Here is a 144,179-nt window from a genome sequence, read left to right on the forward strand (position 1 = left end):
ATACATTCTCCTTTTGAACAAAAAATGGAGGAAACATGAGATAAGTTCCTGCATCCACAGTGTCACCACAGCTGTGGGCTTGGTGTGTGCGCCCAGGACTTGTTCTGTGTTTACATACACACAGTGGGTCCAGGCTGCCTGTCGATACTTGAGCCAATTCAGCAGAGACAGGGTTGAATCATATCTGAGCATTTATTCCAATAACGCCAGCAGCATGGGAAAGCAGCAGGTCATCCACAGAAATCTGTCCTGCAGTCCCCTGTAAGCCAGCTGCATGTATAGGATAGGACAAAGATTGTTATAGAAGACCGGAGAAAAACCAAGCAATGCTTAGAGAAATGGAGTTACATAGATTTATTACACCGGCAGACTCAGAGGAGGTTGCCTCTCAAATTCTGAGCCAACCAATATGGTGGAAACCCCACTTTTATCCCCTTTTGGTGTCTTTGACCCCCAAATATGGAATGGGACTTCCGGACCTTTCACGGGCTTTGCAAAAAGCCCCAGGTGTTGGGGGTCTTGAGACCATTCCTAAGGGCCTGGCCTGGTGCCAGGCCCTGATAACCCCCCTCTGGGGCTGTGTCATGGTTTATGGTCTCTGTGAAAGGTGAGCATTTAGGTAATAGGTCTTGCAAGACCAGTTTGTGGAGAAAGGGGCAATGACTTAATTATAGGTTATCAAGAATGTACACAGGGCTTGCTGGCACGGATTCAGATTGCTAGCTCCCCGCCCCCCCCCCCCCCCCCCCCAAATATCAGGGTTACATTGGAACCAGCCTTTTAGCCTTCTCAAGATTACATGGGGGAGTAGGGATTACAGGCATGGAGAGGTAGGCAATGCGGGCTGGGGTGGGACTCCGCTGTTTGGGCAACAGTTTGTTCACCTTCCCATGATAATAGGCGGTTCTTGAATGAGAATGGACCACATTCCAAGGTTGACTCCCAGGTACAAGGGTGACTCCTAGGTTCAAGGGGACTCCCTGGTCCCAGGAGCGTACAACCCCCAGCCAGGTTAGAATGCCCTTTCTTTAACCAGCACAAGGCAATCATGGCAACAGAGCATGATTAATATTTCCCGTAACCACAGCTAGTCCTCCATATTCTATTTTTTTGTTCCTGACACTCAGGACAATAAACAACACCATTTGTTTATTTCCAGTTGTACTTCACGTGATCTTGACTTCGCCACCTGCTTTCCGTGCTTTACGAAGTGTCGTAAACGCCGTGGCTGCAGCGTCTTTCCCATGGCAACCAGGAAGGCCACGTAGGCCCTGGGGTCCCTAGATGCGGGGGGCGGGGCGGGGGGCGGGGAGGGGACGGGTTGCTGGACGCAGAGGGCGCGCGGCGATGACGTCAGCAGCGCGCGCCAAGCCCCGGCGGCCACGGCGCAGGGGCGGGGCGAGAGCTGCGGCTGCGTCAGGCGTGCGGCGCATACCTTGCGGCTTCTCCCTTTCGGCGCGTCCGTCCCGGGTGGACTCGGCAGCCAGGCCGGCGCAGGAACAGGTGCACCCGCAGACCCACGGCGATGGCGACGCTGTGTCTGACCGTGAATTCGGGGGACCCTCCTCTGGGTAAGGCCCGCGGCCCGGGCCGGGGCAGGTTGCATCAGCCGGAGAGGGTGCGGGGCGGGAAGGTCGCCGCGCCTGGCTGCGCCGTGGGGACCCGGTCCCGGAGGCCAGGCCTCCCCCCAACCCCCCAACAAACACCCCTGAACTCGGAGTCGGCTCCGCGCCCCTCCTCTGTCCCCCGGCGGGTGCATCTGCTCCTGACGCCAGTTTTCTGGGGCGCGGAGGGCGGCGCGGGGCGAGCCGGGACGGCGGGGCGACGCGGGGCTCAGCCCGGGACCTGCCCTCGGTCGGAGGGACCGCTTCCGGCCGCCTCCCCTCCCCTCCCTCTTGGAAGTGGTTTCCCTGGAGAACCGAGAGCTGCTCGTAGGGGTAACATTTCAGAACTTCAGACCCCACTATCCTCCCCCCCTTTTCTTAGACTTTCCCCCCGTGAGTCTCTGTCGTCTCTCCTTTCCTCGCTTCCTCCAGAACAGCTCCTCAGCCCACCGGCTTTGGCTTTTCTCGCCTCTGCGTTGGGTTCAGAGGGGCCGAGGCAGACGGTCACAGCGGCATTTACAGTTTCCACGGAGGCTGCCTGTATTTCTCATTGGAGGCGCCGGGGTCATGGCCGCAGCACCCCAGCGCACGGCGTGGGCTGGCGGGCTGCTTGGCTGGGCGCCCTGCGGACGGAGGGAATGCCAGGAGCTGTCATCTTCCCCATGCGCCTTAGGCTCAGGGTGGAACTGCAATTGTCAGCGTGGCCGAGGTTATTGTGGCGAGAGAGCTTAGAATTTCTGCTTTTTTTTTTATCATCACTTTGGGAAAGTTGCACGAAATAATTTAGCTTATTGACCTCGTATTTGTGTGTGTGTGTGTGTGTGTGTGTGTGTGTGTGTATATATATATATATATATATATATATATATATATATATATGTAAGTATATATAAGTATATATAAATATATATATAAAACTTGACTTCAGAGAGGAAGGGAGAGGGAGGGAGAGATGGAAGCATCAGTGATCAGCTGCCTCCTGCACACCCCCTATTGGGGATCGAGCCCGAAACCCGGGCATATGCCCTTGACCAGAATCGAACCCGGGACCCTGAAGTCCGCAGGCCGACGTCCTGTCCACTGAGCCAAACCAGCTAGGGCTGACCTCGTATTTGTTAATGCCTATAGATAGTATAGACCCGTGGTCGGCAAACTGCGGCTCCCAAGCCACATGTGGCTCTTTGGCCCCTTGAGTGTGGCTCTTCCTAAGCCTTAGGAGGACCCTAATTAAGTTAGTAACAATGTACCTACCTATATAGTTTAAGTTTAAAAAATTTGGCTCTCAGAAGAAATTTCAATCGTTGTACTGTTGATATTTGGCTCTGTTGACTAAGGAGTTTGCCAAACACTGGTATAGACACATGGGCGCTTTGCTAATGTTTGAGAAGCCCAGATCTTTTTAAAAACCTTATAATAATAAAAGGGTAATATGCTAATTAGACCGGACGTCCTTCTGGACAACCTTCCGGATGCAGCCTGGGTCCCAGGTGCCGGTAAGAGGGAAGCCCGGGTCCTGGGTGCTGTGGGAAGGCAGGCCTACTCTTGCACGAATTTTGTGCATCAGGCTCTAGTATATACATATATTTTTATTGATTTCAGAGAGGAAGGGAGAGGGAGAGAGGGGGATAGAAACATCAACGATGAGAGAGAATCATTGATCAGCTGCCTCCTGCATATCTCCCACTGGGGATCGAGCCCCAAACCCTGGCATATGCCCTGACCCCGAATCTAACCGGGACCTCCTGGTTCCTCCACCATTGAGTCACGCCGGCCGGGCCAGATCTTTGGCTGCAGTTGGCCACAAAGGGCTAACGAAGGATGCCTTACATTTCCTCCTTTGGTGGTGGTCTGAGTATAACTGTAACAAAAACCACAATTGAAAAGCTATTTTAAACATTCCTTTTAAAGATGCTATTGTTTTAGCCTATTGGTTCCAGTAATGATGGGCTAACCTCACACAAATCAGTGCGCTCTGAAAGAAGTGGGTTTGATTCCCGAGCTGAAAAGCACTGGGCCGTGTGGTCTCACGGGTGAGAACAAAGACCTTGGTTCCTGGGGACCCCAGTCCAATCCTGGCCGCCACTCACTAGTGGTGGGAGCGTGGCAAGTCCCTTGTTTGGCTTCCCCCACAGTTTCCGTGAGGAAGGAGGAATGCTATCTTCCACATGGGGTTGGTTGCCAGAACGAAGGGACAAAGGATTAATGAACCAATTTAGTAAACTTCCATATGTGTGGAGAGGCAGAGGACACCGTGTTTTAGATTTTGGATTCTGGACTGCCTTAGACCTGCATTCAAATACCAACAGCCCACCATTTAGTCAAGGACTTTGGGCTAGAACTCCTGCAAGCCTCAGTTTGCTCTCCTGTAAAATGGAGATAAAGGTGTCTATCTCTTAAGGTTGCTGCAAAGATTAAACATTTTAAAGTCTATGAAACATTTAGCACAGTGCCTACCGCATAGTAATCACTCAAATACTGTTAACAATAGCTTATCTATAAAGCTCTATTCTAATTTTTTTCTTGCCTCCTGAAGGAGGGAAAGATTAATTGCAGGGTCCCTAACTGGAAGCTGAGCATCTTCGAAGGCAGTTGGACTGTGTCAGGGAATGGTTTCTGATTTTTTCCCCCTCCAAAACCAGAAGACTAGTACTTTCTGTTTATAGACTCCTGGGAAAAAAGCTTACCCTTTGCGAGACTTAATATTGGTGTGTTAAGTCATCCTTAATTGCTTTATGATTCAGGTTTTAAACACTACAGTATTTATGAGGAGAAACCTTTTCATCTTGTTCTTTTTAGGTGCTTTGCTGGCGGTAGAACATGTGAAAGACAACGTCAGCATTTTTGTGGAAGAAGGGAAAGAGAATGTTCTTCGTGTGTCTGAGTAAGTGCCTTATAGCTTTGTTTTCAGTACTCAGCAGCATTTAAAAAACGTTCAGGATTAAATGTTGCAGGCTTGTTTTACTTGCTAATGGGTAGATAGTCCCTAGAAAGAAGAATGCTTTTCTTCATTCTAAAAGAACTCTGTTTAGAGACTTATATTTGTAATCTGTTTGAAAGAAAGTAAAAATATACAGAAAGATGTATATATATATATGTATATATATATACACACACACACACACATATATATATATAGATTTTATTTTTAAAAAAAATCATTGTTGAAAGTATATATAAGGATTTTAAATTCAATTATAATTTACTCTGGTGGAAGATTGTAAGAATTTAAAGTCAGTGGTAATAAATAAATTTAGTAAGAATTATTTTATTGCCTCTTCTCTTATTTTCTTTATGATTTTGGGTCTTTTAAAATACTTCTTCAAAAACAATTTTGATGGGGTTTGATCTTCTATCTTTACCTGGAAGTTGATAAAACTAGCTTCTCTCTGAGAATATATCCTTGGCTTTGGTGCTTTGATTTATTTTAAACCAGTTATTCTCAATATTCCAATTATATTTTCATATTTGCACCACTGAATAGACATATAGAAACTACTAGGAGGAGGATGCATTGCATCATATAGATAGTCTACTCTGGAGTCAGTTGTTGGATTTAGCTGAACTTTGCAGAACAAATTGGAATTTGATAGAAACAGTAAAGGACAAATCACATTTTTTTTTGGCTGTAGTAGAAAACACATGGTAAATAGGAGATTTCTATCTTTATATTTCTTCTTAAGTCTCACTAATTTGCTAGAGCCAGTAATATTTTGCCTCATGCTTCTGTTCTAGAAATGTGGTCTTCACGGACGTAAACTCCATCCTTCGCTACTTGGCTAGAGTGGCCATGACAGCCAGGCTGTACGGCTCTAACCTGATGGAACACACCGAGGTACGGAATGAGCATCTGGGTGTGATGAGTTTTGATTTATGCTTCTGCTCTTTTGAGAACTTCATTTTCTTGTTGGCTTATGTACTGTTATTCTGTTTAAGGATATTGACAGTGTGAGTCATAGGCCAAGTTAAGGAATTCTGAGCCCATTTTTATTTTCAGAAGAAAAAAAAAACTCTTAGCTCCTAACTTGGAACTTTTAATCCCAAAGTTGGGTCATTGAGTGCTTTCTTCCTCTTCCTAGATTCCTAGAATTCTGTATCTGGAAGTGACCATATTGATCATATTATGCAATCCCCTTACTTTACAGATGAGGAACAGGCCTAGAAAAGTTAAAGTTAAGTTTCCCCAGGGTCACACACGTAGGTTGGACCCCATTCTCCTTTCTAAGTATATACCTCATTAATTACAGTAATGCCTTTTTTTTCTGTTTGTATTCAGCTCTAACTTTTCTAATGCTTATAAAATCCAGAATACAAAGAGTAGTTTCCAAGTGTTTACTTTTAACCCTGCAAGTGGATGAGTCTGTTTCATCTGGCTACCACCTATTGGGTTCAGTCAGTTGGTTATTCTTTCCTGCTGCCAGTTCTCCTATCTTTTTCTTTTTCTTCCCTGAAAGTGCCCCTTAATGTCCTGCAGGAAAAATAGCACAGAAAAATAACCACAAAATGTGTTTGTAAACGCCAGTTTAGATCCCAGGCAATTAGAATTAAATCCACATAATAGTAAATTCTATCACTTAAAAGAAAGGCATGGTTCTGACTGAGGTTGTTTGTTTGCTTGTTTTTATTAAAATCTAAATTCGGGGACTGTCTAGGGCGGGGGGATAAAATGGACACATATGTAATACCCTTTGTAATACTTTAAGCAATAAATTAAAAAAAAAAAAATCTAAATTCCAGGATGCATTTCTTTTATGTTCACAGATTGATCACTGGTTGGAGTTTAGTGCCACAAAATTGTCTTCATGTAATCTGTGCCCTTCTGCCATCAATGAGCTCAACCATTGCCTGTCTCTGAGGACATACTTGGTTGGAAACTCATTGAGCTTAGCTGACTTGTGTGTTTGGGCCACCCTGAAAGGTATCAATAACTCGCCTTGAAGAATGTTGTGTTTTAATTATTTAACGTTTTGCTGGATAAGAAGTACACTTGCTTCCCTGTATTTGAATAAACATCCATTTATCTATCGGCAGATACTTAGGACTTACAAAGAAATGACCAGCCCAGCTGTTTTATCCCTGTCCATATCTGTGCCCTGGGGGTCATCGCTCTCACTGCCTCAGATCCCCTCTTGCCTTTGGAGTTGGCCTTGTTCCTGCTAAGGATGCCCTCATCCCATTGATGCTAGACCTCTCCTGTCTCAGCCATTACTTTACTCCGGGCACTGCTGTCTAATCGCTCAGTAGGCGTGTGAGTGAGGGGGTGAGCTGGAGCTGTCCCTCTCCGAGGTCACGGCTTCGGTCTTTTGTGACTAGTTGCAACGGATAAGGATGTAGGATTGAGGAGCGGTAAAAAGGGGACCTGAATTTTGTTAATTTACTTTCTGTAAAAACATGCCTGAAGGAAATATGCCATAGTATTTTATTATTCTTTAAATTTGGTTTATGTGGGGTTTTAAAAATATTTTCTATACATTTTTGTGGCTTAAACTCTTCAAATTAAATTGTTGTTTAACAATTTAACTGAAGGCCTTTTCTAGTTAGACCTTTTCATCTGTAGGTTTGTCATGACATTTTTGTCTATATTGATTTTTTACTTAATGTTTATGAAAGAAATATACCTTAAGGATATAACTTTGTGATGTTAAAGTTAAACAAATTTCCTTCAATACCTGTTTTTAATATATCTGAAGGAATGAGCTGCTTCTTGATCTTAATTTTTTTTTTTTATTTTGATCTCTAGTTGACTTCCTTAAAGCTTTTCCTTAAATATGAAATGTAGCAGTGGCCTTTCAGTGGGCGTGAGGCAGTGGTGACGGCACGGTTTACTATTTATGTCAGTGAATTGAATTGAAAACATTTTTCTGTTAGGAAAGGTGGGAGGGGAAGGGCGAGAGAGACAGGCGGACCGATTGCCTCCTGCATGCGCAAGGACAGTACATGACCTTGACCGGAATCGAACCCCTGACCCTGCATTCCATGGGCTGATGCGCTAACCACCAAACAAACTGCTCAGGGCCTGAAAAAGTATTTTTAATTAACTTCTGTGAATTCTGTAAAGTATATTTAAGTTTGGAAAACATTTCAGTGTATACCCTGATTTCATTCATTATAGAAGCACAGCTCTGAGCCATTTTCTTTCCTTAAATTAACCCCAACTAGAGCTTTGCTTTTGAAGTTGCAGACTTACTGAGTGATGTTAAAATTATGTTTGCTTACAGGAAATGTGGCCTGGCAGGAGCAGCTGCAGCAGAACAGAGCTCCGGTTCATGTAAAGCGCTGGTTTGGCTTTCTTGAAGCCCAGCAGGCCTTCCAGTCAGTGGGTACCAAGTGGAATGTTTCAGCCACCAAAGCTAAAGGGGTAAGCCTGTTTAAACTGTATAATGCTGACGTCTTTGTCTGTCAGAGACCCCAGATCTGAAAAGAAAGTTCTCGCTAGTCATAGTTCATTTTCTTTTCCTGAATAAAAAAGGTCTTGGACGAACCTGCCATTGTAAGTCTTGGCTGGCCTCTGCAGCCGGTTAACTACATACAGCCATCATCTACATAATTCTAGGCCGAAACAATGATGATCATCTAGTGCAGGGGTCCTCAAACTTTTTAAACAGGGGGCCAGTTCACTGTCCCTCAGACCGTTGGAGGGCCGGACTATAGTTTAAAAAAAAACTATGAACAAATTCCTATGCACACTGCACATATCTTATTTTGAAGTAAAAAAACAAAACAGGAACAAATACAATATTTGTATTTGCATGTTGCCCGCGGGCCGCAGTTTGAAGACCCCTGATCTAGTGTGTGTCCCTCAGAAATTTCAAACTCCAAGTTACTTTTAGGTGTACCATCTTTTCTTCCTCCCAGATCTCGATCTCTTTGGTTTTTGAACCACTGACCATCGAGTGCTGGGCTTCTGCAGAGCCTTCATGTCATTTCTGGGGGGTATTTGTTGAATTAATATATTCCTAAACATTTAACCATGGAACTATTTTGTTGTTGTTTGTTTTCAGGCACCTCAGAAAAAGCCAGATGTTGGGAAGTTTGTTGAGCTCCCAGGTGCTGAGATGGGAAAGGTTACTGTCAGATTTCCTCCAGAGGCTAGTGGGTAAGAAAATAAAACTTAAAATTATAATAGTGGAAAATCTTTAGCTAGTTCTAAAATATTTTTAATATTAATAGGTTAATATAGAAGAAAATAAGATTTTAATTGTGGGAGTTAAAATTTTAATCCTTTTTGAATTATTGACAGTTAATGTATTAAATTTATAGTTTTAGTTTATTAATTCCAGGAGAGAAACAGTGTTTGTGCTTTACCCCAGACAGAATTATAATTATGATAGAAAAATCTCCATTAAGTAGAAAGGCTTCAGTTTTACTTACATTTTGAGATTTTTAGGTTTTCATTTAATAAGGACTTAAATTTTGTCATTAGTAGTAGAAGTGATGGTAGAATTATTTTCAGTTACTTTTTCCTCAAATAAAGGAGGGGGGGGGTCCTAAAAATTATTAACGGGTTTCCCCACCCTTTTCACTCTTGGAGCCCTCAGACAATAATACGAGGTTGCTAGCTCATTAGGAAAAAGACTTGTGGCTGCAGGTAGTAGCCTGGGGCTGCTTCGGGCCGTGCCCAGCATCCCCAAGACGGGAGTCTCGGCTTTCGAACACCTGTCAGCCTCCTGGAGCACAGGAGACAGGCTTTAAAACAGAGCCCTTCACGGATGCGAATATGATTCAGTGCCTCTTGTTAAAGCAGTAGCATGGAGCTTAGCCGTTGGGAAGGTATTATACACATTTTATAAATGAGATGGTTATTTTCCTCCAAAGAATTTTATTTAATTTCAGGTTTTGTATTGTGTAGCCAAATTCTTCCCCATCTGTGACGAATGGAATGTGTAGACAATAGAAAGTGGCAGATACACAGCTTTTTAGCCATCCATTCTTTTTTTTTTTTTTAATTTATTGATTTTTACAGAGAGGAAGGGAGAGGGATAGAGAGTTAGAAACATCGATGGGAGAGAAACATCGGCCCTAGCTGGCTTGGCTCAGTGGATAGAGCGTCAGCCTGCGGACTGAAGGGTCCCAGGTTCGATTCCGGCCGAGGGCACATGCCTGGGTTGCGGGCTCGTTCCCCAGAAGGGGGTGTGCAGGAGGCAGCCAATCAATGATTCTCTCTCACCATTGATGTTTCTATCTCTCTCTCCTTCTCCCTTCCTCTCTGAAATCAATAAAGAAATATATTTTTAAAAAAAAGAGAGAGCAACATCGATCAGCTGCCTCCTGCACATCTCCACTGGGGATGTGCCCGCAACCAAGGTACATGCCTCTGACCAGAATCGAACCTGGGACCCTTCAGTCCGCAGGCCGACGCTCTATCCACTGAGCCAAACCGGTTAGGGCTAGCCATCCATTCTAGTTCTTCACAAACTATTTCATAAGCGCCATTAACGGCAAAGCCAGTTTTAGCATTCCCCGTTTTGTGTCTGCTTTTCTAAGTTTACTGATTTAGGTGGTGAAATAATGAATGGGTAGAAGAGATGAAAGAGAAATAATGATTCTGGAAAATTCACAGACTAAATCATTAAGTGATTGATTGGTCGACTGGGTGGAATCGGTCACCAATAATACCTGTCTTGCATGGTTTAATTCCCATGGAGTCTGCCCCGTTTTCTGCTCCTGTGTCCCTGGGGTGAGAGGTCATGGCTGCCCTGTTGGGTAGTGACTTCGGTGATTTGATAAAACCCACTTTCTTAGGAGTAGTTGTTTATAGCGATGCCATTTGAACAGTTGTCCTTTTTGAATCTTTATATTTTCTATCACTTGGAGTAACGAATTCCTCATTTGTTCTAAAGTATGTCAATGTCATACAGACCATGTCAAAGAACATGGTCTTACCTGAATACAGTTTTGGGATTTGGGAATATAAATCAATGTTTAGGTTTTCCATATTTTTTATCATATTTTCTTATATTGCTGAAGAATAATAATTATTATTTTTAAAAAAATATATTTTATTGTTTTTTTACAGAGAGGAAGGGAGAGGGATAGAGAGTTAGAAACATCGATGAGAGGGAAACGTCGATCAGCTGCCTCAGGCACGCCCCCTACTGGGGATGTGCCCGCAACCAAGGTACATGCCCTTGACTAGATCGAACCCGGGACTTTTGAGTCCGCAGGCTGACGCTCTATCCACTGAGCCAAACCGGTGAGGGCAGGGCTAATTATTTTTTAATCACTTTTGGTCTTGCATGAAAGGCCAGAAGGCTTGACTCACCCTTTATTCTTACTCTTAGCTAACATGATATATAACTATTTTGTGCAAATGCTACCGAGCACCTTACATACAGTAACTTACTTAATCCTGATAAGCCTGTGAAAAAGGCACTGCTAGTATCTCCATTTTACAAATGCTTTCCGAAGCTGATTCATACGACGGTTAGTAACTTGCCAGCTCAAACCTACACTGTCTGGCTCTAGAGTCCGTGTGACTTAAACTTATATGCCTGTGCCTGTCACGTGCAGCAGGAGCCCAGTCCAGCATCGGTGCTAACACAGCACGAGTCGCATTTTCTTTAGCTGAGCTAATACAGGTTGTCTCTTGGGAATGAATGTTTTACAGTCCTGTTAGCTTTCCTGAGGTTTGAATTATTAGAACTGCACACATTATTTCAGAGTCAGAAATACCTTCAAGTTTAAGATAATGGTTTGATTTTATCACTTCTCCTAAATTAATCCCTGTGTGTAATGCCTAACATATTAACTGCCAGATAGCAGGCAGTCAGTGATTATTAATCTTTTTTTCCTTAACAACAGGGGGTAACACGTTATGGGTTTAATGCTTTCAGTATTTCTGTTTGTTTCTTGAAATGCAGTTCTCTTATTTTATTTTTAATGAACTTTTTATTTTAGAATAGTTCTAAATTTATAGGAATGTTGCTCAAAAAGTAAAAAGTTCCCATACACCCTGCACCTAGTTTTCGCCTAATGTTAATGTCTTACATCACTATGGTACCTTTGCCACAACTAATGAGCCAGTATTGATATATTATTATCATCTAAACTCCATATCTTTTTTTAATTTTATCAGTTTTTTCCTAATGTTCTTTTTCTGTTCTAGAATATCATCTGGGCCCGCTTACAGCCCTTTATTTTATGCAGAAAGTTTTGAATAACCCTAAATGCATTGCATTGTACTTGTCTACCATTAACCTGTGCATATAAACTCTTAAAATGGAATCATTGATCTAGAACGTTATATGAATTTCTAAAAAGGGTTGATTTTAAAAATGATATAGTGACATACAGGGTGCTGTATTTTTTTCTTCCTTGTTGGTATTAACTAAGATCAGACGTGTGTGTGACATGAGGTGACCGTAGAACAGTGTGACTGCAGCTATCTTTATCAATTGAAACTAGTAAAAAGTAGTGAGAGCCGATTAAACTTCATGCTTCATGCCCTGTTTGCTGGCAGATAAATTACGTTTTTAACAGCAACAGTGTAGGCATTGCTTTTCACCCACTTCATTGATAGAAGAGGGTGTTGAGGTGTGTACCATTATCAACATTGCCTCTGATTCATTTTATATCTTATAATTGTCAGCTGCCCTTCGGAGCAGTAGTGTTTGCATAGACTGGTGTACAGAGTGAGACCTTAGTCCTGGATGAGACCCTTAGGGAAAGTCCTTCTGTAAATAACTTGGTGAGATTTTGCATATGAGATTATTTCTTAAGATAAGTGTGGTAGTCTGTCTTCCTTCCTGCCAGGGTCAGATTTTCTATCTCAGTACTTTCCAACTAGAAGCAGTTTTGTTAGTTCTCATCTCCTCAGAAAGGTTAAGTGTAACTCTTCAGTCACGACGTGTTAATGAGTGTCTCTGTGAAATGTTTTTGTTTTAGTTACTTACACATTGGGCATGCCAAAGCTGCTCTTCTCAACCAGCACTACCAGGTTAACTTTAAAGGGAAACTGATCATGAGATTCGATGACACAAATCCTGAAAAAGAAAAGGAAGATTTTGAGAAGGTAATTAAAGGTGTAGTGATAACCCTTTGTCAGAAAAGTTATTTCAAATTAGACGGTGACCTGATACCTTCATGGTATGTGAGTTAAATAGAAACAATTCATGACACTAAATTAAGTTTGTTCTCATAGACGCTTTTTTCCTTCATCTGTGTATTCTGTGTCTCAGACCTAAGCCAGTAAGTACTGAGCTCCCATACCAAAACCTTCAGTTTATTTGTTCTTCCTCGATTGTTGTAGAATTTCCCTAAATACCTAGAATTTACCTAAATACCTAGAATTTACCTAAATACATTTTCCCTAAATACCTAGAATTTACCTAAATACATTTTCTCATAAATACGTTTCTTAAATGAATGGGTAACTAGAGGCAGGTTTCCTTTCTGTCATATAATTTTAAGTTTATGGCTGAAACACACACCGACCACGTATTGGGGAATGGGAAGGTCTCCTCGCCTCTCATATCATCTTTACCCAGAAGCACTGCAAGGTGTGCAGAGAGGGCAAGTCATTGTCAGAACGGCCAATAGTAACCAGCTTTTCCAGAGTAAATGGAAAGCTCTCTCAGGAGGCCACTTTCTCAGCTGACCATTCAGAAGCTAGTAGAGCGAGTCTCTTTTTCTTTTCTGATCTAATACAACTTGCACAACCATTTCCAGGCTAAATAAGACTGACGGTGTGTTATTACATTTTGCCCAAATACAGTGTCAAGGAATGAAAGTGCACAAGGAAATGTGCAAGATCAACTGATGGTGACTTGGGGTTCCTGTTGCAGGTTATCCTAGAAGATGTTGCCATGTTGCATATCGAACCAGACCAGTTTACTTACACCTCGGACCATTTTGAAACTATAATGAAATACGCCGAGAAGCTAATTCAGGAAGGGAAGGCGTATGTGGATGATACTCCTGCCGAGCGGATGAAAGCCGAACGAGAGCAGAGGACAGAATCCAAACACAGAAACAACTGTAAGGCACAGTCAGCGTTTGATGTTTTATTGCTGTTCTTGTGCTTTGCCTGGAGTAGAACGTGGTTTCTTTTCTGTGAAAGACGCTGGTTTAACACATTTGGGAACATGATTCATATATTAGTCCATCTCTCACCAGTCTTTTTTCTTTCTCTGTCATCTTTCTCTTGTTATTTTGGGAGCCTCACAACTGCGCGTTAGGTACGTGTGCCCTTTGCCTCTCACGTACTACGTGCAGCCTTGTGCACTTCATTCTATTGGAGTGATTCCTTCTGTGGCATTTCTATATTTTTCTCAGTTGAAATGCTTAGCCTTTGTAGTGTTTGGTGATAATATTATTCATGCTTTAAACCTTCCTTTCAGCATGTGGGTAAATGTGAACATATTCTATAATCTTGGTGTTGCCCTAAATCTTTGAAATAGCACTTGACAAAAACGCACATCTTTCTTATTACTTGTCCTTGGGCTTCGGAATTGGCCTATATTCATTCTATAATTATGTTGCCGGAACTTCCACACTATTATAGTTAAATCTTGAATGTCACATTTGGGAAGTAAAGTCAAATAGTTATAGAGGTCTTTTGTCAAATAGTTACAGAAGTCTTTTTTCTTTTCAAGTTACCAACTGGACTTTTAGACCTAACTTGATCCTTTGGGAGCAGGTCATGTGTCCACCATATTTCAGTAGTTTTCACAGAGCATCATTGTTTAACGGGTCTTTTTATCCAAAAGGTTTCGATATTCTGACATAGGTAAGACCATAGTCACTTGGGATGTAGCATTCCTTTTCTAGGATTAAACTTGTATCGCTGTTTTCTATCCTCTCATTTTCTCGGATCCAAGGGTGTCCTTCTTCCCACTGGAGTGATGGGGGCTTTCAGGGAGTCCTCAGGCTCAGACTCTCAGGCCGCATGGACCGGGCCAGACCGGGCTGTCCCTGGGCAATAGGTGGCAAAGGAACAGGGTGCTTCCACTTCAAAGGCACGGGGTTAATTTGAGGGGGGCCGGCCCGTTGGGTCATGATGGAAAATGGGAAATGCGGAGGAGAGAAACCTCCAGGCCTCATGCTTCTTGTCTTAGCCTTCATCAGTGCTACACGTAGAATGTATTGACTTCTTCTAAAAGATGTTTATAGAGGGCATTTTCTAAGTGTCTTTTGAAACTTCTGCATTAAAAAAAAACAGTGCATTTACTCTTGGCACCAGATATTGGAACTATTATCGTACTTTTAAACTGCTGATAATATAAAACCAGAGCATGAACACTTACATAAAATTACAGGACTCTTAAATTTGAATTCAACTCAATTAGTAATATGCTAGATCAACTAATATAACTCTCACTTTATAGCTGTTGAGAAGAATCTGCAAATGTGGGAAGAAATGAAAAAAGGGAGCCCGTTTGGTCAGTCCTGTTGTTTGAGAGCAAAAATTGACATGAACAGTAACAATGGGTGCATGAGGGACCCGACACTGTACCGCTGCAAAATTCAGCCTCACCCGAGGACTGGAAATCGATACAAGTAAGGTGACCGCCTGCCAGGCTCTGCTCCGATGCTCCCTGTAAACTCGGAGTCGGTACAGGATGGAATAGTGATGACTCCTGATCTTTGTTCATCGTGGATGAACTGGGCCTGTGTAAAGCAGGCAGCCTGCCGGGCGAACACTTATCAGTTAAGGCTCCACATCATTTCTGAGATGCCTTGTATCTGGAGAAGTCCTCCAGGCTGCCTGCAGTTGCTTTATAATGTGTTGATTAGGTACACTGTGGTATCTATTTTTTATTTATCTTTTGATGAAGATACTTGTCTTAGTTTAAACTTTGATTCTGCTAGGCAAAAATTCATTCATGAATGTGACAGAATTGAAAATTTATAGAAATAGGAACAGTAAAAGAAAGTATGTGTTTTTAGTTTCTATTAGTTTCTTGTCTGGGTTTTCAGGTTAATAGAATTTTTTCTTTAAAAGGTTCCTCCTTCATTAGATCACTTCATAAAGTAATCATAGAATATGCTTTCTTATACTTTGAAGAAGCCTATTGCGTACTCATACTGACTTATAACTTGAAGAGATTGGTAAATATAATGATTACCTGGTTGGTTAGTGTGCCTTTAAGTAAACTTGGGTGGTGTTGATGTGTGCCTCCTTGTTTTACTAAGCACATGCTTTGGATACATTTGGAAAAGTGAATTTGCATCCACATTTTCAGTATCAAATAATTGCGAAGCCTAATGCAGGAGCAGTAATACGTTTTTTAAAATTAAAATTAAAATTGCTTATGTGCTATGTACATTTTTTTAGGCAGAAATTTATTTTAGGTGTATTCAATCTTAAATGGAATTTTAATTTTCCTAATTTTTCCCCCCTCTTATCTCTTCTTGAATGCAGTTATTACAAAAGCAATTTCGTTTACTTGAGTGTGAGATTAATAAGATATTGAAAAGCTAAATTCCCTCCAAATGATTGTATTTTGCTTCCTACCATGATGTACATTGGTCATTACAGAAATATGGTTGTACAGTTGGCTGTGCCAATACCCGATTATCTATTAAATTGCAAATTTGCTTTTTTTGTTTGAATATTGAGTGGGTAACCAATTCATTATTCTCAAAACCTGATAATGTTTTGATATATTTTGATTATTAAAGGTCATAAAACATGTTGGGTTTTAAGAATTTCCTAACTTGTAAAGACTATGTTTTAAATTAGTATTGCTGCTTATAATGCCTAATCTAAGATAGAAAGGCTAAAATGCTTCTTGTTGATGGTGTTAAATATTCCCTTTTCCCCTAGTGTTTACCCAACATACGATTTTGCCTGCCCGATAGTGGACAGCATTGAAGGGGTTACACATGCCCTGAGAACAACAGAATACCATGACCGAGATGAGCAGTTTTATTGGATTATTGAAGCCTTAGGCATCAGAAAACCGTACATTTGGGAATATAGTCGGCTAAACCTCAACAACACAGTGCTGTCCAAGAGAAAACTCACGTGGTTTGTAGACGAAGGACTGGTGGACGGATGGTATGTTTAGTGTTGAATGGAGGGGAGCAAGGGCATGGGAGCTCAGCGGCTTTTTTACTGCTGTGAGGCTGGGAGGGATGGGAGGAGGTGGAATGCTAGGCCTGGGGGGTTTCTGTCCTTGTCTTTATTTGCTCCGGCGCATCAGGTCCGCCTTCCCCTTTGTTTCAATGCTGCAAACATAGAGCACATTGTGGGCCATGGTGCGTGGGAATGAAAAGCACATGGGGGTACATCCCCTGCACATGGCGTACATCCCCTGCACGTGGGGGGTACATCCCCTGCACATGGCGTACATCCCCTGCACGTGGGGGGTACATCCCCTGCACATGGCGTACATCCCCTGCACATGGCGTACATCCCCTGCACATGGGGTACATCCCCTGCACATGGCGTACATCCCCTGCACATAGCGTACATCCCCTGCACATGGGAGTACATCCCCTGCACATGGGGGTACATCCCCTGCACATGGCGTACATCCCCTGCACATGGCGTACATCCCCTGCACATGGGGGTACATCCCCTGCACATGGCGTACATCCCCTGCACATGGCGTACATCCCCTGCACATGGGGGTACATCCCCTGCACATGGGGGTACATCCCCTGCACATGGGAGTACATCCCCTGCACATGGCGTACATCCCCTGCACATGGCGTACATCCCCTGCACATGGCGGTACATCCCCTGCACATGGCGTACATCCCCTGCACATGGCGTACATCCCCTGCACATGGGGGTACATCTCCTGCACATGGGGGTACATCCCCTGCACATGGGGGTACATCCCCTGCACGTGGGGGTACATCCCCTGCACATGGGGGTACATCCCCTGCACATGGCGTACATCCCCTGCACATGGGGGTACATCCCCTGCACATGGGGGTACATCCCCTGCACATGGCGTACATCCCCTGCACATGGGGGTACATCCCCTGCACGTGGCGTACATCCCCTGCACATGGGGGTACATCCCCTGCACATGGGGGTACATCCCCTGCACATGGCGTACATCCCTGCACATGGCGTACATCCCCTGCACATGGGGGTACATCCCCTGCACATGGCGTACATCCCCTGCACATGGCGTACATCCCCTGCACATGGCGTACATCCCCTGCACATGGGGGTACATCCCCTGCACATGGGGGTACATCCCCTGCACATGGGGGTACATCCATTGCAGATCTCAGCATTTCATAGCAAAGTACTTGTGAGTCTGGTCCTTCAGAGACCTGGTCGCCTGGTCATATGTACAGCAGGGACCTTGAATGTTTGTGAAGTAAAAAGCACCTACTGTTTAATGCCTGGGTTTTCCGTATCTGAAGGTGTCACCCTGTGTCTTTCTTCAGATATACTTGTACTGTTTCCAGTAGCTGACTGGTGAGCAGCTTTCCTCTTCCAAGCACTCGGGCTCTGGGTTGTGATCTACCCAGTTATTATAACCACCTCTCAGTCCAAATATTTAACAAGCTGAATATAATATTACTCGTTAAGGTATTTTGTACTCTCTGCATCTACACATTAAAAAATCTCATTAATACTGAAAAATGTCCGTTTCCCAGGGATGACCCCAGATTTCCCACGGTTCGTGGTGTGCTGAGAAGAGGGATGACGGTTGAAGGCCTGAAGCAGTTTATTGCTGCTCAGGTGAGTGATGGTGTCTTTCCCAGATTCTCCGCTGGAATTTTCAAGTGTCTCTTAATACCTCCTTGGTCTTTCTTATTTCTGTTCTTTCTATTCCTTGTTTGTGCCTTCTAATGCAAGGGCAGAATGTTTTCTTAAAAAGAGTATGTTTAGTACTGTTTATACTCTGAGAACGGGAAACTGAGAATGCCCTTCCTCCAAGCTGGGGTGGACAAAAGCAGCTGGGGTATTTTTACCCAGTGCAGTATGTGACTGTTGACTCTACCTGCTGAAGGTACCAAATTAGCTTGTACATCATTAAGTTTGTATTCCAACGGAAATAAACTTGCAAGCAATTACTGGGCTTACTTTTTCTAACATGCACAGCTACAGTTAAAGGAAATGTTTTCATTACTTCTTGTCCTTTAAGTCATTTTATTACTGTTTTTCCAGGGTTCCTCGCGTTCAGTTGTGAACATGGAATGGGACAAAATTTGGGCATTTAACAAAAAGGTAAATGTTCTGACTCTTACGCCTCTTTTCTCATGTCTAACTCCTACCTGTAGACTTCATTAGTGTGCTCATGGGAGAGGCACTTTTGTGAAGAATATTACCATTGTTGCAGACTTACAGGAAAATGGAATATTTTCCTTTTTTAAACATATAAAGAGCGTTAAGCCTATTAACTGTACCAAACGAGTAACAGTGATTCAAGCAAGCAAACTTGGAGTGATGGGGAACAGTAACGGCTTTTCCTTAAATCGTTTATGAACACTCTGCATTCATTTTTCTGCTTTCAAGCTGCGAGCTCTCTGTAAGAAGGTATTAATGCTTTTATTCGCCTTACTTAGCACAAAGCTTCTAGCATATCTTATACCCTGAGCTGTTGTACAGCTTTGAAGCACAATCACATTTATGTAAGACTTGTTTATACAAACCCATTGAAAATGCACTATTCCTAGTTTTTAAGAACGTGGCAAAGGGAAGATTTGACCATTCCACCGTTCCCTTGTGAACTGAGAGAACACAGTTTTAAAGTTACAGATTCCATTGAGTTGTATTAACTATGATTCCTGTGTCTTACTGAATCTAGCTTTTTAAAAAGCGTTTCTTAAATGAACTCAAATGAGGAATACTGCATATTGACACTGTTAATAATACTAATTGGAAGCAGATGCTTGGACACTATAATAAGGCAAATCATTGAAGTGCTGTGTTTCAGACTGTGGTTTCTGTGATTGTGTTCTGTAAACTCTTTCGTGTTGCTGCTTGATTTGCTGATGCCTGGCCTCAAGAAGTAGCTGCTTGTCTCGCATGTGTCTTGAATTTATTTTATTTAGTCTTTTGTGTTTGGTCAGTTTTTTGATCCATAAAGGAGTGATTAATTGGTTCTTTCTGTTGCTGCAGTTACTAATAATAAAGTAGAATTTATAGGCAAAGTTAACATTGATGTACTTTTTATTAATAGTCCAAATTTTAAAGGTTTTCAGTTTTAATAAAGTTACAGATGTATACTTTGTTCGAATATAAGAAATGCATTTCACTATAGTCATATAGTTCTGTATATTCCTCTGTCTTCCTTCCATTTTCTTCCCTGGACAAATCACTTTCAGCTCCTTCAATAACTCTTTTGGTGTTTATTGCCCGTTTCTCTAAATGATGTGTGTTGCTACTTCTTGACTTTGTAGTTCTGGGCCTCCTCAGTTGACTTCCCACCATGGAAGATGAGGTCTCTTTCTTTTTCTCATAACTTGTTGGTTTTCTTGTAGCTGATTGTTGTGGTCGTTGTGTGTCCCCGGCCCCTTAATTTGTTGAGTGTTCTAATTGTGTCTCAGACTCCGCATACATTGTCTAGCTTCCCTACCAGAGTGTTTGCATGCCCAGGTATCCCTTCAGCTGCAAGTGCCACCCGGAGACATCTCTGCCACAGCCTCGGTGCTGCTGGGCCTGATCTCTACCCCATCAGGCTTCCTCCTCCCCCTGCAGGTCCCTTTGCTTTCTTTCGCTGGTGGATCGTCTGCTTCGCGGATCTTCCTTCTCTTTTTATTACCTCTTGCTTGCCTCAGGAGCTCTCTGATAAGGGGGCCTGGGATGAAGGTGTTTGAGACCTTCTCTGTGGCCTATGCGTTCACTTTGAAATGTCATGATGATGTGCCATGGTTTGGGTCTTTTTTCATCCATAGCCATGGGAAGAACATAGGGCTTCCAGTCTGTAAACTCATTCCTTCAGTTTTGGGAAATATTCTCGAATTCGTTCTTTCCTTCCTTCCTTCTTCTTCTTCTTCTTTTTTTTTTCCCTCTAGAAAGTTTTCTTCTCTCTGGGACTCTTCTTGAGCAAATGCTGGGCCTCCTGGACCGGTCCTCTGATTCTATTTTCTATCTTTCCATTTGGCTCTACTTTCTGGTAGATCTATTCAACCACCCTTCCGCTGAGTTGTTCATTTACGTTCTCATAGTTCCAAGATTTCTCTTCTCTGAATTTTCAAAATAACGTCCCCTTCCTACTTCATGGTTATAATATTTTTTAAATACATTTTTATTGATTTCAGAGAGGAAGGGAGAGGGAGAGACAGAGAGAAATATCAGTGATGAGAGAGAATCATTGTCTCATGCACGCCCCCTATTGGGGATTGAGCCCGCAACATGGGCTGGTGCCCTTGACCAGAATCGAACCTACGACCCTTTAGTCTGCAGGCTGACGCTCTATCCACTGAGCCATACCAGCTAGGGCTAATAGTATTTTTTTATTTAGAGCATTTGTTTCCTCCAGGTGGTTCATTTTGTTTTTTTGTTGATATTAAAGGCAGTTTTTCAGATTTCTGTTTAGCACTGGTTATCTGCTCACGTTTAACATGGGAAGAGACTAAAAGAATGATTGGAGGCCTTAAGAGGAAGAGTTGGGCTTGCCCAGCCCTTGTGCTCAGTGGGTGAACATCATCAGTACATGCACTAAGAGGTCGCTAGTTCGATTCCCAGTCAGGGCTCATGCCTGAATTGTTGGCTCAATCCCCAGTAGGAGGTGTGCAGGAGGCAGCCAATCGAGATATTTCTCTCTCATCCATGTTTCTATTGATCCCTTTCCCTTCCTCTCTCTCTAAAAAATCAATAAAAACATTTAAAAAAATAGATTTCCTCACTTCAGATCATTAGAATCATAGTCCTTTACACTGAAGTGGCCTGAAAATCTGTGCTAGCCAAGGCCTAAGGGGTCATTCTAGCTGGTTAGTGTGAGAAACGGCCTGCTGCTCTCGTCAGTCGAGGAAACAGCTGCAGGAGACGGAAGTACGTTTCTCAGGTTGGTTTTAGCTTCTTAGTTGTCTTAAAGAAGTTGTCTTAAAGAAGTTGTCTCACCGTCTTAAACACTGAACCAAGTGGTCACAAGTTAAATCTTTGATCATAGAAGAACCCTTAACTAGTAAAAGTGACCTGTAAGTCTCAAGGAAGGCAAGGCTGAAGCTGTCCACCTAGAGGGGCTGGTGCTGAGTTGGTATGGGGGGAGGAGAAGCAGGCAAGGGAAAATTAACTAGCTTTTCATACTTTTGTGAGTGATCCTCTGAGAATGGTTTCTTCTCTGAGTTTATTCAGAGTTTCCACAATGTCATGTTTCCAGAATACTTTTAAAGCAAACAAAAAGCGAGTAAAAAATAAAGCAGTCATAGCCACTATTTCCTGCATCCTTCAAATGGGAAAAGATAATTTCCATTCCTTTTAGATACATTTCCTCCTACCTACATTTTTCTTCCACGAGCTTCATTTAGTGTTTTAAACATTGATTTTGTGATTGGTCATCATGGAAAATTTTAACTTGAGCAGTGAAGTGAGAAAAGCACATTGGACCCGAAGGCCAAGCTCCTGCTGTGTTGGAGGTAGAGTAGGTTAGAACACAGTGACGAGGACAAGTCATTCAGTTAATCTGCAAATATTTATTGATTCCCTGTATGTGCCAGGCCCTTGCTAGGACTGGGAATACAGTGGTCCCTGTAGAGAGAGCATGCAAACACGTAGAAATATTTTGTTTACATTTTTTTAACCTACAGAATTGCCTTATTATAGTGATCTAATGCTATTCTGCTTTTGATGGTGATGCATTACCTAAACCTGATTATAGAAAATTATACTAAAGCACACATTTATATTCCTTCAAAATGGACTTTTCCAATAATACAGGATTGAAGATCATATCTACCTGTAGGATTAATATGTAATCCCACAGGATAATCTTTCCTTACCTTCTGATCGCAGAGTTAAAAATTACTTTTCTCTCTGCCCGGTGTGATTCAGTTGGTTGGGCTTTCTCTTGTGCACAGAAAGGTTTCGGGTATGATTCCAAGTCAGGGCACATGTCTGCTGGCTCGATCCCCAGTAGGGGGCGTGCAGGAGGCAATGATGAATGGATGTTTCTCTCCCTCTAAAAATCATTTAAAAATAATAAAACTAAAAAATTACTTTCAAAATACTATTATGCTTTAAGCAGTTGGTTTCTTTCCACCTGTCAGTCCTCATTCTTGGAAAGGCGGTCTCGGTCCTTCCTGTAGCCTTCATTTACGATTGTTCCTCTATTTTCTACTTGACAGTCAAAATGCTAGAGGAGAGTTAGCTGATGAATAAAAAAAATTAGTAAATGCAGTAACAAAGGAAGCCAGTTAGTATTCCTGTGCTGTTTATGGAATGTGGAGGAATATCTGAATGTTCTCACACGAGGGCACATTTGTTGCAGGTGATTGACCCGGTGGCGCCACGATACGTCGCGTTACTGAAGAAGGAGGTGATCCCAGTGCACGTCCCTGGAGCTCAGGAGGAGATGAAAGAAGTGGCCAAACACCCCAAGGTCACCCTGCACACTCAGTGCCGCTCGGTCTAATAGAAGGGACAGGATAGTGAATAAAAGGGAGAGTGTGCTTTGGTGGCCAGAGCGTGGTTTGGGGATCGTTTCTCTCCAACATTATTTATCAGGTTGCGATACTAATTGGAGAAAAGACTTTGGGGATTTCTTGCTGAAGACATTTATCCTAGTGAAATCCACAGCACAGCACACAGACTTCCCCTCAGTTGGTGCCTGATTTTTATTCTGTGGAGATAGCATCTCCGTGTATAATAGGAACGCGTCTCCTCTCCGAGGCCTTTTGAAAGATGAGGCATCAGTTCACGTCCCTTTCTTGGTGTGGAAGCTGAGGGGCGTTCTCGCTTAGCTAGGTTATTCCCTAGCGCTTACCTTTGTCTGTAAGCCACAACATCGGACCGAGTAATATTAAGTCACAGCATGTACCCAGAGTTTATCACGCTGCTCTTTGCTCTGTTTTAGAAAATACCAGTAAAGTGAAAGTGTTATCTGTCTAAATTAGAATTTAAGTCTTAAATACGGGTAGCAGGGAGCTCCCTGCAGTCAAGCCATGCTTGTCATCTTGGGTGGTCATGACTTCCTGGGTTGTCTTGAAGGAAAAGTAGGTTCTTTTAGTCCAGCTTTGTGAGTGGTCTGTAAATATCCTCATTATACAGCGAAGGCTATGTTCAGAGACCCGCCATACATCAGCAGACTGATGGACTCATGACCTTACTCATCACCGTGTTACGCTCCTAGACTCACACATATGGTGATATGCATCATGAAAAGCTATACATATTCTAGGCCGTTGCCTTATGTGATGCCTTTCTATGCATGACATTAGCTGTTTTCTTTATTTTAAATATTTGAGTTATTTTAAGGGGAGCCCTAATAAGATTTGGGGGAAAGAGGGAGAGAGAGCTTGATTGATTTGGCTTTGCCTTTATCTTGCATCTGATTATTCAGTTCAACTAGGTGAACAGTGGCATACGATATATATCACACACTACAGTTAGCTTAAACGTGAAGTTGACTGAATGTTTTAAAATCTAAATGGTGAGGATAAAACTTCTTAAGGGTGCTTATTTGTTAAAGTGACTGTTGTAGACAGATAGCATGAGTGACGTTAGTGCTTATTATTAAACAAGAATTAATTGATAGGGAAACGTACTTAAATGATGAGTGGATTTCTCGGTTTGATTTGTGAAATTTTCATTGTCATTATTTCCCTCACAAAGTGTTCTATATTTAGCCTGCCAGTATTCTAGTCTGACCCCACCATAATATAAGTTGTTACAACATACTGGTTTTTCTCAAATGCATTGGTCCAATTTTGAACCATTCTTAAACACATGCTATCTAACATTTATTTCAAAAGATCTTCATATATTTTTTCTTTTGAATTCTCTCAAAACCTGAAATTTAACAAGTATACTATTCTTTTTATTCCCCAAATTCCTTTACCTTCTTCATGTAAAATATACTGAAAAGGCAGAAAATTTATCTATACATATACAGTTCTGTCTTTAAAATTTGTCTCCTAAAACATGAAGGTTCCTAATTTCCTGCTAAGATGTGATATCTGTCCTATAATCTGTAGCAGAGGTCAGGAATGACTTTATTTTCTCCTTTCCTGCAAAAGCAGTGAGATTCTGAGACTAGCAAAGCAGATTCTGGTCGAGGACTCTTAGCGACAACTACTGCTGTTCCAGCTCTGAAAACGGTGCTTTAGGTTGGATGTACTCTCGGGCAGGCCACCTCATCTAACTCCATTGGCATCAGTGGTCAGTTGACTGACCCAGGTCACGGGGCTGGGATTCCAGCTAGCACAGATAACTTTTTGGTGAAAGAATAAAATGGAAGAATAGGTGAATTTCCACACTGGGTTCAACAAGTTGTCTTTTTAACCAACACTTTCCTTTATTCATCAGAATCCTGACGTGGGCTTGAAGCCCGTGTGGTACAGCCCCAGAGTTTTCATCGAAGGTGCCGATGCGGAGACGTTGTCAGAGGGGGAGATGGTGACATTCATAAACTGGGGCAACATCAACATTACCAAAATACACAAGTAAGAACTTTCATTTGTTTTCAAGTAAATTTGGGATAAAAGTGTGCTATGTTTATTCACGTATTAAAAATTACTTGGTTCATGCCCTAGCTGGTTTGGCTCAGTGGATAGAGCGTCAGCCTGTGGACTGAGGGGTCCCAGGTTCGATTCCAGCCAAAGGCACATGCCTGGGTTGCAGGTTCGATCCCCAGTAGTGGGCATACAGCAGGCAGACGATCAATGATTCTCTCTCATCATTGATGTTTCTCTCTCTCCCTCTCCCTTCCTCTCTGAAGTCAATAAATATATTTTTTTAAAATAAATAAAATTAAAATTAAAAAAATTACTTGGTTCAGATACATTCATGTGGCTGAGTGGTAAATTTACCCAGGCATAAGTACTGCAAGTTCTGGATAATTTTTTTCCCATAAATGTTCCAGTTTACTAAAAGGGTATCAGGATAGCTTTTAATTGTGATGCTGAAATTTATTTCATCTAGATATAAAAATAGTTTTAATGTTTTAGGGTCCCTGTTGATCATCTGATTCTCATTTTATAGTTACCTGGTAGAGGGATTCTTTGGACAGAATTTAACATGTTCTCTATACAGAAATCAGCTTTAAAATTAATTGTTTAATGATGAATCTGAACTTTCCAGTGGTTATATTGTGCTGTACTTATAATTTTAAGATTACATAAATGGAACAAAATATGTGAAGATTGATTTATATAGACTCTGACATCTTAATTGTCCAGTCATTGCATATGATTTTAAGTAATTGCTACATGTTTTAAAATACATTATTTTAGATTTTTTTTTTTTTAATACTTAGTATGGCTCACTTTAAAGTTTGTAAATATGTTCATGGTCTTCACCAGATGTATGTGGGTCTGTTGTCCAGTGGATTCTTAGTATCTTGACAGCAGGGATTATATTTTATTTATAACCAGTATATGCCTGGCACATACGAAAAACTCAAATAAGTGTTTGGTTTGAAATTTTTACAAAGAAAATTCCCGATCTGTTTGTTACAGATACTGTTAGGGCAGTTAGGGTTTATGTTTTAAAAACACTTTTCAATCTTATACCTAGAAATGCAAATGGAAAAATTGTATCTCTTGATGCCAAATTGAATTTGGAGAACAAAGACTACAAGAAAACCACTAAGATCACGTGGCTTGCAGAGACGGCCCATGCTCTTCCCATCCCAGTGATCTGTGTCACGTATGAGCACTTGATCACGAAGCCAGTGCTGGGAAAAGACGAGGACTTCAAGCAGTATGTCAACAAGAACAGTAAGGTAACTAAAAGAAACCGTACTTCGTCTTTCCCTGCTATGTAAACTTCTCTTTAGGATTTTTAAAATTAGTTTTAAGTATTTGTTTCCTCAAATACAGTGGAAGAGATTTGTAGAATTTGATTAAAATAAGAAGATGTGAAAGAGTAATGTTTTCATTTTACAGATGATAGTAAGGTACAGTGGGGATAAGTGACTTACCTGAGGCAGACACTAAATGGCTGAGCTGGGATTTAAACCTAGGCATCCTGGCTCTAGAGCCCTTATCCGTAAGTGCTTTTCAGTCTGGTGTGAATGGTTTATATTTATGGTGGGAAACTTTTTTATACCTGCAGGGACTCCAAGCAAGTTAGTTTAAAGGTTTTCTGAAGCCAGTCAGTTTATAAATGTTAACTTCAAAAATTACAATAAATATAATTATTTGTTTTTATACTTCTCTGTTCTGTTGTGTATGCTTACATAGTAAAGTTTTTAACATATCTGTGTAAAATAGGAATATTGCAGCTACTGGAAAACCATTTGCATTTAGTGCTCTGATTTTTTGAGAAAGTGTCTTTTCATCTTTTCACCTTTGCAGCATGAAGAACTGATGCTTGGGGACCCCTGCCTTAAGGATTTGAAAAAAGGGGACATTATACAGCTCCAAAGAAGAGGGTTCTTTATATGTGATCAACCTTATGAACCTGTCAGGTAAATAAGTGTAGCTGAACAACTAAATGAAAATGCTTAACGTTCTTAGAGTGAATCATACTTTAAAAATTGAACTTCATGAAAATGTTGTACCTGGTAATTCTCTATTCAGTTTGATTTGTTCTTCTGTATTTAATATTTGAGACTTTAATTAGTGATATCTTTGAAACAGTATAATATTCACAAATTCGTTTCTGAAACTAAACCATCTTATAATTCATCTTCATGTAGTCCAAGTATAAAGAAAAAATTTCTCCAGAGCAGATATACAAATGGCCCGTATGCACACAAAAGCTGCTGAGCATCATTAGCTATTAGGGAGGTGCAGATCAAGGTCACCGTGAGATGTGCTCCAGACCCACGAGGATGGCTATAACCACAAAGACAGGCAATAGCAAGTGTTGAGGATGTGGAGAAATTGGAACCTTCATACGTTACTGGTGGAAATGTGAAATAATGCAGTCACTTCCGAAAACTTAGTGTGGCAGTTCTTCCAAAAGTTTAAAACATATACTTACTATTTTACCCAGCAATTCTCCTCCCAAGTATATACTTAAGAAAAATAATGTGTTCACACAGAAACTTGTACCCAAAGGCTCAGAGCAGCATTATTCATAACAGCCATGAATGGATAAACAAAAGGTGGTTTGTTTATACAAGAGAATATTATGTAGCCATAAAAAAGAATGAAATTCGTACTGATTTGTGCTAAAACGTTCATGACCCTTGTAAGAATATGCTAAGTAAAATAATCTAGTCAAAACAGACCACGTATTTATGTGAAGTGTCCAGAATAGACAAGTCCTTAGAAACTACACAGATTAGTGGTTGTCAGGGTCTAGAACAGTGATGGCGAACCTTTTGAGCTCGGTGTGTCAGCATTTTGAAAAACCCTAACTTAACTCTGGTACCGTGTCACATATAGAAATTTTTTGATATTTGCAACCATAGTAAAACAAAGACTTATATTTTTGATATTTATTTTATATATTTAAATGCCATTTAACAAAGAAAAACCAACCAAAAAAATGAGTTCGCGTATCACCTCTGACGCGCATGTCATAGGTTCGCCATCACTGGTCTAGAAGAATGGGGGACTGGGAGTGATGGACAAAGGGTTCAGTTTCTCTTTGGGGTGATAGACATGTTCTAAAATTAGATAGTGGTGATGGTTGCACACTTCATATCATCCTTGAGTTGTGGATTTTCAAAGGGTGAATTTTTATTTTGTTTTACTGATTTTAGACAGAGGAAGGGAGAGAGAAACATAGATGTGAAGAGAAACGTACTTATTTTTTCGGTTGCCTCCAGCACGTGCCCCCACTGGGGATCGAACTCACAACCTGGGTATGTGCCCTGGCCAGGAATTGAACCCACCACCTTTGGTATATGGGATGATGTCCCAACCAACTGAGCTACCCTCCCAGGGCAAAGGATGACTTTTTTGTTATGTAGATTATATCTCAGTAAAGCTATCCTATCTAATAAAAGAGAAACATGGTAATTAGCATATGAACGCTACCCTTCCCATTGGCTAATCAGGGCAATATGCAAATTAACTGCCAGCCAAGATGGCAGCCAGGCAGCTTGAAACTAACATGAGGCTGGCTTGCTTCAGTGACAGAGGAAACCAACGTTCCCCCCCTGCCTCCCCCCCTGCCTTGCCGGCCTCTGAGCCTGCAGTTTGAAACATTGTAACAAATATAGAAGCTAAACAAAACCCCAGAAACCTGCTTTCAGTGAGCCGGGATCTCAGAGCTGGAGTTATACATTGTTTCGATTATAGAACCGAAACAAACCAGATACCTGCTTTCAGCAGCAGAGGCCTCAGAGCTGGAGCCAGAGCTAAAGCTGGCCCAGAATAAAAAAAAAAAAGAAAAAAAGGAGCAGTTGGGAGCTGCTGTCACCCGCCAGCCTGAAAACAGCCCTCAGCCCCTCACCCAGACTGGCCAGGCACCCCAGTGGGGAGCCCCACCCTGATCCAGGACACCCATCAGGACAAACCAGCCAGCCCCACTCATGCACCAGGCCTCTATCCTATATAGTAAAAGGGTAATGTGCCTCCCAGCACCGGGATCAGCGGAGCTGAGAGGCCTCGCGGCACTGGGATCAGCGTGACGGGGCAGCGCCCAAACCCCCTGATCGCCCGGCGGCTCTGTGTGTGACAGGGGGCGGGACCACAACTTCCCTATCTGCCCTGCTCTGTTCGTGACAGGGGAAGGCGCCCCAACCTCCTGATCAGCCCTGCTCTATGCCTGATACGGGGGAGCTCCCCAACCCCCTGATTGCCCTGCGGCTCTGTGTGTGACAGGGTGTGGCGCCCCAACCCTCTCCCCCCCAACGGGCCCTGCTCTGTGTGTGATGGGGTAGAGCCATAACCTCCCCATCGGCCCTGCCCTGAGTGTGACAGTGGCGGCACCCCAACCCCCTGATTGGCCCTGCTCTGTGCGTGACGGGGTGGCGCCGCAACCTCCCCATCGACCCTGCCTTGAGTGTGACGGGGTGGTGCCCCAACCCCCCAATCGGCCCTACCCTGAGTGTGACTGAGGGTGGCATCGCAACCTCCCAATCCGCCCTGCTCTGTGCATGACAGGGCGGCGGCCCAACTCCCCAATCGGCCCTGCTCTGAGCCCGACCAGGGGCTGCACCTAGGGATTGGGCCTGCCCTCTGCCACCCAGGAGCAGGCCTAAGCCAGCAGGGCGTTACCTCCCGAGGGGTCCCAGACTGCGAAAGGGCACAGGCCGGGCTGAGGGACCCCCCCTTCCCCCCCGAGTGCACAAATTTTTGTGCACCGGGCCTCTAGTTACTAATAAATATTGAAGAGATGCATTGATCCTATTGTTACTACATTCTTTCTCTTCATTTGGCATTTACTACAAAATTTGAAGAAATTCTTTGCTTGCATATAGTCTCAGGGCAGTGGAGTTTGCTAATTACCCTTTAGAATTGAGAAATTCTCAAATATTTTGCAGGAATGGTTCTGCTTCTAAGCAGATAGGTAGATGAATTGCCTTTTATGTCAAGAGTGACACCGTTAGCATCCTCTGATGCCTTTCTGGTGCCACGTGGAGCGGATGTACTGTTATCCTGGGCTTAGCATGCTCGCATTTATGGAAGTTTATAAATTGGAAGTTTATAATTAGCATGGTTGATTTTTATTAACGTAGTTATTTTTAAACTACATGGAAGAACCTCTGATTTAACTAAGAGAATGGACTATTTATATTGAAGAGCATTAACACAGTGCCATCGACTCAATCTAGGAATTCAGTTTTAATTGCTGTTCAGATAATTCGGTTCAAATTTACTTTTCCGGCCCTTCCTGTTCTCTTCAGCCCACATAGCTGCAGAGAAGCACCCTGTGTCTTAATATTCATTCCTGATGGGCACACCAAGGAAATGCCGACTTCTGGGTCCAAGGAAAAGACCAAAGTAGAAACACTGAAAAATGAGGTAAATACTGTCTCTATTAAGTACAAAAGTGCAAACAACTACATACATATTATATCCCAATAACTTGGTAGCTATTTGAAAAAATAATACATGTAAGTTGAAAGAAAAGAAAAACATTTTATTTTAAAAATACTTTGTTCTTAAATGTTTAATATTTTTATTCTTATTTTTATTTCACCTTTTGTTTATTTTATTTTTTTAGATATGTTTTTATTGATTTTAGAGAGAGAGGAAGGTAAGAGGATGGAGAGATAGAAACATTGATGGGCTGCCTCATGCCAACCCCCTACTGGGGATCGAGCCTGCAACCCAGGCATGTGCCCTGACTGGGAATCGAACCAGTGACCTTATGGGTCGACACTCAACCACTGAGCCACACCGGCAGGGCTTTATTTCACTTTTGCCAAGATCTGATGTCCTTGAAAGAAGGCAGCACGCTCTAATGTTACAGCTGAAACACCTTGAGCTTGTGGCACACACAGATGTGGGCATCTTGCTCTGTTTGCCTCAGACACTTACAGTATCAGTGGCATCTGGTGAATTTTCTGTGGCACCTGGAGCACCCGATGCATAGTTTGGATGTGCCAGTTGGGTAGTCATTGAAGATTTAGCATCAGTGAGGAAGACAGTTTGGAGGGTGGGTGGGATGTCGGATTAGATGGTGTTGTAAGTGGTTAGAGGATGAGAGTATGGAGGACAGTGTAGGACATGGATCCAGGGAGTAGAATTGTTAAGACAGTAACCTCTAGTTTCGTTTTGGTGACTAGGAAGTGGTAAGATATCTGAGCTAGGGACGGCAGGAGCGTGCAAGGTTATTAGGAGATACGAGTTCGAAACTATTTACAATGGGAATGTGACTTGAGCCTTTCATTTACACAATAAAAACTGGTCTCTGATTTTAAAATTTTAACTTGAAACAAAACAGTTTGATTTAATTTGGGGGAGAGACATTGAACATGAATTAATTATCGTGCTTTTGGTTTTCTGCCTCCGTAGACGACGACTCCTGTTAAGGATAGACCAGCGCCCCCTTTGACTAATACTAGTGCTGTCTCTGAGGACCCCGTGGTCCTTTACAATAAGGTGGCTGCCCAGGGGGATGCGGTTCGGGAATTGAAAGCCAAGAAAGCAGCAAAGGAAGATGTCGATGCAGCTGTAAAACAGCTTCTGGCTTTGAAGGCCGTATATAAGGAGAAGACGGGCCAGGAATACAAGCCTGGAAGTCCTCCGGCGGCGGCGGCACAGGCTGTGTCCTCTCCGTCCTCAGCAAGCCCCCCGGGAGGCAGATCTCTGTACGATGAGGTGGCTGCACAGGGGGAGGTGGTGCGAAAGCTGAAAGCGGAAAAAGCCCCTAAGGTGAGTGTGCTGGGGGAGCCAGGCAGCCTTGTGAGGAGGCCCGTGACCTCCAGCTGCTAGTGCGGACTCGGCTTCCTGGGGGACGTGATGTTTGTAGACTGTCTGCTTGAACATTTCGACATAACGGTCAACATTTACTGACACCTGCCGTGTGCCAAGCCTGGAAACATTAACAAGCAGCAGCTCGCCATCACCTGCTGGCCGGGGGAGGGCTGGGGGAGGCCGGGGGAGGGCTGGGGGAGGGCTGAGGAGACGCACGCTGGCACAGTCCTGGGCCGTGTGACCGTGGTGTCTAAATTGCTGAGAAATGCTGTGGTGCAAAGTGGCAGGGAAGGAGGACACGGTTCATGACGTGGAGCCCAGCGAACAGACATAATCTAGTTTTAGAATTTCCTTCTGCTTTTACTCTTACTGGAATGTCTTAGTCGTAATGAAGTCGTTTGGCCATCTTAATTTTCTCCTTTATAATATTTCAAGTTGTAGTCTTGCCAAACAAAGGTGTGGTTTTTTGCTGTTGTTTCCCTGTGTGAAACGTGCGCCATCTGACTTTAAACTCGAGTGAACACTTCCAGTGGCAAAGTGGAGCTTCTTTCAAATAGGCCTCTTTCTGTGGAAATGGTTGCAGGACAGCCCCTTCACTTTCCCCCATTTCCTTTCTTTTAACTGGTGGAAGTTTCTGTTTTTCTTGATTCTTGTGTGTCTGATGAACTACCTCCTTTTTCTTAGGATCAGGTAGGTTTTGCTGTGAAAATATCCTGAATTCTAAAGTACTGTAAGTGAGAGACAGGTCGGGAGTATCGGTCAGCCAGCCTCCCCCTTATCGGTGTGCGATTGCCTTTCCCTGTGCTCGCTCCATTGGTGCTGCTGTGACGGGCTCCAGGTCTGTAGGCGGCAGAACACTGTCTCATAAAGTAGCTGCCCAAGGAAATGATTGCTGTCGGATGCCCGTTCTCGGAAGGCATACCCATGCTTCCTGCCTCCTTGGCCCCCACGTGGGTTTCCGGCTTCCGGTGGGTGGCTCTCAGCTCTGGTAGAATTGGCCGTGAGACTTGGGTAGGGTGAGTTGCAGGTGCTTTTTCTCTACCGTGGCTTCCCGGTGGCATGTTGGTTTGTGGTTAGTGCTGCCACCAGGTAAGGCTTCTGGCTTGAGGCCTTTGCCTGCCTGGCTGGCCTTCCCTGCTGGAGTCACAAGGGTCTCATTTGGGCTGTTTCGTTCTTTTTCATGATGATTATGTTGAAGTATCAGAGGGAGTGATGTAACTGTTCTTTAGTTGGGCCCAGATTGTGTGTTTTTCCCAGTGTTGTATTTACCTTCTGTTCAGAAATGAAGAAAATAAGGTTTATATTGGCCAAGCCATTGGGGTGGTCTGTGCTCCGATTTTATAAATTCTGACTCCTCTCCTTACCCAGGGCGTGGTCGCTGGCAGTTTGCTTGGCTGTTTTGTCGTTTGTCTGTTTACATAAGGAAGAAGAAAAGTTACAGCACTAAATATTTATCTCTTTCTCCTTGACCACAGGCTAAAGTCAACGAAGCTGTCGAGTGCTTGCTTTCTCTGAAAGCTCAGTATAAAGAAAAGACCGGGCAGGAATACGTGCCTGGCCAGCCCCCGTTACCTCACGGCTCAGGTTCAAGTCCAGCCAGGAGTTCTGAGCCTTGTGGTCCAGAAACAGCGGAAGCCAAAGTGCTTTTCGATCAAGTAGCTTCTCAAGGGGAGGTCGTTCGGAAGCTTAAAGCTGAGAAAGCCTCTAAGGTTGGTGTGCTGTTCTGTGTGTATTTTTGTTTTTCACGTTACCTGCTATTTTCCTGCCCCATGGAATCTGGCAGACTTCTCATGTTTCAGTTTCCAGCTCTTTTGTCTTGTCTGCTAGGGAAGCCTTCCGTGGTCCTTTCTCCCCCAACTAGATCTGACTGCACACTCTCCTAGGACACAGCCTTTCTCTGACATAATACGTAACTGCCCTTTATTTCAGCTGTGAAATTATCTGTTTCTCTCTGGTCTGTAAGAGCTGGAGAATAGGGGCCTAGACCCCAGCAGTGCCTGGCTCACGGAGGCCCTGAGCAGTCCGTGCTCTCTGTTGGACTCATTCTCCTAAAGCTCTTCAGTCTAGAACAAGTATGTCAAACTCGTGGCCCACGGGCCGCATGCCTCGTTTATTTGGCCCATGTTAGCCTTTGAGTTTGACATGCTTGGTCTTGAACGACAAGTTTTATTTTGAACCATGGTGTGGTTTATGCTCATAGTATTACCTTTATACAAATAGGACTTTTTGGTACAGATTCATTTGAGTGGAAGGCAGAAACGTTACAGGTTTTGAAATTTGACCAGGAATGTAGACTGGACTGCTGTCATCTTGGCAGTGGTCACTGTTCCACCTGTGTGATTGAGTGGCTCCTAAACTGTGGTGGGATATGTGCTCTGCACCAGTGCCTTCTCAGAGGCGTGCTCCGTGATAGCTCTGTCCCACACAGCCAGTGTGGCCATTGTGACTGAGGAGCCGGGTTGCTGATTGATTTACTTCAGTTCAATTTAGAGGTCAATAGCCACATGGGGCTAATGACTACTCTTTGGGCAGTGCAGTTACAGCACGATTTCTAAGTCACTCTCTTGCACAGTCCTATCCCTGTTCCTCATATTCACTTATTTATTTCAGAAGTTAGTACATACAGCGTTCTCCCCCTACCACATACCCCTCTGCCTGCAGTGGTGTTCTCAGATCTGCTTCTAAAGCTTCGGGCAGGGCTTTGAATTAAACACTCTCCTGTTCTCTTGCTGAACCGAAGGACCAGGTGGACGCGGCTGTGCAGGAGCTCCTGCAGCGGAAGGCGCAGTACAAGTCTCTGACCGGCGTCGAGTACAAGCCCGTCTCTGCCACTGGGGCCGAGGACAAAGACAAGAAAAAGAAAGAAAAGGAAAATAAATCCGAAAAGCAGAATAAACCTCAAAAGCAAAATGATGGCTCAAAGAAAGAGCCCTCTAGGGGCCAGGGCGGTGGTGGGCTGCCGCCCAGCGGAGCCGGCGAAGGGCAGGGCCCCCGGAAGCAGACCAGGTAACCACCTCGGGAACTCCCTTTGCTGGCAAGCAGTGTTTGGAATGCATTCGACTCTTACATTAAAAGGAGTTTTTTGTGGTTAGTTTGACTGTCACACTAAGTTAGAGAATGCTAAAGGTATAGTGTCAGGTAGCTTTTGTTAATTTTCTGTTTATTTACTTAAATGGGCAACACATTCGCTTGCTGGTTCAGGAGTCTCAGAATAGAATCAGTGAAGTCTCCATCCTATGCTTGTTTTCCACCTTCCCAGTCCCTCCGACCACCATAATGAGTTGGTAACCACTGTTAGTAGTTTTTTCTGTGCCCACTGAGTAGGTAACTAAAAGCAAACATATACATCTTCCGTCCTCTCCCTTTTAACACATGTGGTACTTAACTAGACATGTCGGTTTGCACTCTAGACAGATTTTTTGAATGAAATTCTTTTGTGGGGACTCACGAGGATTTCAAGTGGGTTTAGTTGTATATAAAACTAAGCTTGTTCAAAAACAAAATAGTGGTGGGATAGGTGGTGGTCCAGTACTTTCCAATCTGTGCACATAATGTGATTCTCGTCTCCAAGCCCCATCCAGAACTTTGAACCTTGTGCTTGGTTCCGTGAGTGGCTTAGTAGGAGGAAGCACTGTTACTAACAGCTTCTGTCCTGAGAGACTGTGTTTTAGATTTGTTTAGCTGAAGTTCAAGTTCTGTCTCATGCTCACATCAGTCTCTTAGACAAGAGGATACTGCAGTTGCTTTTCTTGCCTATTGACGGTGTGATCAGATGCACAGAATAGTGGAAGAAAGACTAGAATTTCCATCTTTTACCTTCTGACTACTTGTGAAGGGGCAGGTTTAAGATGGGCATTTTTTGAAATGTTACAAATGGAGAATTCAAGTATAAATGCACTAAGATTTTAAACCAAGAAAGCCTTGTTTATAAACTCTAAAACAATGTACTTTTTATAAAACAACTCATGGGTAGATTTTTCTGTGTGCATCATAAGACGGCTCTTGAGTAATTATTCGTGTTTCAAGAAAAGGATTATTATCTAGAATAGAATGAATATAGAAGAGATATCAATACAGAAATAACTTATACTAAAGAAAAATGAATATTTTGACCTTTAGAGGTTTCTTTCTGTTCAACCTAGAAGCAATTGCTGAATGAAGAAATTTATATTTTACTGTTCACATCTGCAGGTTGGGTCTTGAGGCAAAAAAAGAAGAAAATCTTGCAGATTGGTATTCTCAGGTGAGTATGCATTCATTTGATTTTTATGTATTAAATTTCTCAAAGGCAATTTTATATTTCGGTTCTGAAATCCAGACACAAAATAATAAAGTATAATGCCTTTAATAATACATAATATAGAAATCTAGCATGTCACGGTCTTCAAAGCATCTTCACATAAGTGTGGAATCACGAAGTAAGTAGCCCTATGAGATAGTCATTATTGTTATTTTTATTTTTGTATGGTGAGGTGACGGTATAGTCCAAAGCCACAAAGCTAGGAGCAGCAGGAGCAAGATTAGAATTCAAGTCTTCGGACAGGTGTAGGGCTCCCTGTTTCTGAGGGGGAAAGGGCTGTTCACATGCACTTGAAGAGGGTGTACCAGCGCTGGCCGCCTCCAGGTGGAGGCGTGGTTACCCTGCTCCCAGCACCGGTACTGTAATTTTGGTTCTGTTTCGGCCTTAAAACCTGCATTTTTCTTTTACAAAGGTCATCACCAAGTCAGAAATGATTGAATACTACGATGTGAGTGGCTGCTACATCCTCCGTCCCTGGGCCTTTTCCATCTGGGAGTCCATCAAGGACTTCTTCGACGCCGAGATCAAGAAGCTGGGAGTGGAGAACTGCTATTTCCCCATGTTCGTGTCCCAGAGCGCCTTGGAGACGGAGAAGACGCACGTGGCCGACTTTGCCCCGGAGGTGGGTGGGCTGGATTGATTTTTGCCGTTTTTTTCACGTAAACTCAAAAGTGTATTTCAGTTCACACTTGAATAGTAATTTAAAAGGCATGTTATAATAGCCGATTTAGAGAAGTTTTTGTAAATTAAAAGCCATTTTTTAAGACATGTTTCTGCCTTTAGGGCAAGTTGTGTCTGATTGTGTTTGTTACATTAAGTAATTAACTGGCTTCTGCTTTTCTCTCAATGTTTGTAAGGACAGTATCTACCTTTTCCCATAGTGAATAGCAGCATTCACCTTACCGTAACAGAGCAAAAGCTGAATTGCTGAAATGCCAGCATTTGTGCTACTTCTCTAAGTGCTGTTGTACAATGTATGAACAGTAATTTCTCTTACCAGGTTGCTTGGGTTACAAGATCTGGCAAAACAGAGTTGGCAGAACCCATTGCCGTTCGTCCTACCAGTGAAACAGGTGAGGAGCGGCCTGGTGCAGGAGGAAGCGCACTGAAGTGTTAGAGGCAGTGTGTAGAGTGGGTCTCCGCTTCATTCTGTGATGTTTATAATCCTTTTGACAATACGTAAAGCTTAATGTATATGCCAAGATGAATGAATGCAAACTGACTAGAATACCAGAATACTGTATAGAATTTTATTCTGTACAGTATTCATTACAGAGCTCTTTAGCAATAGGATAAAGGTTTGTTGTTGTTTTTTAAATACACCACAGGCCCTAGCTGGTTTGGCTCAGTGGATAGAGCGTTGGCCTGCGGACTGAAGGGTACCAGGTTTGATTCCGGTCAAGGGCGCATGCCTGGGTTACGGGCTCGATTCCCCAGTAAGGGGCATGCAGAAGGCAGCCAATCAATGATTCTCTCTCATCATGTTTCTCTCTCCCTCTCCCTTTCTCTCTGAAATCAATAAAAATATACTTTAAAACAAAAAACACACCACCGTTTTATTATTTTGTTTTTATGCTATAATTTTTCAAAACTTTCCAAGGAATTGTATTCTTGGGATAATTTTTATTCTTGAAATTAGCTATAAAATTGCCAACACGAATGTTTTATGTCGTATTTATAAATTTTGTTTCTTAATACTACATTTACACTCATGTAGGCTTCCTATAGGTTGCTAATGGTTGTATTTGTATCTTGTATTACTCTTACAACATGTAGTGAGGAAGGATGAGGCAGCTACTGTTACCTCCATTGCAGGTAAACAGGCTGAAAGGTTCAGTGACTTTCCTAGATGTACATTTAGTAGTGGAGTTTGAGGCTTTGGGCTTGTTGGTGGCTTCCAACGTGAGCATCCATCTGTAGTTCAGGATTATTTGCTCTTTGATACTTTGGTGAAGCTCTTGTGTGATATTGTAATGATGCATTATTGAAATTATGACACCAGCTGGTTTTCACATACTAGATTGGCAAGGGGTTTTTTGTGTGTGTGTGTGTTACTAGCTATAGATAGTCCTGACTAGGCCATGATAAGAGGAGCAGCAGGAGCAAGATTAGGCGCCTCACTCAAATTAGTAGTTAAGGCAAGAACTTTCCATACTCCAGGTAGATGCATCAAACATACAGATTTACCCTAAATTCTGGTTCTCCCTGTAACTGCTGATTTAGCAAGCACTTTACCGTGTTTAACCTCAGTTTCCACGTCTTTAGTATTGAGGTTGTGATAGCAACTTTCTGGGTTGAATGTGAAAATTGAACAGGATAATGAATGCAAAGACCTTAACATAGAACGTGGTATATACTATAAGTCTTCACTTAGTGTTTTTTAAAAACAAAACAGCAGAAAAGCAAATTAAATGTTAAATAAATGTAAATCTCATTGCTAAGAACACAAAATATGATCAGGTTTAGGTAACTTTCTTGATTAACCTGCTTTAGGAAATACATAATACCATTCACTGACCATTACAGACATTGGAAACACATTTACACAAACACGACCTTCTCCTTCCTGTTAGTTACGTTGCAGTTTACCTCTTAGCAGCCCTCGGGGAGAAAGAAAACCTCCAGTGACTAAGCCTGCCTGTTTCCCTGTGTCTTTCAGTCATGTATCCTGCGTATGCGAAGTGGGTGCAGTCGCACCGAGACCTGCCCATCAGGCTCAACCAGTGGTGCAACGTGGTGGTAGGTGCTTACGTGTCTATTCAAAGCATTGGGAGCATGGAAGCTTTTTTGCAGTCCTTTGGATCACATTATGACTTCTGATTGCTCACACATGAAATTGCTAATGAAAACGGCAAAGCTCTAACGACCACATTGTCGTCCTGCCTCTTCCAGCGCTGGGAGTTCAAGCATCCGCAGCCGTTCCTGCGGACTCGCGAGTTCCTTTGGCAGGAAGGGCACAGCGCCTTTGCCACATTTGAGGAAGCAGCAACAGAGGTATGAAGAGTGGCCGTCCTTGCTCAGTTCTGTGCGTGTCCTTTGCTTTGTGCACCCTGTGCTGCTTTTTCCAGCTGTGAGGAATGCAGTACGTCTATTATAGGTGACCATTCAATATATCACTCTAAGCTGAAATTGATCTGATCAAAATAGCATTAAAATAATTTCTTGGTATAAATTATTTTGTTGTAATTTAACATTGCAATGTTAAAAGAAAAAAACTAGTGAATGCAAGTATGCATGGACTTTAAGAAACTGCTTGTTGAATTTTTTTTAGAAAATGCTATTATAGCTTTTCAGATGGTTGGACTTCAGGATGTAGCAGAAATAAACCTGTGGGTGAAATTAATTATTCTTCAGGAGGCTTTTACCCTGGCTGCTGTGTATCTTTCAAAAGCATTAATCTTCTCTTGCACTCTCAATTTATGTAGGTTTTTAAAAGCTCTTAACTTGTTTTCACACTGCTTTGTTGGAATGTCTTCCTGAATAACTTCACACTGGCTGCTTTAACCTTCCCACAAAAAAAGGTTTTTATTGTTTGAGGTGCTTTTCCCACCACAGTTAGTTTTAGATAGTACAGGGTTATAGGTCTGTAATAAATAAGTATACCAGAGATTTGAACACTTCTGCATTTAAAATGTTGCAGGTCTTGCAGATACTTGACTTATATGCTCAGGTATATGAAGAACTCCTGGCAATCCCTGTTGTAAAAGGAAGAAAAACTGAAAAGGAGAAGTTTGCAGGAGGAGACTATACCACCACCGTAGAGGCGTTTATATCTGCCAGTGGGAGAGCCATCCAGGTACCGGCTGCTGCCCTGGGTCCGCGGGGGACTTGAGTCGGCATGGCCTGTGGGCAGAGCCAGCGCATTTCCCTGTCCTCGGGGCAGTGGCTCTTTTAGAAAACCAGTGCGTCATGTGCTCCTAGCCCACATGCCAATTCCAGGCATGTCTGCCCCGCTTTCCTAAGTCTCCCAGGTCAGTCCTTAAGTCAAGGCCTGTGTTCTGAATTGCCAAGGCGTGGAGTCCCATTTAACCTTCATAACTAACGTTCTTCCCCCGAAAGGGGCTGCCCACAGCAGCGCACTTCTGCAGCACTTTTTAATTAAACCTACTCTCTTTGGTGTATCAGCTACACTTTTAAAATGTGTTATATATAAATAAATCAAGGAAGACAAAACAGGTCATATTAAGGCATGTGATTTTGTAGTCATTTTCGCAGGCATAATAGGTTATTACAATTAAAGCTCCTATTTCTCTTTATTTCAGGGAGCAACATCACATCATCTAGGGCAGAATTTTTCCAAAATGTTTGAAATCGTTTTTGAAGACCCAAAGACGCCAGGAGAGAAGCAGTTTGCCTATCAGAACTCCTGGGGCCTGACCACGCGGACCATTGGTGTCATGACCATGGTTCACGGGGACAACATGGGCTTAGTGTTACCTCCCCGTGTAGCCTGCGTTCAGGTAAGAAGGTATTTCTGTTAGCACTTAAAATACAGGTCATATTTACTAACAGAAACTTGAAAGGGCAATTTTCTGAATATCATCTGGGTAGATTTTGCCAACAGAGAAACAACATAGAATTCAGTCTAGACTTCAGTTGTATAACTATGTATATCGTTTGTGTTCTTGTTTTTTACTGTTAATTTTTAGCTTCTTTATATAAAACTTCTTTTAGAAATCATTTTTTTGAAATGATTTATTTAGCATGGACAAGCCATGTGCAGCTAATTGGTAGACATTATATATAGATTAGAAATCGCTCCAGCAATTTATTGTTTGTGTATGCCTTTTTTTTTTTTTTTTTTTTTTAAATATATTTTATTGATTTTTTACAGAGAGGAAGGGAGAGAGATAGAGAGTTAGAAACATCGATGAGAGAGAAACATCGATCAGCTGCCTCCTGCACGCCCCCCACTGGGGATGTGCCCGCAACCCAGGTACATGCCCTTGACCGGAATTGAACCCGGGACCCTTGAGTCCGCAGGCCGACGCTCTATCCACTGAGCCAAACCGGTTTCGGCTTGTGTATGCCTTTGTTTTGTTTTTTTTATTACTCAATAGAGCAGTGGTTCTCAACCTTCCTAATGCCACAACCCTTTAATACAGTTCTTCATGTTGTGGTGACCCCCAACCATAAAATTATTTTCGTTGCTACTTTATAACTGTAATTTTGCTACTGTTATTAATCGTAATGTAAATATCTGATATGCAGGATGTATTTTCATTGTTACAAATTGAACATAATGAAAGCATAGTGATTAATGACGAAAACAATATGTAATTATATATGTTTTTTTTTTGATGGTCTTAGGCGACTCCTGTGAAAGGGTCATTTGACCCCCAAAGGGGTTGCAACCCACAGGTTGAGAACCACTGCACTAGAGACCTTGTGCACGAAATTCGTGCACTTGGGTGGGGCGGGCTCCCTCAGCCTGGCTTGCGCTCTCTCGCAGTCCAGGAACCCTTGGGGGATGTCCAACTGCCGCCGAGGCAGGAGAGGCTCCCCCCACTGCCACTGTGCTCACTAGCTGTGAGCCTGGCTTCTGGTTAAGTGACATTCCCCCATGAGAGCACACTGACCAGCAGGGGGCAGCTCCTGCATTGAGCGTCTGCCCCCTGCTGGTCAGTGTGTGTCATAGCGCCTGTTATTCTGTTGTCAGGCTGAAACTGGCTCTCCAACATCTCCTGAGGGGTTCTGGATTGCGAGAGGGCACAGGCTAGGCCAAGGGACCCCACCGGTGCACGATTAGGGCTGGGGAAGAATGCAGGAAGTTGGCCAGCCAGGGAGTCACTGCAGGAGGGTTCCAGGGTGTGTCGGCCCACCTTGCTCAGTTCCGATTGGCTGGACCCCCAACAGCAAGTTAATCTACCAGTCGAGTGTCTACCCCCTGGTGGTCAGTGCACATCATAGCAAGGAGTTGAGTGGCCTTAGCATACCATTAGCATATTACGCTTTGATTGGTTGAATGGACGACCGGATACTTAGCATATTAGGCTTTTATTATATAGGATTGTCAATAAAGCCATGAAATTAGTCTACATAGGGTGGGCAAAAGTAGGTTTACATTGTAATACAGATAATGCTATAATTAATAAATGATAATTAAGAATAAACTGTTTCATGAACTCACAACTGTAAGCCAACCCCTCCCACCCCCCGTGTTGATTTGTGTTGAGATTTAGAGTCACGTCTGTATGCTGTTTCTTTGTGTGAACATATGCTGTTGTGCTGGGTTCCAGGTGGTGGTCATTCCTTGTGGCATCACAAACGCACTTTCTGAGGAAGACAGAGATGCTCTGATTGCAAAATGCAATGATTATCGAAGGCGGCTGCTCAGTGTGAATATTCGAGCTCGAGCTGATTTGCGAGATAACTATTCGCCTGGCTGGAAATTCAACCACTGGGAGCTCAAGGTAAACTCTCCCGTTGGATTTAAGTCTTCTTTACATGTATTTTTATAAAATGTAAGTCTTTCTCATGACTTTTCTCTGTTTCATCGTTATGAGTTCTTCACTGAAACTATGTGTTCAGCTCAGTTGCTAAATTTGAACTCGTTTTTGAGGAAGTTTATTTTTATTTTGTTTTAATAAACCTCAGGCAGTACAGTTTTTTCTTAGGTTTATGCCTCGTTGGAATGGGTTTGTGTAATGGCTCAGGAATGTTGCCTGCTTTTTCTTACTGTTTGTGCATGCCTTTGTTTTGTTTCTTTATTATTTATGTCAAAGCCATGAAATTAGTCTATATAGGGTGAGCAAAAGTAGCTTTACAGTTATAATACAAATAAACAATGCTATAATTAGTTAACTGCCACGCATCCAAAATGGGAAGATACTGGAATTTCTTCCATATATGCTGGAATATTGACGAATTTAAGTTACCATAGTTTTCCTTACAAACCCAGAGATGTCACTAACAAGTCTGATTTTAAATTGGGCGACCAGAGTTGATATGCGAGGTTTGTGGCTGGCGTGTGGGGACGGTCTACTGCTTGTGCCTATGGACACTTATGCGTACAAAGGGTTAATAAATATTAATAATACAAGAATAAACTGTTTTGTGAACTCACAACTGTAAGCCTACCCGTGGGCCCCCCCGCCCCCCCCTATGTCAGTTGGAGATGTGCCTGTGTCACCTTAGCCGCCTCTTTTGTTTCCTAGGGAGTTCCCATTAGACTGGAAGTCGGGCCACGTGATATGAAGAGCTGTCAGTTTGTGGCCGTCCGACGCGATACTGGAGAGAAGCTCACGGTGGCTGAAAATGAGGCCGAGACTAAACTTCAAGCTCTTCTGGAGGACATCCACGCCAATCTCTTCAGAAAGTCAGTTCCTCAGAATGAGCGGCTCACGCCTCTCATCTCCCAACCCCACTCTACCTTTGAGATCTGTCCTGGGAATTCTCTGTCCCAACGGGAAGTCCTCTTTCCCGTGGTTCTTAATGCGCCTTTCTCTCTGTGTTTTGACTTGTATTATGAATGTTTTTCTAGGTGCTTCCTGCTCCCTGCTGGGTTTGCAGCAGTGACTGACTGGCCCATGGGCTAATTTGGGTTCGTTTTAGATCTAGGCTTTTATGACATAAATTTGAGGAAATAAGGCATTGATTCTCACCTGCTGGGTACATATGAGCAGCCCCTGGGAGGCTTTAGAAACCAGCGGTGCCTGGGCCCCTACCATGCGATGTCAATGTAATTGGTCTAGAGCTGGTCTGGCACCTACAGTAGTGAAAGCTCCTGAGTGATTGATGTGTGGCCAAGGCTCAGAACCGCCTATGGGGTTAGGGGGTGGGGGATGCTCGGAGCTGCCCTGACCTTAGAATCGCAGGTCTCAAGGCAGAGGCACTAGAAGGTTGGTCCATGTGTGGCACCTTATTTCCTTTCCTCATGTCATGCCTGCCTTCAAATGCAGAAGAGAATAACATTTATTTCCATTTCTAAAAGAATTACCTAGTGGGTGAAAATAGCTTGAATAATGGATATTTATGAGCTTTTCCTTTTCAAAAATTTTCATGCCTTCGTGTTTGATTCTTAGAATCCTGTATGGGTAATTAGATTTACCTGAGTACTTTTCCAGGATTGTAAAAACTTCGAAAAGTAAGACCAGAGAGGTTTCAAAAATGCCCCCCCACCCCAAAAAAAAATTTTTTAAAAAGACAACCCAGACTCTCAGGTAGCCAGTGGTATAGCAGGAATAGAATGTTGGTCAACAGAGATTTAACAACCATAACAAAAGTAAAAATTACCTGTTGTGTGCTTGGCAAATTCCGCATCCATTTCGTGTTCACAGTTACACAATGATGAGTTCACTGAGATTACTGAATGTCATTGCTAGTGACAAAGTCGAGGTTCTCATTGAATTTTCACTTCCAGGTTGTTGTTATTTCATTAAACTATGCTTGTTTAAAAATAACATCATATTATTAGGAGAAATTATGTGTTCTTTTCTCACTATTTCTTGGTAGGGCTTCTGAAGACCTTAAGACTCATATGGTGGTGGCAAATTCAATGGAGGACTTCCAGAAGCTGCTGGATTCTGGAAAGGTAAGAGACTTCTGAAAACAATTGAATATAAAACTATTTCAGTAAATGGTGTTTTAAGACTCACTGAAGCATGATATTAATCCCCTTTTCAAGGCCAGTCACACAGAAGGATTACATAGTATTCAGCATTCTTTTTTAATACATTTTTATTGATTTCAGAGAGGAAGGGAGAGGAAGAGAGAGAGAGAAACATCAGCGATGAGAGAGAATCATTGATCAGCTGCCTCCTGCACGCCCCCCACTGGGGATCGAGTCCACAACCCGGGCATGTGCCCTGACCGGGAATTGAACCTGGGATCCTTTCGTCCGCAGGCCCAACAACGCTCTACCTACTGAGCCAAACGAGCCGGGGCCATTATATTCTCTTTCAACTGGTTTTCCTAAAACTTGACAGTATATCATTTTTGGATAACACTGTGAGCTGATTATGTAAAAGCTTTTTCTCATGCTTGATAGGCAAAGTTTTAATTGGTTATGATTAAAACCTCTTACTAGGTCTCAGTGCGTGGTCTGGGAGCATGTTAATCTCGCTGGCTCAGTTTACTAACTTATAAAATGAGTGCAAAATAGTTCATCTCAAAATGCCCTTCAGATCCTTTATTCTTCCGTGTCCACCGTTCTCTTATGCTTGGAATATTGCCTTTCATCCTCCCCGTTCTGGGTTCTGTAATTTGTCACGTGACTCAAGCTCCGTCCTTCTGAGAGAAGGCTAGAGAATGGGTAGCCACTGGTGCCGTGTACGTTTCGTTTCTCCTTTCACTGCAATTTTTGATTATTTTATTTTTTCTCCATTATTTACTGAACTTTAGAATTTCCTGTAGTATAGAAATATGGAGTCACTGTAGCAATACAGTCTGTGAAGACATTACATAAGAGTTAATAAATCGATAGAGTCAACACTAGTTAGTTCATTGCTCTCAAAGAAATGAGTCTCAGCAGACATTAGTGGAATCATAGATTCCACATCTGTTCTAAAGCAGAATACATATTTTAGTTGTATGTCCAAAGAGCACAGAGGCCAAAGCACATTTCGTTTCTTGAATTCAGTAGCCAATTCCGTCCGCATCTCATCTTATATTGCTCAGCTGAAATATGTTTACTGGCTTGCCAGCAACCTTTGAAGTTACTGTAAATAAAATTGTATTTACTAAGAAGGGAGAAGGTGGAAGGGATCTTTGGAATGTGAATGTAGGTGAAAGTTTGATTTTCTACTTTCCCTGTTGGTATAAATGAAAAAAAAAAAAATGTGTAGGACTTGATTTCAGTAACTTTTCCAAGGGGATGGTCTTAGTTAAATGAAAAATAAATGTTATTTATATTTGTAATATATATTTACTGTTGACATACATTACTAATCTGTTGATCATCATAATTTTAGAGTCTTGTTATTTTTTGTCACTAACATTTTCTGCTACAAAATGAAAGATATTGTGTGTTGCAAAAGATTGTATCTTTTAAAAAACATAGATATAGAAATTATAAAAAATAAAAATTAAGAACCTTTCCATGACTGAATAAATAGCATAAAAATGAATACTGTACTTCATATTAATGACTTATATGAATAAATAGAAATTTTAGGTCTTATTATCTATACTTTACTTTGAAGCTAGAAAGAATTAAAACATGGTGTTTTACAAAATTATCATTTATGAGTCCAAAACATTTAATAACTTAAGTTGAGTTTTTTACATGCTACATCGTTTTAAATTTTAAAAATTATTTTAGAAATACCTTCTCGAGGCTTAATAATGTTTTCTCATGAGAAAAAGAAAATAAGACTATTTGCTGTAAAATTTATTAGTTATTTAAAAATATAGCTATGTTGTGAGTTAAAGTAAAAATTTCTAAGAAACCAAATTTAGTATCCAAAGGCATTTTTTTGTAATTGTCTTAATATTCTTATCATTGCGTAAATAGTGACAGTAAAGATTTCCCCCATTTTGTTTTCTGTAATGAATTTTAAACAATACTTTGTTTAAAACAAACACATTTTTTTCATGCTCTGATTGCACAACTGCTAATGATTTCCAAGTTTCAGGGCTGCCGTTGGTGTGATTTCAGCTCTTAGACCCAGGTTGGTCTTTGCTTCAGTTTGCGTTGCACAATTTCTCTATTCAGTTTTTTCAGAATATTTATTACTACCAGCCCTTCCATCTTCCCTTTACCCACTCATTCCTTCCCTCCAAGATTTGCCTTGAAATTATCACCTCTTTATTATCTCAAGGCCGATGATCAAAATGACATTTTACCAAGTTGGGGGCTCAGGCTAATACATTTTGCTGAATGAACATGAGAGAAGTAGGTAACTTCCTTACTCTGCAGGAACGTTCATCTGATGAATTGCTCAGGTTTTATCATTTCTTCGTCTATTTCACTTTGTTCTTAGAAAAGCCTCTGGGAACATGTTTTAACCAAGTCCCACGTGCAAGGAAGAGTTTGCAGGAGGGACTCCATTTGAGCAAGGGCTGGGTGGCTGCAAATAACTGGTGCTCTATTTACAGCCTGGAAGGAGGGATACACACTGTATATTGTTCCTTTCCTATTAGATTGTTCAGATCCCATTCTGTGGGGAAATTGACTGTGAAGACTGGATCAAGAAGACCACGGCCAGGTAAATGCAATGAGCAGATAAGACGTGGGAGGTGAGGCTGTGAGAAAGAAGAGACATGCACAACTTCAATGAATGGAATTCTTGTATGTTTTAATTTCAGGGATCAGGATCTGGAACCTGGTGCTCCATCCATGGGAGCCAAAAGCCTTTGCATCCCCTTCAAACCGCTCTGTGAGCTGCAGCCTGGAGCCAGATGCGTCTGCGGCAAGAACCCTGCCAAGTACTACACCTTGTTTGGGCGTAGTTACTGAGGACAAAGCCACGGCCCTCTCTCCAACCCTCTGCACTTTTTAAAAAATTGATACTAATATCTTCCCAGATACAGAGTTTTATGATTTTTTAAAATAAAACTTCAAAAAGGAGGTCACATGAGATAAACACCTGTTCTTATGTCTCAAATACCAGTGGCAAAAGACTTTTCTGTAAACCACCCCAGTAATAAATACCATGAATTCATTTGTTTTATGTATTAGTTCGTTTCTGAAGTATTGGAGTTACGTACTACAAGGAAGTTCCTACGAAGAGGTGAAAATATCCTCCATTCGTAGGAATTTCCTGAAGCTTCTGGTGAGAACTAGATGCAGAAAAGCTTGAAGTTGGCTGCTTCAAAGGAATTCATTTTTTAAAGGAACTCCACAGTAAGTCAGTATGTGAAGGGCAGGAATCTTTTACCCTAAATCTACATTGATAAGAGGTAGACTTTTTTCTTTAAATTGGGATTCAGCTAAAATATCAAAACTTTCCAAACATCTGAGAAGAGGTGGTGCTTTTCCAGAGGATGCAGAAGCCTGCGGCCAAACAACGTCCTTTAGGAAAGGGCACTGTTTTGCTTGCAGATGACAGCCGTTAATGAAGATACATGGCTGGCACTCACAGTCATGAGTGTGTGCTAGTGTTCATTGCAGTAAAAAGAAAACCATGCCGAGACCGGTTTGGCTCAGTGGATAGAGCGTCGGCCTGCGGACTGAGGGGGTCCCAGGTTCGATTCCGGTCAAGGGCATGTACCTGGGTTGCGGGCATTTCCCCAGTGGGGGATGTGCAGGAGGCAGCTGATCGATGTTTCTCTCTCATTGATGTTTCTGGCTCTCTATCTCTCTCCCTTCCTCTCTGTAAAAAATCAATAAAATATATAAAAAAAAAGAAAAAGAAAAAAAGAAAACCAGTAGGCCAGGTGCATTTGCTAGAATTGGGTAGTAACAGCATGTTGTAGGGGGAGACAGATCATTAACAAAGACCTGCTGATGAACTGGTAGAGGAGTGAAGCAGGTAGGCTTCCGTAGTATGGGTGGGCCTCGTTCAATCAGTTGAAGGGCTGAGCAGACCCTCCAGATTCTTCCTCCTGCATTGGGTCTTGGCATCAGCAGCAGAAAACACTCCATAAAACAGTGAAGAGAAGGCATTTGACTGGAGAGTCTGGCATAGCAACCTACGTGTATCTCTCCCTCCCCCTTCCTCTCTGAAATCCATAAAAATGTATATAAAAAAGAAAAGAAACGCCTGCTGAATGAGTGAGTTTCTTACCTCCTTCAGGTGTTCACTCAAGCATCTCAGTAAATTCTTCCCTGATCACTTCATTTAAAGTTAGAACTCCACCCCTACGCCAACACTCTGTCCTTCTCTGCTTCGTTTGTCTCCATCTTATTACCACCTGACATTCAATACATTTTATGACTTATTTTGTTAATTATCTGTCTCCCCCCACTAGACTGTAAGCTTCATAAAGGCACGGATTTTTGTCTTACTCATTGCTCCCTTCCCCAGAGCCTACAACTGTGTGTGACATGTAGGTACTCAGTATTTGTTGCATGAATGGATGAGATCTGGGTGCGATTTGATACACAACCTGGTTGTATTAGAAGTCTGGAGATGAATTGGAGGTGATGTATGAGATGCTAAGGAAACCATTAGGGCTACATCTAAGTTGTGAGGATTTAGGCCTAATTGAATGTATTAGAGTTTTCCAGATAAACAGAACCAAGAGGATGGGTGAATAAATAGAGATTATACAGAATTTCGGTTATGGAGGCTGAAGAGTCCTGAGATCTGCAGGGTGAGTCAGCAAACAGGAAATTCAGGAGAGTCTAGGGCAGTGGTTCTCAACCTTCTGGCCCTTTAAATACAGTTCCTCATGTTGTGACCCAACCATACAATTATTTTCGTTGCTACTTCATCACTGTAATGCTGCTATTGTTATGAATCGTAATGTAAATATCTGATATGCAGGATGGTCTTAGGCGACCCCTGTGAAAGGGTCGTTTGACCGCCAAAGGGACCGTGACCCACAGGTTGAGAACTGCTGGTCTAGGGGATGGTTTCAGTCTGAGGGCCACTGGCTTGAGACCTAGGAAGGGCTAATGTTTTCAATTCAAGCCCTGCATCTCAGCTTGAAGGCACTCAGCTGGAGGAATCTGGACTGTCTGTGTCTCTTCCCGCCTTCAACGGATTAGATGAGGCCCACCCACACAGGAGGGCAATCTGCTTTATTCAGTCTTCAGACTCAAATGCTAATCTTATCCAAACACCTTCACAGAAAACAACAATGATCAAATGTCTGGGCACCTGGTGGCCCAGTCAGATTGACACATAAAATTAACCATCACAGAATTTAAATTCAGGAAACACTGGGAGTAGTCATTTCAGTCTCTTATTTCTTTAAAGGATTGACTGTAGGCAGGCTACTCAAAACAATAGAGGCCGCTATTGTTTTATGGATTCAGGACCCAGCAAACCTTTGAGTGTGACAGGTGATAGATTAAAAACAAAAAAATTTCCTTGTCTCAGTGAAGTCATTATAATTTGGCTTTCTTCCTGAAATGACTGGGGTCATGTCTGTAGCTCCTCCAGTTTAAAGGTGTTTTATCTTCCCTGACCATGAGGAATTTTTTATTTTGGGGGGGTCTTATTTGGGAGAATGTGTGGAAGTAGGTGCTTGTGTATTCTCGATCAGCACCCAGGCAGTGGAAAACTCCCCCTCGCGTCATGTTTGGGTTTCACTTACGGTAGCTGTGATCCAGAGTGTCCCCTGACCCAGGCGGTGGAGAGCACTCAAAACTTTGCACACCAGGGTGGACAGGATCTGATGATGGCCTTTGTCAACCGACTTGTCTCCCCGGTGACTGTGAGTGGCAGCTGCGAGGGCTGAAGCCAGCGGTGAGCCACTGTGTGATTCGAAGGCACAGAGACTCCTGACTTCTGGGATGAAACACACAACAAACAAATTCCTCCAGTCCAAGTCCGTATCTGAGGCCGAGCCTTCCCCTTCCACAGTCCCAGCTCACATGACATCTCCCGTTTAATTGCCCTTTAAACTGCTTTATGGCTTTATGGCAGCCTATAAAGGGTGATTTCCAAATCTGACAAGCGCTGAATGGCTGAAGGGGGAGAGTTTTCCAGGAGTTGTAATCTCAAGATCTGTAGCTGCTCCCTTCGGAGCGCAGCCTTCCAGGGAGAGGAAGGAGAGGGAGAGGAACGGCCCGCCAGCCGGAGCCATGGGCCGATACTCCGGGAGGAGCTTCCGCCTCGTCTTCATGTGCGTGGTGAGCATCCTCCTGTTCGTCATGGAGCTGGCGGTCGCCCACATCGGCAACTCCCTGTCCTTGGCCTCCGACGCCTTCGCCGTCCTCTCCCACCTCCTGTCCATGGTCATCGGCCTGTTCAGCCTGCGGGCCAGCACCATCTCCCACCATAGGAAGAGCACCTTCGGCTTCCTGCGGGCCGACGTGGTGGGAGCCTTTGGCAACTCCATCTTCGCCGTGGCGCTCATGTTTAGCATCCTGGTGGAGGCCATCAAGAGATACATCAACCCCCAGAAGACGGAAGAAGCGCTGCTGGTCCTGTTGGCTGGGATTGTCGGGCTGTTCTTCAACGTGCTCAACTATGTCATCCTGGACTGTTGCTACTGCTCAGCAGGCCGGCCCCTGGAGGACCCGGGCACAGGTAAACCCTGCAGGTGGGCAGGCAGTGTCCTGGGGCTCTCGGTGGGTCCGGTCCTGGAGGGGGGGCCTCCTCCGATGGGGCCATGGAGGGGCCTCTTGTTCCCCTGACTTTGCCAAAGAGTCGCCTCCAGGCCGAAGTTCCCTGTGAGCAGGGTGGCAGCAGGACACCTCCATCGTGAGGGTCCGCTTTCTCGTTTGGTGACGGAAGGAAAGAGTCCAGGCAGGTGGAGAAAGGGAGGGGAATTGCTGACCGCAGCCACGGAAGGAGCGATGAGAAGGAAGGTGGACGTGGCGTTGAGAACAGTCTCCTTTAATGACTTCCTTCTGTTTACCCAGATATGGCCTGGCTCTGTTTGACTTTAAAAATAATGTTTTAGTGTCCCCATAAAGTATGTTTAGAAAGCACTGGACTCTATAGCCAGCTCAGGTAGAGAAAGTGTGGAACAATTGGCTAGGATGGTGGACTCGGGAGGATGTTCAAGGAACGTTCAGTAACATGGAGAGGGAAAAGAAGGAGCTGGCCTAGTAAACTTAGCTCTTTTTTGGATGGAATGATCTGTATGCATTTCTAAATCTGTCCTCTTTGAGAAGGAGGAGAATTGTGTACGTGGATCTCTGGGGGGCTTCAGAGCGGGTAGCAAACTTATTGGATCATTGGTCAAAAGGTGAGATTTTAAATCCGGCAATAAACCTAAAACAATCCACAAGATAAATTACCAGCTAGAACCATGTGTTTACTGCCATGAGAGGAATTCTTTTAGAAAAAATATGAAAGCCCTAGCAGAAGAGAAAATTCCCAGTGCTTTTAAAAGGAGGCCTATGGCGTGAACAGAACCAGGTTCAAGTCACGGCTCTACCGCAGGGCAGTGGTCCAGTGTCATTGCCAGCCTGGGTGCCCACCTGTCGTGTGGGGGTTACAGGAGTAATGAGATTCCGAGGCTTTAGCAGTTAATAGGCACTTGGTGAAGAATAATGATGGTTTTTCAAAAAATGAAACAATGCAAGCCTTTGAATTAGGTGAAAATCCAGTACTGTTGGGTTATAATGGCTCATCTGGATTTTAAGAAATTTTTGGATTTTCCTTATTGGATGCTAGTCAGTTTTCTCTCATGAGCTGGGGCATTAACTCGCCTGGGGAACCTGAGTCTACGTTTGCATTTTTTACTGTATTCCTCCTGTCTTTGCCGCTACTGTAGGTTATGTCGGCTGGGCCCAGTCCTTTTCCTATTTTTGTCTAAAATTTCCCACTGGTGGAATGCATGTTTTGAGAGCACCTATAGTAGGTGTTAAGTATAAAAGGGAACAAGCAAAAAACTAGAGTCTGTATCTTTATTCAGACTAAGGAATCAATCAGGGCCCGTCTTTTTAAAAAGACAATAATTAGTTAATGTGAGACCTTGTGCCTTGTTTATATCAGTCATAGAAAGAATTACTGCTGGAGTGTCCACATCATAAAATTCACTATATATATATATATATATATATATATATATATATATATATATATATATATATAAAATATAAATATAAAATATATATTTGTTGCTAACTATAAATAAAGGTAAGAAAGCTCACATCAAACAAGTGCTCCTACAGACAACAGAAGTGTCACCATTAGTAAACATTATGTTTTTAGTTCCAATTTGTCTTTACTCTCAACATATTTTTCTGCACATTACAAAAACAATTTAGGCAAAGGGTTTGACTCTGGCCAACAGGAGAACTGGTAGACAACCGTAGGTTTTTTGTTTTTTTTATAAATCAGATTATTATTGGATAGGTCTTAGTTTGGCTCTTGTCTGTGTCCATGCTAACATAATAACAAGAGACTGAAGACAGATATTCCACCCTGACCGTATGGGTTTCTCTTGTGTTCTAAAGCGTCTGTCTTCTTTTGAAGTGTTTGCTGCTATACAGTATTCTACTTTAAATAACAGTGCACCCTGCCTGGTTTGGCTCAGTGGGTAGAGCATTGGCCGATGGACTGAAGGGTCCCAGGTTCGATTCCGGTCAAGGGCACGTGCCTGGGTTGCGGGCTTGATCCCAGTGTGGGGTGTGCAGACCTTGATTCTGTCTCATCATTGATGTTTCTATCTGTCTCTTCTTCCTTCTTCTCTGAAATCAATAAAAACATATTTAACAAATAAAATACCTAAGTGCAATAAGAACTACACACATATAGCTAGTGCTTTAAGGTTCATGTTCATTTTGGTAGCCTTAGGTGTTGCTGAATTTTTCTATTAGGAATCTTAGAGTATTTAAACCCTCTGAGTAATTTTAGGATAGCTAGTTAGCTTCTTAGCATTTGTGTCTCAAGGTATTCATCACTTTTACCAAAACATACATTTTAAAAAATATTCCTTTAACCACCTAAAGAAGCTTACAGTAAAGAGTAAACATTTGGGTTGGATGGATATCAAAAACTGCCATTAACCCAATTTCAATTGGCTTCTATTCCAAGAAGAAATCTAATCAATCCATACATACTGATTTCTACTAGGAGGTTTCAAATAGGAGGGAAAAATGATTGTTGGCTTCAAAAGACTTGATGTAAACGTAGGATAAAGAACTTCGGTGTGTCTGGAATCCTGGCTCGAAGCGTCGTGTGAAGTGCCTCTCAGCTAGAGAACTGTGGTACCTCCTGGTTTAGTGATCGGAGTCAGGGAATCATCATTTCTGTGAAACCTGTGGCCGGAGAGAGTTTGTGACTTTGCAAGCCTTCCGCCTCCCCTGCTTCTGTGGACCGTGTACTTGTCCTGCTTTGTCTATCTGGTGCAGGAGTTGATGACACCGGTTATCTTTCATGTTTGAGGTCCTAGAAAAGTAAAAAATAGGACCACCAACTTTAAGTTAAAATTAACATCACAGGCTGTATATATAGTTGAGACTTTAAACATCCCTGGGACTCATGGAGTAAATTCATTGGAAAATCTGACAGACCAGCCAGACATTTTTATTTTTTTTTAAAATATATTTTATTGATTTTTTACAGAGAGGAAGGGAGAGGGATAGAGAGTTAGAAACATTGATGAGAGAGAAGCATCAATCAGCTGCCTCCTGTACACCCCCTACTGGGGATGTGCCCGCAACCAAGGTACATGCCCTTGACCGGAATCGAACCTGGGACCCTTCAGTCCCCAGGCTGACGCTCTATCCAGTGAGCCAAGCCAGCTAGGGCCAGCCAGACATTTTTAAAAACACCTGGGAGAACCCAGCTGGTGGGGTTCAATGGTTGACGGTTCGATTCCTGGTCAGCGTGCATGCCTGGGTTTTGGGCTTGATCCCCAGTAGGGGGCGTGCAGGAGGCAACCGAACAATGATTCTCTCTCATCATTGATGTTTCTATCTCTCTTTCCCACTCCCTTTCTCTCTGAAACTAATAAAAATATATTTTAAAAAAATAAGAACACCTGGGAGAAAAGAATATCTGGAAGATTTCCCTGAGACGAGAGAGCCTAGACCAGTGATGGAGAACCTTTTGAGCTCAGCGTGTCAGCATTTTGAAAAAACCCTAACTTAACTCTGGTGCCGTGTCACACATAGAAATTTTTTGATCTTTGCAACCATAGTAAAACAAAGACTTATATTTTTGATATTTATTTTATATATTTAAATGCCATTTAACAAAGAAAAATCAACCCAAAAAATGAGTTCGCGTGTCACCTCTGACACGCGTGTCACCTCTGACACGCGTGTCATAGGTTCGCCATCACTGGCCTAGACCAATTCCCACCAGTGTGAGTTCCCCCTTGACACACAAAATTGATGGCGAAGCAGGAGTTTGGGGCTAAAGTGAAGGCAACAGGAAAAAAGCAAAAACTGCAAGCAAGAAAGAAAAAACAAACAAAATAGATTTGAAGTCCAACATGTGGGTGGCTCGTGTGCTATGTTTGGGGAAGGGAGTGGGGGACCAGCATTCCTAGGGTTCAGACCCTGGAGAGGAGGGGGCCCTGCTAGTTCCTTTCCCTGGGACGAGGGACTAAAGGTGCTTCGTGTCTGTGCTTTCCTCCTTGTTTACTTAGATTTCCTCTCTTTTGATGTTGGTATTTTATTTTGGATAATTTTCCAGGCTTGGGTTTTATTTGAAATGTCACGAGTAGATCTCTCCATGCCCTTGACTTGTACCGGAACAGACACCTCGCTGTGCCCTGGCCTTTATCTTAAAACAAAAGTATGTGTGCAGCTCCGTCGGGGGTAGCACAGGCTTCCCATTGGTCGAATTTATAAATGACAGATTGACATCGGAAATATCTGCTTCTTTTATTATTTATGTATGTATGTATGTATTTATTTTTACAAAATGCCTTTCCTCCAGTTTCATTTGTTACTTTTGTTTTGACTCCAAATCTTTTTTTTCTTTATTGATTAAGGTTTTACTTATGTGTCCTTATTTCACCATTGTTCTCCCCACCCCACCCCACCCCCTGTGTCTGTGTCCATTGGTTAGGCTTATATGCATGCATACAAGTCCTTTGGTTGATCTCTCCCTCTTACCCCCACCCTCCCCTGCCTTCCCTCTGAGGTTTGACGGTCTGATGGATGCTTCTCTGTCTCTGGATCTGTTTTTGTTCATCAGTTTATGTTGATCATTATATCCCACAAATGAATGAGATCATGTGATATATATCTTTCTCCGACTGGCTTATTTTGCTTAGCACAATGCTCTCCAGGCCCGTCCATGCTGTTGCTTTCTCTCTCTCCGTGTTTGGTAAACACAGCACATCCTTTACCAGGGAGTGACATTTACCAGACTCCTGCCTACTCCAGAGTTTATAAATTTCCATGATATTCTAGGCTCGAAATTTTAAAAAATTATATATGATTTGATTGATATTGGAGGGAGAGAAACATCGATGTGAGAGAGAAACATTGACAGGGGCAGCCTCCTGCATGCCCCTTACTGGGAAACGAGCCAGCAACCAGGCCACGTGCCCTGACCGGGAATCAAGCCCGTGATCCTTCAGTGTATGTGACGGTGCTCAATCCACTGAGCCATACCGGCCAGGGCCAGGCTCCAGATCTCTTGGTGGCACTTTCCCTGAGCTGCTTAGGCCTGTGAGTCCTGCTCCCTAAGGAGGTTCCTGCTCACTCTACTCTTTGTCATGGCCTGAGGGGCAGCCTCTGCAGGTTTCCCAGCTGAAGCTGTTGGGAATGTGGGACGCTTGCAGGGGTGGTGGTGGTGGGGGGTGCGCCTCTAGATGCTGTCTTTCCACAGCTGCGCATTGTGGGCCTTGAGCAGCGCATCGTCCTGCATCAACCTTCTGTTTGGAAGCTGGGGAGATGCGTCCCGTGTTTGGCCCCTGGGGTCCCTCTCTCAGGAAGGCTTGGTGGCCTTGTTGACGTTGAATGGGTTAACCCAGTTCCTAACGTCCTTTCCTTCCTTTTCCATCGCCCGGAAAGGCTGTCGTTTCTGGTGGACTTTTCCCCCTTTGACTTTGCCACTGTTTTCTGGGTCAGACATTTGTTTGCCAGCGTGGATGCTGCTGTTGTGATGGCAGTGAGAGGAATGAAGTCCGTGTGTCGTGGGTCTGCCAGCAGCAGCTGTTGTCCAAACACATCTTGTCGATGTCACCTCTCCGAGCTGGACCATGTCACTCGAAAGGCATCTCCAGCTAAAGCAAAGGTCGGACCATCGGATGCTCTCCTCGACCACCCTCAGTGTGTCTCCCTCTTCCTGCTCCTTCCTGGAGCCCTAACTCTGCTTCTTGCCCTGTTCCTGTTCCTGTCATAGGCAGTCCCGCCACCCACAATGGTTGTTTTTTAATATTTTTATTCATTTCAGAGAGGAAGGGGAGATAGAAACATCAGTGATGAGAGAGAATCACTGATTGGCTGCCTCCTACAGCCCCCCCTACTGGGGATCGAGCCTGCAACCCGAAATCGAACCTGGGACCCTTCAGTCTGCAGGCTGCTGCTCTATCCACTGAGCCAAACCAGCCAGGGCCTGGCTCTCATCTTTGAAAGGTCTGCACAGTCTGCCCTCCAGCTGCAGGTCAGGTCACTTCCCATATGGATACACTCACTGCTCCTCAAGGCCCCTAACATCTTGCTGCCTGGGCATCAGCCTCACACCCAGGATCACGTCATCTTACTCGGGGCCTGGGCCAAGGTGGCTCCGCAGGTGCAGTCCCCAGGTCCGGCTCCTTGAGTCTCCCCTCCACCCGCAGTTCTGGGAGCTGAAGGAACAGAGGACCCGCTGTCCACACACCCAGCACACAGTGGCTGGACAGACACGGGAGCTGCCCTAGTCCCCAGTGGCTTGTATTTTGGAGTATTCACAGCTTTAAGGGGGTGATTTTCATACTCCCTGGATCTGGCTTCCAGTGCTGGTGGTGGTTGGTGGTGGTGGGGGAGGAGGAGGCTCTATTCCAGATCTTAGGCAGCTGTTTGGCAACTTGCCTTCCTGTCTTGGGTAATGTGTCTGTATCCCAGCCCCTGATCTGATCCAATCTCCTCTTTAAGAATATTTCCTGCCTGACCGGTTTGGCTCAGTGGATGGAGTGTCGGCCTGCGGACTGAAGGGTCCCGGGTTCGATTCCGGTCAAGGGCATGTACCTGGGTTGCAGGCACATTCCCAGGGGGGAGTGTGCAGGAGGCAGCTGATCGATGTTTCTTTCTCATCGATGTTTCTAACTCTCTATTCCTCTCCCTTCCTCTCTGTAAAAAATCAATAAAATATATTTAAAAAAAAAAAAAAAAAAAAGAAAAGAATATTTCCTAGGTTTCAGGTTTGATCCCCAGCCCCAGTTGTGGGGAGTGTGGGAGTGTGGTTGGCAACCAATTGATGTATCTCTCTACATTGATGTTTCTCTCTCCCTCTCCCTCCCTCCCACTGTCTCTAAAAACACAATGGAAAAAAAATCCATAGGTGAGGATTAACAACAAAATAATATTTAGGTTTGTGAACGTTTCCTTACCTTTCCCTTTCTTCCTCCCTCCCTCCCTTTCTCCTCCCTTTGTCTCTTCCTTTTTTCCTTCCTCCTTTTCTCCCTAGCTCCCTTCCTTCATTCCTTTCTGTCTTGCATCCCCCTAGCCTCAGGAAAGCTAACTCTTCCTCCAGCTCAATCTGTTGCTTCTGACTGCGAACTACTCTCCCTCTCCTCGTTTTCTTGGCACAGTTAAGACTGAAGCATATAGTAAAACCCAGTCTTGAAAGCTCGCACTCACGGAGGCCTGTTGAAACAGCCCTCTATAACAACCTCCACTCTTCTGAAGGGAGTACAGAGGAATTGCTTGCTATGACCTGCCAAGGTCAAAATACTGCCTGGCTCACACTTAGATAGATATATGGCATAGGTGTTTGCCGAGGTAGAGATCAGACCCATGTAGCAGAATAGGTATTCAAAGATATAATAGAAGAACTTATTCTGAACTAAAGGGAGGTAAAAAAATCTGCCAGTGGAGAGGGGAAACGGATGTGGAGCTGTCCGTGCACATTCTGGAAAGGTTTCCGGGCCCTTAAAACCCACAGCTCGTGTCCCAAGCCTCAATCTCCATGTGTAACTTTGGCCTCTAGCTTCTCACCTTTATCTTCTCAAGGTTCCTGCCAACTCACCAGTGTGTTAGGGCTTTGGGGACTCAAGGACACAGGGTGGGGCAGCAGTAGGTCGACAGTAGTTTGTATGGAAAAGAATGCAAAAATCAATCAATAATAATAATAATACAAGAATAAGCTCCAGGTTTCGCATGCTCACAACTGTAAACCTCCTTTGCACTACCCTGTACTCTTTTCTTATTCTCTGGCATTGGGAAGCCCTGGGTAGGTAAGATCCAGATGCCAGTTGAACATAAAATGTCAGCTTTATGACAGAGACTGAAGGCTGTGGCTTAGAGCTTTTTTTTAATGCTCTTTAAAAATATATATATCTAGCCGAAACCGGTTTGGCTCAGTGGATAGAGCATCGGCCTGCGGACTGAAGGGTCCCGGGTTCGGTTCCGGTCAAGGGCATGTACCTGGGTTGCGGGCATATCCCCAGTAGGAGAGGTGCAGGAGGCAGCTGATCGATGTTTCTCTCTCATCGATGTTTCTGACTCTCTATCTCTCTCCCTTCCTCTCTGTAAAAAATCAATAAAATATATTTTAAAAAATTATAAAAAATATATACATATATATATATATATCTATATATATCTATATCTATATATATATATCTATATATATATATATATATATCTATTTTAATCTGTTTCAGAGAGGAAGGGAGACGGAGAGAGAGATAGAAACATCAATGATGAGAGAGAGTCATGGATCGGCTGCCTCCTGCACGCCCCCTACTGGGGATCAAGCCCACAACCCAGGCATGTGCCCTGACCAGGAATTGAACCATGACCTCTTGGTTCACAGGTTGATGCTCAACCACTGAGCCACGCCGGCCGGGAAGCAAAGAGCTTTTCAATAGTCCATCCCAGAGTTAAACTCACCCAGTCCCAGGCCCCCCTGCACAGGGCCCAGCTGCCCCATCTGGTTGTCCTCACGTACACACAGACCAGGAGTTCAGGTCCGTGGGAAGCACATCTGGAAAAAAAGAAAGCCTAGAAGAATTGCGCTCTACTCTCTCTCCCCCAGGCTCACTAACCTGAGCAGTTACCCTGCCTCTCAGTTGTCGGGGAAGTGACAGCAAGAGGCCAGGCAGGTTGCTCCTGTAGAGGTGCCCGAGGAATAAATGGGAGCTTGCAGAGCGGAGTGGAGGGTCTCCCTCACATACACACAAAACTGACCTGGGTCCCAGCCTGTATGGCTCAGTGGATGGAGCGTTGGCCTGCGGACTGAAGGGTCCCAGGTTCGATTCTGGTCAAGGGCATGTACCTTGGTTGCAGGCACATCCCAAGTAGGGGGTGTGCAGGAGGCAGCTGATCGATGTTTCTCTCTCGTCATTGATGTTTCTCCCTCCCTCTCCATTTCTCTCTGAAATCAGTAATAATATATTTTAAAAAAACAAACTTATGTGATACTGATGTCAGAAGCCTAGTGGAAATAGAGCTTGCATACATTTCTTTACATAAAAGGAAAAAATAAAATTGTCTTTTATTTGCAGATGATATGATTATTTACCTTAAAAATACCAGGAAATCTATGAAACAACTATAAAAAGTGAATTTAGCGCCCTAACCGGTTTGGCTCAGTGGATGGAGCGTAGGCCTGTGGACTGAAGGGTCACGTGTTGGATTGCAGTCAAGGGCACATGCCGGGGTTGTGGGCTTGATCCCCAGTAGGGGGCGTGCAGGAGGCAGCCGATCCATGATTCTCTCTCATCATTAATGCTTCTGTCTCTCTCCCTCTCCCTTCCTCTCTGAAATCAATAAAAATATATTAAAAACAAAAGAAGTCAGCAGTGAGGCCCTGGGTAGGGCATGGAAGACACAGCTCCCTCCTGTGGTCCCTCAGCCAATGGCTTTCTAGTTCCCTCAAGGCCCTCCGGGGCCATGACATCATTCCTGTTATCTGCCTGGATACCTTTCTGCTGACCTCAGCTTTTCTTTCTGCTGTGAATGCTGCCTGCCATGGGCAGGGGATACTTGAGCCTGGCAGTCAGGCCATGCCCCTAAGGCTTCCTCTCTCCTCTGATTGTTCTGCTAGCCGTCCTGGTGCATGTGTGGGAGGTTTCTTAGTCTGAGGACAGTGAGAGGCAGAAAGGGGGAAGTGGGCGGTGCCTGGCTCACCTTTTCCTGTATGAGATTAGTGTGCCACCTGGGACTCTCTGACACACGTGCTGTCATAACACTAACACGCGAATGATAGTGCGGGGACCTCTGACCTCTACCCTTCCCTTCTCCCGCCCAGTCTCTTTCTCCTCAGCCTGCACCTGTTGGCTTTTTTATTCCTGTTGGCTTTTTTTTTTTTTAAATAAGCAGCTAGCATGTATTGAGTGCCTCCTATGTGCCAGTTGCTGTTATAATCACTTTACGACTATTAACCATGTAATCCTATTACTTATTCTCTCTCTCTCTGCAATTTTTTTTTTTTTTTTTTTTTTTGCAGTGAAGACTAAAACTTTATAGCTCAATTGTATACAGCACAGCTGTGAGGTGGCCCTGGGGCCAGGCCCCTCTGGGGCTCTGGTCCTGGCCAGCCTGCTTTGCGTTGTATGGTAGGCTCTGTGTCATGCCAGGCTGCTCCGGTCTGCTCCAAGGACACATCTCCAGCCGGTGTTTCAGCTCAGCCAGGGAGAGACAGTCTTCAATCCTTGGTGGAAAGAGAAAGTGTACTCCCAGAGCCACAGCTGGGAGCTGGCTTTTATGGACAAAAGTCCATGCTCCTGGTCCCTGATTGGTCAGTCCTCATGCAAATGAGGACTCCAAATTCTTGCAGTTTGATTGGTCCAAAAGGCAGTGCCCTGATTGGTCAGATTAGAGCTGCTCTGATGAGCTGAAGCTGTGGAAATCAGATTGGATGGGGAGAGCCTCAGTCCTATTGGTTGAAGTAGGATTTCCAGAACTTTTTCATAAGGGCTGGCTCAGATCCAGAAACAGTGCAGGCCTCTCCTTGAAGTGCAGTTTGCCTAGAATGGCTGGTTGGCTCTGTTATTGGGGTGTTTGTTTGTTTTTGACTTTGAGCCCCGTTAGCCAGCAGGAGCCCTTCTTGGTAGGTGTCTTCTTTGTCAGGGTTCACACTTCCTTATTTTGTTCACTGTCTGTCTCACCCTCTTTAGAGTGTAAGATCCATGAGGGCAGGGTTTTTGTCTGTTTGGTTCATTACAATACCCTCTGCACCCAGATATTTACTCCCTTTTAATAGCAGTGAAAACTGGCTCAGACACTTCAGGGTCTTGTACCAGGCTACACAGCTCCAAAATGTTCATCTCCTTTTTTTAAATTGTTGATCATTTTAATACTGATTTTTAGAGAATGCTCGAAATAGCCAATGTCCTCAAGTTCTCCTGCAGGGGTATTTTCTTGGAGGTGGAGTGGGGAGATGCTTAGCAGGCACCTTGAGTGTGGAGGCTTACCTGGTAAAAGTTGGGGCCCTCAGATCAAGGCTGGTTTAGCACAGAGGGCATTAAAAAACAAGACTGTGCTGCCCTAACTGGTTTGGCTCAGTGAGTAGAGCGTTGGCCTGCGGACTGAAGGGTCCCAGGTTCGATTCTGGTCAAGAGCATGTACCTTGGTTGTGGGTACATCCCCAGTAGGGGTTGTGCAGGAGGCAGCTGATTGATGTTTCTCTCTCCTGGACGTTTCTAACTCTCTATCCCTCTCCTTATCTGTAAAAAATCAAAAAAATATATTTAAAAAACAAAAACAAGGGGGTGCTTTCCAAGGCTGAGTCAGTGAGGGGCTAGAATTAGAAGGTTCTGCTAATGCATTCTGTGCCGTCGTCATTTCCAAGTTCAAGCTCAGGGGCTGGGGATCGGGAAGAGAACAGAAATCGCCGGACTTCACCTTCAGATCCTTTTTGGAACAAGACAAGTAGATACAAACCAATAAAGAAAACCACAAGGGCTCCCCCCACCCACTCCCTAAACCGCTAGAGCAAGCACCCTTTTGTCTGCTTCGTTCATTTCCCCGGCCTTTCCCTGGCCTCCCGCAGTCCTGGGGCAGGACGGTCCTCTTTAGGACCATTCAATAACTCGTTCAATAACTTTTACTTGGAACAGATCCTTTCGTCAACACGAGAAAGACTCTGTTTGGAATAAACCTTCATGGAGGTCAGTCGATTGACCTGTGAGTGTCAGGTCGGGACACGTGGGGTGCGCGGAACATTCTCTCCAGCGGAGAACGGTACAAGCACACAGCGCAGCCCTGCCCTGGCTTCTCTGGTGGCCAAGAACCCCGTGCCTCCCACGGAGAACTTGGGTTCGGGATGCTGGGTGGCAAGGCCACACTTACAAAAGTGACCGGTGTGTCCCCCAGGGCTGTCTGTAATTTACCTGGGAGAGGCGGCCTCGTGAATGAAGACCCTAAAGAGGGGTGAGGGGGTGGGGGAGTGACTGTGCCAAGAGGGGGTGACGGCAACGGTAATGCGCCCTCTATGAGGGCTGCGAGCAAGCAGAGGGGATAAGATAGTTAGACCACGGGTGGGCGTGGGGTGGGAGCGATGAGTGAGGGATCAGATCAAACCTCACAAAACAGGAAGCGCCCTGCAGGACAGGGTTGGCCCGATGGGTGCCCCCGGCCTTCCCGGGTTAATGAGGAATCTAATGCCAGCGGCTGGTGTCTGTGCACGTAGGCCCCGGCGGCCACGTCCAGGACAGCGATCACACCCAGGAGCCGGGCCCTTATCGCTGAGGGTCAACAGTCAGGCTTTGCAGCTGGAAGGGCTTGGAGAAGCCAGTGGCTGGTGGGGTGGATCCTACCGGCTTGGGGCCAGGACTGGGGGTCTGGGGAGGGGAGTGACCTCCAGACACGCCCCCTCTTCTCTGTAGCTCCCCGCTGTGCCCCAGAGGGACAGCCATCGGCGGTGGCCGCCCGCCAGGGGCCGCGAGGGAGGGGGAAAGGCCACCGCCGAGGCGGCGTGCGCTCTCTGTAGATACGGCCGCCGCCCGGCCCCCTCCTGTAGACTCTGGCCGCAGGGACCGGCGAGCCGCTCCATAAAGAGCCGGGCGCAGGCAGGGCGGCGGGACCCGAGGCGGTGCGGGCTCCGCGGGGTCGGGGTCGGGGCGCAGGGCCGTGCGCGCTGCGCTGCGGGGACCATGGGCCGCTACTCGGGCAAGACGTGCCGCCTGCTGTGCATGCTGGTGCTCACCGTGATCTTCTTCGTGGCCGAGCTGGTGTCGGGCTACCTGGGCAACTCGATCGCGCTCATCTCCGACTCGTTCAACATGCTGTCGGACCTGATCTCGCTGTGCGTGGGGCTGGGCACGGGCTCCCTGGCGCGCCGCGCGCGGCGGGGCCCCCGCGCCACCTACGGCTACGCGCGCGCCGAGGCGGTGGGCGCGCTCAGCAACGCCGTGTTCCTCACCGCGCTCTGCTTCACCATCTTCGTGGAGGCGGTGCTGCGCCTGGGGCGGCCCGAGCGCATCGACGACCCGGCGCTGGTTCTCATCGTGGGCGCCCTGGGGCTGGCGGTCAACGTGGTGGGGCTGCTGGTCTTCCAGGACTGCGGCGCCTGGTCCTCCTGCTGCCGCCGCCGCCGCCGTCCCCCGCCGCCCCCCGGGGCCCCGGGAGCCTTGGGGGGCCCGCAGGGAGCCGCCCGCGCAGCCCCCAGCCCGGACTCGGCCGTGACCCTGCGCGTGGGAAAGACCGCGGAGAAGGGGGCCACTGTGTTCGCCAACGTAGCAGGTGCCTTTCGGGTGCAGCCTCCACCGCCGTGCCCTCCCCATCGCCCCCAGCGCGCCCTCTTTCGCTTCCCCCCTCTCCCCATTTCCCTCTGCAGTCCCGCTCCAGACCTCTCATGCTAAGCCAACATTTCCCCCACGGTTTCTTTCCATGCCCACGACTTCTGTTTTCCTCCTGGACCCGTGGGCCCGCTTTGCGTGTATTCCCTCCCCCCTGTTCTTTCTGTACAGTATCGATTGTCTTGGAAATTAGTTATTATTGGGCAACAGATATCACGCCCCTCCCCTCCCCCTTCTTCAGATGCGAGCTGCACTTCTCTCTCTCCTCTTTTACTCCCACCCCCCATCCTTTCGTTCCCCTGGAGTTATGGGTTTTGGGGTGGAGATGGGCTTCCCCACTTGCCTCCTGGTGTTACAATTGTTTGGAAGTGTGAATGAGTCCAAAGGTGGATCCCAAGGCTCATGTCAAGGCCAGCAGGGCCTGTTCCTGGCTCTGAGCCGTGTGTGTGTGTGTGTGTGTGTGTGTGTGTGTGTGTGTGTGTGTGTGTACAGGGGTGGGGGGTCAGATAAGCTGGGAGGAATTTGAAAATAACAAGCCTTTTTTTGAGACCATTGGTTCTTTTTGTTTGTAGAACTTATACACAACACAAGGTTTCTTCTTTGAATGCAGGTGACTCCCTGAACATCCAGCACGAGCCGGAGGAGACGATGAGGAAGGAGAAGAAGTCGGAAGCCCTGAATATCAGAGGTGGGGTTGCCCTTGGGCCGACTGGAAAGCCTTTCAGGGCTACACCTGGTCTGCGCTGGTCCCTTCCCTTTCTGTTCGCCTTTGAGCCGGTTAGAAAGTGGGCAGGCTGCGACCTGTAGACTCTGACCCGGCTCTTGCCTCATCCCCGCATCGATTGCGAGGGAGACACTCATTGCTCACCATTGACCCTTGCTCACTGAGACCTGCCCCAGCGCTGCCTGCTCAAGAACTTCACAGATCGGTGACACGCTCCCATTTCTCTTGGTTTTGCCCACCCGTGGGCGTTGCTAACCTACAATGCAGCCCATTTTCACTGAATGTCATTTTGATAAGGTGGGAAGTGAGTAGGCGGGCAGCTATCCCAGGTGGCATTGCTGAACTGACCCTCATGGCCCTTCTGTGATGGGTCTTGTTGACTCACTTGAATCGCCACCTCCAGGTCCAAAGTGGGGGTTCTGGGGAGACACGTGGAAGGCACATCCCTAGCATTCCTCCTACCAAGAGCTCAAGGTCACAGTGTTGGGCCAAGGTCAGCCCTGGGGGTTCAGAGGTGCCTTTCTCATCAGGCACCAACATCTCTCCTTTCCAACTTTTCAGACAATGACTTTGCTTTGGGTCAATGCCCAACCTTGATTTGGAGAATTTCAACAAAGACCATGCTACTACCTTTTACTTTCAGGTGGTTTGGGGAAGCCTAGGGCTTAGATGGAAATAATATGAAGAAAAATTAATAATCCAGGAAACGTCTTTGTTTTTGAGAGTCTCACATCTGTTTTACAAAATGATACCCGGGGTGGATCTATAGGGAGATCAGAAAATAACAACACGTGAGCTCCTAAAAACTCTAAATGAATTAATTTTAGAAATGTAACTACAACAGAGGGATTTTTAAAAATATTTAATTATTTAGGTTTTATTTTGTCATGAAATTAACTAAGGGGAAGCTCTTAGAATAGAACAGGATATGTAGACATTTCTAAATAATGAATTAACATTTTTAAGCTCTGTAGTCTTACACCCATAGAGTCAACCAATGATGATGAAGGCTTTAAGCTTATTCAATAGTTTTGGGGTTTGAAATGAGATATGACTTAGTGACATGATTTTTGTTCTGTACAATAGATAATCTGCTCTTCTCAGGAGTTGGGAAAGTTTCTTTTTCAAGATCTTTAGTCCCTCACCCACTATTTTTATTATTTTTTTTTAATTTTTAAAAATGTTATTTTTAAACTACAGTTTACATTCAATATTATTTCGTATTAGTTTCAGGTGGACAGCAGTGTGGTTAGGCACTTGTATACTTTATAACAATAGGAGACTTTCTAAAGAGCTTGGTGGTGAGTCTTTTTGGAAAGAGAATCTGTAATAAAAAAAAAAAATCATTCTCCTGCCCTAACCGGTTTTGCTCAGTGGATAGAGCGTCGGCCTGCGGACTCAAGGGTCCCAGGTTCGATTCCAGTCAAGGGCATGTACCTTGGTTGTGGGCACATCCCCAGTAGGGAGTGTGCAGGAGGCAGCTGATCGATGTTTCTCTCTCATCGATGTTTCTAACTCTCTATCCCTCTCCCTTCCGCTCTGTCAAAAATCAATAAAATATATTTTTAAAGAATCACTATCCTTTTACTTATCTTGCTTTTAGGTTCAGTTTAAAAAAACAGATATGTTAGGTTTTTAAGATCAAGTTCGCCATCTCCTCGCTTTAACTCTCTGAAATCAATAAAAATCTATTTAAAAAAAATTGAATCTATCCTGCCGTTCTTACCCAAAAGAAAACAATCTTCACAGACGTGGGACCCCAGCCCGGAGCGTCACGTGGCCCCTGAACTTGGACGTGTGCATTAGGGATCTTGCTTTCTTCCGGCAGGTGTGCTTTTGCACGTGATGGGCGACGCCCTGGGCTCGGTGGTGGTGGTGATCACGGCCACCATCTTCTATGTGCTACCCCTGGGCCAGGATGACGACTGCAACTGGCAATGCTACATTGACCCCAGCCTGACCATCGTCATGGTGATCATCATTTTGTCGTCTGCCTTCCCGCTCATCAAGGAGACCGCCATCATTCTGTTGCAGATGGTCCCCAAAGGGGTCAACGTGGAGGAGCTGAGTAAGTCAGGCGGGTCTGACCTAGAACCACTGTCCACTTCCTGTTCTCCAGGCCAAAGGGCCCGAGTTATTTCAGAGCCTCAATTATCCCTATCAGCGGTAGAGACATCCCTTATCCCTTGGAGCTTCGTGAGATGAGTCACAGCTCCCAGAACCAAAGGTCCTTTGCAGCCTATCATTCTGTGACTCACCTGCACATTTTTTTTAAAATATATTTGTTTATTGATTTTAGAGAGAAAGGGAGAGGGAGAGGTTGCTAAAACATCAATGATGAGAAAGAATCATTGATCCGCTGCCTCCTGCAGGATCGGGGATCGAGCCCACACCCCGGGCCTGTGCCCTGACCAGGGAATCGAACCGTGACCTCCTGGTTCATAGGTTGATGCTCAACCACTGAGCCACATCAGCTGGGCTGACCTGCACATTTTTTGAGAATGTAGTGCTCAGGCAATTCCTGTTCCTGGGCTACTTACCTGGGCTACTTACCTTCATGTCAAGGATTTATTTTCATCCAAATAAGGTGAACTCCATTTTTATTCTCCCCATTCTGAAACCATGAATCTCTTGTGTTCTAGATCCTGCTTTCAGGTTAATTGATTAAAAAAAAAATTTTTTTTTTTTAAATTGACTTTTAGAGAGAGAGGAGGGGTGAAGGAGAGAGAGAGAAACATTGATGTGAAAAAGAAACATCGCTCAGCTGCCTCCTGCACGCCCCCTACTGGGGATGGATGCCTGCAAGCCAGGCACGTGCCCTGACCTGGAATCAAACTGGCAACCTTTTGGTACATGAGACAACACCATCACCTGAGCCACACTGGGCATTTTTTCTTGTTCTTAAGCTTATTTTCTTGAATTGCCTTTTATGGCCTAAAAATATTTGGTAGAGGAATTCCAAGAGGAGAAAGAGGATGATGGGGCCATGTCCTTGTATAGCTGAGTAGTCGGTGAGGCTATTTTTCTTCCTGTTATTCTTCGTAAATACATCATTTTGGTGAGAACGCTTCAAGGGACCACACCCCCCGCCCCTGAAGCAGTTCCATGTCTCCGTTCCAGCTCTCACCCGGGCTGTCGCTTGCTCTTCCCTGTCTGTCCTAGTGAGTAAGCTCGCGGCCGTGCCGGACATCAGCAGCGTTCATGAACTGCATATCTGGGAACTTATAAGTGGGAAGATCATTGCCACCCTGCACATCAAGTACCAGAAGGACAGGGGGTATCAGGACGCCAGTCTGAAAATTCGAGAAATTTTCCACAGGGCGGGAATCCACAGCGTGACCATCCAGTTTGAGGCCGTGGACTCGCCGGAGTCCCTGGAGCAGAAGGACACGCTGTCCCTCTGCAGCTCCCCCTGCATCTCTAAGAGCTGTGCCAAGCACCTGTGCTGTCCCCCCCGGGCACTGCCCGTGGCCCACGTCAATGGCTGTGCCGAGCACAACGGCTCTCCCCGCCTAGACATGTACCAAAGCCAAGGCCGCGGTAGACCAGAACTCTCGGACGTGGCGATTGAAGTATCTCTGGATGGCCGTGGGAGTGACCATGGACAAACTTTCACCAAAACTCAGGGGGACCAGTGTTATGTCAACAGCACACATTTTTAACCCTGTCCCCGCATAAGCAGACTGTATAGACGGAGGCACTTTGGACCTACAGCTTGGCTTGTGGGAGTCCGTGTAGGCACTGACCAAACCCACGGTGTACACTCTGTGGTCAGGGAGGGGTTGGCAGTGTGGGGTGTTCGTTGACCGTGCCTGTGAATTTTTACGGGACTGACAAGGTAACCCATTGCGTGGTCCTGGAGGCCTCATGCTGCTCTCCAAGAGTTTTCGTTTGCTCATTGATTTTTCTGAAGCAAACTGCCCTGGTGTGTGAACGTCAGGGGCACTGAAGGCGGGGACTCAGCGACTGTGGACACGGGACTCAAAGTAGCTTTTGTTTGACACCCATTAGAGCTTCCAGCTGACCCTCAGGGGAGCTCATGGCCAAGTATATCGCACAGACTTAGGAGCCATGATGGCTGTTTCTTTGTTTGTTTGTTTGTTTTTTCCATTCCACTGGAAGATTATAAAAGAAGAAGAATAGTCTTGCCACTGCAGCAATTTTTTTCTTTGGCTTATTTTTGAATGAATGTAAAATGGAGACCAATTAAGGAAGAGACCACTTTCAGAACAGGAGAAAAAGTGGAGTTTATGGGGGGGGAGCGGGGAGAGAGCAGGAGGAAAATGCTATTGGGCCATTTCATTGTGTGAGGTGGAAAGAAAATGAATGTTTACTTTCTGCTGTGAACTGGGCGTTTCAAATGTTTAAATATATATACTATTTTCCTTTTTTTCACTTGGAAATATAGGAATATTTCTACTTAAGTATGACACAAGTACTTTCATACTGTCTTTGAGATTCAGTCCATGGGGACTGTTTTCATTTATTTGCTTAATAATGACTTACTTATTTGTCCAAATTTCCTTTGAGTCTTTTTTTTTTTTAATATATGATCACATTAATCTATGAGGCATTTACCAGGAGAAAAATGAGCATTTCTGGGTAGAAGAATATGTAATATTCTGTACTCATTCCTGCACCCGAATTAAGCTAGGTTGATTTTTCTTGAATGAGACATATTTAAAAATATTTATTACAATTGGCAACTAATAACTTGATGGAAAAATATATGGAAATGAGAAGGAATTTTATTGCTGACTTTACCAAATGTGTTTGGAGGAGCTTAAACTTTCATGTGTCTGACCCGTGTTACCAAGTTCAGATACATTTTTTAGACTCTGATTCGGATCCATAACCATAACGGGCCTGTCTTAGTATTGGAGAAGCATCTGCCGTGCATTTAACACACAGTCCAGGCAGAATACTTTCATCAGAACTGTCTCAAAATAGGTTTGAGAAAGTGGGCGGTACCTCACCAGAGAACTAGAATCTTCTTTGATGGGTTGCAAAGTTGACCGAAAATGATCCCCTCTTAGGCCCTTAGCATTGAGTCCTGCACAGAATTTAACAGAAAAAGCACTCACATCTCCCAGCACAAACATCACTAAAAAAATAAATAAATAAATAAAATTCTAAGACTAAAATAAGTAAGCCATCTATCCTTAGTAGGATAAGAATAGTTTTATTCCTTGAAAGTCTATTATCTGAGTTTAAATCGGCCATGAGTTAGGTAAATTAGAAAAATACCTAAATATGTTTTATCTCTAGGAGTTTATTGGACTAGGCTATATATATGCTTATTGCTAAAATATATGACATCATTTTATTTTTAATATTAAAAGTGTGGCAGGTACTCACACAAAACAGGGGCTTTGGAAACTCACCATGGTGATGCGTGGACCCAATTCTCCTGGATAGATGTTATTTGAAAGGCCCTTCCGGAGCCAGAGAAGAAATTTGTCTCTTCCTCCCCAATGTGAAGGTCTAATTTGATTTCAGGTTACTCTGCTTTTATTAAAAGGGAACAATGATAATTTTCTAACTTTTGTGCTACTGGCTACAGGAATGCATATCTATTTTCTGGAATTATTGCACTTAATTCCAATATCATGAAGTCTGACCTCAGAAAAGTATCTAATGAACATAGCAAATGATGCAGTAGGGCCGATGTGACATAATCCCATGGTAAGACATTTTGACTGAGTGCATTTAATAATGTCCAAGCGAGCGAAGCAAGTGCAATGTTTTCTTCTTTTTTTAAAAATATATTTTATTGATTTTTTACAGAGAGGAAGGGAGAGGGATAAAGAAATAGAAACACTGATGAGAGAGAAACATCAATCAGCTGCCTCCTGCACACCCCCTACTGGGGATGTGCCTGCAACCAAGGTACATGCCCTTGGCTGGAATCGAACCTGGGACCCTTCAGTCCGCAGGCCGATGCTCTATCCACTGAGCCAAACCGGTTAAGGCAAGTGCAATGTTTTTGTGACGAGTTCGGTGCTTTCTTACCATCTGAGGCCCTGTGGTGCCTGCTGTGGGTGTTTCTACTTGGGGTTCCCGAGGCCTTTAGTTGTCCTGCATTTTAATCCTCCCCAGGAAGTGCCAAGGGCTTCTTTCTCCCTTTGAAATGGCCCTGCTTGGTGGCAGTAGCAGCTGATAAACAGTGGATTTAAACAACTCTGTTTTCATCTCTGAGATAAAAAAAAAAAAATACTGTCACTCAGTTTAGTGTCCCTCTGTACTTAGGTGAATTCCAGAAAATTCTGTCTCCCTTTTATTCAGAACTGGAAATGATTTTCTAAAACGCCTAGGGCAATGTCATCCCTGCATGCTAGCCTGGAAGATGCAGGGATGACATTTTGCATTGCTCCTCAGTCCTCCTATTTCTCCAAAAAGAGTCCTTTCCACAGAATTCCAGCACAGCTGCAGGAAATACTACATCCACTTTTATTTGCCAACTTTCCATTTGTTTTTGAAAATAGAACTTAATTTTTTTTTATGATAATTGGCCATCATGAATATCCATAGGGCGACCAGGCTCCATTGCTGATGGAAAAAAAATGTGTTATCCCTCTATTTTTTTGATAAAATATTAATAAAATAGAGAAACATTGAAGAGCAATTAAAGATAGTCTCCATATTTAGTTACTTTTTATTTTTTGCCACCAGCTAACTGAATTCTAGTTGGAGTAAATCAGAATTTCAGGAGGAATGGGTGCTTTGAACCTCAAAGAATTTACTGAGGTCGATTGTGGATTATAATACAGCAGCTGCCCTGTGAGGTAGTAAGGGCTTTGGCTCTGCTTTATCAGTCTGGGCTTTGCTGACATGTTGACCTGGCTGATTCCTGTTGTGTGCTGCTATCTTGTGCATTGCAGAATTTTAGCAACTTCCCTGGCCTCACCCACAACATGATAGTATCACCTACCCCCCACCCCCATTGGACAACCAACAATGTCTCCAGACATAGCCACACGTCTCCTGAGGGGGGAAATGGCCCTCGTTCGGAACCACTGACTCAATCCAAGGGTGCTAGAGGGATATTGTTGACAAAAACCCTGCCAACGCCCAGTAATTCTTGTAATATAATCAATTCTGCAGAATTCTCTGTTTTGTAATATATTGTAAAAGAGGAGATCAAACTATTTATAAAAATTATAATTTATAAGAATTATAAATTGTAAGAATTATAATTTATAAGAATTACAATCATGCCGTCTCTATGTAAGAACTTTAGATATTTAAAGAAAAGATATAATTTGTGCAAAAGGCCTTACAAATTTGACTGTATAGATCCGTCACAACGACGTGGAACGAAATGAAGAAAAAAGCATTGCTCTTGCTGGTCTGTGATGATCTCTTCAATTCATGAATGTTCTCAACCTGATGCACCCACTGCAAAGTGGGACCCAGTGATGTCAGACCATTGGGTCCTGGGGTCAAGGTGCCTAATTCTCTGCCAGTTTTTTTTTTAAAATATGTTTTTATTGATTTCAGAGAGGAAGGGAGAGGGAGAGAGAGATAGAAACATCAATAAGGAGAGAGAATCATGGATCGGCTGGCTGCCTCCTGTACGCCCCTTACTGGGGATCAAGCCTGTAACCTGGGCATGTGCCCTGGACTGGAATTGAACCCAGGACCCTTCAGTCCGCAGGCCGATGCTCTATCCACTGAGCCAAACCAGCTAGGGCTCTCCACCAGTTTTAAACTTCATGGTGTTTCTTGTTATTGGTCCCTGACAAACAACTTTGCATTCCAATGGGAATAATCCAACAAGGACGATTTTTTTTTTTTTTTTAGTACCCAGGACAAATTCAGCACTAAAAATGTTAACACAAGTCTTTATTACTTATGGCTAACCTTTGTCAAATCCTATCCATTTTTTTCCCCAAGAGGACAAAATGCATTTCCTGCTTTGCAAGTATCTTGCCTTTAAAAGTATCTCCACACTTTTGTAATTGAAGACTGCAAAAAAATAGGGTGGGGGGAGATGGTTTGGAAAAAAAAATGGGGAAACATGACTTGCTTTGTGTTTGGAATTTAGACTGAGGAATGGTCACTGACCGATTGTCAGGTCTATTGCCATCATAGCCCTGACACATGGTCACCTATTTGCGCCTCTCAGTATGTTTGCATGTGAGTAGCCCCAGGAGTGAAGTAGGAATTGAATCAGGAAATTGGTTGCTCAAATGGAACTTGCCTCACACCGTACCCCTTCATGTAACCTAAATGTTCTTAGGAATTGGGAGTTTATGCAGATGTAGCCTTTTCTGGAGCTTCCCTTTTTAGATGTTTTATTCTGGACTCTCTTGTTTACACGGAACTTTCTTGAATGTTGCTAGATGGATGGACCGTCTCCGCTTGGTCCAAAGCCAGGCCGGAGACTGGGTACCTGCTTTGCATCCTAATGGGAATAATCCAACAAGATGAGGATGTTTTTCCTGGGAGAGCTAGGTCTCAAGTTATGTTACAGTATTGTGGAGTTTTGTTGCTTCTAGCCCTCCCTCTGTCCCCACAGGCGATGTTTTGCCACAGTGTCATTGTCACATTTTTTTTTTGGGGGGGGGATTAGGAAAATGCTAAGATATGAAGTTGAAAAAAACTCAGTGCTCATTGTAAGTGAAGTCCCCCAGTCCTGTATGCGTACCGCCGACAGTGAATGGTGTTCGATGGTGCTGCAAATAAACATTTTGAAAAGTAAACGCACGGCTGAGATGTTTGTGGGAATTCAACAGGCAGCTCAACGCCTTTGTCGCTTTCTCTAGTGGGTTTACTTATTTATTTTACTGATTTCAGAGAGGAAAGAAGAGGGATAGAAAGATAAATGACGATAGGAAGATAAATCATTGATCGGTTGCCTCCTGCCCACCACACACTGTGGATAGAGCCCGCAACCCAGGCATGTGCCCTGACCAGGAACCTCCTGGTTCATAGGTCGACGTGCAACCACTGAGCCACACCGGCCGGGCCCGCTAGTCAGTTTATCACTCAGTATCTCTTTAGGTTGGTTTTACTAATGCGAGTCTTATTTTCTGTCCCTGTGCCATAATCATGTGTTCCAAGACTGAGCCAAAGTGTTTTTTAAGCTCAGATGCAAGATACAAGTTTGCGTGGATTTATAACCACAGGGCTGGTGACATTTTGCCTACGTTTTCTCAGGGAAGTGGGGGCGGGGGAGGAGAAAATTCTCCCAGTGGCCTGTGCTGATACAGGCTTGCAGTGGTGACGAAAACGACCAGGGTTCTTATCTGCCTCAGAAGACTGGGGGCCTAGAGACGGGCCTGCTGGAAGGCTGTGAGTCTGTGGCTGTAATTTCATGTTCAGAGATACACAGCATAAGCTAATATGACTTTTAAAAAAAATATATATATACATGCATTTTATTGGTTTCAGAGAGAGAGAGAGAGAGAGAGAGAGAGAGAGAGAGAGAGACATCAATGATGAGAGAGAATCATTGATAGGCTGCCTCCTGCATGCCCCCTACTGGGGATAGAGCCCAAAACCCAGGAATGTGCCCTGACTGGGACTTGAACCTGTGACCACACCAGCCAGGAGACTTAATAAGTCCGATCTATAAAGTGGGAGGAATGAAGCAAGGCTCAGGCTTGAACTGGCAAAGAAGCAGGATTTGGGGGCTGGAACACGCCATATTCCCCTGGGCAGGATGGTTCCCCTGGTTCTTTGTCCGTTGGAGTCGAAGAATGGATCCACGGACGGGAGATGGTATGGCAAAGGTGGAAATTTATTGAAGAACAAGTACAGCCTCCCACGTGGGGAGGGGGAAAGAATTTCACTGCACAGACTCCCACGTGGGGAGGGGGAAAGAGTCCCACAGTCTCTTTTTCCACAGTTTATAAAAGCTGTACATCTTTATGCCTTGATATCCCCCCTGATTGGTCACTATTTCCCTAGACTGGTTACTATAGTAACTCCTGAGCTCAAAGGTGGAACCTCACAGGGGACAAGTGAGGTTCTCCACCCCCCCATCCTTATTGTTTTCCTATTCCCTTTGGGCTTTCTTCTTCTCTGAATGAGGGGATTTCTTCCCTTTATTTTGTAAATATAGACCTTCTGCTGTTCCCAGCTCCCTCATTCTATGGAAATGCACCTCTTGCAGCTTTTCATCTCCCTTATTCTATGGACATATACCTTCTGCTGCTCTGCAGCCCTGTGCTTCTTCCATGGTCCCCCTTAATGTCTAAAATTTCCTAAACCTGTCTTTTTCACCCCCTAAAAATTCCTGTTTCAGTAGTCACTCAGATTGTCCCGGACAAGGGGGATTGACTGGTAATTTTGTGGTTTGCAGAGTGTTCTTGTTTTTGTCTGTGCTTGGACCAGAGGACAGAGGGGCCTCCTGTCTGGCTGGGTCTGGTGTTTGAGAAATGGGGTTCGACAGGAGACTACCCCAGCCCAGCCCTGAGTGCCGGGCCAGTCCTAGGGACACCCTGACCCAGGAGGGTCCGTTTCCTGAAGTCACGGGGCCTGCTTGTCTCTTAATATATTTGTTGGTGCATTTTATTGGAGCAGTTATGAGTGTTGAAATCCTGGTTACAAGGCCACTAAGAAGTGGTGAGACTCTGGGCAAGTTACTTGGAGTGTCAAGATCCCCCACACTTTTGACGTGAGGAAGGGTACCCATTTGCAGGGGTGCTGTAGCTGTCCCACCAGACCCTGCATGTTCGTGGTGGAGGGTCAGTGATTTCCAACGCCAGCTGATTTTGTGGAGCCCTCTGTATACGTCTGCCTCCCTGACCATCTCATTTCAGAACATACATCAAATGCACTGTCTTGTTTTGCCTCGTTTTTATTTCCTTCCATCAAAACCCCCACACCTTTAAATATCATGCTTAGACCTGCCGGACACCTAAGGTTATGTGTTCCTTGCAGCCATTGCCACCACTGTTATCACTATGATGGTGTCAAATATGAATTGGATAGAGTGAGGCTGACGCGCAAGCGCCCGTGTGTGGTGTGTGTGTGTGTGTGTGTGTGTGTGTGTGTGTGTGTGTGTGAAACAGCAGGGAGGTCACATGGCTTGTGAGTGGTTACCCTATTATCCAGGTACTCAGGTCTCTGTCTGTCAATCATCGATACATGTTGAATACATCAATGAATGAATGAATGAATGAATGAATGAATGAATGAAACAATAAAGTGTAGTTCACCTCTTACCTCACAGTCTATCGAGGGGGTATTTTCTTTTTAAAAAAATTTAAATTCTTTACTGTAAGTATTGCATATGTCTCATTTTTCCCTCATTGACCTCTCCTCTGCCGCTCCCACCCCCCAGCACATGCCCTCACCCCCGGCTGTCCGTGTCCATTGGTTAGGCTCATCTGCATGCACACAAGTCCTTTGGTTGATCTCTTACCCACCCAAGGGGGTATTTTCTTTGTCCTTTGTCACCAACATTCAAATGGGCTCCATTGGACAAGTTCCAAGTCATGTTGAACACGTCAATGAAAGGATGGTCGCAGCAGATAGGTGTGGGTTCTGGGACCCCACAGTGGTTCGGGGGAGCACACCGCTATCTCCCGTTGGCAGAGCCCTGGCTTAGGCTCCCACACCCACATTCGTCTCAGGCCCCGGCGGCGTTTGAAACAGATGTTCTGAGCCCCAATGCTCACTCGATAAGATAGTGCCCTTTGTTACTCTGGGCTTTGATGGCTCTTGTTCCTCTTCCCCCCTCACTTCCCTTTATGTTCCTTTTGTCTTCCTTTCTTTTTTTAAAATATTATATTGATTTTTTACAGAGAGGAAGGGAGAGGGATAGAGCGTTAGAAACATCGATAAGAGAGAAACATCAATCAGCTGCCTCCTGCACACCCCCAACTGGGGATGTGCCTGCAACCAAGGTACATGCCCTTGACCGGAATTGAACCTGGGACCCTTCAGTCCGCAGGCCAACACTCTACCCACTGAGCCAAACCAGTTAGGGCGTGTCTTTCTTTTTTTAAAAAAATAATATATTTTTATTGATTTTAGAGAGGAAAGGAGAGGGAGATAGAAACATCAATGATGAGAGAGAATCGTTGATTGGCTGCCTCCTGCACGCCCCCTACCAGGGATCAAGCCCGCAATCTAGGCATGGGACCTTGACTGGAATTGAACCTGGCTTCAAAACTTTTTAAAAAAAATAATTCTTTGTTCTTGAAAGTATTATATATGTCCCCTTATTACCCCCATTTACCACTTCCAGCCCGCTCCCCCACCCGCCCTCCGCCCCAGGCCCTCTCCGTCCCACTGTCTGTGCCCATGGGCCATGCATCTATGCATACAAGGTCCTTGGTTGATCACCACCCACCCACCCTCCCCCGCCTTCCCTCCGAGATCCCGCACTCTGCTCCCTGCTTCACGGTCTCTGGATCCACTCCAGAACATTCCTTTTAGAGAAGCCTATGCCTTTGTTAGCTCCTCGCGGTTGACTAAGCGGGAGTCGGTGGCCCCAAGGCGGGGGCGGCTGTGCCTCCTGGGCCTGGAGGTGATGGAGAACTCGCCCAGGTCGTGGCTGATCATCATCTCGGGATCCATTTCCACCCGGTGGAAGTTCTTGCTGTTGCACACGCCCACCAGGCCGACCATCACCCTGGGCAGGATGGGCAGGTCCTGCAGGTGCATCTTCACTCCCTGGGCTTCTCCCTGGGCGGAGCCTCCTGCCTGGGCGGGGCCTTCTCCCTGGGCTGGACCTCCTGCCTGGGCGGGGCTTCCTCCCTGGGCGGGGCTTCCTCCCTGGGCGGGGCCTTCTCCCTGGGCAGGGCCTCCTGCCTGGGCGGGGCCTCCTGCCTGGGCGGGGCTTCCTCCCTGGGCGGGGCCTTCTCCCTGGGCAGGGCCTCCTCCCTGGGCGGGGCTTCCTCCCTGGGCAGGGCCTCCTCCCTGGGCGGGGCCTTCTCCCTGGGCAGGGCCTCCTCCCTGGGCGGGGCTTCCTCCCTGGGCAGGGCTTCCTCCCTGGGCGGGGCCTTCTCCCTGGGCAGGGCCTCCTCCCTGGGCGGGGCTTCCTCCCTGGGCGGGGCCTCCTCCCTGGGCGGGGCTTCCTCCCTGGGCGGGGCCTTCTCCCTGGGCAGGGCCTCCTCCCTGGGCGGGGCCTCCTGCCTGGGCGGGGCTTCCTCCCTGGGCGGGGTCTTCTCCCTGGGCGGGGCCTCCTCCTTGGCTTTGCGCAGGCGCCTCAGCCGCCAGTGCAGCGGCTGCCTCGCAGGCCCGGGTTCCCGGTCGCTGGGTCACCTGTCCCCGAGGACAAGTCCAGCCGCAGGTCAAGGTCAAGGCCCGGTAGGTGAACTTGCACCCGGTCCGTCTCACCTTCTGCTCCACTCCCGCCATCTGTCGTGTTGTTCAGAACATTTTAAAAATCACTAAATGGTCTTCAAACGGTACAGACGCGTATAAAGTGTTTGAGATCATTGCAAACCTCAGAGGAAAGCGTGCTTACTAACATAACCGTTTTCCCGTTATGCATTTCGGATTCCAATTTGCTTTTTTATTTTAAAAAAATTTAAAAAAACTTGTCAATTATAGTTGGTATTCAGTATTATATTAGCTTCAGGTGTACAGCATAGCGGCTAGACCAGTGGTTCTCAACCTTGGCTGCACATTAGAATCACCTGGGAATCTTTTTAAAATCCTGATTTCTGGGCCTCATCCTCCGGAAATTCTGTTTCGTTATTAAGGGGTGGGGCCACAACATGAGTAACAAAGAAACAGAATTTCCGGAGGACGAGGCCCAGAAATCAGGATTTTAAAAAGATTCCCAGGTGATTCTAATGTGCAGCCAAGGTTGAGAACCACTGGGTTAGACACTTATATACCTTACGAAGTGACCCCCCCCCCCCCACCCCATGACTCACCCGGCACCATACACAGTTATTGCAATATTATTGATTATATTCCCTATGGCGTACTTTACATTCCCGTGATTATTTTGTAACTGCCCATTTGTACTTCATAAAACCTCCACCTTTTTCATCCATTCCCCCAATCCCCTTCTCACCTGTCCACCATCCATTTTCAACGTGCTTTTTAAAATTAACACTATATTCTGGCTGTCTTTCCAAGTTAGGATGTAAAGATTTACTCTATTTATATTATACAACTATCTAGTATTCCATTGTACAGCTGTCTCAACTTAAATATCTATTCTCCTGTTGAGGAATTTACTTCCTGTAGAAAATCACGTGGGCGTTATTTTTTTTAAAAATTGATTTCAGAGGGAGGAAAGGAGAGGGAAAGAGAGATACAAACATCAATGATGAAAGAGAATCATTGATCGGCTGCCTCCTGCACCGCCTCCCCCTTTACTGGGCATCCAGCCATGACCTCCTGGTTCTTGGTGGACGGACACTCAACCACTGAGCCACGCCAGGTGGACAATCACGTGGACTTTAAATTCCACTGGTATGACTCTAACACTTTATGTGTGTGTATGGATTTGGAATTAATGCCATTAGAATGCTTATTCTTTATATTTTTTGCACCCCATTTTCCATAATGAGTATGTGATACCTATATAATATCAAAAAAAGTTATTTAAAAATAACAGAGGGCAGTACTTCCTCTAAAGACGCATATCCCAATTCAGTCTCCTCAAAGACCAAGTCTATAAGATATGCCCTGACCACATGGGTCTCCCCTAACACTTCTTTTCCTTACAGTATTATCCACCGAATTCTCTTCAGCACCTTGGACTTGAGCCATCACAGCAGGGCAGGAGAAAAGGCCACCGGGGCCAAGGTAAAGTGGTTTCTGACACCGGAAACATTTGCTGGGAGGCAGAGGGTGAAGCTCAGTAGATGAGAGCAAATGACTGCTATGGAGCCCTGGTTATTGATGTGGAAATGTGGGGGTGCCTATTAATGAACCCTCTTATCTAGCGGTTGTTCATTAGAATACATAATTGCCTTGTTGTAAAAGAGGGCTTGCATTGGCAACTGCTGAGGAAACGAAAACTCTGGACTTCTTAATGTTTTGAACATGCTATTCCTTGGGACCACGACCACGCCCCATGGTGGTATCATCCACGCAACAAGTCATGTCTTGCAGTAGAGTCCTGGCCTTCCTCCTCCCACTCCTCCCTCTCCTCCTCCTCTTCTTCCTTCTCCTCCTTTTCATTTGATTTTCTTCTTTTTGAGAATCTCTAGTTGTGTGAGATATGTAGTCGCCTGTCCTTAACTCCAGGTTCTTACTTTATGAAATTCTAACGTAAGAAGGTTTATTTCTGAATGCCTTTGCAAGGCCTGGGAGAATTTGGATGCTAGAGCCTGCAAAAATTCATGTCAGCTCCCGTGGGGGTAATGTGGAGAAGAGGGAGTGATGAGAGAGAGAGAGGGAGAGAAAAGAAACAGTCAATAGAGCAGAATTAGAGTTGTTTGCAAGGACTTCTTAAGAAAAGATAAAAGTAAATGAGGGAAATTAACCTTGGCCTTGAGATTGCATGTGTGCTGATGGTGTGCTTGAGAGGAGCCAGGGTCAGGGAGGGCAGGGGCTGTGGAGGGAATGCCTAGAAAGAAGGGCAGAGGTGGTCAAAGGCTGGATCTTGGGAGCAGGTTTGGGAAACATTTGCTCAACGGAGATCGGTTCCTACAGTTACCCAAAGCTTCCTACATTTCCGTGTCAAATCCCAAAGCCCCGTTGAACCCCTGAGTCTCCAGAAAGCCTGGGTGAGACTGAGGGGGGAGCCCTGGGAGGCAGCAGGTAAGGACTCCAAGTCTTCACCTTTGGCTCAGGAAAAAAATGCCTCGCAGTGTGAAGATTATCTGGTTCAGAAAACAAACGAAAGTCAACATGAGTGAACAGCTTGTTTTCAAAATTGGGGTGATCTAAGCATTTTCCGGCAGGTAAGCGATTGAGGTGGGGGAGGGAAAAATTCTGGGAAGGCTTTTGTGTGTGTGTTTTTGTTTTGTTTATTTTTTTTGACAGAGAGAGAGAGAGAGAGAGTTCCCTTCCTCCCTTTTTTTCAGAGGATCCACAGAGCAGAGGGAACCAAGTTGAGATCAAAAACAGGAAAGTTCCCTCCCAGCCCCCAATCTCCTAACCCCCCAACCCCCCAACCCCCTCCCAACCCCCCCAAAAATGGCCATGTAGGGATTCAGGTCTTGATGTCATTGGGGGTTGGGGGATTGGGGGGTTAGGAGATTGGGGATGCCATTAATGCATCAAAGTCAGTAGCTGCTGATCTCTTAGGCTTCTTTATATATGAGAAGAGTAAAGCTGTATTTTTTTTCAAGATCCTGTTAGTAAGTCTTCTGTTCCTTGAAGCTCAAAGCATTCCTAACTGATTCGTAGTCCCCTAGTTTCCTTGTTTCCCCTTTCACAAATACTAGCCTGCTTAGGGAATCGATATTCCCAGTTGATAGTACCTTGTATATTGTTTCAGCTTTGTCTTGTACTCTCATGCATTGCCAAATCACATTTTCAAGAATCATAATCTTTTCTTCCTTTTTTTAAATAAATATATATTTTTTTGTTGATTTGAGAGAGAGAGAGAGGAAGGAAGGAAGAGGGAGGGAGAGAGAAACATTGATGTGAGAGAGAAACATCCTTAGACCAGGGATCGAACCCACAACCTGGGTTATGCCCTGACGGGAATCGAACTGGTGGCCTTTTGGTGCCTGGGACAACCCTCAACTGATTGAGTCGGACTGGCCAGGGCAAGAATCATAATCTTTTCCATTGATTTCCATATTCTAGGCTGTTCTATCTGAAATTACTACCTCCCAGTGTTTGATATTGTCAGAGAGCAAAGATATTTTGTGAAAGTCGGGGAAAACCCTGTCTATGTCGAGAGTTTTCATAGCCTGAATACTATTTGGGGCTGAACACTTTCAGTCTAAATCCCCCTCACATCCTAAAACTCCCTGATGGAGCCCTACATTAGCCAGAAAGAGGACCAGGTGCCGGGACCTACAGTCTAGGCCAGTGATGGCAAACCTTTTGAGCTCGGCGTGTCAGCATTTTGAAAAACCCTCACTTAACTCTGGTGCCGTGTCACATATAGAAATTTTTTGATATTTGCAACCATAGTAAAACAAAGGCTTATACTTTTGATATTTATTTTGTATATTTAGAGGCCATTGAACAAAGAAAAATCAACCAAAAAAAAAAATGAGTTCGCGTGTCACCTCTGACATGCGTGTCATAGGTTCGCCATCACTGGTCTAGACGACCAGCAGCAGGGCTGGATGAAGGCGAACATGGCCATGGACCTGAGGCTGAAGGGCTCTTTACGGAACGGGTTTGGGGAAGAAAGATGGAAGTTGTTTTGAAAGAATGTACGTTAGCTCGAGATACAGGCGGGGAAAAGTGAAGCGGGGACTCTTTTAGGATAGGGTCCCAGTCTGTAAGGAAGACGTATTCATTATTGCCTCTCGAGCGGTTGTGGGCAAGAGTCTGGAACGTTCATGCACACGCTGAACGCCGTGGCATCTGGCGGTCGGCTGTTGTTTTAAGTAGCCAGCCACCTGGAAGCTGATTCCAGGTTTGAAGGAACATTCAGGAATGTGAGGGGTCTGCGGTTAGTTCCGGGCCATGGCTATCAACTGGGTACTTGGGGTGTTTCTTTCTCCCACTCTTTGGCCTGCTGTGGTTTCACTGAGGGCATCTCAGAACTTTTTCTCTTGTCAGGCGGGCTCTATGGAAATAGTAGCCTTGCAAAAATTGTGGGTTTTTTTTTCTTTTCATTTTTGCTAATTGGTTTTGGCATCTGCCCCAGTCCACCCCATGTCTACCCTTTGGTTTTCTTAATTTTTTCTTCTTTTCCACTCATCTAGGAAGCTTAAGACTGCTTCCTCCATGGGAACCTTTAAATGCTTAGCTTCCTATGATCTCTTTATGAATAGCAAGCAGCCTGGTGTGGGGACATGATTCCAGAGTAGGGTGAAGTATGGGAAATGATTTCAGGTGATACATAAACATTTTTATTTAAATATTATTTAGCCTCAGCTGGTTTGGCTCAGTGGATAGAGCATCAGCCTGTGGACTGAAAGGTCCTGGGTTTGATTCCCAGTCAGGGCACATGCCCGGGTTGTGGGCTCGATCCCCAATAGTGGGCGTGCAGGAGGCAGCCAATCAATGATTCTCTCTCATCATTGATGTTTCTATCGCTCTCTCCCTCCTCTCTGAAATTAATAAAAATATATATTCAAAAAATAATAAATATTTATTTAGTCTTAAATTTTTTTTTTTTACAAGTGCAGTTTACCTTCAGTATTCTTTTGTATTAATTTCAGGTGTACAGCATAGCGGTTAGGCAATCATATACTTTGCAAAGTGTTCCCCCTGATATTTCTAGTACCCATCTGGCACCATACATCGTTATTAAAATGAAATAGTATGCATTTCTTCTCATGTTCATGGAAATATGACGGTCACATCAAGTTTGTACTTTCAGGGTTATGCTATAAAAATCTCACCTTCTAAATACATCACCTTAAGTAGCAAAAGCCTGATTTGAAGGAAATTCTGAAATGATATGAGTGAACTTTGAGCCCTTACTCTAGCACAGTGGTTCTCAACCTTCTGGCCCTTTAAATACAGCTCCTCATGTTGTGACCCAACCATAAAATTATTTTCGTTGCTACTTCATCACTGTCATGTTGCTACTGTGATGAATCGTCATGTAAATATCTGATATGCAGGATGGTCTTAGGCGACCCCTGTGAAAGGGTCGTTCGACCGCCAAAGGGGTCGCGACCCACAGGTTGAGAACTGCTGCTCTACGGCCTTACCATGCATTACTTCATTTAATTATTCACCCCAATTTTAAACACGAGGGGAGGTGTAGGTTAAGTCCGTTGTCAGAAGCTAGTAAGAGGCACCATTAGGATTGGAACTTGGTAGGTTCATTTCAGGAGTGTGTTCTAACCACTGAACAATACAGCCTCTAAGGAAACAGTAGCATATACAGTACAAGATTCTGGCAAAAGCCCTGCAGGCTTGACGTAAGTCATTTAAATGACTGAAGATTGGAAAGCACAGGGACTTTGGAGTTAGACCTCAAAGGCCAGATTGGTTGCTGATCAATTGCATATTTCTGGATACATCACTTAATCTCTATTCAAAGGATGGAGAACATGTAAAATGCTCATCATAGCCTAAGCTTTCAGTCATGTTAATCCCTCTCCTTTCTGTGAATCCCAGTTTTTTAAAAAAATTCATAAAACATCAGGATTGGTGAATTCGATTAGAAAAAGTAATAGTTGTCAGTGCACAGTAAGTGTCCATGAAAAATACACACAAATGCCCAGCCAGTGTGGCTCAGTGGTTGAGCACTGACCTATGAGTCAGGAGGTCATGGTTCGATTCCTGGTCAGGGCACATGCCTGGGTTGCGGGCTCCATCCCCAGTGTGGGGCATGCAGGAGGCAGCCGATCCATGGTGCTCTCTCCTCATTGATGTTTCTATCTCTCTCTCCCTTCCCCGTCCTCTCTGAAATCAATAAAAATATATTAAAAAAATTAAAAATACACATTCATGACGTCTAGTTTCCTGGCCTCTCATATTGACATTCTGACATCTACGATCGCCAAGTGCCTTAAGATAGGACTCCTGTCTCCCACTCCCCATCAATGACCAGCACAGGGTCAGCACGGAGAATTTCATGGATGCTGAGCTCCCCGCATGGAGAACAAAGTAGAGGGTAACCAGAGCGAGAAAGAGGGTGCAGGCCTGGACTGGAGCTGGGCTGCCAGAAAAGGCGCTGTGCTCCCATCAGAATAGAGGGAGTGGGCGATGGAGAGGGAGCTGGCCTCCTGGGGTCTGTCCCTGTTCTGGGAGTTCGTGTCTGGGTAGCGTCACAATTCATTTGTTTGCTCCGTATTTCATTGTCAAGCGAGGTGCTTGACCTGCAAGGTGTAACAGCGCCAGCTGAGGTTCAGAATGGGAAATGCCGATAGCAGCATTCTCCTGGTAAAATATTTCCAGACTTTACAACTTTGAACCCATTAGCCCGCAGGGAATAATACTAATGTCTCCAGACTGTTTGCTCAAGTGATTACGGTGGCATATGGTAAAGATAGGGCCATTTTATTCCTCACCAATGATTAAACCTCTATGACTAATGCTGGGGCAATTGCATTTTCAGAAAAAGGTTTGATTTGCTAAGCATTTTGAAAATAGCCAGATGCCCTGATATAATAACTGAAAAGGAAATTTAATGCACTTTGATTGAAAAGGCTATAATTTTATAAGCCCTCTCCCCCATCCCATGAATATATGAGCCTTAAAAAAACAGCAACTTGGCCTAGCCGGTTTGGCTCAGTGGATAGAGCAGCCGCCTGCGGACTGAAGGGTCCTGGGTTCGATTCCGGTCAGGGGCACATGCCCAGGGTTTCGGGCTCGGTCCCCAGTGGGGGGCCTGTGGGAGGCAGCCAATCGATGATTCTCTCTCATCATTGATGTTTCTCTCTCTTCCTTCCTCTCTGAAATCAATAAAAATATATTTTAAAAACTGCAAACAAACAAAAAACAACTTGCCTGGCCGGTGTGGCTCAGTGGTTGAGTGTCAACCCATGAACCAGGCAGCCAATCAATGATTCTCTCTCATCATGGATGTTTCTATCTCTCTCCCTCTCCCTTACTCTCTCTGAAATTTAAAAAAAAAGAGAGAGACAGAAAGAAGAGGAGTTAAGAGGCCAGTGACTTGGTAGCTGAGGAGCAGTCAGTTGAGGGGGTCCCCACATGGTGGCCTCCGTTTCACCCAGAAGTGGGGGTACTTCCATTGAGAAGGTACAGCCGTGGGCCACTTGGAAGTAGAGAAGCGTGAGGGATGGGCAGAGCGGAAGGCCGACTGAGACTTAAGGGCAGGGCCAGTGTGAATAGGGAATGCGAGACGAATGTCGGAGGGCGGGAGCTTGAAGTTGAAGGTCGCAGACTGGGTGGCCACCATGGAATGGCGCTGAAGGTCTTCTGATTCGAGGAATTAAAGCGTGGCCCTGGGATTGGGTGATCCACTTGCATGATGGAATTTACCGGGGCCATGGCAAGATGAGAAGCTGAACAGGTGCCAAAGTTTAAAAAAACTGGCAAGAGAGAGACAGGGAGGTGGGAATTCAGTAGGCTCGGGGACAGTGAGCAGGTGGCAACCCGGGACAACACAAGGCCACGCCACCGATGAACAGCTGACCCTTGAGCAGCATGCATTTGAATTGCGCTGGCCCTCGGATCTGCAGATGATTTTCACTGGGGTCAGTGCCCCCCGCCCCCCCCACGTTGTCCAAGGGTCAATGGTATCTCTAGTCTCCGGGATGTTTGCATCTCCTTTTTGCTCATCCTGCCGAAAGTTTCCAGAGTTCTCTTTGCCAAGAACAGATCCGCCTGTGCCATTTCCTGTCTCAGAATCCTTTAACTCCTTCCCATTATCTACCAGGAAGAGTCTCCGCTTCTGATTGAAAATTGAAGTCCACTAGGTCCCCTTGCCTTCCCAGCCTTCAGCGGCTCGAAGTGCTGATTCTCTCTGAACGGCTGTTGTGTTGCATTGGAGTGTCTTTCCTGGCACTCATGGCATCTGCCTGTTTTACACTTTTCTCCTGGTACACCTGACCCCACTGTTGCACAACCTTGAGGGCCAGGACGGTGTATTGGCATCAGGCACATATGTGTGTAAAATGTTTCCAATAGCATGTTTACTAATGTGGTAATACATCACTCTATATAAAAGGCTAAACTGACCAACCATACGTCTGTCTGACCATCCAACCGACCAATCAGCCGGTACACAAGATGCGCACTGACAATTTAAAAGTAAACATCGACTCGCTCATGCGCGATACATATAAAGCGCTCGCTGACCCCAATCGCACACATATGTTTTGATCTGTCATTGTCAATTGTGAATTTGGTTGACACTTCTATGACAGAGAAAGGGCGAATAGCAATATTAAAATATGTCTTCTAATTAATTTCCTTTCAATGTGCACGGATCTGTGCACCGGGCCACTAGTATTTTTTTATAGGACAATTCGAAACCACAGAAAAGCACCCCCCCCACACACATATAAAAGGAAAATAAAACTCCCCAGTAATTCCAGACTTAAGAGGAAAGATTGCTGACATATTAGCAGATAACCTTCCAGTTGAAGGCTTGTAGTACAGTCTGCTCATGGTCACATCACCTCAATCCTTGGATATACGTTTGAATCACGCGAGAAGCTTTAATGCCTAGGACTCACTCTCAAAGATTCATATTTAGAATTGGTCTTAGGCAAGGCCTGGCCATGTTCTCTTGAATGCGTATAATAATACCCCACAGTGACTGAGTGTTATTGTCCAAGCACTTTATAAGAATAGTACCAAGTCATTGCATCTTCCAAATGATCACATGAAATTGATAGACTTATTGCCTATCTCCTTCCTCCCTACTTCTAGGTGAGAAAACGAAATACCAGAGAGAAGTAATTTCCCAAAACAAGTGTTAAATGGTCGAGCCAGGCAACAAAACCCAGACATTCAGGCACTAAAACATGATCATATTGAAGACTCAAAGCAATGCCATTGTTAAAATTCCCCTTTTCTGTTTGCTTTCCAAGTAGTTCGATTGCCTTAATTTCTCTTTCCTTGTCATTTTTATAGCGAGGTGACATTTAGCAAGGGACAAGTCAGCCGAATGATGTGTCTTATAGATTTTATTAGATGTTTGAACTTGTCTTGAACTCTGGTTTCATAATCTCATAAAAGGAAGCCTTGCATTTGTTTCGGAGAAATAATGTCAATGAATTTTGTGATTGGGTTTCAGTGTTTTGCTGTGACTACCCAGAGGCTAAAGTTCTCCTTCTATAGTATTGCTGCAAATTCCTAAGCTTATCTCTCGTATATTTGATTTTTCTAAAGTCCCAGAAGGCTATCAGGACATCAATATGCAGTTTAAGCAGATTATAATCTGTTCAAAGCATTTTTCAGCCCTGGCTGGTGTGGCCCAGTTGGTTGGGCATCACCCAGTGCACTGAAGGTTGCTGGTTTGATTCTGGTCAGGGCACATGCCCGGGTTGTGGGGTCGATCCCTGGTGGGGGCAGACAGGAGGCAGCCAGCCGATCAATGTTTCATACTCACATCAATGTTTCTCTCTCTCCCCGTCTCCCTTCCTTTGTCTCTGAAAATCAGTCAAACAAACAAAACAAACAAAAAAACAAACAAAAACATTTTTCAAACTAGAAATCAGTATTCATCAAGCTCAGTGCCTATGCAACAATTGGTTTATAATCTGCTATATCAGTAATGCAGTTATCAGTTGTGAAAAATAGATTTTCCCAAGAGTGTTCATAATGTACTTGTAGCTGGTAGAGGAACACATAGAGAAAGATGGAGAAGCAAAAAAGAACTTAAGGCTTAAGCCCTTCAGCCTCTTAGGACATTCATGTCAGTTGCCCAGAGCGTATCACTGTTAACTTAAATTTCACTGGAGGAACTCTTTCCCCAAAATGTAAAGCAATTTCCAAAAAATAAAATAAAAAAATAAATTAAAAAATAGAGAAATCTTTTCAATCCAGAACATGGCAGAGATGACTAATTACCTGTCAGTGCCATTCTCCTTTTTCCCCTCCTGAATAGAACCCTGAGTATTAGCTGGGTACAGACCCAGAATAAAGACTACATTCCCAGTCACCTTTGCAGTCTGATGTGGCCTTGTGACACGTGGTAGAAAATGGAATGTATGTAGAAGTGGGGAATTCTTCCCTCTTTTTTTCTGGCTGGTTGGGACCCAGGGATGGGTAAAGAAATGCAACCATTTTTTTTTTCCACATGGATCACTGCTTTTATTGCATCTTTACTGTGAGTTTTGAAAAAATGCAGAATACAACCTAATATATAGAAAAATAAAATGTTGGCAAAACAAACTGTGTAGGGAAATTAAATTGTATACTAATAATTTTTCATATGTACTCAACAGTGAAATATATTAACATTCTAAGGTGTCACTTCTGTGGTGATAAAAAATTTTAAGTTAATTTACAGTGCATATCGAAATAATACAAATTTAAATTTTTGTGTTAATAAGGAAGCTCCCGTTTGCTAAAGTAGCATTCATGTCATTCACACCAGATTTTAATTTGTTATACATGTTTGTAGTTCAACAAATGCCCTTGATAATGAATAATAATTAAAAAGTATTATTTACTTAGGACAAAAATAGTGATCTGTATAGAAAGGGGGGAATGCAACCATTTTATAACCAACAAGCTATAGTCATTCTAATTGCAAGTGTTCAAGTGTCTTATTCTACCTGGTGCTCACCTTTTAAACTCTCTTAATGGTGTCTTTTGATAAACAGAATTTATAATTATAATGCTATTCAGTTTATCAGATTTTATAAGTTGGTGGTTATTGTGTGTACTGTTTAAATAGCTTTTTCCTACCATAAGATTGCAAAGATTCTCCTACGGTATTTTCAAAAGACTTTGGTTTACAACTCACATTTAGATATACAGTTTGTCTGGAATATATATGTTGGAGCTAACATTCATTTATTTTCTATATACGCACCCAATAGACCCTATGTCACTTATTAGAAAGGTACTCTACTGCTCTTCAGTGTGACCTTTGTCATAAATCAAGTGTCTCTATATATATATGTAGGTCTGTTTCATAACTCTGTCATCTGACATTGGTGTATTTGTTTATCCTTCGATCAGTACTTGAGTGTCTTAATTACTACAGCTGTATAAGAAGTCCCTACATCAGCTACAGAATTCTTGGTCTGCAGTGATTTTCTTTTAGAGCTTAAATATGTTATTCCGTTGTCTTCTGGCTTTTATTGTTTCTGTTGAAATGTCAGCTGTTGTTCTACTGTTTTGATGAGTCTTTCCTTTTATCCTCAAAAATTCCTCTTGAGATATTCTCATTGTCTTGGCTTTTCATCAGCTTTACTATAATGTACCAAGTGTGGATTTAAAAGTTTTTTTTCTACTTGGAATTCACAGCCTTTGAATCAGTCATTTGCAGTTTTCATCAGCCATTATCTGTTCAAATTTTGTTTCTGCTTTTCCTTCTCCTCTTCTTCTATGAGTATTTATATGTTAAACCTTCTCACTGTATACTATATATCTTTTATGCAATCATCTATTTTCAATCAGAACTATATTCACATCATGGGCAGTGATTTAGTTTTAGCAATATATGATTCATTACATTAAATTAATGCCATCAATGTGTTTTTTTTGTTGTTGCCATTACATTTTTAAATGTGTTGGTTGTATATTTTAGGAGCTAAAATATATAACCTAATTTATGTTTTTATACATTTACTTCATATTATGACAAATATTACTTTAACCAACAATGGAAGTCCTCAAAAATTTTTGTCCCCAAGTATAAAACATAGTAGTGTACTTTTGTGTGTGTTTTTCTTTTTTTTAAAAATCTCTTTTTCTTCCTGGAAGAAAGAGGATCTTTCTTTCTCTCCTCGGTCCCCTGAGCATTAACCAGACCTTGTACAGAGGAGTTAACAGTATGAGTCAAAAGAACTGCTCTCCTGGCTAGCAGGACTGCATGGGAGGGGTTCTCACAGACTTGTCTGCAGTAGCTCCTCCCAGTAGCTCCCCTGGCTGCCTGGGTGCCTGAGCCGCGTAGACACAGAATCCCAGCTTCCAGTTGCTTCCAACAGCGGCTTTCTTGAGTTCAGGAAGAGAGGAGAGGGATTGCCCTTTGATTCTTAAAGAAGCTCGGTGCGCTTTCGCGTCACGATGACATGTTTGTCATCCACCCATCCCTTCTCCCTGTGTATTTCCTTCAAGGAGAAGAAGATGAGCAGGCTGCAGTGATCTATTCTGTTCCACTGAGATGGCAGAAGACGTTAGAAACAGGGGCAGCTGGGTGATACAGACAGGGTGGCGTTGAGCAGGGACCTCTGTGTTGCTCCCTTATGTATTCATTTCCATCCTTGATTTAATTAGCAAGGGGAGGCGGGGAGCCCTACTTTTTACTAGTAGTGCCAGGAGCCATTGCTGTTATAGCCCAGAGGCAACTTTGCAAGACTTGAATCCAAATTGAGCATCATTTTCATAGACATTCAGACTGATTCCTGGCTGAGAAAGAAAAGGTTTCATATGGGTTCATGAAATTGGCTTTGGATACTAGAAGGCAGCGGTTCTCAACCTGTGGGTCGCGACCCCTTTGGGCGTCGAACGACCCTTTCACAGGGGTCGCCTAAGACCATCGGAAAACACATATATAATTACATCTTGTTTTAGTGATTAATCACTATGCTTTAATGATGTTCAATTTGTAACAATGAAAATACATCCTGCATATTAGATATTTACATGATGATTCATAACAGTAGCAAAATGACAGTGATGAAGTAGCAACGACAATAATTTTATGGTTGGGGGTCACCACAACATGAGGAACTGTATTAGAGGGTCTCGGCATTAGGAAGGTTGAGAACCACTGCTATAAGATATTTTTACCAGTATGCTAGGACCTGCTTGGAAGTCTTGTTTATTCTAGCAAATAATAGATAATCACTAAGTCTTTCTTGAATGAATTCATGAATGAGCCTTGCATTCCCACATGATACTTTTCAAATAAACATGATTTGGGCATATGATTAACAGGGGAATATACTTTTCCCATTGTGACCATTTACGGGGAGATATCTCACGCCTTGACAACCACTCATCCTCACCTGGAATTTTTCATAACATGTGGATAAGGTAACAGAAAAATACGTTACATTCCTTAACAATAACCACATCTAGTAATACAATGTTAGGATCAACCATCTTTATCTTTTTTCTCCCCCCTCAAATTAATAGCTGTCTCATTTCCAATCCAGTTGCTAGACACATAATAAACAAAAGCACCAGACAGAAAAAAAACTGGCTAGTTTTTCACAATTAGACTGAAACTGCTGAATTAGGTGCAAAGGAAAGAGAAGAGTTGTTACCTTGTGCTGTGATAAGATATTAAAGATGCCGAAACCGGTTTGGCTCAGTGGATAGAGCGTCGGCCTGTGGACTGAAAGGTCCCAGGTTTGATTCCGGTCAAGGGCATGTACCAGGGTTGCGGGCACATCCCCAGTAGGAGTGAGTGGGCCAAGCTCTGAATCCAGGTAGTCGAACTCCAGTGCCCCCACTCTTGACCTTGAGGCTACACGGCTTCTCAGAAGATGACTGTGAGCGTACCCCATGAGGTTTATCCTCGGGTTTCATCTGAAGACCCAGCTCTCACAAGTTATGCTTTGAAACAAGAAATCAGAACACCACGGTCATTGCAAAAAGGGTCGTTCTTATCTTTATTATCTTTTTTTTTTCAAGAGGATAGAAAGGTTTAGGAGGTAATGCCAGTAAAATACTTTGAACTTCCTACAAGTTAAATACAGGGAGACTGCCCTAACCGGTTTGGCTCAGTGGATAGCGCGTCAGCCTGCGGACTCAAGGGTCCCAGGTTCGATTCCGGTCAAGGGCATGTACTTTGGTTGTGGGCACATCCCCAGTAGGGAGTGTGCAGGAGGCAGCTGATCGATGTTTCTCTCTCATCGATGTTTCTAACTCTCTATCCCTGTCCCTTCCTCTCTGTAAAAAATCAATAAAATATATTTAAAATAAATAAATAAATAAATACAGAGAGACTATTATTGTGGGTGCATTTTAGCAGCTCGTTTATACGACTAAGACACACAGAAAGGTACATGTAATAAGTAAAATGAGAAAATAGGTATTAGATACAGAGAAAACCAACCTCCTTACTTCCCTCCCCCCCACCAAAAAAAACCAAAAACCCATACAGGGGCACAAAGTTCACAGGGATGTACTTTTCACTGTATTATAGATTAGACTACATTATTTAATTTTTTTCTGTCAAAGATCAGCTAGAACAATGGCTATAAGGAATTATTTGATGCAACGAAAATACTTTTGTTAGTTTTGTTCCAAAAAGACTACAAAAGGTTTCAGGTGGTAGACAGAAATCCTGGCCGTTAAGACCTAAGGTTTCAGAATATAGACAATTTCCAACCAACTCTAACTCGTTCCTAGACACTTTTAGTGTTTAAGTTTGTGTTATAGTTGAATTTCACTGAGAAAGTAGAGTAAAGGATGCAGATGCCATTAAAAAAATTAACCCAAAGCAACAAAATCAGAAATCAAACATTTCATTATATTAGAGAAAATAAATGTATTATATATGGTTACTAATTACACAATAAGAAAATTGACATGAATGCACTGCTATTTAGGTATTTACTTTTAATTGGCAAGGTGGCCAAAAACATTACCCAAGGATTTTGATCTGAGGCTAAGGGAAAATAAATCGTTGATAGTAGTAACGGCTATAGGAACATTCTATTAGGCCAGTGGTTCTCAACCTGTGGGTCGCGACCCCTTTGAGAATCGAATGACCCTTTCACAGGGGTCGCCTAAGACCATCGGAAAACACATATTGAATATATAATTGCATATTGTTTTGTGATTAATCACTATGCTTTAATTATGTTCAATTTGCAACAATGAAAATACATCCTGCATATCAGATATTTACATTACGCTTCATAGTAGTAGTAAAATTACAGTTATGAAGTAGCGACGAAAATGATGTTATGGTTGGGGGTCACCACAACATGAGGAACTGTATTAAAGGGTCGCCGCATTAGGAAGGTTGAGAACCACTCTATTAGGCAAATGAGCTCTTTACGTCTGAATTTCATGCTGACAGTAATTCCAATACATTTCTTAAAACTGTTAGCTTCTCTGGGGCTGCCTGGAAGCTAAGTATTTTAAGAAGGGAATTTTCTTTTTATTTTTAAAGAAGGCAGTTTTCAGTATGTAGTCACTCAGATGTCATTCACTAATGTGTCAAACCTGAAATATTTTAAAAATGAAACACGCATTTGATTGCCAAACCGTCAGTGAACTTGCCCAGTAAGTTAATTCTCTTGTAGAATCAACAACACATTTGGTAATCATGTGAACATTGCGTATTAAACGGAACTTAACTTGTCCACATGTTTTCGTTTTCTTGATATCAATTTTTATATCCGGCATCATGGTAACCTGACATGAAACTAGCCTGAAGATGCCATGGATTGTGAGTTCAGTGTTTTCCTGTATGTATAAAACAGTGTAGAAACGAATATGAACTGCAACCCATCTTCTTGCTAACCATCTTGTTTCTCTTCTTAGGAATCTGTCATTTCCCATTAGGCATCTCATATCACTTGACTAGCTTAGCGTGTTTTAAAAGCTAAACATATTTACTTCATAACATAAATTCTCCCTTCCTTTAGGGATGGTCAATTGTAATTCTCTTGGTGAAACACAGGTATTAACACCTCATTTCCTCTTCAGGGTCATTCTCTATTCAGGTTTTATTTATTCCTAAAGTTTTGAAGGTATACACTCTACCAAACTGGATGGAGACCTTTCACATTTCTTTTTTAGCACATTTTTTCACTTTCTCATTAATGTTTTTGAGTTGACTATTGGAGCTGCACTTGGTTCTGTTCTGAAAATGTCTTAGTGGCAGTGACATGACTTGGCTACAGAGAAAACAGAGACATGTAAGCCAGTTTCTCTGACAAGAGAAGACACTGGCTGTTCATTTCTCTTTCCCTCTGAATCTGTACCTGTATTTGCTCTGTGTTACTCTGCAGCTTTCTGATATGTAGCCTCATGTCTCGCACAAGTCACACGGTGTCTAGAAACTTCGTTTTGTAAGATTAGAACTGATCAGGCTGAGCTCTCTGCTTGCTCCGCTGACTTGGGTCCCTGTGGCACGCCCTGGTTTTGCCCAGTTCACGGACTTTGGGGATAGTCTCGGAGTTTTCCAGTGTTGATTTAACCATTTTCCTCTCTTTCAGGAAAATGCCCGCCTCCCCCCTGCACTTAAAGCATCAACACTAAACATCAGCCTTTAGTTTTAGAAGATCTGTAGTTGATCTGTCCTGTGGATACTTGTATGTTTTTGGAAGGGCCCAGGAATAATGAAAACAAAAAAGGCTGAGGAATGAACCCCATGCTCTTTCATCTCTAGACACTTTGAAAGGGAGAGAAAAAAATCCCTACAAATGCAATCAAGGGATGATGTGATATTTTAACATGTAAACTTGTGCTGGATCTAGTTGAAAACAGAAAATAACCACTTTTTGTTTGGAAGAGAGGGGCTATTTATTTGGGGATAGAGGTGGGGGGGGGATCGCACTTGAAGGTATGGGGATATTTTGACTAAATTCTTATTTGCTGCACATTTTTTTGGCTTTGGTGGCCTGAGACACTGTCCACCATTCCTTAAGAAGCTGTGCTATTGGATGTCCAACTCTAAAGAAGCATCTTGAACATTTTCAGGGAGTTCTGATTCATGTGAAATGCTGTAACTGCTCTTTAATGCAATTATATTGTTAGTGTGGATGGCTACGGTGGAGGACACCGATAGCTTTGTTGTTAGCCTCATTCTTCTTACACATTTTCATTCTGGTGTTGCACATCTTTGCAAAGAAAGTTTCCACCGGTTCTTGCGCATTGGATGGGTTTTTACAAATGCTCTGGAGTTAGATACATTCACAGCAGCTGCAAACCTAGAATTGCTGACTGTGTCTGTTGAGAAAAATTCTGTTCTTGTGGCCTAAAGGCAACAGGTTCTAGCGATTGGGAAGTTAAAAGCAGCAAGTAATCCTCAGCCTGCCTCTAAGGCAGCGGTTCTCAACCTGTGGGTCGCGACCCCTTTGGGGGTCGAACGACCCTTTCCCAGGGGTCGCCTAAGACCATCGGAAAACACATATAGAATGACATATTGTTTTTGTGATTAATCGCTATGCTTTCATTATGTTCAATTTGTAACCATGAAAATACATCCTGCATATCAGATATTTACATGACGATTCATAACAGCAGCAAAATGACAGTGATGAAGTAGCAACGAAAATAATGTTATGATTGGGGGTCACCACAACGTGAGGAACTGTATTAAAGGGGTGCGGCATTAGGAAGGTTGAGAACCACTGCTCTAAGGCCTGGCAGCGCCCCCTTATGTCCAGGAACTAGAATATTTGACACATTAAGTCTTGTTTGAGTAAGAAACCAAGAAAGGCTTTCTTTATCTTCCTGATGTCCCATTGCTGCCCCCACAGACCCAGCATCGTCATTCTTGGTTTCTCTCCAGACTCCCCAAGTCTGTTTTTTTGAAGGCATTTGCTAGACCAATTGCCATCAGGTAGAATGTGTTGAGTCTGAGTATTCTGGTCCCAGGCGATGCTGTAAAAAGGGGTTGTTCCCAAAGTGTGGAGTTTCTGGGACCACTGAGTCAGAACAGAAGGGCCAGGATCCTGGTGAGGTGAGTGAGGCCGAACCGTACAAGGGCAGAATCCAAATCTTTCTTTATTTTCAATGTTGACGTTTGGCTCGTTGTCGATTTCTTTTTCTTTTTTTTAAAATATATTTTATTGATTTTTTTACAGAGAGGAAGGGAGGGGGACAGAGAGTTAGAAACATCGATGAGAGAGAAACATCAATCAGCTGCCTCCTGCACGCTCCCTACTGGGGATGTGCCCGAGACCAAGGTACATGCCCTTGACTGGAATCGAACCTGGGACCGTTGAGTCCGCAGGCCGACGCTCTATCCACTGAGCCAAACCGGTTAGGGCTCATCGTCGATTTCTTTTCGCATTCCTCTTTGTTTTTTAAAATATTGCATCGCCCTACGCTAGGTGTTTTGACCTCCCTCTTCAGTTCTGCCCCCAGGCGGGCGAGGGCCTCGCCTGCCTGGCCCTCGCCCTGACCCACTGAGCAGGGAGTGGTCTTGAGTTCTAGACATTACACCACCAGGTTGCCGCCCAGTCACCTCCCCCTGAACCCGGTGACCACCGTGAATAGCAGGTTCACCTGTTCATCCGAGGTGCTCAGAGCAAGGGAACCGACCTGGAGGCTTGCCACGGGCCCGGTGATGTTGGAAGGGTTTAATGGGTTCATGGAACCAGGGAGGAGGAGGTCCCTGGGTTCAAGGGATCGTAAAGCCATAAAGTTTTAGAACATTCGCACGGCTCTCATAAAACCACAGCACCCACCGTATTGCCGTGTTATCTAAGACGTGGAATGATCTTTGCAGCGACTGTTCATAACATTTCTAACTGCTGGCTTTTTTCTTTTCTTTTTTTTTGTGTGGGATAAAACAGATGTAACCAGATTAGGGCAGGCATCTCCGAAGGGCGTAGGGTTTAATATTAACCTCCTAGATGGCCAGAATGAGAGCTGCCAGTGGGCGCCAGGGCTCAGCACGCCCATGGCCAGACTGTGACCATATTTCAGCCTTGAAAGGTCAGCATCTGGGACTTCTGAAATGTACAGCAGTCCCCCCCTTATTTGTGGGGGATACGTTCCAAGACCCCAGTGGATGCCTGAGACCATAGATAGTCCCGAGCCTTATATATAAGGTCTCCCCCAAAACGTATACATATACTTTGAATAATGATAAAGGCAGTGTTTATTAAAATAGAATTCTTTTTCAAAATTGAGGTGTCAGCTGTTACAATGTGTATACATTTTTTTTGGAGGGGGGTGGCATTCTGTATATTGTTTTTCCTAGATATACATACTTATGATAAAGTTTAACTTACGAATTAGACACAGTAAGAGATTAACAACAATAACGAATAATGTGCCCTAACCGGTTTGGCTTAGTGGATAGAGCGTCGGCCTGCGGACTCAAGGGTCCCAGGTTCGATTCTGGTCAAGGGCATGTACCTTGGTTGCTGGCACACACCCAGTAGGGGGTGTGCAGGAGGCAGCTGATCAATGTTTCTTTCTCATCGATGTTTCTGACTCTATCCCTCTCCCTTCCTCTCTAAAAAAATCAATAAAATATATTAAAGAAATAACGAATAATGCACTAGAATGATTCTAACAATATCCTGGGATAAAAGTTATGTGAATGCGGTCTCTCTCAAAATATCTTACTGTCCTGTATGTATCCCTCTTCTTTTTCTTGTGATGATATGAGGCGATACAATGCCTACGTGATAAGATGAAGTGAAGTGAGTTAGACCTTTTATTTTATTTTATTATAATTATATTAAACAATATTTTATTATAAAAGCATACCAATCTTACATATTTTCACTGTTCACAGTTTCATCACAATCCTCCCTCCAGCTTTCTGTTTCTTTCATCACTGATTTTAGTTCATCTTTATACTTTTGGAAAGAATGGGGAGCCTGCTAAATATTTTTACATTTTTTTTTTTACCTCAAAGATGACCTTAACCAAATAGCGAGACGGAATCAAATAAACAGCCCCATAGCAACAATGAAGATCTGTCCAACATTTTAAAATGTTTCCTCTAACAAACATGTCCCCTAGGTTATTTCTTGCCTAATCTCTGTATTTTGAACGAGACATTATTCAGTAAAGTAAGAATTACTTGGACACAAGCGCTGTGATACTGTGGCAGGAGGTCTGACAACCGAGATGGCTAAGAGACCAATGGGCCGGGAGCATGTACAACATGGAGATATGCCGGACGCAGATGATTCACGTCCCGGGCGCAATGGAGCGGGATAACACGAGATTTCATCCCTCCCACCCAGAAGGTCGCGCAACTTCTGAGTTGTTTCTGGAATTTTCCATTTAATAATTTCTGCCTGTGGTTGACCACCAGGAAGTGAAACCTCAGAAAGTGAGACCGTGGAGAAGGGGGGCTGCAGTACTGGGGGCTTTTGGGGAGGAGTAGTTTAGCCATGGTCAGCACCCTTAGGATTCGTGTGTGTGTGTGTGTGTGTGTGTGTGTGTGTGTGTGTGTGTGTGTGTGTGTTTGAGTTGAACCTGTAATGAGTTTTAGGGGAGTTTGTTTTTCTTCCATTGAGATCAAAGTTTCCTGGTTTTCACCAAATTAGGAACCCAGAAAGCTTTTGACTGCTGGGCTAGATAGAAGATACTCTTGAGATCAAGTCAAGAGTCAAGAGTTTAAATTCACTTAGGTCTTTGCTTTTACACCTGAATTTACACTTCATGTCATTTTAGTATGACTGAAGTACAATGATCAGGTGTTTATTGAGAATTAAAAGCCCAAGGGTCAGGGTCTAGGAAATTCATTTAGGAGTTCAGACTCGCTGTGGAAGAGTCTACACTAGTAAGTAATAAGCCAGTCTCATAGTTGACACATGGTTGGTTAGCAGCAGCGAGGACACCCACGTGTGCGTCTTATTTTCCATTTCCACCCAAGTCAGAGAAAAGAAATAATTTAATAACACCACATCAGGAATTAACTTCCTCTAAGCTTTATAAAAAGCGTTAGGCTATACCAGTTACTAGACTAGAATAGGTCTTGCTCTTCTTTCTATCCTTTCCGTGGGAAATTTTGTTGGGTTTAAATGGGTTTTTATCTGATACATACAGTTTAAATATGGGGTTCCTTAATTTTGATTTTCTACACTTGAATAATAGATATTGTAATTGGATAGGAACTCGGTTAAAAACCCTCATATTTTATTTGACAAAACTTTGCAATTAGTGTCTTAAAATTAAGAGAACAATCTGTTTTAAACAATATTAGCTGCCACACAATTTCATAAGTAAGAATAATTTGCACAGAGTGTAACATGAAATTGTATTGATTAAGTATTTCTATGAGGCAATACTTCTGCCTGGAAAAAGCAAAGTTAAAACTCCTGGAGTTAACATGCATCCTAAGGAAATTTCATTAATCTTATACTCTCTTGTAATTATCCAGAAGGTCACCAAAGTATGTCTACAAAATCCTTCATTTGGTTATTTTTCTATAATTAAACTTTCCAATATGTAACCTTGACTCTTAGGATAAATAGACAATATTTACAAATTAAATTTGTCTTTCTCAATATATTTAAGTGATAGCATCACAGTAACAACACCTTTTTTATTGCACATACACTTTCTTTTCTTTGGCCTATGTTCAATTAAACAAATTCTTGTGACCTCGCCTTGCACTATTTTAAACACCCATACCATGGGAGAATGCCTGGCTGGCGTGGCTCAGGGGTTGAGCATCAACCTGTGAACCAGGAGGTCCCGGTTTGATTCCTGGTCAGGGCACATGCCCAAGTTGCGGGCTCGATCCCCATTGGGGCCTGCAGGAGGCAGCCAACCAGTGATTCTCTCTCATCATTGATGTTTCTCTCTCTCTCTCTCTCACTCTCTCTCTCTCTCTCTCTCTCCCTCCCTCTCCCTCTCTCCCCCTCCCTCTCTCCCTTCATTTCTGAAATCAATAAAAATATATTATTAAAAAAAATACCATGGGAAAATGAAGCAAGTTTCTGAAACATAGTGTTTGCATTAAGGGATGCCTCTATTTGTCATAGAGAATCGTGGACCCCTTGATAGTCAGGTTTTCTTATTGAGGAATCAAAATGAGCTCAGTTGAAGACCCTTTAACCCAGAGAATGGTCACCAGGGCTGGACCTTGATGACATGGTGTGAGCCTGTTAGGTTTGGTGTTACTAACCATGAAGATGGAGAAGAGTGACTAATATATAACATATAAACAATCCTATATAATAAAAGGCTAATATGCAAATTGACCAAACAGCGGAACAACCGGTCGCTATTATGTGCACTGACCACGAGGGAGCAGATCCTCAATGCAGGAGCTGCCCCCTGGTGGTCAGTGCGCTCCCACGGGGGGAGCACCTCTCATCCAGAAGCTGGGCGCATGGCTGGCAAGTGCAGTGACAGTAGCAGGAGCCTCTCCTGCCTCCATGGCAGTGCTAAGGATGTCCAACTGACGGCCCAGGCTCGCTCCCCATGGGAAGCGGGCCTAAGCCGTCAGTTGGACATCCCCTGAGGGCTCCTGGACTGGGAGAGGGCACAGGCCAGGCTGAGGGACCGCCCCCCTGAGTGCACGAATTTCGTGCACCGGGCCTCTAGTTCTTAAATATTAAGAGAAAAAGGAGCAGGGCAATCATGAGAATTTTAAAACATCCCTCCTTGGATTAACTTTAATTATGTGAGATTAGATGGCCAATGGATTACATTGGCCTGGGGACTTGGGGGTCATAAAGGAAACTTGGTCTTGAACAAGTTAAGTGTGCTCAAACTCACCTGCACATTTATTTATTTATTTATTTATTTATTTAATCCTCACCTGAGGATATTTTTCCATTGAATTTTTAGGGAGAGTGGGGAGAGAGAGGGAAAGACAGAGAGAACCATGGATGTGAGGGAAGCACATGGATTGGTTGCCTCCTGAAGGAGCCCCAACCAGGGTCTGGGCTGGGGAGGAGCCTGCAACCAAGGTACGTGCCCTTGACCGGAATCGAACCCGAGACCCTTTGGTCTGCAGGCTGACGCTCTAGCCACTGAGCCACACCGGCTAGGGCTGCACATTTTATTAGCGGCAACCATCGGAGTCTCCTCCCTCCCCTCTGGTGCCTGACAAACCTCTCAGTGCTTGTCCCTGACTCCTGGAGATGGTGGTGGGATGCGTGGGCTTTAGAAAGACGTTGGAATCCTAGGTGCTGCCTTTTGGATATTCTAACAGTTATGCTCTTTCACCGTGAGCAGTGAATTCAGCGCTGCTGGGTGCATGGATGTATCCAACTTACCTTTGATTCCGTGCAACTAAATTAACCTCGCAACCAAGGTTTGCCAAAGCAAATACCGGGGGTAATAACAGACCGGTGAACCTGAGGTGTGAGGCTCCCTCCTGATAACAGCCCCATAAAAGCACTGGGTCAGGATTACCCACGAGGGCGCTCTCCTCCACTGAAGGTGTTCCCTGAGGACACTTCTCCGGGAAGGAGGGGTCAGCCCGGGGCCCTCAGGTAGCAGGGGCAGAGAAGTGGGGCCCAGCTCTCCTTGTCCCTTCTGTTCCGTGGCTCTCAGATATTTTCCAAGAGCTCCCCATCAACCAACAGCCTCCTGCACCCAAACCCACGGAGTAGCTGAGCCTCTTTGCAGAGGATCATTTTATTTTATTTATTTATCTTAAATGTTCACTTCTTTTTAAAAAAAAAATTTTTTTTTTTATTGATTTCAGAGAGGAAGGGAGAGGGAGAGAGGGATAGAAACATCAATGATGAGAGAGAATCATTGATCAGCTGCCTCTTGCAGGCCCCCTATTGGGGATCGAGCCCTCAACCCAGGCATGTGCCCTTGCCCGGAATTAAACCCGGAACCCTTCAGTCCACAGGCTAACGCTCTACCCACTGAGCCAAACCGGCTAGGGTACAGAGGGTCATTTTAAGTGGCCTGAATTCCTCTCCTATTTTGGCCACAGGATGGAGTCTGTACACCCAGCCACTGTGGAGTCAAACAAGTCGGCTTGGCTCCACCACTTATGTCAGCCGGTGACTCTGGGCAAGTTATTCAGCCTCAGTGTACCCCTCTGTGAACTGGGCTAATAATGATTCCTCCTTCATGGCTCTGTTGTAACTAACTAGCTACCATTATGTAAAGTGCTTAAAAGGGTGCTTGGCAGAGAGCCCATGCTCTATAAAAATACTAATACTAAATAAACAATACTTTGCTATCTATTTTTTAAAAAAATATTTTTTTATTGATTTCAGAGAGGAAGGGAGAGGGAAAGAGAGAGAGAAACATCAATGATGAGAGAGAATCATGGATCGGCTGCCTCCTGTACGCCCCACACTGGGGATGGAGCCCGCAACCCAGACATGTGCCCTGACCTGGAATCGAACTGTGACCTCCTAGTTCCTAGGTGGACACCCAACCACTGAGCCACGCCGCCGGGCAATACTTTGTTATTGTTAATGTTATGTGAATCATCTATAATAATGCACAGTAGTAATTATTGTTAGTTTTATTATTTGTCTGGAGCCTCTGGAAGCTCAAGGCCCTTCTGTCTTTTTCACTCCTGACCCAGTCACCGTCCTACAACTCATCCTTCAGTTGTCCATCAAACTAACTTTTCCAGTAAAGGCCTTTCACCTTTCCTTTCTCCTGCCCACAGCGCAGTTGACCTCACAGTGAATGAACCATCAACTCAGACCTGATTTGATGCCAGGTGGGGGCTCTTGACACCCCCGCCTCAACCACCATCCCCAAACTCATGGCAGAGGGAAGATGTAGTCACTCACATTGGAGGGTTTCTCTGTTTTAGAGATAGCAGCACCCTCTACTGGGCAATTTTTATTCTGAATGAAGCTGAGCATCAGCCTTCTAGACTTAGGGATCTTCAAGGATCTTTTGTACCATCCAAGGCCATGGTCCCCCACCCCCAGCTACACATCAGCACCACATGGAGAGCTACAGTGCAGATTCCTGGGCTCCCCCCCAGGAATCGGATCATTGGTTCCTGGTGGGATCGATGTGGAAACAAGGCCTTTGGGTTCCCAGTCCTGGTTCTTCCTCAGGCTGTTCTTTTTTTTTTTTTTTTTTTTTAAATATATTTTATTGATTTTTTACAGAGAGGAAGGAAGAGGGATAGAGAGTTAGAAACATCGATGAGAGAGAAACATTGATCAGCTGCCTCCTGCACACCCCCCACTGCGGATGTGCCCGCAACCAAGGTACATGCCCTTGACTGGAATCGGACCCGGGACCTTTCTGTCCGCAGGCCGACGCTCTATCCACTGAGCCAAACTGGCTAGGGCTCTAAGGCTGTTCTTTTTTTTTTTTTTTTTTAAATATATTTTATTGATTTTTTACAGAGAGGAAGGGAGAGAGAGATAGAGAGAGTTAGAAACATCGATGAGAGAGAAACATCGATCAGCTGCCTCCTGCACATCTCCCACTGGGGATGTGCCCGCAACCCAGGTACATGCCCTTGACTGGAATCGGACCCGCGACCTTTCAGTCCGCAGGCCGACGCTCTATCCACTGAGCCAAACCAGTTTCGGCTCTAAGGCTGTTCTTGATGTCCACAGCTTCCCTCTGGAGCCTGACTCTGGAGTCTCCCATCGGGGCCCGCCCCTCCCGTGTGGGACATTGTGGTACAGTTCTCCCCTTTCCTTCCTTTCTGTTAGTAAAACGGCTTTCTCTGTGTCCCCTCCCCTCTCAGAAATCGATGCAATTGGAAAGTGATAGGTAAAAATAAGCATGCGCATTGAAAAAAAAAAATTCTCAACTCTAAACGATAAAGTTTGAAATGAAATGGGTTAAATCATAAAATCACAAGTTCATGAGCATGAGAACGGACTCAGTCAATGCAGAGAGGGATATGAAAGGAAAAAGCAAAACGCCTTTCACTCCTGCTCCCCTATGCCTAACCCCCATCCTCCACTCCCAGCAGCTGGACTGTCCCTTTAAGATGGTGTTGAACACCACCTGTCCTCTTTCAAAAACACCTCTATCTACATATATAAAAGCCTAAGTGACTGTTTGACCCATTGACTGGTAGCTATGATGCGCACTGACCACCAGGGGGCAGACTCTCAACGCACAGGCATGGAGACATGGAACAGACTGATGCATCTCAGAGGGAAGGGGAAAGGGGGAGGGCGGGAAAAGAGTAACCAAAGGTCTTATATGCATGCTAGAGGCCCAGTGCACAGATTCGTACACTGGTGGGGTCCCTCAGTCTGGCCTGCGGGGATTGGGCAGAAACCAGCAGTCTGACATCCATGAAGGGGTCCCAGATTGCGAGAGGGTGCAGGCCAGGCCGAGGGACCCCACTGGTGCTAGTGTACTGGGCCTCTAGTTGAGATATAATTGGCATTGAATAACCAGCACGTATTCAAAGCCCACAATTGGCCCTGACTGGTTTAGCTCAGTGGATAGAGCATCGGCCTGTGGACTGAGGGGTCCCAGGTTCGATTCCGGTCAAGGGCATGTACCTTGGTTGCTGGCACATCCCCAGTAGGGAGTGTGCAGGAGGCAGCTGATGGATGTTTCTCTCTCATTGATGTTTCTAACTCTCTATCCCTCTCTCTTCCTCTCTGTAAAAAATCAATAAAATATATTTAAAAAACAGCAACAACAACAAAAAAACAAAGCCCACAATTGGATAGGTTTTGAGAAATGCCGAAACCTGAGGAACCATCACTACATGAACACATCTATCACCCTCCCCCAAATTTAAAGGCAGGGTCACCATTTGGGACGTTTAGTTCTACACATATTTTGATGCGTTTCACTGCTTTTAAGCACAACACACGCAGACTATCCCCCAATCCAGATTCCACTTCCAATACTCGCATGTGGATTTTCTATATGGCACTTTTTTTAATTAAATATTTTTTTTTCAATTACAGTTTACAATTCAGTATTATTTTGTATTAGTGTCAGGTGTACATTGATTTTAGGTACAGTGTAGTGGCTAGACACTCATATACTTTACAGAGTGTTGCCTCGATATTTCAAGCACACACCTGGCACCACACATAATTATTACAGTATTATTGACTATATTTCCTGTGCTGTAATCCAGGCCCCGTGACTGTTCTGTAACCACCAATGTGTACTTCTTGAACCCCTCACCTCCCTCCCCCAGCCCCCCCCTCCCCCCACCTCCTTCCATCTGGCAACCATCAGTTTATTCTGTTCTCTGTATCTGTGAGTCTGTTTCTATTTTGTTTGTTTATTTTTTTAAAAATATATTCTTATTGATTTCAGAGGAGAAGGGAGAGAAAGAGAGAGAGAGAGAAACATCAAGGATGAGAGAGAATCATTGATCAGCTGCCTCCTGCACCCACCCCCCCACCGGGGATCGAGCTTGCAACTGGGCATGTGCCCTGACCAGGAATCGAACCGTGACCTCTTGGTTCACAGGTTATACCAGCAGGGCCACACCTGCCTTCTGACCTCTGGGAAGACCCCTCTCAGAGGGAACTGTGGGTTCTCTAACACACCCTCTGTCAGGACCAAGACCTGATTCCCCAGCAGCTCTTACAACGTGAGCGCTGGCGCTAGATGCACCCGTGAAGTGAGAACGTCTTATTTCCCGGTCTCAGTTCCTGCTCTGGGGAGTTTTAATGAAGGTTTGATCATTCTCTGAGGGCCGAATCTTGGCACGAGGGCTTCCTGGAAATATAAAAACGTCACCTGGGCTTGCTTGCACTTAGGTAACTCTTTCTGGAGCAACTTCGTTTGAGAGAAACCAGGAGACCCTTCTGGTCCAAGTCTTGCAAACCGTTTAACTCTTAAACGTGCACACATCGCAGCCATGGTCCGTTTGCAGTTGATTAAATTTTCGAGGCGCCCAGTTCCTGGAGCAAGTACTGCTTTATAAAACCCAGTTCCATGCGAATGTTCCTCTCGGCTCCAAGTTTAGCACTGGGTATTTTCATTGCATGCTGCCGTTGCTAGGAAATCCTGGAATTTTACATTGTTGGGTAGACAATTGGGGTTTCAAAACCCCAATTGTACAAGCCCTGGCTGGTGTGAGTGTCGGCCCGAGCACTGAAGGGTTGAGGGTTCGATTCCCGGTCAAAGGCATGTACCTGGGTTGCAGGTTTGATCCCTGGTCCCTGTTGGCTTTGGTGCAGGAGGCAGCCAATTGATGTGTCTCTCTCACAGGGATGTTTCTCTCTCTCCCTCTTCCATCCCCTCCTTCCCTCCCTCCCTCCACTCTCTCTGAAAATCAATGGAAAAAAATATCCTCGAGTGAGGATTAATGAATAAATAAATAACATTCTGCATTTTTATCCAGTAGGGGGAAACCTTTTAAAAAAAATATTTTTATTGATTTCAGAGAGGAAGGGAGAGGGAGAGAGAGATAGAAACATCAATGATAAGAGCGAATGATTGACTGGATGCCTCCTGCACACCCCACACTGGGGATCGAGCCCGCAATCTGGGCATGCCCTTGGCTGGAATCGAACCCGGGACCCTTCAGTCTGCAGGCCGACTCTCTATCCACTGAGCAGAACTGGCTAGGCTGCCCCCTGCCCCCCCCCCCCACTTTTTTTTTCTGTCTAAACATCATTTCAAAATTTCAAAATCTGAGTGGTAGAAAATTAAGTCAAGCTTACACTCACTCCACCCGTGTCCTTCAAGATGGGGCCTTGAAGGACAAGGACAGGCAGTGGAGGAAGGTATAGACAGGAATCTAAGGCACTGAGCAGGCGGAAGGAGGGTTGGGTAAGTGAGAAAAGGTTGTTAAAGGGACTTTTTTCCCTTTCCATTGGTGGGATCTGCTCTTAAAGCACCAAAGGGGACTTAGTGGAAGCCGCTCGGGGATTGTAAACCCGGCCCAGTCGCTGGGTTAACCGAGACGTGGGGAACAATAAGCTTTTCAGATGGACGGACACTCTTAACCTTCATAGCCCAGCGGGGTGCCAGGAAGAAAGCTTAGCAGAAACACATTTGAAATCCAAGGAATCTTGAAAAGTCGTTTCAATCTCCATGGAAATGTCTATGAAACGCAAAGGCGTGATTACATTGCTTGACCCTCAAATTCCTCATCAGGGGTTTAGCCACCACAAACTTCATCCTCCAGGTAGTTTCCATGGTGACCAGATTGTGCAAATTGAGGTCCCTTTGAGCGTGAAAGGGGCGCTGTTAATCATCACACGGGGGCCATAGGCCGCATGTACCAGCCTTGTCCTCCGAAAACTGGGATGAATGAGCATCCATTGTTTGGTCATCTGCCTCATCCTCTATTAAATAGAGTCTATTTAATAGAGTATTTCTCTCAAATTCTCACATCCTCTGGGCCACCTGCCTTCACTTTCCCTTCTAGCTAACTAGTCTGTTGGGTTCATTCTGTTTTTCAAGAGGAGCCAGGATCTAAAACACAGCTTTGCCCGTTCCTGGGATCAGTACAACAAAAATCGGATACCTGCTCCCGTTCCATTCCCATCACTATCCCTCTGTCTCACCGACATTTGAAAAGAAAGGCTCTTGGCCTAGATGCAGTGACATTCCAGGAGCACACCAGGCCACCAGATCTTGTTTTCTAAATACTTGTCTCCCATAATGGGAGCCAGGGATCCTTGGGGAAATAGTAAATAATAAGCTTAGCCCTAGCCGGTTTGGCTCAGTGGATAGAGCTTTGCCCTGAGGACTGAAGGCTCCCAGTTCGATTCCCTTCAAGGGCACGTACCTCGGTTGCAGGCTCTATCCCTGGCCCTCATCGGGGTGCATGTTGGAGGCAACCAGTCCACGTATCTCTCTCTCTCACATGGATGTTTCTCTCTCTGTGTTTCTCCCCCTCCCTTCTACTCTCTCTAAAAAAAAAGTAATGGAAAAATATCCTCGGGTGAGGATAAAAAATTAAAACAAAAAAAGCTTATTCTAGGGATAGAGCAAGGGGAGTACAAGGTTTGCCTGGAGACTTGTAGTGGCAGGAAATAAGGACGTGGTCAAAGACCAAAAGCATGGAGACACGTCACGGGGACTCAGGCACCAAACTGAAAGAACTCCTGGTCTAAGCTGGGGCAATTGCAACAAATATACATGTAAAATGGCATCATGACTCAAAGGATAAAATGTACATGCTATAAATAACTGGATAACAAGATAACTAAATGGAGGAGAAGCGACAAACTTTCCTTACAGAATAATTCCAGATAATACATGTAGATATTTCACCCTCTCCTGGATCTCGCACTTCATCTTCCCACACTGACCCCCTCTGTGCCCCCAACAACGTGTGGACTGGGCTACAGTGACTCATTACCAATGACTAGAACATAGAAAGGGGAAAAGAGTCATTTGACAGTGGAGAAACCTGGAAGTCACTCCCTTAACCAAAGCGATCAAGGTCAATGCCCCTAGTGGTATGTCATGTTGCTGGCTTATACCCCTTGTTATGATGTGATCACAAAGGGTTTCGTCTCCGTGGTATTCTTTCCCCAAACCCCATAACCCGTGTCTAATCATGACGGAAACACCCCCTAACCTCAGATTAGGGTATATTGTAGAAATTACCTGACCAGTATTCCTCAAAATACTCGAGGCCATGAAAATCAGGGAAAGATGAAAGAAACTGAGAGAGGAGAGTGGACTGAGATGCCATGTGGTACCCTGAACTGGATTCAGGAAGGACAGCAGTGGGAAAAATTGGCAGACCCTAATGAAGTCTGGCGCTCAGTTCATAGTAACACACAATGGCTGGTTTCTCAGCTTTGACAGATGTAGCATGGTAACGTAGAATGGCGAGGAGCAGATGTGAGCTGTCTGTGCCATCTTTGCAACTTCTCTGTACCTCTGAAATGATTCCAAAAGTAGAAGTTCATTATTGATCTGTAGAAAAGAACGCAGCAGCCAGCTTGAAGAGGCTCCCTTTAGTGAAATCTGGGCCAATTTTGAGCATCACAATTTGATTACAAACCAATAAATCCAGTTAATATTTATGATGTGTGCTAATGTACATGAGTGAATGAATAAATAAATTGGAGAGATGGGACAGCTCTTCCTTACATTATGTTGCCAACTAATACACGTAGAAGGAACAATGAAGTTGGAAATAGGCAATGAATGTTATAGCTAGTGATTAAAATTTGATGAGGAAAGGCATGATGGTCTCCAAGTACTGACTTACAAAGCACATACAAAGGGAAAACAGGTAATTTTATTTATAGTGAAGAAACTTGGCACACATCCCTCAAGGATCGATGTTAATATCACCCACAATGGAAAAACCAGTAACATGGGCTTCTGGAAGTAATTCACTAAGGACAGCACGTCATGCCTGTGGTTTTCCTGTCTCCCAGATGCATCACTTGAATCAAATCATGGAGAAATATCAGATAAATCCAAATGGAAGGGCTTTCTGCAGAACTGGCTTACCTCTCTCAGAAATAGCACCATTGAGAGAAACACATATACACACACAGAAGGCCAAGGAACCGTTTCAGGTTCAAAGGGACTAAAGAGACATAACATTTTGTTACGGCTTTAAAAAATATATATTTTTATTCATTTCAGAGAGGAAGAGAGAGGGAAAAAGAGATAGAAACATCAATGAGGAGAGAGAATCATGATCGGCTGCCTCCTGCATGTCCCCTACTAGGGAAGGAGCCTGCAGCCAGGGCATGTGGCCTGACCAGGAATTGAACTGTGACCTCCAGGTTCATAGGTTGATGCTCAACCACTGAGCCACACCGGCCGGGCCGAAATAAGTAAGTCTTGATTGAGGGAGGGGATGATGTTGGTGAAGGTCCTCCCTACAGCTGGCGGAGCGCGGAGTGTTGAAATGTAGAGCAGTAACTCTGGCCGGCTTTTCACAGAATAGTTGGGAAGAGTTCCGCCTTTGGAAAGAGAATTTGCTCCATTAGGGGGACATAAAGCGGTAATGAGAGTAAGCACTTGGTAAATTCCGGAAATCAACGTCAGCTTGGGAAACCCCCAAACGGAGTTTGTTTTGGGGGTTAGGGAACGATTTTCCAGGGCTGACCTTTGGTGAAAGGAAACTTCTGATTCTCAGTCTTAAAGCTCCCAATTGGAATTCAAATTGGAGAAGGGGTTGAGATTTCCGTGGGGATGGCTGGGAAGACATTTGCATACTGTACACCAATTGCCTGCCGGCTGATTAAACTTCCTGGATTAACTCTTCATCATATTTTAAAGGGGAGATACTATACTTAGCAAGAAATTAATCTCCCCACTACCCCCTCCCCCCACTACATAAAAGGTACCCCAATTCCTGCTCCTCTCTGAGGAGATGCAAATCTCCCCACACCACTCCCTGGCCTTTAGTGACACCCTCCCACCCCCAATGAACCTCAGCGTAAGTAAATGGAAGCTCTTTGTCCTATTTCCCATTGTTCCTTGCCTTGAACTTGACTCCAGGAGAGCAAATGACTGGTAGGCTGGGCACACACCAATCATGGTATTAGACTCAGGCCCTGCCTCCTGCCCGAAGCACCCTTCTGTCATCCCTTCCTTTCCACCTGTTACATGTCAATTTCCATTCATCTTTTCAGGCAGAGCTGTTGCTTCCGCAAGGAGACCTCCCCTACCTGCTTGGCTCTCCTCCTATCCTATATAATAAAAGGCTAATATGCAAATTGACCGAACGGCGGAACGACCAGTCGCTATGACGTGCACTAACCACCAGGGGCCAGACGCTCAATGCAGGAGCTTCCCCCCGGTGGTCAGTGCGCCAGAAGCTGGGCTCATGGCTGGCGAGCGCCTCGGCAGTGGTGGGAACCTCTCCTGCCTCGGTGGCAGTCAGACATCCCCTGAGGGCTCCCAGACGGTGAGATGGCACAGGCCGGGCTGAGGGACCCTCCCCACAAGTCCATGGATTTTGTGCACTGGGCCTCTAGCGTTCTCATATGACCTTGGATATACTGCAATGATCACTTGGATTCTTGTATGTGGAAATTATTTATTTCTACTCTCCTCATTCTCTACCTGCTGAAATTAGATTGTAAGTTCTTTGAGGGCAGGAAGCATATCTTATTCATATTTTTTTAATCCCAGTATCTTGAATATGGTAGGTGCTTAGTCATTTTTGAAGCTGAGTCTGATCTTGTCCTCCAGTGGCTCAGGGCCCAGGGAGGAGATAGGGACTTAGGCAGCGGTGACCCCCGAGGGGCTGGGTGATGTGTGCACAGGAGCTTGTTGGAACACAGCGGATGAGTCCCTACTCGGTAGAGCTGACGTTGACATTGATACATCTGCTTACAGCCAGCTTTTAGATGAGATTGTTATTATTGCTGCCACTAAATTTTCTTTCTTTTTTTTATTGAGTTTTATTGGGGTGACATTGCTTAACAAAGCCATGTAGGTTTCAAGTGTACAACTCAACAAAGCATCATCAGCACACTGCATTGTGCACCCATCACCCAATGGTTTGGTTAATTTTGAAAATGTTTTTTCCTTCATGTGCTTTCTTTTTCTCGAATTTTCTATGAGGATTTGGGGTAAAAAATTAAAAAATAAGCAGCTTCACTGATGGTATTTGAAACCTACTGGATGAATTTCAAATGACTGTAGTCCGAAGACTTCTTTGGGGGAAAGAAATGAAAAAAAGAAAAGAAAAAGAAAAGAAAAATTTTTAAAAAAGTGAACTAAGGAGTACTGCATGACATCATTCTTAATAAAACCACGCGAAGGAGTCCAACTGGAAAGGCGGATGACTTTGTAGTAACTGTGTGTGTGAGGACACCAGTGAGATTAGGCGTGTCGGACACATTTGGCGGGAGGGAGAGTTCTCACTCTCCTTTGTATTCGATGTCTATGAAGCTAATTATACCTGGGATTTCAAACAGTGGATAACTTAGTGAAACGGAAAGACACTTGAAAAACTTAAAAAGTGGAAGTGTGGGTATTTGGCATTCCTTCATCATATCATCTTGAGCTGGTCCTGCCCATCTGATAGGCCGGGTGGGAACAGGAGTAGGTTTACAGTTGTTTGTATGGAAAACAATACAGTAATTAATACACAGTCATATAAGAATCACCTCTGTGGTTTGAGTACTGGCAACTGTAAACCTACTTTTGCCCAGCCTGTGTGATAATTCGTTTTCCCAGAGGTAATTCTGAGGCTTTGATTAAAAAAAAAAAAAAAAGCTGATGCGTTTTCTAGTGTGATTAATGAAAATCTTCCTCTCCAACATTGTCTGGGTCTTTAGAATGAGGGTTTTCTCCTCCATGTTTTTTAAAAAAATTCTATGGTAATTAGACTATTTTCAAATAATGTTTTTATTGATTTTAGAGAGACAGGAAGGGAGAGGGAGAGAGAGATAGAAACATCAATGATGAGAAAGAATCATTGATGGGTTGCCTCCTGCACGCCCCCTACTGGGGATTGAGCCTGCAATCCGGGCATGTGCCCTGGTTGGGAATCGAACCAGTGACCTCTTGGTGCATGGGATGGTGCGTGATCAACTGAGTCACACTGGCCGGGCTGGCCCACTTTTAATTACTCGTGTACTTTGTCCTGAAGTGACTTCTCAATCATTAAATGTAGTTTACAATAAGTTCATGGTGCTTTTGGTGTTAATCATGTTTCACATATTCTTTGAACAAAACTATTCAAAAATTGGCAGTCGGTGTATTTGTAAACCAGAGCAGTCCATCCCCAGTCCTGCCATGTGACGGGGAGTTCCCCGCGTTCCTTTGCCTGTTACGGCCCATGTGAGACCCGAGGAGGGGATGGGATCCATCCTCAGACACATCTTAGCATTTGGAGTCGCACAGATCCCGAGATTCAGAATTAAGACAGAACTTTAAAATCTGGCGTGGAAAGATGTGCCCACTGAGAATTCTCCTGAGTTTGTTTATAGAAAATAAATATTAATTTTGTTAAACGGAATGCATGTGCATTTATTTTCCCAAGTCACCACCAGCTTGCTTAGCAAAAGGCAAATTGAGGCAATGGCTTTTGGTGAATGTGACTTATCTTTTTCTTAGAAATGCTTCTTTTTTGGAAAAAAATTTTTTTTTTAATTGATTTCAGAGAAAGGAAGGGAGAGGGAGAGAGAGATGGAAACATCAGTGATGAGAGAGAATCATGGATCGGCTGTCTCTTGCATATCCCACACTGGGGATTGAGCCCACAACCCGGGCATGTGCCGGGACTGGGAATTGAACTGTGATCTCTTGGTTCATAGGTCAGTGCTCAACCAATGAGCCATGCTGGCCAGGCTCTTAGAAATGCTTTTAAACAGGTGTGTGTGTGTGTGTGTGTGTGAGAGAGAGATACTAGATTTTGGCATCAGTTTATGTGGTCAGTTGAAATGAGGCAGCCCTTATTTAAATATTCTCCTTGGCTAATTTGCATTTCATTGCCTGAGTAGGTGCCTGCTTTGATGGGATAGTTTGTCAGCGCACACAAGACGTACTGTAAGGCCAAGGCCTGACTGCTTAGGCTGGTAAAGATAGATCCAGACCATTTATTACTTACATGGCAAAAGGAAAAATAGCCAAAGGTACTCAGCTCCCCGTGGTCCTTACCCAACACACCAGAAAAGGCAGCACGTATACGAAAGGGGCTGGACCACTGCAGTACAAGTTATGGCACTCCCCATGGCCGAGGAGCCAGTCCCAACCCGGGCCTGGGTGGGTTTATCGCCTGCATTTCTGCTTTGAGGGAGGCAGGCCCCATGCCCTAGGACGTGGGAGGTGAGGAGAGATTGTCTCATGATGTCCTTGCAGGCAGACCGAGAGGTGAGTGGGCCATGACCTTGAAGCAGCTCCTCCCAGGCCTCCCAGGCTCTCCTGTTCTGAGAAGATCATGAGATGTTCAGATGGGCTGTGTTTCAAGCTGCTACCTGCATGGCCTATGTGGATACGTGGAAGGTCGCCCGGGTACCTTGGTGGTCCTGTTCTCCTAGGCCAGCCGTGGGCAAACTACGGCCCGCGGGCCAGATCTGGCCCGTTTGAAATGAATAAAACTATTGAAAAAAAAGACCGTACCCTTTTATGTAATGATGTTTACTTTGAATTTATATTAGTTCACACAAACACTCCATCCATGCTTTTGTTCCGGCCCTCCGGTCCAGTTTAAGAACACATTGTGGCCCTCGAGTCAAAAAGTTTGCCCACCCCTGTCCTAGGCCATGCTTCTAAAGCACCCTCACCCCATGGTCAAATGGGAAAGACTGTAGCAGGGACTTTTAGCTCCATTTCGAAGCTCTGACTTGTCCTGCTTGCCTGCTTTTCTCGTAGGTGCTTGGAGTGTATAGAGAAGTTTTCTTGTGGGCAGATCTCAGTTACTGGCAGAGACCTGAGGTCTGTTGCACTTGACCTCAAGGGGATGCCCAGTGTATTAAAAGGCAGGGCATTTTCCAAGCGCTTTGCTGCAGATTGGCAGTTCTGTGCCTTCATTGGTAAGCACAGCCTAATGGACTATGCATTTGAACACTTCCACCATTTACTGCAGGGTGAACTTGAACATGTCCTCTAACCTCTGTAGACCTCCATTCTCTCATCTATAGGATGGGGACAGTCGCATGCTGGTAGGTGTACTCTGAAGTAGTACAGGTAACGTGTGTAGAATGGTGTCTGACACATAGTAAACACCCAATAAAAGTAGCCCTAGATGTTACTGAGTGTATATTGTGGTGCTGAGCTCTCTACTGAGCACTTGGATTAGGGGAGAAATACAAGGAAAGGAGAACCCCAAACTTGGTTAATTTATCATAGAGTTGAATGAATTGAACATGAACACATGTTCATGAAGATGTCAGTCAATGAACGTTGCCATGGTGCTAGGATGGTCTTTGTAAAGAGACCACAGAGCCATGGTCATAGGATTTATCTTTGGGTTGGACTGTATTTGATTACAACTCGGAGTTGGCCCCGTGATGTGTGGCTACAGGCAGACAGCAGCAGGACACCCAGTAAAGGCCATCCTCAAAGAGTACTGTCCACACAATTGCTTTGTATCATCGTCTTGGCCAGGAACCTTCAGTTTTCTCTCATAGTCCAGCCCGGGGCAGGCCTGCACAACCAGCTTGATCATTTTGACAGAAGCAACTGGCCATTGCACACCCTCATGGGATGTTTGCAGAGGACACGGAACACGGGTGTGTGGGGATAGAGAGTAAAGGCACAGCCGTTTTCCAGTTAGGAGCCCCTCAGTTGCCTGAAACCCAGGCACATAGAAGGAACCAGACGCCCCTGTCTGGAGCTCTGTATTCAACTCAGGATCCAATTCTCAGTGGAAAATTAAAAACAAAGTCATTATTATATATTAGATTTATTAAAAAATGCAACTATTACCAAGAGCCTGTGGGCATGTGTGGAAAATGCTGTAATTAAATTAAAGTAAATTAAATCCAGCAGCTAGAAGTAACATTTTCCACTGAGGAGGAGGAGGAGGAGGAAAAAAAAAGCCCACAAGAGAATTCCGAACAAGAAAAGTACAAGAAGTGGCCAGGATTCTTCTAGGAGAAGGAAGATGTTATAACTGTTATTATTATTGCTGCCCTGAGATAATGGAAAAGTAATATGTCAATCTGGAACAAGATTGGAACTTTCCAGGCATCAGGAAATGATGTTTATTTGGAAGAAGGTGAATAACATGAAAGCCAGAAGTGGAATAGCTACTACAATAGAGTTTATTTGTAGTGATTATTTAGAGTAATTATTCCAAGAGTGCCTATCAGATCAGCGGGAAAGCAGGGCTATTTTGAGGTCACGAAGGCCAGAGGAAGGTCAGATTTGACCACTGGCAGATTCAATGGTCATGTGGGCATGATAGGTGATGGGTAAGACTGGAACTTGAATTCTGTCTCTAGGAAAGTTTATGTTCCTTGTTTTCTTTTTCTTTTCTTTTTTTTAAAAAATATATTTTTATTGATTTCAGAGAGGAAGGGAGAGGGAGAGAGAGATAGAAACATCAATGATGAGAGAGAATCATTGATCGGCTGCCTCCTGCACACCTCACACTGGGGATCAAGCCTGCAACCCTGGCACATGCCCTGACCGGGAATCAAACTGTGACCTTCTGGTTCATAGGTCAGTGCTCAACCACTGAGCAACACTGGCCGGGCTTCTTTTTCTTAAGATATATTTTTATTGATTTCAGAGAGGAAGGGAGAGGGAGAGGGAGGTAGAAACATCAGTGATGAGAGAGAGTCATTGATCGGCTGCCTCCTGCACACCTCACAATGGGGATCAAGCCTGCAACCTAGGCATGTGCCCTGACAGGGATTCAAACTGTGAATTCCTGGTTCATAGGTTGACACCCAACCACTGAGCCACACCAGCCGGGCTGTGTTCCTTGTCATCATCCACATGTAGCATGAGGGTAGAGGAAAGAAGGCAGAGAGTCCATGGGATGCACCCTGGATGTATCTACATTTTGTTTCCCCCTTTTTGGAGATATGTTGGCACAAAGAGGTTGGATGCTCCCCACAATGGCCCCTGGGCATATACCCACATCCCATAGGACTAGAAGCTCCGAAACACTTTGCAGGGGCAGAAGGCTTCTAGGTACTTGCATCGCTGTGTTGCCTGATGGGCTGGCTTCTTCGGCAAGATCACCTTGGCCATAACTGTGTTGCCTCTTCTAAAATTAGGACAGTTCAGGGGTATTTTTAACCAATGGAGTGGCCAAGGCAGCTCGAGGGTGAGGTCAGAGTACACTGAATCCTTTGGGGGGTGGCAGCTCCCTAAAACCCATGGCCCAAGAGATCCCCTGGGAGCAGTAATGGGCGCCATTGCTGTTCTGGAGGTTGGTGGTTATGGGCCGTCTGGTTAACAGGAATGTCCCATTAGTCTTGTATCTGAAGCTCTAGTTTTTGGCCCACACCTGAGAAATTTGTTACCCTTTCTGAATTCCAGCAAGGCTGTGTTTTTTCTCTCCCAACTGGCTCTCAAGATTAGGTTGGACTTACTGATCCATTTGAAGCTCAGATTCGATTGATGGATACTTGGCCAAAGAAACCTAATGCATGTCCGTCAAAGTGATGGGACCAGCTGCTTGAAGGGAACAGCAGATCCCCGGGCCACTCACACTTTGCATCAGGGAGTTCTGGGGTCCAGCAAGAATCTCCTCTCTTCAAACTGGCCTTCTTGGGGAACTGCGCGCAAGGACTGGAGTCACTTTTCTCGGGGGTAAGCCTGTGAGGATTTTTAATGATTTTAGGATGTTTTTAACAGTGAGCTCATTAATTGTGGTTCTAGAGCTCTTCAGGGACAGGGAGGTGGTGAATTCTGGTGTCGGGGCTTTGGGATGCGGCATCTCCATTGCCACGGCGATGTGTGTGGATGAGTTAGATGGAGATGGTCAGAGCACAGCTTGACCACAGCAGACACTTAACCACGAGAGACACCACCTGGCTCCCCACGCCAGCTGCTCCGCTGCCTTCCCAGACAGGTTGGAGGAGGGAGTTGGGGGTGCATGGAGTTTGAGAAAAGTCAATGTGAAGGATGAGATGAAGATGGATGGAGTAGCCCAGATGGCTTAGACACAGACTCCAGGCCAAGATCTTAAGGCGACAACGGGGACAGGTATTGCTGCTGACTCATTGTGCTCGCTGTCATGCCTGCATGGCCAAGTTCAATAAGTACGAAGGACCACTCTGCACCCTAAGCATGAGTCATGTGAAATGGTTTTGATAGGGTGGGAAACAGAGATGACCTATGGAAGCAGGACCTTAGTCTAGGAAATTTGTGTCTCTTTCCTTTGTATTAGGCCTTTTATCCAAAGGTGTGAACATAGCTTTGCCCATGGCCTCTTATTTTGTTCCTTAATCTAGTGGAAGAGAGACAGGATGTGGTGAAGAGCACAGAGCTGGGTCTAGATTTGAATCCCAAATCTATGATCTTTTAGCTCTTTGAACCCAAGCATATGGTTCAATTCTTTTCAACCTTAGTTTTTTTATCTTCAAACTGAGGACAATAACTGTATCTACTCTATCTATCTATCTGTGATCTGTCTGCTAGGATTAAATAAGGGGATGGATCAAAAGTGCTTTTCATTTTTCCTACAATAATCTGCAGTAGGAAACAGATTTTTACATTAATAGTTGGAGTACCTAGATGTACACATGGGCAGAGACATACATAACTTTAACAACAATGTCATGAAACAACACCCTTATTATGTGCCACACACTCTGATATTTCCTGTTCGATTTCTTTTTAAAATTTTATTTATTTTAATGTTATTATTTTTAAATTATTTTTTATTTTTTCTATTATAGTTGACATTCAGTATTGTTTTATATTAGTTTCAGGTGTACAGGACTGTGGCAAGACATTTATATCTACTCTATTTTGTATTTTAAAAAATCCTGGTCATGAGCCACTGAGTTAATTTTACGACCCATCAATGGGTCATGACCAATAGTTTGAAAAACACAGACCTAACACTTAGTACAATGACTGGCATACAGTCCTTGCTCTGTACAGAGTAAACATTGCATTTGGGAGGGGATGATGTCATATAATAGGTTTACTGAAGTATAATTCTTTGGCCAGAGGAAGTTATGTAATAAAACGCTGAAAGTTGCTTCATGAGAGTAGCATGAAGGTCGCCAATATGATAAAAGCACTTTTTTTTCTTCTGATGAATGCACAAAATTAAAAAAAAGAAAAGAAGGCCAAAGGCTAGAAAAATGAAAACATTCATCCTCTCTTCTTTAACACAATTTAATTCAATTTTCCTAGCTTAAAGATTGTTTCCGGAATGGTTAATATTGATAACTTTGGATAATAAATACTTAAAGGGGGAAAATGCCAAGGAATAGATGTAATTACATGTCCAGAATTGTGACTACAACCCCATATGAAAGGAAGAGGCTCAAAGTCTCCTACCTACTTTTGAAGGAGAGACAGAGGGGAGGGAGCCAGACCATATAGGATTGTGGTCGGCAAACTGCGGCTCACGAACCACATGCGGCTCTTTGGCCCCTTGAGTGTGGCTCTTCCACAAAATACCACGTGCGGGTGCGCATGTAACAGTGCGATTGAAACTTCGTGGCCCATGCGCAGAAGTCGGTATTTTGTGGAAGAGCCACACTCAAGGGGCCAAAGAGCCGCATGTGGCTCGTGAGCCGCAGTTTGCCGACCACTGATCTAGGAGAATCAAACCAGGGAGAAAGGGTGGGAAGAGGGATGGTGGCAGTTTACACAAGAAGTCTAGAGACACAGGGGAATTTTTAGAGTGTGTAGCCTAGTGGGGAGTGAGTGCAGCGTTCATGGTAAGAGGGGCTTGCCAACCCACAAGGGTTTCTTTTCCTTCACCGACATCAAAGGAACCAGAGAAAGGGAGAAGAATCGGAGGGAGACCATGGGGGCTCAGTAAAGGGGCAGCAGCAGAGCCGTGGTCAACACCAGCACCGGGAGGGGGCTGCGAGTCCCCAGCGGGTTGAGGGAACCCTGCAGGATGAGGCTGGCCTTGAGACCTGTTGCTGATAGTCCAAGTCAGAGGGTTGCCCACAGCATGAGGAGACCCCATCAGCAAGAGGCTTTGGATGGAACACTAGTGATGGGAGTTGGGAGGGCAGAAGAGTAGAGCTAGGGTAGCATTTCCCACTGGTTCCCATTAGTGAAACATGTAGTGGAGGGGTGCCTATGACATCCTACAGTCAACACATGTACCCCATGAAAGAGTCAGCTTTGTGCTCCAGCTCCACATGACTAGAGTTACTGGCCAGTCAAGGTTGGCCGAGACTCACTGGCCAGTCAAGATTGGCCGAGACTTACTGGCCAGTCAAGATTGGCCTAGACTTACTGGCCAGTCAAGGTTGGCTGAGACTCATTGGCCAGTCAAGGTTGGCCTAGACTTACTGGCCAGTCAAGGTTGGCCAAGACTTTCTGGCCAGTCAAGGTTGGCCGAGACTCGCTGGCCAGTCAAGGTTGGCCAAGACTCGCTGGCCAGTCAAGGTTGGCCAAGCCTCGCTGGCCAGTCAAGGTTGGCCGAGACTTTCTGGCCAGTCAAGGTTGGCCTAGACTTACTGGCCAGTCAAGATTGGCCGAGACTCACTGGTCAGTCAAGGTTGGCCGAGACTCACTGGCCAGTCAAGGTTGGCCAAGAGAGAGGATTCCAATGACTCTAGTTAAGTAAGGAGATGTTTGTCTCCCCCCCCCCCCCGCCTCGCCCCCCGCCCTCCAAGCCCCTTCCCTATTCCCACTGCCAAAGGATCTGGAATATGAAGATGGAGATGGTGTGGCGATAAAAAACTCTCTTCCTTCCAGCCACAGGTCAGGCTCACACTGAGGGAGAAGGGAACGTTTTGAATCAGATATGAGCCCAGACTTATTAACAGGATGGGACTGAGTTTTAATAACTGCAAAGAACTGGAAAGTTATGGGACCTGCCCGAGGTGTTAAAGGATTTACTATCGTGCAGGGAAGGAAGATTTGACAGAGCGTGAATGAAAAGAGTGTGATTAAAAATTAAAAAAAATTTTTTGTTTCCCATTGATTTGAAATTCCAATTCCTCAACACACTGGTTACAAAATAAATGGAAAACAGAGTGACCGATCTTATAGTGGTGTCAAATCAAGTATCTTTCCTTTCTTGCACAATGTTTTGTTTTTTCCTAGATTTAATAAAATTTTGAGTATTTTTTGGTTTGCTTAGGTTTATTATTGACATGTCGCCCATTGAACCCCAACCATTTTCTTCAATTGCCAAAATCTCTCGGTATGTTGAAATACGTAAGGTGTTCTATCAAATTCGCCTTGTATGATAGGGGTTTTTTAAAAGCCCCTCTGCTCTGCTCCAAGTTGAACTGGTCATGTGATCTTACAAGAACATTTTTTGGGGGGGATTTTCTCCTTGTTATAGATCTCTGTTTTCTGGATTCCAGCCCTTACTTCTCTCTTAATTTACTTCCTTGTGTTGGTGGGGCCCTTTCTCCAGCAACTTCTGAAAAATATTGTTTGGGAGTCGATTTTTGGGACCGTGTGTGTAAAAAATGTTTTGTAGTCTTTCTGTGGCGGTTTGTTTGCCTGATAGCTTCAATAACTCCCCACCCTGTATTCAAACCCTTCACGTGATGAAAGAACTTCAAACCAAGCTGGGCAGGGATTCACTGAGGGGACTGTGGATACTAGAAGAGAAGAACCTGGTAGATACCTGTTAACATGTGGCTAGTTATAAAGAAAAAGAGGAATTAGATTTGTTCTCTCCGACTCTCAAGGGTAAAACTAGGAGCAATGATGATCACCTACAGTGAGGCGGATTTTAGCTATGTACCCAGAAGACCTCTCCATTGACCAGGCTTTCAAAGGCTGCTTGAACCATCAAGGTTTAAAATTTTTTTTTAAAAAAATATATTTTATTAATTTTTTACAGAAAGGAAGGGAGAGGGATAGAGAGTTAGAAACATCGATGAGAGAGAAACATCGATCAGCTGCCTCCTGCATACTCCCTACTGGGGATGTGCCCTCAACCAAGGTACATGCCCTTGACTGGAATCGAACCTGGGACCCTTGAGTCTGCAGGCTGACGCTCTATCCACTGAGCCAAAACGGTTAGGGCAAGGTTTAAAATCTTGAGATGCTAGGATTCTATTCATTGGGCAAACAGCCTATTTGGAGAAGTACCTCCAATTCCCTAGATTTTGGGAGAAAAGGTCATCTGAAAGGGTCATTGAGTCATTCTCTTGGTTGCAAGTACATCTGTGTCCCAACCAATGAAACAGTTTAAAATTTTCCTCCTCCCTTCACTGCCGCTGCTCCCTCTGACCGCCTCCTCTTAGACTCTTGGGCTTATGAACATTCAGGGTTAAATGGACAGTGAACGATTGTTTTTTAAAATAATATATTTTTATTGATTTTTACAGAGAGGAAGGGAGAGAGATAGTTAGAAACATGGATGAAAGAGAAACATCGATCAGCTGCCTCCTACATGCCCCCTACTTGGGATGGAGCCCGCAACCAAAGTACATGCCCTTGACCGGAATCGAACATGGGACCCTTCAGTCCGCAGGTTGATGCTCTATCCACTGAGCCAAACCGGTCAAGGTGAAAGACTGTTTAGTGTGACACTCTCCCTGCAGACGAGGGCACTGAGAAAGGTCACACGACCCTTCTAAGGTCACACTGCTCCTTGGTGGCAGAGCAGAAAGGAAAGTCCAGCCCCCTAGATTTTAAGTTCCATTTTCTTGGCCACATATGGCATTATCAGCCACGCTCCGTTCCCAGCCTTCTTCCTCGCATCTCACGTACATTCTTCACTGTGTGCATCAATCCCAGCTTCCTGCCGTTTCTACTGAGACCCACGGGTGCTGGCCACGTTCCCCGGCAGGAAGAAGAGTCTTTTGTCTTGAATAAGGGAATGCCCTCTGTAGCTGTGTGTTATATTCTCCTCGGCTGGGACGGGGCAATGTCCATGTCACGCTTGCACTCATCCGAAATTAGCAGGGATTTTCAAGAACAAAAGGCACAACTAGAAACTACTGCTCTTCACAGTCACTTCTCAAATGCTTGTTGGAGACCAAGGTCGCTGTCTGGTTGTCACGTGCCTGTGGGGTTCATGCGGATGTCAAGCTGTTGTCTATTTCATATCCGACTGAAGGCATTGCTCCCACCAGCAAAACTGTAGCCGGGGGGACAAGTCAAAGGGGCCCAGGACTTAAAATAGTAGCTTTGTCTCGGGCGATCCTTTGCCCACGACTCTGTCCTTAGTTTCCATGATCTACGTTGACATTCTCCTCCCCTGGAGCTGGGTTTCCTAAGCATGCAGGCACTTCCTCTTTGTATAGAAACAGTTTGAGGTACCCACGCATCCTCTCACTGCTCCTGCCTAGATCAGTGTTTACTGGGATGGTTCACAGTGTTTACTGGGATGGTTCACATGTTGAGGTTCACCTTCTGCTGGTGGTGAAATCTTACAAGAAAACCAAGGTGGCCATAGCTCGACATGACCACAGGAGGGTAGCAGAGTCTACAGAATGAGAAGAAGGCCAGCCTGAGAACAAACGCCTCTCTGTTGGCCAAGCGGCCAAATCATCAAATAGTCGGCAAAGCCTGGCAACTTTAAGGAACAACAGAGAAGGCATCAGGCACTCCGTGACCGGCAGGCCAGCGTGACCATCCAGAGCAGTGGTTCTCAACCTTCTGGCCCTTTAAACACAGTTCCTCATGTTGTGACCCAACCATAAAATTATTTTCATGGCTACTTCATCACTGTCATGTTGCTAGTGTGATGAATCGTCATGTAAATATCTGATATGCAGGATGGTCTTAGGCGACCCCTTTTTTTAAAATTTTTTTTTATTGATTTCAGAGAGGAAGGGAGAGATTGAAACATCAATGATGAGAGAGAATCATTGATCGGCTGCCTCCTGCATGCCCCACACCTGGGATAGAGCCCAGGAATCGAACCATGACCTCCTGGTTCATAGATCGATGCTCAACCCCTGAAGCCACACCGGCCAGGCCCGAGGTGAAATTTCCAGAAGATAGGAGGCTGTGTGTGTGGTGGGGGCCTCTGGTTATTCCCGGTCATTCTGGAGAAGCCAGGAAGGACACCATTTCCCCTTTCGTTGGATTTTCCAACATGTGATGGAGTGGGTGTGCCGCTCTCATCGCCCACAGAGAACCTTCCCCTTGGCCAGCAGCTCCTGCGAGTAGGAGGCAGAAAGCCTCGTTCTCTCTCGGGGAAGATGGAGTCAGACGCCAGGACGAGGAATCTAGCTCAGCCGGACAGGGCGGGGTCCCCAGGGAGCACCAGCAGGGAGAGACCTTGGACTGCCCGGAGTCTGTTTACTCAGAGCCTCGAGTTCCAGGTGATCATCAAGTGGAAGCCAAGGGCACCCCAGAAAGCTGTGTCAGGGGAGGTGTGGCGATAACCTCAGTATATATAGAAAAGGGTCCAGAGCCCTAGGCGGTGTGGCTCAGTGGATAGAGCCTCGCCCTGTGGGCTGATGGGTCCCAGGTTCGATTCTGATCAAGGGCACATGCCCAGGTTGTGGACTGGATCCCCAGTAGGGGGCGTGCAGGAGGCAGCTGATCAATGATTCTCATCATTGATGTGTCTGTCTCTCTCCCTTCCTTTCTGAAATCAATAAAAAAAAAAAAAGAAAGAGCCCTAACCAGTTTGGCTCAGTGGATAGAGCATCGGCCTGTGGGCTCAAGGGTCCCGGGTTCGATTCCCGTCAAGGGCACGTACCTTGGTCGCGGGCACATCCCCAGTGGGGAGTGTGCAGGAGGCAGCTGATCGATGTTTCTCTCTCATCCATGTTTCTAACTCTCTATCCCTCTCCCTTCCTCTCTGTAAAAAAATCAATAAAGTATATTTTTAAAAAAAGAAAGAAAGAAAGAAAAGAAAAGGCTCCAAAGAATTGAAGGATCATAAAGGAATCGGCACTAAAGGTTCACTGGTGACTATTTTAGCAAAGTGACATTGTTAGACGCATTCAATGAATGTGACCGATTTCAATGAGGGTTTTACAATTTTATTTCTATTGCAAATTTAAAAGTTTATCTTAGTGTATAGTTCCACATCAATACTTGTACCTATCTGACCGAGGCTTGTATATATTTAGGTCAAAATGCAACTTTAGGAAGGCGGCAAGGTCACGAGGTGATAGAAAATCTTCGGCTTGTGTGTGGCCCATGGTTGACCTGAAGCGTCATTTTGCGACGCGTGACTGTAGGTGCGCAAATCGCACACAAAGGTACCCGCCTGGTGGCTTATACTCAGGGTGGGGCTTTAGGAGGGAGCTTTGCAATTCTGTGTGATTCGCAGGAAGCTCTTTGTAGGTGCCGGGCATGGAGTTGGGCTTATAACGTGTCAGAAAAGAGGAAAAACCTTCTGAGTCGGAGACGGGAGAGACGCAGCAGGAGGCCATTGGGCAGATATGTAGCAGGACTTCTGTATGCTTTTGAATTCATCTGTACTGGATATTTCCAGACCCTTCTACGGCAGGAGGCCGGACTGGGTTTTAGGAGCTCCCCGCACAACCTCAGTCTCAGGTCGGAGCCTCTGTCCGTGAGGAATATTTTTCAGGAATGATTGTCCGGGATCCGCAGTAGAGATGCCTGGGCCTCCAGCCGCATTCCTGCCTTCACAGGGCGCCCTCTCGCTTGCTTCTTGCCTCTTTCCCTTCTAGCATTTCAGCTTCCATAGCCTGTGGCTCTGAAATGACTTTGCAGGTGGCAGAGCTAAAAAAAAATATATAAAAAACTATGCCCCCCTCATAAAAATACCTCTTTAATTTATGCCTTTCCATCATCTTGTGTAGCTCTCCAGAAAATGAACCGTGTGCATAGACACTGTGGCCACTGTGCCGAAAGGGTCAGGGGAGCCGGCCCCGTGCAGGAATGAAGCTGTTTGGTCCGTCGCCCCAGGCCTGGTGGGATAGGTAGTATTTCATGTCAGTCCCTTGTGGGATCCCGGCTGCCAATATCTAGACTTTGATGTGGTTTCCCCCTCCTGTGATGTAACTGGATTCCCCCCGGCTGGGCCCGGGAGGCCCTTTCTGGCTCCCTTCTCCCACCATCACCGGTGGTTTGCGGCCCCGAACCCGATCTGACTACCCCTCTGGTTTCTAGCAGTTCTCCCCGAAGGTCTGTATTTCCTGCATGAGCTACTTTGAGAGATGGGGACTACAGTCCATTCCGCCTTTACGTGTGTGCAGGGGAGGGGCAGGTGCTGGGGGAGGCAGGGGCTGTGGATTTCAACTCTCTGGATTGATTGAGTTCTACTAACCATACTGACCCCAGTTTAAAAAAAATTTTTTTTTTTTTTTTTTTGTCCATCCACATTGGCATAGAGCTTGTGTGTCTCTTTCATTTTTATTATTATTTATTTTTATTTATTTACTTTTTGGTTAATCCTCACCTGAGGATTTTTTCCCATTGATTTTTAGAGAGGGTGGAAAGAGAGGGAGAGACAGAGAGAGACATCGATGTGAGAGAGACACATTGATTTGGCAAAACCCAAGAAACACACATACAGTGTGCTTCTTACCAGGGCAAAACCCAAGAAAACAAACAAGGGAATAGATTCTCTCATATCTCAGTATCGGGGAAAACGTGCTTCTCCCAAACTGTGGGTTTTTTTCTTTTTCTTTTAAAAATATATTTTACAGATTTTTTTTACAGAGAGGAAGGGAGAGGGATAGAGAGTTAGAAACATCGATGAGAGAGAGACACATCGATCAGTCGCCCTCTGCACACCCCCTACTGGGGATGTGCCTGCAACCAAGGTACATGCCCTCGACTGGACTCGAACCTGGGACCCTTCTGCAGGCCAGTACTCTATCTACTGAGCCAAACAGGCCAGCGCCCAAACTGTGGTTTCTTAAGAAAAACGGTTTTGTCGTAGATATGAATAAAGTCTCATTGGTCGCTGCTGATTTGAAATTTATTGTAGTTTGTACCCATGCTTTTGAAGCCAGTATGGGCATGCCTTGCAACTTAGGCTCATGGTACATTCTTTTGCAATTCATCGTCAAAACGGCTTCAGCTGGTTTATAATCATGGCCTCTGTTTTTCTGCATTTGACCTGTGAATACTCATTTGGCTCAGTTGATTGAGCGTCGCCCCTTACACCAAAAGGTTGCAGGTTCCATCAATTCCCTCCCGGTCTGGGCACATGCCCAGGTTGTGGGCTTGATCCCAGTAGGGGGCGTGCAAGAGGCAGCCAAGTGATGTTTCTCTCTCAGCGATGTTTCTGTCTTTCTCTCTCTCTCCCTCTTCCTTCCTGTCTCTCTCTCTCAAATCAATAAAAACATGAAATCAATAAGTGTGTTTTGTAGCTGATGAAAGAGTCTGGAGAAAGCAAATGGTACTGATTTGAAAACATTTTGCACTTTGGGGCTTCTTTTGTGTCCTGTCCACCTGAACCTTGGCATGGACCACTTCTCACAGTAGGTGGCAGGAGTGGACTTTGCTTCTGGGGGGCGGGGAGGGAGGGGACAGCAAGGTAGCTGTTTGCCGTGGACCTGGGTGTCCTGCTCTGGTGAGTGAGTGAGTGAGTGAGGGGCTCTGGAGATGGTCAGTGATTCTGCGCCTCCAACCCACATGTGTTCTTTATGCCTTTATTCTTGTGCCCAAGAGACGAGTAGGGGGCAGGCATGGCAGGGAGCGAGAACAAGCACCTTCTTTTTCCTTTTTTATTAAAACAAATATTTTTATTGATTTCAGAGAGGAAGGAAGAGAGAGAGAGAGTGATAGGAACGTCAATGATGAGAGAGAATCATGGATCGGCTGCCTCCTGCACGCCCCCTACCGGGGATTGAGCCCACAACCCGGGCATGTGCCCTGACAGGGAATCAAACCATGACCTTCTGGTCCAGAGGTCGACACTCAACCATTGAGCCACGCCAGCTGGCCTTTTTCCTCTTATGAAAGTAAACAGAGTCGCATTGAATAAATAACAGGAGAGATGAGAAGTTACAGACTTTTGTGCACCCTGAATCTGCCTGCCCCTGATGTGCCGTGGACACCCCCAGTCCTGTCGCTGCCAATGCCGCTCCCCATGGCGATGCTAGGAGCCGGGTTAGCTGGGTTCCACTGGAGTCCTGCTCACCTCCTGCTTTCGGATGGTTTCCGCTGTGTGGTCTGTGTGATGAGGGGACACAAGGCCTGGGCAGGGGGCACACGGCCTCCGCCTGAGCACTGCCTTTGTCTGGGGGAACTCACTTAATCCCATTAGTCCTAAATTTCCTCCTCTGTGAAATGGGGATAATACAGCACTTATTTCAGAGTGCGGTTTGGAGAATTAAAGGCGATGGTACATGTACAGTATTTGACACATGGTGAGTGTACAGTGTATTGTTACTTGCTGCTGTTAACCTTGGACAAATCAAACTCCGTGAACTTCAGTTTCCTAACCAATAAAGCAATAGGTTTGAATCATAAAATGTCCGAAGTCTTTTGTAGCCTCCAAAGTTTGCAAATGTTTGCACTGCATGCGTGTTTACGTCACTTTCACATCACGCATAGGGTTTCACACATGGCTGGGACCATAATAGTTAATCCTGTGTTTATTAGATGCTTATTGAATTCTGGATAAATAGGAATCATACGGAGCTATGCTTCCAGCAAGAGTTATTTTTCATATAAGATGATGAGGGCATAAGTAATATAATCTATTTTACCCCCTCTTGTTCATTCATTTAATCATTACTTTAAAAATAATGAGCGCTGGCCGGTTTAGCTCAGTGGCTAGAGCGTCGGCCTGCAGACTGAGGGTTCCTGGGTTCGATTCCAGTCAAGGGCACATGCCGGGGTTGTGAGTTCGATTCCCAGTGGGGGCGTGCAGGAGGCAGCCAATCAATGATTCTCTCTCATCGATGTTTCTCTCTCTCTCTCTCTCCCTTCCTCTCTGAAATCAATAAAAAAAAATATAAAAAAAATGAACACTTGCCCTGGCCAGCATGGCTAAATGGTTAGAGCATCTGCCTGTGCACCGGAGGGTCGTGGGTTCAATTCCCAGGCAAGGGCACGTACCTGAGTTGCAGGTTCAATCCCTGGCTCCGGTGGGGGCAGGTGCAGGAGGCAACCAATCAATGTGTCCCTCTCACATTGATATTCTGCTATTGATTGCGCATCGAAAGGTAGACCAGTGTTAAGTCCGAGGATGTCAGCATCAGAGTTGGTCTCGGGCGCTAAGGGCAGGTAGCAGCCATTCAGAAACTCTGAAATGGCAAAGTTGGGAAAGTGGGTTCTGAAAGTGACTCACCCAAACGTTTTCTTTCCAAACATCTGCAGGCTGTTAGCCTGATTTATTTTGAATTAAAAAATCTTTTTGAGCTGGCTGACAGCTTATTTTAATTCCCAGCTGTTAAAAGGGTTCAGCCATTGGAATGAGGGGCCGGGCCATTGCGTTTGATGTGGTGGGAGCCGGTCCGGCCCTCGGGTACACCTGGGGAGCCGCCCCTTCTCATCGTGGCTCTCGTAGTTTTATTTCCTCCTCTTTAAGGGCTGGGGCTTTGAGCTCTTTGTTTACGATCTGTGTGCTTGGGTCCTACAGGACTGGTGGCCAGGAGGGCTGAGCTCATGTTCCAGTCCGTGGTGGCTCCCGTCCAGCACATGGCGCGTTGTGGCTGCCTCCGATTCTTTATGGGATGAGTTGGGGGAATCAGCAAATACACAGATAAGTTCATGCTGAACCAAGAGTGCCCCTTCCTTTCCCAAAATGTGCTGAGATAGGTTCTCTCCTCAAAGCTGTGCTTTCTCTACATGTTTTCAAGATTTCTGTGCAGATTGTTGGCTTGGTGAGGGCCTTGGACTTAGTTCTCACTTTTGCCTGGTTGTGGGGGAGCACCTCTCTCTCTCTCTTTTGTGATTTTGGATATGGGAACTGGGGACTCAGTCTCTTCTCTACTGCCCCCCCTCCCCCCAAAAAAAGTTACACCACCACCATCACCACCATCTCCTGCCAGCACTACCACCAAGAAGCCATTCCTCATCACCGCTAACTCCCCCTAGCATACCAGCCTGTCATTCTCGTTATTGTTATGGTCTGATGTCCCCAGAGAGCTCTCTAACACCTTATTTTCCCCTCTTCAGCTCCTCTTTGTGCCTCAGTTTGGTCCCCTCCATGTGGTTCACGCCCACCACCCTGTTGAGACTGGGCTCTCAAAGGTCATTCATGGCTCTTTATTTCATTTATTTGCATTTATTTTTATTGATTTTAGAGAGGAAGGAAGAGGGAGAGAGAGATAGGAATATCAATGCTGAGAATAATTGCTCAGCTGCCTCCTACATGCCCCCTACTAGGGATCAAGCCCACAACCCCAGGCATATGCCCTGATGGGGAATTGAACTGTGACCTCCTGGTTCATAGGTCGACGCTCAGCCACTGAGCCACATTGGGTGGGCAACTCATGACTCTTTATTTGTTTCCCAGGACTCTTGTGACTTGACTTCACTTGTTCTTTGACCTCTGAGTTTCCGCTTTAAGGGAAATTTTAAAACCAAAATCTAGAATGATGAGTTGAGACATAAAATATTAGAGTACGGATTTTGGGTTTTATTCAGTAGGCACTGGGGACCCAATCATGTTTTTAATCTGTGTTAAACTAAGCAGTAAGTTGATTCATCCATAGATGATGGAATCAATGGTCGGCAAACTCATTCGTCAACAGAGCCAAATAGCAACAGTACAACAGTTGAAATTTCTTTTGAGAGCCAAATTTTTTAAACTTAAACTATATAGGTAGGTACATTGTTATTAACTTAATTAGGGTACTCCTAGGGTTTAGGAAGAGCCACACTCAAGGGACCAAAGAGCCGCATGTGGCTCGTGAGCCGCAGTTTGCCGACCACTGATTCTAGGTGGAGAACGATATTGAGGATATGAATTAGAATCCCAATAAAGAGAACTGAGTATAAAGCAAAGATAAGAGAGAGCTTGAAGAAGTCTAATAGATAAGACGTGAAGATTGATAACAGGTGGAGGGGAGGTGGCAGGAGAGTCATGTTCTTCTCTAATTTTGACCTTTACTTTTGACCTTCATGTTTCTCTAATTTTGAAATGTCCTCTCTTGGTCATCTTATTAGTGAACTTCATACTTCTTCTTCTTTTTTTTTTTCCCCCCCCACACTTCTTTTCAGGGACTCTTTTACATTAGCATTTTCATAAAAACTTTTTTGATCATCCCTGGTAGATGTTGCCTCTGATTTCTAAGAATTCTGTAGGACTTCGTATCTCTTAACTTGTACCCCATTGTTTTAGGTGAATGAACTACTCAGTCAGGTTTGAAGTAGATGGCATATAATCCAGGGTGTCAATGAAGGTATAGGAACAGCAAATTGAAAGAAGATTGATGAAGGTTACAGGGTCTAATGACCAAGGTGAAGGGACCCATTTCATGGGTAGTATACATCTGGATTTCTCTCTATCATGTGTTTACTCATTCTTATTTCAAAATATTTAACTTGTGATAAAGTTTTCAAGTTAGGTTCTCAAGAGCTTTAGTTAGAAGAGAATGAACCAGAGCAACTTACCCGTTGGTAAATGTGATCCTACTTTCCACACCTCCCCATGAATTGAAAGAGGATGCTGGCTCTTCTTCCTGGAAATTTAAGAACATTTTCCGTTGTGATTTTTAAGTTAAACAGTTCTCTACTCTTATGCCCCGAGAATCTTTCTGAGGAATTTTTTCTTATGTGACTGAAGGCAACTTAATTTGTTTTCTAGAAAGGCCCATTCATACCCAACACAACGATTGTTTTTCCACGATGCTTCTCTTTCTCCAAAAAGTTCATGTTTTGACTCTTAAGAAAAATGTAATATTGAGTGTTTGAGTAATGTATTAAGGCAATCAAAAGTCTCTATTTCTACTCTTCTATTTTAAATGTGACTACATTTGCCCTAACCGGTTTGGCTCAGTGGATAGAGCATCGGCTTGCAGACTGAAGGGTCCCGGGTTCGATGCCAGTCAAGGGCATGTACCTTGGTTGCGGGCACATCCCCAGTAGGGGGTTTGCAGGAGGCAGCTCATCGATGTTTCTCTCTCTCATTGATGTTTCTAACTCTCTATCCCTCTCCCTTCCTCTCTGTAAAAATCAATAAAGTATATTTTTTAAAAATGTGACTACATTTGATAATCACTTTAGGAGCATGGGGTCATATTTCTCCCAGATGTAGTTGGGTTAGGAACGAGTTACATGGGCGTTTTCCAAATGCTACATTATGACACACCAGCACACTCTTCTTTTTTAAAAAATCCAGTACTTAAATTTTTGTTTATGATTTTTAGAGGAAGAGGAAGGGAGAGAGAAACATGGTTTTGTTGTCCCACTTTATTTATACATTCATTGGTTGATTCTTGTATGCACCCCAACCAGGGAATCAAACCCCCAACCTTAGGTATCAGGATGATGCTCTAACCCAGTGGTAGGCAAACTGCAGCTCGCGAGCCACACGCAACTCTTTGGCCCCTTGAGTGTGGCTCTTCCACAAAATACCAACTTCTGCGCATGGGCCATGAAGTTTCAATTACACTGTATGTGCGGGCCCGCACGTGGTATTTTGTGGAAGAGCCACACTCAAGGGGCCAAAGAGCCGCCTGTGGCTCGCGAGCCACAGTTTGCCGACCACTGCTCTAGCCAACTGAGCTACTCAGCCAGGGACATCTCATTTGTTTTCCTTCTTTCTCTCTGTTCATACATAATCTACTTTGCCTCTTTTCAATGATGAGTATATACAGTGCTTCGCTTTCTTTTCTTTTTTTTCACTTCCCTTCACATTACAAATATGGTTTCACATTCAGAATTAATTAAAATGCATTTTTTGGGGGCGAAAAATACTAATTTCAGTAGCATCTTCAAAGATTCTATGGGCTAGAGCAGTGGTTCTCAACCTTCCTAATGCCGCGACCCTTTAATACCGTTCCTCATGTTGTGGTGACCCCCAATTTCATTGTTACAAATTGAACATCATGAAAGCATAGTGATGAATCACAAAAACAATATGTGATTATAGATGTGTTTTCCAATGGTCTTAGGCGACCCCTGTGAAAGGGTAGTTCGACCCCCAAAGGAGGAGTGAGATGCAGCTGGGCGTGCACCCCATTTTGAGAAATGCTGGACCGGCAGACCTAGTGGAGCTCTGCCTTCCATGACGTCATCAGTCCCCAAGGACGTTGGCCCACTGGGGAGCAGCCACTACATTTACTTTAGGGAGTCTCTTCCAATCCGTGCCTTCTGAAGGGTTGTTAGAGGGCATGCACCCTCGTCACTAGAGCTCAGTGTGTATGACGGGGAGGGTTCTCTTAAGTTACCCCCCTCCATCACTGGTAACCTCTTGTTCTTGAGTTGTGACCATTTTTGCTTACCTCAGGGAATCCTCAAATAGCCTTTTGAAAACGTACTCTAAAGAGTAACCTAGCCTGCCCGTGTGGCTCAGTGGTTGAGCATCGACCTATGAACCAGGAGGTCACGGTTCGATTCCCGGTCAGGACATGTGTCAGGATTTTGGGTTCCATCCCCAGTAGGAGACAGCCTGTGGGAGACAGCAGATCAGTGATTCTCTCTCATCATTGATGTTTCTCTCTCTCTCTCCCTCTCCCTTCCTCTCTGAAATCAATTCAAATATATTTTAAGAAAAGAGCAAATTAAAAGTAAAAAGCATTTAAAATGGTATTCTGGTATTTCATCAGGATTTGGACTAAACGAACCTAATATTCTATAATTTGATAAAACGTCCTTGTGTAATGTTTTACTCTGTTAAAAGGACATATTCAGATACAATAAAACTCTCTTTCTCTGAGAGTGCAGCTAATGGTGTGCATTTCCTTTTTTCTCATCTCTTCCCAGCCTTTCTTTCCCCCCTTTTGTGTAAACACTTGCTTTTCTGATGTGATCTTTAATTAATTGTTCTGTGCTTGTTGCTTAAATAATACAATAACTATGGCTATTGGTATTGTTTGCCAGTTATTATAAATAAGGAAACTGAGACACATGAGAATGTCAGACTCAGTTAATAACGAGGTCCCAGCGGCTGTGTGTACCTCGAGGAGAAGGGAAGTGGACTGTTTTTTTATGGCACTGTCCCAAGCCATAAAATTATATTAAATTTTATATTATATTATATTTTATATTATATTTATTTAATATAATATAATAAAAATTATATTATATTAAATAAAATACAATTTTATTTCAAAATGTTTTTATTATTTTTTATTTGTTTTTATTGGTTTTAGAGAGAGAGAAAGGGGTAGGGATAGAGAGTTGTCAACATCGATGAGAGAGAAACATCGGCTGCTTCCTGCACGCCCCCTACTGGGGATGAAGCCCACAACTGGGGCATGTGCCCCAACTGGGAATGGAACCGGTGACCTCTTGGTTCGTGGGTCAACGCTCAACCACTGAGCAACACCGGCCAGGCCTGTCATTTCATTTTTTAAGATTTTATTCTTGTTTAAGTCACGTGAGATAGGCACAATCATTCCAGGTCTGTAGGAAGGAAGAGAATAGCTTGCCTTCATCGCACTAACCTAGGGGGTAGAGGCAGAATAGGGACCCCGGCTTGCCTGGATCCTGGTCTGGGCTTTTCCCACTGCACTGTGCTTTTAGGGTGTGCAGTTCAGCTGAGTGGCTGCCCATGGAATCCCAATAGGTTTTGTTGTGAATCTGATGGGGAACAAACTCTTAAAAGTTACCAGCGGTTGGTTAGTGGCTGGGCCTAGCAGAGCAGGTGGACAAAACCGAGACAGAACAGAAAGAGCTATTTCAAGTGTTTCCCAACCCTTGTCCGACACTGGCCCCCTGGGGTGGTCCTGATTTTCCTGCTCGTCCCTCATTTCTCTCTTTTCAAGACTTAACTTACCCTAACCCCAGCCCTCGCTGCTGGTGGGAGCAGATACCAGATGTGAGAAACCGAAGAAGCAGTCGGTAGGTGGTTGTTCGGATGAGTTATGGACTCAGGCTCTTGGTTGGAGGGCTGGAGTCTGAAAGCTGGGCTTCCAACCGGCTGAGCAAATAGCCGGATTGAAGTGGTGAGCGGGGAGGGGCCGACAATGGGGACTAATTTGTCCTTTAAGTTTATCTAATGGTTTGCGAGGCTGGAAATACCTGCTGGGGTTGGGTGGGGGCGTCTCCTAGGAAACTGACTTCGCCTGATAATCCTGTAGAAACTGTCTCCAGAAGTGAGACAAGAGGCTGAATCCATGGACAAAGGAGATCCGCTCTGTGTGTGTGCCTGGGAGACCCAGGGGCCTTCCTGCCGGGGTACAACTTAGACGTTCGTGCGGGGGGCAGGCGCTCACGGTGAGTGATTTTCAAAGCTGGTCGAGGGCATTTATCAGGCTGGGAAAGGCCAGGGGCTCGTTCCCACGGTGGGGGACACCCCGGGAAGCCGCCTGCCAGTCCTGGTTGGCCTGGGAGCTGCAGATACCAGCCCGAGTTGAATACTAATGAGAGCTGGCACCTGCCTCCCACCTCCTTGAATTTCCTTCTGCCCCTGCCAGTGGCCACGACAGCCCAGGATAAGGTGCCTGCGAGACCCCAGGGGGACATGCGACACGAGGCAGAAGCCTGTCTCGGGCCTGCCAGCTGGTTGGCGTTTCCTCCTGGGCCAGGAGCCTTCTCGTGGAGGGTGGGGAGGCAGTGGGACCGCCACCCGCTTCTATGGCTCAGTTTTCACTTTTCCAGATGCGAAGAGAGAGTCATAACGACCTTGCCTACATTTTGATAATATCCCTTGGGCAAGAGGAAGGGGAAACTCACAGCAGATCAACTCCTCATTCCCCGCCAGCATTGTCTCTGGATCTGCAGCGTGGGGCGTTGAGCGATGCCATAGGCAGCTGGAAGGGCTCATTTATTTGACCTAATTATTCCCAGTGTAGACCTGACTCATCAGAGCGGCCTCTTCTTCAAAGGCAATGAGAGCCAGATTGTCTCCTTGGCAGCCGCGGAAAACAAATGCGAGCCACAGAATGGCTGTTAGATTAAAAAAAGGTGCAACTCGCGTTGGGGGCCAGCCGGGTATTTAACGATGTTACCCAGAATAGAGGGCTGGAAAGAGATGGTGTCAAACTCTGACATTCTCGCTTTCTAAAAATGCTCTTAATAAAATGAACTTGCCCTTGGATGCCACGGACCAAAGTAACCACATGCTCAGAACCATGGGAAAAGTGGGATTGTTGGTTGGGGTGATTGTATCAATTCTTGACTAGCCTGGCCAGCATGGCTCAGCGGTTGAGCATTGACCTATGAACCAGGAGGTCACAGTTAGATTCCTGTTTGGGGTACGTGCCCGGGTTGCAGGCTCGATCCCCAGTGGGGGGTGTGCGGGAGGCAGCTGATCAATGATTCTCTCTCCTCATTGATGTTTCTATCTCTCTCCCTTTCTCTCTGAAATCAGTAAAAATATATTTTAAAAAACACACAATCAAACATCAACGAGGAGAGAGAATCATTGACTTCTTTCTACGAGGATGTCTGTTGGGATTTTAATTGACATTTTGTTGATTCTGTAAATCATTTTCAGGAGAATTGATACTCCTTTTTAAAAGATATTTTTTATTGAATTTATTGGGATTACATTGGTTAATTAAATAGGTTTCAAGTGCACAATTCTATAATGCATCACCTATGAATTGTACTTTGTGTTCACCACCCATAGCCTGTTCTCCTTCTGTCACCATTTACCCCCCTTAACCTCTTCTACCGGCTTCCACTGCCCTTCCTTCTGGCAATCACCATGCTGATGTCTGTGTCAATGAGTTTTGTTGGTTTGTGTGTGTGTGTGTGTTTTGCTTAATCCCTTTACCTATTTCACCCAGTGCCCCTAACCCTGCCAGCTGCCAGTCTGTTCTCTGTGTCTAGGAGTCTGTTTCTATTTTGTTTGCTTGTTTATTTTGTTCATTAGATCCCATAGGTCGTCTGACTCATGGTCATGGTCATGCAAACTGGGACCCGTTTGACAGTGAAAGGGGACAGTATGAATGATTACACTGGGATAACCAGCACCAGCACCGGGCTGTTCTGGGCAGACTGGGGAGGGAGCTTATCCTATCTGTTGCCCTTTTGTCACCCCATGCAGTGGCATCTCATTGGTCCCATGGTTCCCAGAACTCTCACTGACTCCTGTTACCTTCCAAGCGTATTACCCTTCCAGTAGCATGAAGGATCTTCCAGGCACCAAGCCATGACTAAAACCCTAAACCAGCGGTTCTCAACCTGTGGGTCGCGACCCCTTTGGCGGTCAAACGACCCTTTCACAGGGGTCGCCTAAGACCATCCTGCATATCAGATATTTACATGACGATTCATCACAGTAGCAACATGACAGTGATGAAGTAGCAACGAAAATAATTTTATGGTTGGGTCACATGAGGAACTGTATTTTTTTTTTTTTTTTTAAATATATTTTATTGATTTTTTACAGAGAGGAAGGGAGAGAGACAGAGAGTCAGAAACATCGATGAGAGAGAAACATCGACCAGCCGCCCCCTGCACATCCCCCAAGGGGATGTGCCCGCAACCCAGGCACATGCCCCCGACCGGAATCGAACCCGGGACCCCTCAGTCCGCAGGCCAACGCTCCGTCCACTGAGCCAAACCGGCCTCGGCGAGGAACTGTATTTGAAGGGCCAGAAGGTTGAGAACCACTGCCCTAAAGTCTCCGTATCCCAGTGACCATTTCCGGCGTGACAGCAGTGACAATGGGTTACCCTGAGAATTCAGCCCCAGCAAGAGTCAGGTAACACATGTCCACCACCCATAGTCTACTCTCCTTCTAGGAAGATGCTCATTCTCCTCACTTAGGAATCTCTCCAGCTCATCTATTCCTCAACTTTGAAGGTCTAGTTCTGAAGGCACGTTAGAAGGAAGGTGTTTTAAATAGTTTCTAAACGTGCATCCCTGTGAATGAAATAACAGGTGAGATGCCTACTCCTACTGCTGGCGCATCCAAAGCCACTTGTAAGCCCCCATCTGCTGGAGCACATCGGAGTCCCTGGACCGTCCAGTTGGGAAGGGCTTTCTTTGGAAGAGATACGTAAACCCTGGTCCTCCTGTATCAGTGGTTCTCAACCTCCCTAATGCCGCAACCCTTTAATACAGTTCCTCATGTTGTGGTGACCCCCAATGTCATTGTTACAAACTGAACATCATTAAAGCATAGTGATGAATCACAAAAACAATAGGTAATTATAGATGTGTTTTCCGATGGTCTTAGGCGACCCCTGTGAAAGGGTTGTTCGACCCCCAAAGGGGTCGCGACCCACAGGTTGAGAGCCGCTGTCCTACATGCTTCTGGATGGATCAAAAGCAAAGCTCATATAAAGTTGGCGGAAGGAAACTCAAAATATACTGCAGCCACAAAATCTGGATTCGTTTTTTTCTTGGTATCATCGGCAGTGACCTTGCCTGCGACTCAGGGACGTGACCTTCCGGGCTGTCTGCTGTCATCCACTCAAGGTCAGGCCTTGGGTGGAGTGAGGAAGGAGGGGGTCGCTTCGAAGCCCTCTGCCGTTCTTGTGAGCAGGAAGTCAAGTGGCAAGGATGTTATGCAGGCACCTTCTCGCAGCCTCGTTCTGTATGACCATGGCTTCCTGGGTATGTCTGTTGTGCTGTGTTCCTTCCCTGAGAGGCTCCAAGTCCATTCAGGTGGTCAAGATGAATGGCTCAGTGGTTAGGCGAGAGGGCGAAGGCAATCAAGGGCCCAGATCCAAGTCTCCATAGGAGCCAGAGAATCTGCACACAAAGAAATCAGGCCAAGTCCTCAGATTGCCTCCGGCTCTCACCAGCTGGCTGGGACATGTGTGTTGTGCAGGGCCTGGGACACGGATGGCTACATACCAAGCCTGTCCCCGGCCTGGAGAGTTCCTCTGAAAGGAGGCCCCCCAGATCTGAGAAGTCTCTCATTAGACTCTGGAATTGTTCGTCCATCTGGCTGCGCCTCCCTTCAACGGCCTGGTGTTTATCTTGAAGTCATTTATGAGCGGCGGAGGGTTTTGCATGGTTGTAAAAGTTGGTGGTGGAGACGGTACCAGCCTGTTGGAGAAATGATTTTGTGCTTTGGTATGCTGGAATGCGGGCCGCTGGACGAGACTCATGGAGGGAGGTGATGGGCCAGCAAGTTGGGGCTCAGAGGGTGAGTTGCTGTTTATGAAAAAACTGCGATTGCAGCCCTGGCTGGTGTGGCTCAGTTGGTTGGAGCGTTGTCCCCAGCACCAAAAGGGAGTGGGTTTGATTCTTAGTCAGGTCATATGCCCAGGTTGAAGGTTCGAACCCCAGTCCCCACCCAGGCAGGGTACGTATGAGAGGCAACTGCTTCTGTCTCATATCGATGTTTCTCTCTCTCTCTCTCATAAAAATAAAAGACAAACTTTAATGGAGTACCTTCCATGGGCTGTGCACAGTTTTTGCTTCTGTAATAAAAGTATTCATTATTTCTGTAAATGTTTTTTAAAAAAATATATTTTATTGATTTTTTACAGAGAGGAAGGGAGAGGGATAGAGAGTTAGAAACAGTGATGAGAGAGAAACATCGATCAGCTGCCTCCTGCACACTCCCTACTGGGGATGTGCCCACAACCGAGGTACATGCCCTTGACTGGAATTGAACCTGGGACCTTTCAGTCTGCAGGCCGAGGCTCTATCCACTGAGCCAAACTGGTTAGGGCTCTGTAAATATTTTAATGCCTATTCTGGCCTAGGCATTGTGCTGGACCCTCAGGGCACAGCAGAGAATGAGACCCAATCTATATCCTTGAGATGATCTGGGTTTAGGACAGGGGCCCTTTGGCCCTATAGATGTCTTCTACAAATAATGATGTTAGCAGCCGTGGGCAAACTACGGCCCGCGGGCTGAATCCGGCCCGTTTGAAATGAATAAAACTAAATAATAAAAAAAAGAAGACCGTACCCTTTTATGTAATGATGTTTACTTTGAATTTATAGTAGTTCACACAAACACTCCATCTATGCTTTTGTTCCGGCCCTCCGGTCCAGTTTAAGAACCCATTGTGGCCCTCGAGTCAAAAAGTTTGCCCACCCCTGTGTTAGAGGCACACCATAAAGCACACATGATTACAAAGGAAGCCAGTTATGATAACACAGTATGGTCGTCAAAATATGAAACGAACGCATCGGTGCTAAGTGCTAAGGATTGAACATGGAACCATGGTCCATGCCCGCTCACAGCCCCTTCCCAGGGACCCTGCCGGGAACCACGTGTCTGCATCCTCCCAGGCACAGCTGAGGAAAGCTAGTGTGAAAGATGACGTCAGTGGAACCAGCATAAAATAGAGCCAGAGCAGGCATGCGGGAGGAGCTGCCTTTGGGATGTTCGAACCGGGCAAACCACTCTTTGGCCTGGGCCACAGCAACCACAGGGTCTTACTAACAGCTGTTTGTAAAGCTAACAAGACAGCAGACTCCTGACCGCAAAGACTGATGATCATGGACATTCTTTCTGAAGACAGAGTTAGTCACCAGCCGTGTATCACTGAAGCTTTAACACCACTAGAAAGTTCTTCTGTTCTTGTCATCATTTCCCTGCCTTTTCTCATACACCTCTCCCCTCCCTCCTTGCCTTCGTCCTGTAATCACAGTTCGGGCTTCTGCCTAAATCCGTACCCCTGAATTGCAATGTTGTGATCTCAAATAAACGCTCGTGGCCTCTGACATTGGCTTTTAAGAAATATAAATATATTTTTATTGATTTCAGAGAGGAAGGGAGAGGGAGAGAGAGATAGAAACATCCGTGATGAGAGAGAGAATCATTGATCAGCTGCCTCCTGCACTCCCCCTACTAGGGATCTAGCCTGCAACCCGGGCATGTGCCCTGACCAGGAATTGAACCATGACCTCCTGGTTCATAGGTCGATGCTCAACCACTGAGCCACACCGGCCAGACCGACATTGGCTTTTTATTTTTAGATTAACAATAGGAAGCCACCAACCTGAAGGCTGCTGGCCCATCCTGAATCATGAAGACTCTCTGGCCAGTCAGCGTGTCCTTCTTAGGGATGTGGAATGGAGAAGCAGGATGAATGTTGGCAATGGCGGGGAATGGCGGGGAATGGAGGGTGAAGCAGTGTAGAGCGTGGACGCTGATGTACAGCTGTAGGAACGAGACATCAAGACCGAGGTGAGGGTAGGAAGCTCTCAATGGACTGGCCGAGCTGCTAAGAGAGAAGGGATGAGTAAGTGGCCCAGAGTGGGAAGAGAGGTCAACGAACACGCAGAAAGCAGCAAAGGCAGGGCTGGGAAATGAAAATCCATAAAGCTTTGTGCTGAGCTCCCTGGGATTGCTTTGGGTTTAGACAAGCCCTTCAGCCTGTCTCTCCAGCTCAGTTTCCCCCATGGGGCCAGGTTAGGTTGTTCGTCTTTTCCTGAATTGCTTCGATGGCTAGCTTTCTGGCTGAGCTCCCCCTTTCTCCCTTACTGTGCACACTGTTACAATAAATCTTCACTCCTGAGGCAGCTGGAGTGGATCTCTGTTCCCCGTGATCAAGACAGTCAAATGCTAGCGTGGTAGGGTCGGGGGAGCCCCCCAGGACCAGGGGGCATCTGACAGCTGGGCATGGACAAGGAGCGTGCCATAGCGCCCTTCTGTGTTAATTTTGGATTTGTCAAAATTTACCCAGTTAGTTCAAAAATTTGGCAGAAAATGTCATGCTTCATTAAAATAATGGTTCTTTTTCATGCCATTGACATTTGAAGTCCATTGCGCTATGTGGCGTTTACCAGTATAGTCAAAGCTTTGCTTGGTGTGTTGGGAGAAAGCCTGGGTAACAGGTGTTAAAAACAGGACGATAGGCCTCCAATGGGGTCACTTTTGCTAAATAAGTCCCATGTCACCAAACCGAGGTATAATTTTATTACAATTTCAGCCCTGGATGAGTAGCTGATTAGATTGTCATCCCGAAATGTCAAGGTTGTGGGTTCCATCCCTGGTCAGGGTACATACAAGAATCAGCCAATGAATGCATCAATAAATGGAACAGCAAATCTCTCTCTCTCTCCCTCCCTCCCTTTCTCCTTTCCTCTCTCGCTCTCTTCCTCTTCTTTCACTCTCTCCAAAAAAGAATAAATTAAAAATTTAATTACAATTTCAGCTCTCCGCGAAATGGAATCTTAAACTAGCCAGTCAAGGATCACATGGTCAGGACTAGTTAGGGGGTCCTCCTCATAGACCCCTCCATCCTCTAGAACAGCGGTTCTCAACCTGTGGGTCGCGACCCCTTTGGCAGTCGAATGACCCTTTCACAGGGGTCGCCTAAGACGGTCCTGCATATCAGATATTTACATGATAATTCATAACAGTAGCAACATGACAGTGATGAAGTCGCAACGAAAATAATTTTATGGTTGGGTCACAACATGAGGAACTGTATTTGAAGGGCCAGAAGGTTGAGAACCACTGCTCTAGAGGAGAGTAACTGTCCTAGCCAACCTGCGTTGGTTTTTTTCTAGCATAACCTCCTTGCTCCTGCTCCTTCTGCCTGCAAGGCTTTCATTATTGCATCCTATCGGGGGTACACACTTTCAGCTTGTCTTTTACTGCTGATGGTTGCTAACGTGGTTATGGTGGTGTCTGCCTGACTTCACCACTGTACACATTTCTTTCTAATTGTTCTTTGTAGTTCTCTCCAAACGTTCATTGCGGTTCATAAATATATTATAGGGAGTTGCTTTAAAAGTATGTAAACATCCCGTTCTTCATCACACTTTTAATTCATTTCTTCATTTTTTTATATCTGAATGGACTTGTAGTTCCCTTTTGTTCACCAGGTTATCATTCATTGCTATCATGATTTATTTTGATGCTCAATTGTCCTGGAATTGGCCAGTGGGTCAAATGGGAATAATAGTACATCTACCTCCTGGTACATCTATGATTAGTACATCTCCTATTGTGAGAACCCAGGGCAGCGTCTGCACACAGCAGTCAGTACCTGCTAGTCCTTATTCATTGTCATTGTCATTGTCATAGAGACACGTGCAGTGTGCCAGGAGCACATCGAAGACAGGCACCTCATAGGAAGGGAAGGATTCATGGATGGTTTGCTGTAAGTGGCGATACCTGAATTGAATCTGGAAATACAAGGAGTAAGAGTAGCTCGAGTGCGTTGAATGCTTGCAACAGACCAAGCGCTGTTCTGAGAACAGGATGTGGATGGTTCTCACAACAACCCTTTGAGGTAGGTGGGAACACTATCGCCATCACGTCAGACGAAAGACGAGTAGGACTCCCCCAGGCAGAGAAGGGAACTTGGGGGAAACGGTCCAGATACATGGTCCAGGGATGTGAGGGGACAGCAGATTAATGGGCCTGCAAGCAGGTCAGTGTAGCTGGAATGAGAAGGACGTGTGGGCAGCTGGTGTGAGACGAGGCTGGAGAAACAGGCAGGTCAGCCTGTCACTGTCATCCGGGTTCCTTATTGGGCCCCCAACTGAGGACAGGACAGCACCATCCTGCACGAAGCCCTGGCCAGCCATTTCCCATGTGCTCTTCATCTAAAAACACCCATCACGCCCTGACCGGTTTGGCTCAGTGGATAGAGCATCGATCGGCCTGCAGACTGAAAGGTCCCAGGTTCGATTCTGGTTAAGGGCATGTACCTTGGTTGCAGGCACATCCCCAGTAGGGAGTATGCAGGAGGCAGCTGAATCGATGTTTCTCTCTCATCGATGTTTCCAACTCTTTATCCCTCTCCCTCTCCCTTCCTCTGTAAAAAAAATAAATAAAATATATTAAAGTAAATAAAAACACCCATCAGTCGGCTCTCAGGAAAGAATTGAAGAAGCTATTCCAGAAAAGACGGGACCAAGAGACGGAGGCCTGGTGATTAGCCTGTTTTTCAATTGTCCAATTCAAGTGACCATAGACCCAAGAGTGAAGCCACATAAAGATGAACTTGATTCCAGGCTCAGAAGTGTATGCACGGATGTGGCTCTCTCTTGCATCTGTGATCTCCCCTGGCGATTGCTTTCTTCTTAGGCCCGTTCGGGTCTTTTTTTCAGTCCTTTGACCCAAAGCAATGGAATACTCACCTGTCTTACCTCTAACCCTCCTAGGAGATAAGAGCAAACACCAAAAGACATTTTTAAAAAATATACATTTTTATTGATTTCAGAGAAGGAAGGGAGAGGGAGAGAGAGATAGAAACATCAATGATGAGAGAGAATCATCGATCGGCTGCCTTCTGCACGCCCCCCATCGGGGACCGAGCCTACAACCTGGGGTTGTGCCCTGACCGGGAATCCATCAGACCGTGCCCTTCTGGTTCATAAGTCAACACTC

At 44.7% G+C, this 144,179-nt stretch overlaps 2 protein-coding genes across 7 annotated transcripts; both read left to right on the forward strand.

Annotated features, from left to right (window-relative positions):
- Positions 1-1,388: 1,388 nt before the first annotated feature.
- Positions 1,389-47,840, forward strand: EPRS1 (glutamyl-prolyl-tRNA synthetase 1). 5 transcript variants are annotated; one of them, XM_036354675.1, is made up of 32 exons: positions 1,389-1,571; positions 4,401-4,485; positions 5,337-5,436; positions 6,363-6,519; positions 7,820-7,959; positions 8,603-8,697; positions 12,486-12,612; positions 13,385-13,577; positions 14,927-15,098; positions 16,369-16,602; positions 18,168-18,252; positions 18,682-18,741; positions 22,946-23,056; positions 24,982-25,118; positions 26,191-26,398; positions 26,973-27,085; positions 30,422-30,539; positions 31,536-31,895; positions 33,413-33,646; positions 34,678-34,943; positions 36,129-36,180; positions 36,650-36,859; positions 37,238-37,310; positions 38,897-38,976; positions 39,130-39,231; positions 39,878-40,033; positions 40,500-40,697; positions 42,477-42,650; positions 43,395-43,555; positions 44,692-44,770; positions 47,320-47,384; positions 47,485-47,840. In XM_036354675.1, exons 1-32 carry the CDS (start codon positions 1,526-1,528, stop codon positions 47,633-47,635), a joined length of 4,542 nt encoding a protein of 1,513 aa, XP_036210568.1. In that variant the 5' UTR covers positions 1,389-1,525; the 3' UTR covers positions 47,636-47,840. The 5 variants fall into 5 exon arrangements, with proteins under 5 accessions (XP_036210568.1, XP_036210569.1, XP_036210571.1 ...); XM_036354676.1 differs by lacking the exon at positions 39,878-40,033; XM_036354678.1 differs by lacking the exons at positions 12,486-12,612; positions 13,385-13,577; positions 14,927-15,098.
- Positions 47,841-50,775: 2,935 nt separating this feature from the next.
- SLC30A10 (solute carrier family 30 member 10) lies at positions 50,776-71,138 on the forward strand. 2 transcript variants are annotated; one of them, XM_036355155.1, is made up of 4 exons: positions 50,776-51,320; positions 65,201-65,278; positions 67,143-67,382; positions 68,477-71,138. In XM_036355155.1, exons 1-4 carry the CDS (start codon positions 50,873-50,875, stop codon positions 68,974-68,976), a joined length of 1,266 nt encoding a protein of 421 aa, XP_036211048.1. In that variant the 5' UTR covers positions 50,776-50,872; the 3' UTR covers positions 68,977-71,138. The 2 variants fall into 2 exon arrangements, with proteins under 2 accessions (XP_036211048.1, XP_036211046.1); XM_036355153.1 differs by lacking the exon at positions 50,776-51,320 and adding an exon at positions 63,345-64,534.
- The last annotated feature ends 73,041 nt before the right edge of the window (positions 71,139-144,179 follow it).

Source organism: Myotis myotis, unplaced genomic scaffold, assembly GCF_014108235.1.
Source record: "Myotis myotis isolate mMyoMyo1 unplaced genomic scaffold, mMyoMyo1.p scaffold_m19_p_21, whole genome shotgun sequence".
Lineage (NCBI taxonomy): Eukaryota > Metazoa > Chordata > Mammalia > Chiroptera > Vespertilionidae > Myotis > Myotis myotis.

What these genes read in the sequence shown, in the direction of transcription:
- EPRS1 (XM_036354675.1), top strand. Translation starts at nt 1,526, where the DNA reads ATGGCGACGCTGTGTCTGACCGTGAATTCGGGGGACCCTCCTCTGG. An exon ending in AGGACTGGAAATCGATACAA is followed by an intron (nt 15,099 to 16,368) that starts GTAAGGTGACCG and finishes CTTTTCCCCTAG; the next exon opens with TGTTTACCCAACATACGATT. An exon ending in AAGTGGCCAAACACCCCAAG is followed by an intron (nt 23,057 to 24,981) that starts GTCACCCTGCAC and finishes TTTATTCATCAG; the next exon opens with AATCCTGACGTGGGCTTGAA.
- SLC30A10 (XM_036355153.1), top strand. Translation starts at nt 63,946, where the DNA reads ATGGGCCGCTACTCGGGCAAGACGTGCCGCCTGCTGTGCATGCTGGTG. An exon ending in GGAAGCCCTGAATATCAGAG is followed by an intron (nt 65,279 to 67,142) that starts GTGGGGTTGCCC and finishes TTCTTCCGGCAG; the next exon opens with GTGTGCTTTTGCACGTGATG. An exon ending in GGTCAACGTGGAGGAGCTGA is followed by an intron (nt 67,383 to 68,476) that starts GTAAGTCAGGCG and finishes TGTCTGTCCTAG; the next exon opens with TGAGTAAGCTCGCGGCCGTG.